Genomic DNA, 144,179 nt, shown 5'->3' on the forward strand with positions numbered 1-144,179 from the left:
TATTATTATTTGTTTAACTACTGTCATTACTATACATCATTGCTATTACTATTTATTATATGTCACAATTGTACCACTTTGTTTAATGCCATCTGAACTGCATTCAGCTGCTATTTAAATTACTACTGATAATTAAATTACTGCTGATAATTAAATTACTAGTGATAATTGATTGTTAGTGTAATCAGAGCAGTCAGAGAGATACTGCAGAGAATAATGATGTAGGCAGCTTCCAGGTTATAGCTGGAATATAAAGCGACCCTGGAGAGTGACAATCATCTGTACTTGTCTTTTTTAGTTTTCAGTTTTAAAGAATAATTAGCTGAAATGATTGGCGTACGAACGACGGTGTAGCATTGATTCGTTTTCTTTTTTTTCGTGTTTTGCTTGCAACTTTTTTTCTTCTGCTGGAAAAAAAAAAGAAGAAGAAAAAGAAGTAGACCACAGCTGAACAGTTTTGGAAAATCTCAGTATCCCATACTGTATATACTGTAATGTTTCTACCTTTCACTTCAGTACACGAAGACGTCAGATCTTTAAACGATCATTTAGAGATGACACCATTACAACTGAAAAATGGAATTCTTCTTCATTACTGTAATGTAGGCTCTGGATCCAGCAACATTTCAGAGTGATTATAATTCCCACCTGAAGTTGATCAAATGACAAACTCACATGATTAAAGTGTCTCGACTATTCTACGAGGTGGAAAATCATATCCTCATAGACAAGCTGCAATTAATCTTCATATGCATGCTATAATGCTTCCTGTGTGTGTGTGTGTGTGTGTGTGTGTGTGTGTGTGTGTGTGTGTGTGTCTGTAAGATGCTTATTGGACAGGCTGGGACCGCATTGGCCCGCTGCAGATCTGGGTCGTACAGAGCGCTCAGGTAATCTGATAACACTCTTCTCACATCACTCTCATTCTGCCAGTAGCGCTCCAGGTAATTAGGGCTTTGTGTTTTTACACACTGCTAATCAGAATGATGTGTGATGTACATCACAAAGAAATGCTTCAGACAGTCGTCTCATCCAGTCCTCAGATACACTCATCACTCACGCACACCGCTCGCCTTGCTGCGGGATTCGATGTGGATTACGGTTTATTTTGCTGTACTTTTTCTTCTTCTTTTTTTTTTTTTTTACATATATCTATTGTTTATTATTAATCACTTTTTTACACACATACATAATAATTATAAAGAAATACTGTCTGTGTGTATGTACATTTATGTATGTATGTATGTATGTATGTATGTGTGTGTGTATATATATATATATATATATATATATATATATATATATATATATATATATATATATATATATATATATATATATATATGTGTGTGTGTGTGTGTGTGTGTGTGTGTGTAAATAAAAGAAAATAAATTACTAGTGTACACACACACACACACACACACACACACACACACACACACACACACACACACACACACAGTATCTCTTTATAACTGTTTATTATTTATTTTATTGTTTATGATTTTTCATTAATTTAAAGCACCTTTTATGACGTGTACAATGAATGCTTATAATGAATGACTATATTGATGATGACCATGAATAATGAATTATTCATTTTGTTTACTTTTTTAAATTGAAATGCTGCACTCAAATACATATAGTTTAGGTACAATGATAAAAAAAAAAAACAGATGAAAAATAATTTAAATAATGTTTTTTTTTTTTTAAAGTAATAAAATTCTTCATGAATTAAGATTTTAAAAATAATACTTTAAAAATAGATTCCACATCTTTATGTGTTATTATATATGAATTGTAGCAGGATATACAGTAATTGAAGTGTAATGCTGTTAGTGGAGAGGAATGAATGAAAATGCTTCAGTCACTGGAATGAAACGTTTGTGTCTGACCTCATCAGGGGGTGTGGCTTGGGCTGCAATGAAAACTAGTGCAGTGTTTAGAGCTCTGCATTCGCGCACAGGTGAGAGGGTAGTGTAACAGGTAAGTTCTCTTCTTCTGTAGCAGGTTCATAAAAACAAAACAGCTTATTTTATAAAGAAATAAACATTCAATCTTGCATGTAATACTTGCATATTTTATTATTAAAATGAGCTATTGATATTGATTATTATTATTATTATTATTATTATTATTGTTATTAACTTTTTTAGATTTTACACCTCGGACATCACTGAATCATCACACATGGTAAGAGCAATCTGTGAGCAACAAGTGCATGGACTTGAAAAAACGAAGAAACAAAGAGAAGGAAAGATATAAGGACTATATGACTTTATCAATACTTTAATATATATATATATATATATATATATATATATATATATATATATATATATATATATATATATATATAAAATATCTCTGCATGTTTGAGAATTTTTCTAATCATAAATTTCTCAACAGAATATATATTCAACATAGTTTCAAATATCTTCAAATGATTAGAGCCAAATATTTTACAATTGTAAATGAAAAGGCCTGTGCCACAGCAGTAAAGTTAATAAGTGGAATGATCTCATTAAGATGACTTTGATGAGGATTTCAGAAGACCACTGACTGGGACCATGACAAGATAAATGCAGAAAATAAAATAAAATAAACATGACCAATACTACTGCACTTAATTGAAAAAAGCCAGATGTGCTGTTAGTGTTATAGGGATGGATATAATATCAGAATAGTTCAAGGTGTTTCCATGATATTAAGCTATATTGTTGTTATAATCATATTTAATAATACACTGGGTGGGGGGGGGGGGGGGGGGCAGGGGGGTCAAATAAGGAATGTGACATAAACTTGTTCCTGTGCAATTTTAATATTTTAATGTGATACAATCTGCATTATTTCCAGAATAGTTCACTATAATGTAAGTGTCCAGGATACAAGTAGCACAGCCCTCAGAATAACGGAGTTCTTCAAATATCCTTTGAATAATTAATGTCTCTTAGTTTCCAAAAGGGGTTTTACTTGGAAACTGTTCAGGGAATCACTCAGTTGCAGGTTCTTTATAAAACCTTTAAGGGTTCCTCCAGAAGGAGGACTTTTTAACACTTGAAGGTATTAGATTAAAGAGTGTATTATCTACCACTTTGCCCTACATTATTACTCTTGCGCCAATCTTTTCAAACTCATTTACAAGCTTGTTTTCAGTTATCATGATTTTAGGATTAGGATTAGTTTCTATCTGGTTTGAGAATGAACTGGAGATAGTAATAGTAGCCTTAGTAACCTGAAAACATTCATTTGACTCTGTAGTTAATTGTAGCATCCAAACAGGAGCTGAATAAATAACGACTTCAGATGAGACAGGGCACACAAGGCTTCAGGGAGTTTGAGATGCTCTCAGTGAGGTTCTCAGCTGTGCTGGACAAACGTAATAGATCTCTGGAAGGCTGGATTACAGTCGATCGGACTCCTTTAATCTAATCATTTAATCTACAGAGATTAGAGATGCTTGGCTTGTCACGCCACATGTTTCTTTAACTTTTATAGCAATATAAATGTAATATTTATTATAAAATATCAACTTAAGTGATGATAAATACTGAGGACAATGGGGTACTAAGGTGGGAATGAATAAAAATAAGGATGAAATCACCGTTTACTTTCAGACAGTAATTATTCTGAGCGGAAGACAAAGAGCTGAAAACGTGAGAATGACATTTGGATTTGGAGACATTTCCGATTCCACAAGTTTAACAGCGTATTGTTGTTAGGAAATGATATAAAAATCCAGGAAAGTCCTGCTTTAAAATGGCTACTCAGGTAAAACATAGCTGCTGTATGGTTGGAAATGATTTCGAGAAATGAGTGATTTGCTGTTCGCCATGTTGAGTGATCAGGTTGTGCTTTGTCCTTCAGGCTTACAGAGGCAGTGTGAAACCCTTTGTGCACTTCAATGCCAAGCAGGATGCCGATATCTTACGAAAAGCCATGAAAGGAATCGGTGAGGAAGCTATATTTATCCTGATGGACAATCTGAGCTTATCAAGCTGGTTCTGTAATCACGTATTCCATTAACGTCAAATATAAAGGTCAAACTCTCTCTCTCTTTGTGTATGAGTGTTTCTTTCTAGTGAAAATACATGAATGCAGCAGCTAATTAATTCTAAGTAACTCTAGGCTGCATGTCTGTAAGGGTAGAAAGTTCAGACAGTAACTAATGATCTCATTGTTCTTACTTCACCCAAAATCAGCCATCTATATCTGTTACATTAATTACCAGACTCTGTTACTCACTGTGTGTGTGTGTGTGTGTGTGTGTTAGAATGACTCACACTATTTGCATACTAATTAATAACAGCACAACTTGCCATTTAATTCTTTAATTCATTATAATAGGTTAGTAAATAAAAAATGATACGTGATATGTGAGGAGTAGAACGCAATGAGGTCCTTATTATTTTCCTATTGTTTCGCACAGGGAAAGTTTTATTGCACTTATATTACAGTTTATTCAAGAATGACATTAAAGGATTACTTTTATCCATTTCTAGTTACAAGTACTGTTGTAGAATGATGTGTCCTCGAGACACATTAATTGCTGTGATGGCTTTTGACCATAAGGTTCAGAAACGTTCGTCCAGCAGTATATAATAACATCATATCGCTGGTAAAGGAATAGGTGCACTAGTGTGCATGGTTTTCTCATAAGTGTTTAATAAGTGTCAGGAAATTTCCTTCGGCTGCAACCATTTTTGCCAGCACTGTTGTGATCATTACAGATATGTAACTGCTGCTCGGCATGTTTTTACATATGGTCTGAGATGGTTCAGTCATTCTTAACTCTGCGTGTTACAATGCACAGGCACTGATGAAGACACCATCCTCATGCTCTTACCCGCCCGGAACAATGACCAGAGACAAGAGATCAAGGCGGCGTATAAGAAAGCGCATGGCAAAGTGAGACACGCTCATGCTCACATTCATTCCTTCATCGCTGATCCTAATGTGTTTCTTTCATTTCATCTAGCAATCTTAAACTTAACATATTTAGTTGTAAATCTCAGCGATTGGCTTTTAAGTATGTTAAGGACTCTGACTGAGTTTGATCCGCTGTATTGTATAGTGTTTGCTGAAGTTAAATCGGATTCATACTGAAGGAGGCTGACTGTGGAAGTCAGGACTATATAATAGTATGCATTTAAAATTGTGCAAGTGCAAAAAAATGTGATCAATAGCTAAAGAATCCAATTTCAGACCCCCTGGGCTGTACACGTTAGTGAAGGATGACTCTCTAGGGAACCTTTATTAACAGGACTGTCAAGCCAAGACCTCAATTACTTTGCAGTCAGTCAATAACTATATATAATCTTTACAGCCTCTCTCTCTCTCTCTCTCTCTCTCTCTCTCTCTCTATTTCTAGGACCTGGTGAAAGAACTGAAGTCAGAGCTGGGAGGGAAGTTAGAGGACCTGATCATGGCTCTGATGCATCCCCCTCGTGTGTATGATGCAGATCTGCTCCATAAGGCCATCAAGGTGCTCTCAAATGCTCTCACTTCTGGGTTTTTTTTTTTTTTTTTTTTTTGCTTTTTTTTTTTTTTTTTTTTTGCTTTTCAATTATTTGAAAAACTATTTGAGACCATATAATTATATGACATTTAAAATACGATATAAAACATTTACTCGCATCAAGATATCCAGATTGAACAAATATATCAAATGTATTGATATGGCCGAATGGCATATTGCAGATGGTCAGCTTTTCTATTTTAGCTAAGGAATAAATCACAATGGGTTGATTATTATTGAAAAATGCAGCTATAAGGAAAATAATCCAAAAAAGGCGGGAGCGTACAATGGATTATTTTTTTTCCAATAACAGCTCATCCCATAGTATTTTATTTATTTTATTCCCCTAATACCACAGCGATTTGATTTCAGTGATTACAATTTTTAACGTATTAATGAACTACACTTTGTGCTTTTTAACCAGTCCTATTGGTTATTCCTAAAACCGGTGCTTTTTAACCAGTCCTATTGTCAATTAAAAAAAAAAAAGGTTGTCACGTTACAACTCCTCTTCCCTGAATACTTTCCCAAGGGGAAAATATACTGACTGTTGACTGTGCAACCACTGAAGACTCCTTCCATAAATGTTAAATAAATGACTATACTGTTTTCTTTGATGAATGGCAACACATTAAAAAAATACTCCCTAATTAGACTTGCATTGTAATGCATTAGAATGAGTACATTAATATAAACCTGTCATTTGAATTGTAGCAAGGACTACTAGTATTATAGAAAATTAATCAACACCTTCAGAGTTGAGAATTCAACCATGCTGTGGTATAAGATGCAAAAACACTGTCCTGTCCCATGTTCTGTCCCAGGTTAGATATTTCAGCTCTCTGTTTTTGTTTTTTTTTTAATATAGAAAACCACTAAGAATAAACTATTTCTTTCTTTCTTTATTTTTGTCACTTTGACCAGTCTGCATACAAAAACGATCCTCCTATAATGGTTATATCATTTCAAAAAACATATTTTGAAAGTTCTATAAGAATATGTGTTTTAAAAATCACACAGTATCTAAACTAGAGTACGGTTGTAATGTACAAGTGTCTAGCTTTAATATTATTTACCTTCTGTAATATATTATAGGGAGCAGGTACTGATGATAAAGTTCTGATCGAGATCCTGGCCTCCAGAACACCTGAGCAGATAAAGGAGATCATCAAGATATACAAGAAAGGTAATCTTTACCATCCATCCATATTCTATACCACTTATCCTACACAGGGTCACAGGGAGCCTGGAGTCTATCCAAGGGGACTAGGGGCACAAGGCGGGGGACACACTGGACAGGGTGCCAACCCATCGCAGGGCACAATCACACACATTCACACACTATGGACAATATGTTAATGGAAATCAGCCTACAATGCATGCCTTTGGACTTGGAGAGGAAACCAGAGTACCTGGAGGATTTACCACACCTGAGAAAGATATTATGCTGTATATGTATATTGTAATATGTTTATAATCCCACTACCATATGTCATTCAGAAGAGGATGGGTTTCCTTTAGAGAATGTGTCCAGTTAAGGTTTCTCATATTTACTCAATTGGCAGATGCTTTATCCAAAATGATTTCTAATTGAGCTGAGCAGTTTCGAAGACCACTAACAGCAGTGCCACCATTCCTCTCATTATCTCTAGATGTTTTTCCCCCCGCTTTTTTCCCCTAATGGCTTTCTGATTAGGGATCTAGAGCTAGGCTGCATCTGGATTTCTGTAAAGCATCAATGTGACAATGTCCAAATGATGAAACTGTCAATTACAAGTTCATTACAAGGTGCGAGTTTTCAAGTGGGCTCCAAGATTTATTGCTAGAGTTTCTATTATTCCATTGTGAGAAACCCACTGTGACACTGTGTGCATTCATAGTCACCAGACGCCAGTGTGTGTAACTTAATCTAGAAACATGAGAAGGAAAAGCCATTCCTTATACACCAATGGAAAATATGACGGAGGAAGCTTTTTAAAACCCTTCTGAGCCCTTCTGATATGTTCCGTCCGGCTCCATTATGGTTTGAATTGTCGTTAATCATTTGTTCTTCTCTCGTGTTTCAAAACCTAGAGCATGGAGGCAAGCTGGAGAAGGACATCATGGGAGATACGTCTGGACATTACCAGAGGTTGCTGCTTATGCTTTTACAGGTAAATCATGTGATGTTAATTCTTTTTATATTAAATTATACACTCACAGCCCATAAGAGGTTATGATTTGGACGAAGTAGTGGCTCAGTGCTTAAGGTTTTAGGCTGCGGGTGGAAGGTTGTGAGTTTAAATCCCAACACTGCGAAGATGCCAAGGTTTTGTCTTTGAGCAAGGCTTAGAACTTAACCCTCAACTGCTCAGTTGTATCAAGTCTCATTTGTTTTGAAAAAAAAAAAAGCATCAACAAAATTGAAATACAAGATGTCGCAAGTGTCCAGTCTTCACGTGACGTCAAGTGTCCTTGAGCAAGTTGATTAACCCTTTAATTTCCATTAGTGGAGATCCCTTACTCCTGAAATGACAGACTTGTCATATTAGTTTCAAAATAGTTACTGAATATTTCATGGTGATTCCCGTCTAATATGCTTTAAGCTGCATAATTAACACATCGACTTGGCTGAAAAGCATCAATTAAACACAATGCAAATGGAATGATACCAGAAAGCGACACAAGGGCAGAAGGTCAAGCTACAGTTAGTTCGTGCACGGAGGTCAAGATGGTCAAGATGAGAGATGATAGAGTGAAGCCATGGAAACAGTTAGATAGGTGATAACACAAGATCAGCCATGATCTCACCACTATCTGATTAAAGATGCTCTAAAGGTGGTGCAAGCGTGAGGATTAATTGCATCTGGGGAGTAAACGGCTGGTAACTCAATCGCACGGGTTGCCAGGTAAAGCTGAGTACAAAGCTCATCAGCTCTGTCTAATGAGGAATTGCAGGTTGATATCGGTCTTGCCTTGCAAAGCGTCTTGACTTTTAATGTGCTTTTGTTCTCTTTAGGGAGAGAGGGAGGAGGGAGTGGATGAAAGCCGAGTAGAGAAAGACGCCAAGGTAAACAGATCATGTTTATGTCTTCTTTTTTTGTCTTCTCTCACCTAAAAGAAACAATAATAGGAAAGAGGAACAAACCTCATCCTAGGTCATGTGGATTCTAAAAAAAAAAACACTGTATAGATCTACAGATGAACCTCTATATAAAATCAAGATATTCAAATAATAATGATGCTTTCTTGGTTCTTTGTTTATTAGTATGTGATACAACAGAGGTGTGACACGTTTTAAGGTGAACTTACAGGTAACGTGATGCGCAGGTTTACTTTACAGATGTCTTGCTGGTCGTGTTTCAGGAATTGTTTGCCGCCGGTGCGAAGAAAGCTGGCACAGATGAAGAAAAGTTCGTCCAGATCCTGGGCAATAGGAGCATCGAGCACCTGAGGCAAGGTAATTGCAGGTGTGTGTGTGTAAATACTGAATGAATGGTAATGGTCAAGAGTATAACAGCCATATTTACAATAATATAACATAGTAAAATTGTGGCAGTGATATGAATCAAATCGAAGCAGCAATATAAATGTAAACATTGGTATCGATTATCATTGATTTTTACGGAAAAATGTCAGAATGTCAAGAAAATCTTTGTATTGTCTAATGATGTGTAAATAGGCTAGCAAGATGAACTCTTAACACTTCAAATAGTCCTTCTCTACGTCATCATTTGTGAACTAATAGCCCAACATGGTTCCTGAAACAAAGTTGGTCAAACATCAATCGAGACTTTCTTGTGGTGTAACTCTTACTGTTGAAAAGTCCTGGAACACTTGTTCCATGAATAAACATCTCCATACAGTAAACATCAGCATATGATTGGTTATACTTGAATAACCACACAAATGATAGAAATTATAACATATTAGAAAGAGCACACTGATGTAAACCTACGATTTGCCTTGCAGCCAGAACTAATGCCAGAGCTGCTGTTATAGAAAATTAATCAGCACCTTCTGGCCAATCAGAATTGAGATTTCAACAGCAATATGGTATAAGTAAATATATATATATATATATATATATATATATATATATATATATATATATATATATATATATATATATACAGAGAGAGAGAGAGAGAGAGAGAGAGAGAGAGAGAGAGAGAGAGAAAGAGAGAGAGAATTAGCAGCTACTATAAAACATTAAAGTGAATGTAAACTGTAGTAGCATGGTTGAACCTTTACTACTGATAGTTAACACTGAAGTATTGCAAAAATATTGATGGTCTAGACAACTGTACTGAATTTATTAATGCTAGGACACAAACTCTTTGAATAGTAGAAATGCTACAAGTGTTCCTTCTTCTTTGCCCTAGTGTTCGATGTGTATAAAAAGATAGCCGGTTGTGACATCGAAGAAAGCATTTGCGGGGAGTTTACTGGCAACCTTGAGGCATTGCTCATAGCAGTGGGTAAGAAAAATGCAAATAAGAATAAAAATAAAGTGGAATATGTTGATGAATGGAATGGAATTTTTTTTTTCCTTCTTCCCAGTGAAATGTGTGAAAAGTGTCCCAGGATATTTTGCTTACTGCCTACGTGACTCTATGAGGGTAGGAATCACAATTTTAGTTCCACTGGGAAAATAGCACCAGTTGTTTTTTTGTTAATTTGTCTGTGTTTTATTTGCTTGTCTACTTTCCTCAGCGTGCCGGCACCGATGACGAGACTCTGATCAGGATCTTGGTGTCCAGGAGTGAGGAGGACATGCTGGACATCAGAGCCCAGTACAAGAAGATGTATGGAGAATCATTGTACCGTACCATACAGGCAGGTGCAACACATTCACACCTTATTACTCTCACATTACTCTCCCCGCCCTCCTCAACACACACACACACATACACACACACACACACACACAACTGAGCAAAAGTCAGTGTAGAAGGTCAAGGTAGAGCATGGTGTGAACTGGAAGTGCTGAAGTAGGAGCAGTCTTACTGCTTTCATAGCAGGATAAATGACAAGCAGGACAGCAGGATAAAATGACAAGAAAGTCTAAAGGGATACAACATTCATATCTGATTTTGTGTTTTTCTTTGTCTTCAGGATGACACTGATGGAGATTATGGAAAAGCCCTGCTATACCTCTGTGGTGGAGATGATTAATTCTCACTTTTATTTATTAACATATTTTTTGCTTAGATCTGCTCATTATTCATATTTATCATCTCTGTCATTCTTAGCCATAGGTAAACTATTTTATATGTTTTATATGTATACAAAACTGTTTCCACTCTCATGTCTACTTTGTATTTTAATCTTTAAGTGTGTTTAATGTGTTCATGATTCAGTAATGCAGTAATTCAGTGGTTGTAGAACTTACCAGCATGGAGGTACCAGAATCTTCACCAGAGTAGTACAAGTGACTTAGTGATATCGTGTGATGACATATTTATTGATTTTGAAATAAACCTTTTTCCCCCCCACTTATTACATTTTCAATTTTATACATTTGATTTCAGATTAAAAAGCGTTCCCTGTTACGTTACAAATGCTTGTCATTAGGGTGTCTTTTGTGTCTTTAGTTGCCGAAGCACTGTGAAGTTTATCTTTAAAATTTCATTAATGTGTAATTAATTATTAAATCATTAGGATCCTTGGTGACATTCCTAATTATTAAAAAATAATGACCTATTAAGATATGGGAACGAGATCTTTAAGTCTTGGGAACAAGATAAGTCCTTGCCTGGCTTAGTAACGTGAGGGAACAAGATAATATTTACCATTAATAATGCAAAAATGAACTATTTTATTAAGAAGAACAAAATTAATTAATAACACATTGTGCGTGTAAAATTGTGGTGGCTGCATCTTAACTAAAAGAGAGAAACCAAGATTCTTGTTGTTTTAGTAAAACCCTGCATATATTCACTCGATAGATACAGTACCCTCCAATAATATTGGCACCCTTGGAAAATATGAGCAAAGAAGTCTGCCAAAAATTGTCTTTATTGTTTAACCTTTTGATCTTCTGTTCAAAAAATTATAATTATTTGATATCCCTGAGAGCAGAGTATTTTTGTGATTTTTTTTTAAACAAAACATCAAAAGGTTAAACAACAAAGACACTTTTTCACAGACTTCCTTGCTCATATTTACCAAGGGTGCCAATATTTGTGGAGGGCTCTGTAGATATATATATATATATATATATATATATATATATATATATATATATATATATATATATATATATATATATATAGATAGATAGATAGATAGATAGATCCCAGAATGAAATTTACACATTACAGCAGCAAGCAAGAAGTGATCAAGCAAGGACTATTCAAGAAGTAATAAAAATAAATATATTCAAGGGGAAAAAACTACATATGTACTTCATATTCTATACTTATATATAAGTATAGAATCTGAAGTATACATAACCGTATACACAAGTCCTCTGAGTAAAGTAAGATTGACAGTGCAGAGGTTTTAGAGAAGAATGAAAACAAACATGGCTAGCTACAGCACTGTAGATACATCACAGAAGCAGATGCAATAGCGTATACTATAGTACTAGTAGCGTATGAGGCCAAACTTCATTATCTCAATCCCTCATGTTCCTATTTTTTGGTCACGACTTAAATATCTCGTCCTTTCATGTTTAAAGCTCATGCTCACATGTTATTTTTGATTAAGTGATCACCAGTAGGACACTGTAAGGACCACTGATATACACAGGACACATTAATATAGTACATAACCTTTGGACATAATCTAATGTTGTTGCAATGGCATTTTTGTGCCAGTAGGTGGCAGAGTTGTACTGACAGGTCAAATCCAGTTCATTGACTCCGTCAAAAGAAACTGGATGCTCACCTAACCCAGAAAGAAAAAACAATACCGCAATTATATTGACCTAGAAGGACCTGTTTGAGCAAAGATGGCAGTATCATCATTAGTCCTAGATTACATATACCGACCAGCCATAATATTAAAACCACTCACAGGTGAAGTGAATAACTGTGTATCTTGTTACAATGACACCTGTCAGGTGGGATATATGTGGGGGATATATTAGGCATCAAGTGAACAGTCAGTTCTCAGAGTTTTTGTGTTGTCGAAGTCGAAGCCGAACCATAACAACAGTCATATAGGAATGATCAGAGAGAGGACTAGAACGTTTAATGAATTTTCAGTTTTCGTACGATTATGAACGTATGAGCAAGCAAAACATATACACTACAGAAACTACAGCTTACCAGGTGAAAATATCTTGAATATAGTTACATTTATCTTCTATTTCCTATTGTAAGTTTACAATAAACCATATATAAGATTATTAATCATATTTCGAGACATTTTTGCTCATTTTGAGATTGACATTTTCTATTTATATTCTGTTGGATGATTTTGGCTTCTTTCCAGAAATACGGCTTCATATGAGCAAAATTACCTGCCAATAGTACAAGATTATATCCAGTTTGAAATTAGTAAAAGAAAAATCTAGAAATAAGTTTAATAATTGGGGACACAGCGGCTTAGTGGTTAGCATATTTGCCTCGCATCTCCAGGTTTGAGAGTTTGAAACCTGCCTCTGCACTGTGTTTGAGGAGTTTACATGTTCTCCCTGTGCTTTGGGGTTTCCTCCGGGTACAACATCCCCAAAGACATGCACTGTAGCCTGATTGGCATTTTTTAAAAATGTCTGTAGTGTGTGAATGGATGTGATTGTGTCCTGCATGTGTTTCCACCCCGTCCAGAGTGTCCCACACATTGTGCCTCAAGTTCCCTGGGATAAGCTCCAACCTCCCCGTGACCCTGTGTAGGATAGGCGGTACAGAAAATGGATAGATGGAGGTTTAATAATCTTATATTTGGTTTGTGGTAATCTTATAACAGGAAATACTAGCTAAATTTGACTATACAGTCCCCTCCAAAAGTATTGGAACAACGAGGCCACTTCTATTGTTTTCGTTATATGTTCATAGGTGAAACCCACGGCTCAAAACAAAAGTAGACATTCAGAGCTATTCATTGTTTAAACAATCAATCTAACAGGACACATCTGGGCAGCAAGAAACATCTGTTCCAATATTATTGATCACTGGAACAAATGGGTGGGTTCAAATAAAAAGTTCAACGTTCTATGTTGTTTAACAAATCTATCTACATGAATATCCGGAAATTGCATCCTGATCTCATTTTTAATATTTAATAAGGTTTTTAATAAGGTTTCGTCGCTGCTATTTTCCTCTTAAATGAGCAACAGGTTGAGGTTTTGTTTTTGTTTTTTTGCAGAGATTTGGCAAATACACAAAATGTAATTAATTATCATCCATGAAGCTATTAAGGACATCCTAATGGTTTCATTAAAAATGTAAATTAAATCATGTAAATTAAATCAAAGAATCAAGTAATAATTTCCTCATAATATGAATAACAGGGTTGTAATTTCAAAGTGACCTAATTAGTCGATAGCACAACATAAAAAGGAAAAAAAGAAAAGAAAAGGAGAACTTACTTTTCTTCTTCCCATAATCTTCAGGAAATTCGCATGATGCAACTTCCTGTTTGCAAGATGCAAGGGTCTGTAACTTTTGAGTATGGAATATTACAAATATTTGATAAGGGCTAATGTGCTGAGTGAATGAATGAAAGTAAAATGTCCATTGTCAAAACCTATAATGGACGACTCATAGAAAAGTTTGTTTCACTCACGAGACCTTAAATGGATTCCAACATTAATGCAGAAATAAATATGATTTTTAAAGCATTATAATGACTACATCTAGAGGTAAAGTGGAGTTATAGAGAGCTTGGATGAATGCTGTTGATTTTGTAGGTTTTGTGTTGGATATACAGGCTGTTATGAAGGAAACGTCACCTGAGTTTATAATGTCTTTTACCTTTACTGTACGTACAGATTTGTAAATATGATATCAGTGGACCACAAACGCCACTTCCTTCCTAGAATCATACTTAAATACATCACATATTTTTCCACATGTCTTGTCATGTTTTGTCTCAAAACAGAACAATTTTTAAAATTATTATTATTACACATTCCATCAAGTATTTTTTTTAAATTATTTTTATTTTTTTACTCTTTTTACTACAGCGAAACATAAAACTTTCAACTTCATGTTTTTTTTTTTTAATTGTCATGAATTCCAATTTGGTACAATGTGACACTGCCCCCTAGTGTTTCCTCTCTCTCTGGCTCTGTGTCTGTCTTGCTCTCTCCTCAATCTGTGTCTCTCTCTGTCTATGTGTCTCTCTATGTGTCGATCTCTCCTTCTAACTCTCGCAATGCGTGTCTCTCTTTCTCTCTCTCCTCAATGTGTCTCTCTCTATCTATGTGTTTCTCTATGTGTGTATCTCTCCTTACTTTCACTATATCACTCTCTCTCCCTCTCTCTATGTGTCTGTCTTGCTCTCTCCTCAATGTGTCTCTCACTATCTATGTGTCTCTCTATGTGTGTATCTCTCCTTCTTACTTTCTCTCTCTCTCTCTCTCTCTCTCTCTCTCTCTCTCTCTCTCTCTCTCTCTCTCTCTCTCTCACTCTCTCTCTGTGTCTGTCTTTACACCCCATTAAATGGAAATGTTACTTAAATATTTTGTCCAAATTAGAGGTTTGTGGAAGGGATTAACTTAGATGAGGTTTTTTTTCATGCAAGTCATGTTCACTAACTTCTCAGCAACATTTGTTTCAACTAATACTTTTTCAAAATCAATTTTTAACACTATTTTAGTATATCAACACAATGTTGCATAACATCTAGTGTAACATCTAGGAGCATAGGTCATAATTTGTTTTGGACATCCAGATGTTTATTTTACAGTCTGTACAGGAGTTTTTTGTGATCGTTGCAGCCAAAAATGTTTGATTTTGCTGCGGCTTTTAAAAAAAGATTTGCGATGCAACTCGCTGAGATTTTTGGGACTCTTTGCGGAAAACTACTCGAATTGGCGAAATTGCACAAAATGGTCTGCCGCAGTGATGATCGTTGGTAAACGAGACCTTTTAGCTGTACTCATGTTCGACGCACGTGAATCGAAGACGGCTTCGAAGACGAAGACGGCTCGAAGACGGCTTTATGTAACGTCACATGTTGCGTTGTGATGACGTCACATGACGCGTCTTGGCCCAAATCTGCGGAAAATGTGCAGTCATTTTGAAAAATTGCAAACTCTTCCAAATATTGCAGAGTTTGCTCGATTTTGTGTTCATTTCTGCGATCGCAAAATCATGAAATCCTGGAAGAACAGGACTGATTTTTGGTGGCGTGCTACAAAGCATTGCTGGATTCCATTCAGACACAAACGTCTCAGAAATTGTTCAAATTATAATGATTTAATTGTTTTAAAAAGATACCACATTGATGATAATGCATGCTCAGAAAACAACTTACTCCAGCACTAGTGTGGTGAGGGGAAGTAATAAAGGCTGATGAGGGAACGACTGTTTATAGCTGCTATAACATAAGACAGGAAGTAACTTAATTCATGGAAGATTCATAACATTAGGCATGGCGTTCTTAGCGCTAGAACACTTATTCCTGTTTAAATATTTAATAATATAAAACACGTGCTGTTATTAAATGATTAGCTTTGGGCTTGTGACAATAATTTCACTTCATCACACCAATCTGGAGTTGATTATTTTCCTACAGCAGCATGGCACTTTTATTTATGTGTTTTATTCCTTACTTATTTATTAGTGCACAGACAGACCGTTATGTTCTTATATATTTATATGACTTCTGTCGATTAAAACTCTATTTTCTTAATTGGATGCTTCATAGATAGACTTACATCTAAAACGTGAAAATATATTAATCATATGAAATGAACAACGTGTGAGAACAAAAACATGTAAATAACGGGAATAGTCTAACGCAAGTGACAGTGTGTGTCACTTTTTTCATTTTAAATCAAAGGAGGAGGAGTCTCTCTGGAGCTTATCAGGTGGCTGATAGATTAGTAGATTATTTAAAATTCAGATGATTCAGATGTTCAGTTCTCCAGATACCTAAACACACAGGAGGCGTTGAACACACACACACACACACACACACACACACACACACACACACACACACACACACACACACACACACACACACACACACACACACACACAGAACATCTTCTGATGATGTACAATTTTTTTTTAAAGATGACGGAAGCCAGTCTGCTGGCAAAAGCAAACAGAGTTTATTAATTTAAAGGAGTTCAGTATTTTAATCTATATCATCTTTTTATTGTTTATTCATTCTATTTAGATCATAGACTGTTGATTTAGATACCTGTCAACATTTTTGCCCTCCCAACAGCTCAGTGTCAGTTTTTGAGAGCCCCCTAAAAGTACAAGTGCCCCCTGCCTCTAGGTCTAGGGTTAGAAACGCCACTGACTATAGGCTGCATCACTCAAAATCCCAGCTTTGTGGGGGCAAGGGTTTGGTTTTGGTTTCACTTTGATCTGAATTCCGAGTTGATATTGTTAACGGTCAACATTAATGATTGCATTGAAAGTGTGTGTTTGTGTTTGAAAGTTCGCTTTGTTGCTGTATCACATTGCTTCATATTACACGGACATTCAAATGTGTAAATGACGGCAGAAGGTACATTCATGGCATCTAATATTTTATTTTATTCCATGGACATTCAAAAGAATGTAGGAATTTATATGTACATGTATGTGATGGGGTGCATGGTGGCTTAGTGGTTAGCACGTTTCCTCTGGGTATTCCGGTTTCCTCCCTAGTGCAAAGACATGCATGGTAGGCTGATTGGCATGTCCAAAGTGTCCGTAGTGTATGAATGGGTGTGGGGAGGCAGCCAGTACCTCTGCCTCACTGAAGGGGGTGTGTGTGAGCATATGGGCTTGTTCTGCTATTCTTCTTTTTCACATATTACAGACAAATGGCGTTGTGGGTAATAATGCTAGTTAAAAAAGTCAGGTGCACCGCATCAATCCCTTTTATTAATTTTTTTCCCTGACTGCAAAAATGGAAGATTATATATATAAGCTAAAACATTCCTCAAAACTGGACTTTCAAACAAACCTGGAAGTGATAAATAATGGAAGACCGATGGCAGAGCTAAAAGATCCGCTTCAAACGACGGGACAGAAGATAACATGCTCTTTTCAAACGGAGTGGTACAACCGAAAAGACTGACTCTGTGCTTCTGTGCTTGTGCTATGAGAAACCGCCTTTTCTGTTTTCCCTGCCTTTTGTTCTTAATGAGTGACAGTGTCTAGACTTTGTGACTTGAAAAATATACCAAGAAGCGTCAGCAGACATGAACGTTCAGCTACTCACATTCAAAGACTGAATGAACAGCCGAGACTAAATATTAGCGTCCACAATGCTAAGGTAAAGGAAAACTGAAAGATTTTAAAAGACTTCATTAATGCAACTTGATGCCTAGCCAAACAGCAATTAGCATTTCGTGCTAACGATGAGAGCACGACCTCTTCGAATCACGGCAGCTATGTAGAACTATTACATGCTTTAGCTGAGAAAGATGATAGGGTAGCTAGACACTTGGAGACATCCACGGTGTTCCCTGGCTTATCAAAAAGAATTCAGAATGATTTAATTGAAGCAATAAGTGATGTGATTAGAAATGATATTAAAAAAGGAGATGAATGCAGCCCTATTTGTTGCTGTAGAAGACGAGACAACAGATGTCACAAACAAAGCCCAGATCTCTGTCATTTTGCGTTATGTGGCTAAAAGTGAGGTGGCCTGTGAAGTAAGGGAGGTGTTTTGGGGATTTGATGATGTGAGTAATGACAGACGAGCAAAGGTAAGACCATGCATACACTACTGTACAGTCCATGACAAAAATAAAAGACCAGCCCTTTTTTTCAATAATAACAAAAAAAAATTATATAAAACAAGATAAGAAAAAAATTGTTATTTTAAAGAATAAAACTACATTTGTCTTTTTGTTGTGGACTGTATATATACTTTCATTTGAATTGAATGAGTATGAATTGTGGAATTGTGATGGCAAATTAAGAACGCACGGAGGGCGCAGAGCAAATGCGCTCTCTCTGAGCCGTTATAAATTCAACGTTCTTCTTTGGCCAAATATGTACCTTACCTATGTGTGTGTAAAGAATGCCAATATGGGATATGAAACATAACCAATAGTCAATGTGCAAGCAGCTGCACCAGTTGAATGGTGAATTTATGCTACTCTGTTGAATTCATATATTTGTAAATCTGACTTTGAAAGAGTCATAACATCTTAAACATCAACGTTAATCTCTTTCTTCATTTCTTTCATCCCTCTCTCACTCTTTTCTCCTTCCTCTCTTTCCTTTTTTCTCTATCTGTCTCTCTTCCTCTTCTTTTCCATGGTTTCTCCTGCTCTTTATCAGTTGTGTCCTACCTTTTTTATTCCTCTAACACGTTTTCTTTCTCTTTCATAATTATCATTTTTATTGTTCCTTTTTTGCTCTTTCTTTCTCTCTGTTATTTCTTTACATTTCTTTTCTTCTTTCTATTTTGTTTCAAACTTTTTCTGTCAGTCCCTCATGTAGTGTATTTGTCTCTCATTTTTTCCCCTGCTTTTCATTCTTTCTATTTAATTCTCGGTCATATCTCTCTCTTTCTCATTCTCTATCATCCTCTCTCTCTCACACACACATAATTCTCTCTCCATCATTCTCTCTCTCTCTCTCCTTTTCCTTTACTTTTTGTCATTATTTTATGGTCTTTTTTCCTAATCAATGTTTTTTCTCTTTTTTAGTGTATAATGTAATTGATCCTGGTGTGTTTATAGTATTATCCGAGAGTCTCTCACTGTGGATCTGCTGGTATTAATGCTGCACTCCATTGTACTCGAGCTCTGAAAGTACAGAACCAGTTTTCCGGTCTTCCGATCTAAAGGCGTTCCGGCTCGGCTCGGAAATAATCGTGGATACTCGGAGCAAGGTCATATTTGAGTTTGATAAACATATTGATAAGATCTACATGAATTATTTCTGTGATGTACGGAGAGAAATGATGTATAATCTTCGTCCCCTGTTTTCATCTTTGCTCGTAAAAATGATCCGTTACAGTGATTTTATCACGTTAGTGAATTTGGGCTAAAATCAGCGGAATTACGTTACCAACCTAAACTTATGACACAAAAGCTACTCGTCAACAAAGTCGAGTTTCATCACGTAAATTAAAATAACGTGAGGGGAATTCTGTTTAGCGCTGGCCACGTGAGTGCCACCGTGTCATTATGTGTGTGTGTGTGTGTGTGTGTGAGATCTCAGGACGGTGGACATTAACTGTTCTGTGGCACTTCTCCATGAGAGACGTTGTGGTTTTACGAGTTTTAGTACAAACAAAAGGCAAATTCAGTAGTTTGACTGCTTCAGAGTGTTTAATTGGATTCTCGAGAACAAAAGGATGCCGATGAAGGGAGAGGTTTATTTATACATCTCAAACATTGGCAGGAGGTGTGAGGTAGCCTCTGGGGCTCTGTGAGCTCTTATGGACTCCATAGGGGTCGTCTCGGGGGGCAGCGTACTCGGCCATGTTGGGTAAACCAGACAGCACACAGCAGCTCAGAGCACTGCGGAAAAAATCCATGTTTTTGACTGCATGCCACTCAGAAGTCTCCTTATCATAACACTCCACTTCATTCATGGTGTTTGTGTCATTATCTCCTCCAACAACGAACAGGAGATCGTCCAGAACCTCAATGCCGAAGTTGCTGCGCTGGTTGTTCATGGCTGGACCTTGTCTCCACATGTTGGACTGAGGATTATACACCTCTACATCGCTTAGTCGATTATGACCATTAAATCCCCCGACAGCGTAAACCTGTCCTCCGTACGCGACCACACCCAGTCCACTCCTTCTGCTCATCATGGGGGGGATGAGGGTCCATGCTCCCGTCTGAGGACTGTAATACTCCCCCGTGAACAAACACTCGCTCATGTTAAACCCTCCACATATGTACACTTTGCCGTTCAGTACTGTAGCGCTTGCTTCGCTCCTTTGTTTGCACATCGGCGCTATCATGCTCCAATAATCATTCTCAGGTTCATATCGTTCGACCGTCTTCAGACTTTTGACACCATCAAATCCTCCTATCGCATAGATATGACCGTCCAGCACACACACGCTCACGTAACACCGGCAAGAGTGCATAGGGCTAACCTGAGCCCAGGTTCTGGTGATGGGGTCAAACCTTCTCACACTGTTCAAGAAATTCTCCCAGTTGAATCCTCCTATGCAGTACACGAAGCCGTTCAAGTACACCGTCCCGTGATAAGCTCGTGGACTCTCGTTGTTGCACGTGAGGTTGACCCAACGTGCCGCTCGCGTATCGTATGCTTCTATGGCATTGGTGGGATTCATGTGGCCCCAGCCACCAATGGCCAGCAGAATGGCACTGGGCAGGCGGGGTCTCGTGAGATCAGAGCTGAGAGAAAGGCTCAGGTTGAGATCATCGATGCCCATCAGAACGCTGGTGATGATCGGCTTACATGTCATGTCGTCCATTACTAAAACGTTGTTCCTTACATTGTTCATAAGGTAATCATGCGTCAGTAACCCCAGACGCACCTTGGGCAGTAACACTCCTATGTGCACTTTCCGTTTCCATGGCACACGTTTGATCCAGTGTAAGACGGCCTCGAACACCACGCTCTCCTTTTTCACGTTCAGCTCGTCCTTCTCGATGATTTCGCTCAGCTGCTCGACCGTCAGGTCCAGGAATTCCTCAGAGAGGCGCACCATCTCCTCAAAGTTGTGCAAGATAAACCGGAAGGCCTGCTGCTTCAACTTCTCGTAGGAGTGAGCAAAACGCCAGATGTTAATGCAGTTCTCCGGACACAGCTGAGCCATCAGGAACGTGCAACACTCGTTCACCAGACTGCTCATCAAGAGATAATCAGCAGTGATCAGCAGCTTCCACACGTTTTTCTCCGTGATGTTAACATGACTTATATACGCGTACTCCATGATCAGCTCCATTATCTCGGTGGAAACGTTAGGGATACTGTACCCAAGCTTATCAGGAGGGTAACAGCCGTTGGTGAAGAGAACCCTGAAGTACGGGCTGCAGCCGCACAGGATGATCTTGTGCACATGGAACTCGCCGTTGTCCACCTTGATGACTACGTCACTGAGCTGCTTCTTTAACCGCATCTCATTGATGATGTTGCAGGACATCGCGTCCACCTTCCTATCCATTTCCTTCTCTTCTTCCTGTTTACGCATTTTCTGACCAGTATTTCTATGCAGGCCAGAGCTACTGAATGTACAGCTTCATCTGAATGTGGATTGTGTTGATGGTGTAGATCAGCTTTTATACTTGCGAATGTTCTGATTCTGGAATTCAGAATAATAACAGCTCAGGATTCCAAAGTTCCAATTCTAATTCTGTAACCATTACCTGTATGTAATGATACATACAGCATGCAGTGAACGTGACAGAAACCTACAGTTCAGGATCAGTCTCTGTGAAATGCTATAAAAACAGCTTTAATGTCCAAAATGCACACGTCCAGCGTAAAGAACCATTTATTTTCCTGGAAAAAACCCCACCTCCCGGGGTGAATTTCCCAAATGGAATTAATTCTACATCAAAATGATTAAATATTGATGATGAAATAGTTCATAATGGCTGTTATTTGTTTATTTATTTGTTTGTTTAATAGCTTTATAGATAGATAAAGAGATAGATGTTTGTATATACAGATAAAGATTACTTTATATACACATAAAGATGTTCTTTACTTAGTGTGGCCTACATATGTTTTATTACAGATATTATTTTATTACAAAAACTGTCATAGGATAGTTTATATGATTACACTACACATTCTGAATAACACTTTTTTTTCCTGGTCTAGAGAGAATTAAGGATGAAGATAGCTAACAAGTTAGATGAATAAATATTTGATCCAAAGAGAGGTGTAGAAAGGAACTATTTCTCAATGTTCTGTAAGAATCATGACCATATTTCCTGAAATTATTTATTGCTACAGATTAAATTTAGATTATATCCAGGGTAGAGCGGTTTCCCAGGGGGTTAAACTAGTGTTTTATAGAAATTTGGGTTCTTCTTTTCCAGTTCAATAGTTTAATCTTTTTAACTGGCTACACTTTGATCCATGACGATGATTTTTGTATATGCCCTAATAAACACGCTGATGTCATGGGATCGTGTCCTGTCTCTTCACCTCTAAACGACACATTTTACACACACACATACACACACACACACACACACACACACACACACCAGCCCAGATCCCTGAGAGAGAGAAAATAGCTTGTTCATATAACAAAACAAAAATAAGCAACAGGGGTGCCATGTTAATTGTCCATTCCACCACAGTCCCTCTGCAGACTTCCGCTAAACCAAACGCTACAATAATTAACAGTATAGCAAATGTGACATACCTGGAATACCTGAGCTAATGGGACAATACTGTACAACCTATTCATCCCAATCACTTGTTGGGACTCATTGGGAATTTTCTTGACTTTCTGTTGATTTCAAATTTTAAATAAAAAAAAGACCTCAGAAAATAAAGCTGCCAGATGGGAAAAACGGCCATAACTTTGAACCGTTTATCACAGACTCAAATGTCATGTATCTATGGAGTCCTTGGGACCAGAAGAACAAAATGTATATCTCTGATTTAATTTCACCTGTAAACATATTCTGCCATCTTGGATTTTTCGTAAAGCCTACTTTTGGGACCAAACCAGTGCCAAACGAGTCTCCATATTAAAAATTGTCAAAACAAGTTTTAACTTTTGACTTGAGGTAGCTAAATTTGGTCAGATGATAGTAGTATTGCTCGCTACTCAGAAAAACGGAGTCGGCCAAATCGATCAATAGGGGGCACTACAGAGATAAAAAATGCTAATAACTCCTAGACCGTTTGTTGTAGACTCAAGTGCTTTATACCATTGGAATCCTTGGTTCAAACCAAAGAAAATGTATATCTCATATTTTATTTCTGTCTATAAAATTTTATGACATCTTGTATTTTTTGTAAAACCTACTTTTGCGAACTACTCCTAGGTTTTTCGTGGACCAAACCCAGTGCCAAACAATTCTATGGAGTCTCATTATCTATAATTATCAAAAAAAATTTGAACTGTCGACTCGACGTAGCTATGGTATGCGAAAACACAGGAAGTAGTTGTGGCCACTTACGTAAATGGCTATAACTCTTGAACAAAATGAAATATCTTCACCAAACTTGATAGGCTTACGTATGAGGTCAATCTATGGTCGCTCAAATAAATGCATCATTTTATTATTTGATTCTTGGTCTAAAAGGTTTATGCAAAGTTTTTTTTAAAAAATTGCCCACTAGGTGGCACTATCATGATTTTTGTTGGTGTTAACGGTTGCATATAACGCAGACTTGTGAAAATAACACAAGTAATATATATCATATGACAGGGCTTCTGATTCTAAACAACTTTGCCTCAAGAACCATTGGTGTCTATCTGAAATATTTAACGAACGATTTGACAATGTTAGAAACGTACTTTTGCGAACTAAAATAAAACTATAGCAGGACAATTCTTTGGACTTCTTAGATCAATATTTTATATATATATATATATATATATATATATATATATATATATATATATATAATATATAAAAGTTGAACTTTTGATTTACCCTAAGAAGAGCACATCAAAACGTTTGAAGTGGGCGTGGACACTTTTATTAAATGCCTATAACTCTTGAATGGGATGAAATATTTTCACCAAACCGACTGAGGTCACTTGAAAAAAATTGAGGTGTTTGGCCACTTGGTGGTGCTATATGAGTAAAAAAAAAAAAAAAAAAAAAAAAATGAAAATGGCTGTATAAATGGTGTGTAAATGATTATATATTATCCAAAGTGTCAAACATACACATATTCGTTGTATCCTACATTACATCTCTTCATTCTGAACAACTTTGCTTCTAAGACCACTGCTGTCAATCAAATTGTTCATGAAATATTTGAGATTATTTTTTTTTAAAAACCTAGTTTTGTAAACTGGCCCTGGGTTTTTTGCTGTACAGAAGTAAAAAAAATAATTACTGTTTATGACCAATTGGTGATGCTACAACAGAACAAAACATGAAATTGGCACTAAATGTGGAACCATTGATCCAACAGACTTGAGAAATAAATCTTGCAAGAATTGTCCAAGGTTCAATCAGTGTATACAAGGACAATTGTGATTGCCATTGGTCAATCAACATTCAGCAACTATTAGACAAGCTTAATGAAGGCAGATATTTCTTAAAATTATCTTGTTTTTTCTTTGACTTAGGTGCTTATAGGATTGCACAATATTAAATAATATTTTTTAATGTCTTTAAGGGCCCTAAACAGCTTGAACCCTGATAATTGCTGCTTGCATTTATATTTATTATTATTATTGGAAAGTATAATGTTATTATAAGAAAACTCTCTCATTATTATTAGCAAACATCACAATATTATAAGATATCATCTTGTTATTGCAAGAAATCCATCTAATTGTTATTAGAAAAACACTAAATTATTACGAGAAAAGCATCTTGTTATTACGAAAGGCATCGTTACGGGAAAAGTATGTTGCTCTTATCCTGATGGCTCGGGTGGAAGTGGTAGTGGGTGACTACCGTTGATTAGTCTGATATCCTAAGGATATAAACTGTCCGGAAGCCTGGATGTTCTGGCTGCAGTACTCCGGTACCTCTTGCCAGACTTCATAAGGGTGAAGAACTTATAGGTGGGGTCGCTGATTATGTTGCTAGCCCATTTGAAAGAGAACATTAAAAGAGAACTTCATTCACAAAGACTTTGTTAAGTAACACTCAGTTGTTCTCACTCTGACTTACCAAACCGTTGTCAATTTTGCTGTTGTTTTTTTTGTACTTTGTCTCTCCTCTGATATCCTGTTTGCTGATCACCTGACCCTTTTGCCTGCCTTGACCTCTATTCTGCCTGTTGTTTTGGATTTGTGTACTGGGCATTGTGTGTTATTATATGGATACCACTACACTTGCAACTGTCTCCGCGTCTCCATCGTGACATTAACACACTCTCTACAGCGCTTTGGTATAAGTTAGGAAGTATTTGTGGTGACATGCTGAACTTCCTCAGTCTCCAAAGGAAGTACATTCTCTGATTGGCCTTTCTTACCAGCTGCACCGTGTTCTCTGTCCACAAATGTGGACACCAAGGAACTTATAGCTGTTCACTCTTTCTACCTCAGAGTCTCCGATCAGTAGTGGCCGATGGAAATGCTCACCCCTCTTCATGTCCACAACCATCTCCTTGGTCTTACTGATGTTCAGTGTAAGATTGTTACCCGCACACCATGTGAGCAGTTCTGACACCGCTCTCCGGTAGTCTGTTTCATCATTTCACCTCACGAGACCAATGACTGTGATCTTTATGATGACATTCAGTACATTTACATGGACAACAATAATCCAATATTAAACCGATTAATACAATACTCTGATTAACAAACTAGCATGTAAACAGCTATTTTTGTATTACCTTTTACCTTTTTATTACCTCAAAGTAAACACAAATCGAATTAAGACGTGTGGAGTATTCCTGTTTTAGTCGCATTATCGACGTGCATTGCAGACATGTACACACCTTAATCACGCTATTAACGCCGTGTGGGAGTTTTCACAGTCTCGAGGGGTGCCTGTGTTCATTATGAGTGTTTTCTGAGGCCAGCATGTTGTGCTCTGCCAGTGAGGAAGCTCAGTATCTAGTTACACAGCACAGGATGCAGTCCCAAGTTCTGCAGCTTGTTTATGTGTTTTGAAGGAATAATGGTATTAAATGCAGAACTATAATCAATAAAAAGTAGTCTAGCATAACTTCCAGGTGAGTTAGAATTTCATGAATGGCAAATGAAATAGCATCCTCTGTGGATCATAGGTGAGTTTAATGTGAAATGATAGTGGACTATTCAGATGTGGATTCATGTTAAAATAATAATAATAATAATAATAATAATAATAATAATAATAATAATAATAATAATGTGTGTGTGTGGTTCGACAGCCTAAATCTCATCACTAAATCCTTTCAGTACATTCATAGCTCTAAATCCGTTTTGAAGGAATTTTTTTTTTGTAAAAAAAAAAAAAAAAAAAAGGAGTGGGGGGAAAGGGCCAATCAGAAAGCAGAACAGCAAGGTGTGTAATCAGGCCACCTTGGTCTCAATAGAAATAATTCAACATGTTCCACCTACCAGGAAGTAACATTTCTTGAAGGTCAGATCAGGATTTTTTTTGTGTGTGTGTGTGTGTGTGTGTGTGTGTGTGTGTGTGTGTGTGTGTGTGTGTGTGTGTGTGTGTGTGTGTGTGGGGCGCTTTTTCCTTCCACACTAATTAAACCAGAAACTAAGGCACTGAAACATGTCATAGGTCTTCAGTTTGACTTTTAATCATGCTGGTATGAGAAAGATTTTCCAGAAACTGGGTTTCGGACACATAATTTATTTAATATTATACAACAGTCAGTTCCACTAATTTGATTGGTCGAGCGGCGTTCCAAGAGTGCCTATACTTATGGCGCTTTTCCACTGCACAGTACGGCTCGATTCGACTCGAGTCTGCTTGAGTAGTATCACTGCACCGGGACTGTGTGCATCACTTCACTCGTCTGAGTTCACCACATCCAATTCCACCTCCTAGTCTGAAACTGTAACTACAGTGGAGTAGGCATCATCATCAGCGGACATGGCAAACAATACACTGTTTACAAATATAATGTTTGACTTAAAATATGAAAGCCCGTCAGATGAAAATGAAAAGGAAGAAGGGAGGCCAGTTTCACCGGAAGCACCTTTAATGGGAACGTACAAATGAACGTGAGCAAAAATAAACAAAACGTCTGGCCATATTGTATCCGAAATGTCAGTTACTCGATATTAATTTCTTGATTAAAGAACTGTTGTATAAAAGCAATCTTGCACTTGCGATCGTTCAGTTATACTGAATAGCGTCAAGGCTGAGATGAGCTACCGCTCTCTTGCTTGGGTGATGATGCTTAAATGACCAAAAATAATACGTTTTCAACAAGCACCATATAACTCCCAAAGCACTATTCATCCTCCACACACTGCGAACAGATTTTGTTTCTCCATTGAAGTCTACATGCTGCTTTTATTAAATAGGGAGTGTCTGAAGGTCTTTGGTTTGATTCAATGAATGACCTATAAAACGCAACAAAGCCGATTTAAAAAGCGACTGGTTGAATGATGTGATGTGGAAGCGCTGTGATTTGATTACAGCAGTGCCTCTTCAAATGTGTGCGTGGTTAATGAATGAATGAATAAATGATTGAATGGACTCGAACAAAGCGTACAGTACTGTATGTACAGTGTATGTAGTACTATGTATGTTCTATGTACACATAATATATGTATTTACACAGTATTATACAACACAGGAATTAATGACGTGAATCAACCAATCACATTTCACTCACTCTTTGAGGTTCAAAACACACCTCACCACTAAATGTAGCTAAATGTGTGTATTTTTAACCGATGGATAAATATCCAGTCTGGATAAAACACAGATCGCAGTTTATACTTAGCACAATATGTGTTCGAATTGTGTTATCTTTTTAAAAGTTCCTCCGGGGTCGGGGGTTCGAATCCCACCTCAGCCCTGTTGATTGTGCGGTGCTTGAAAGCAAATCTTTACACTACAATATATACAGTACAGTTAATCAGAATACCCACAATGCACTGCATGGTTTAGTGAGTAGGTTGTGTTTACAGACACATCAATTTGATTGGTTTGTTCATTTTAACAATGATTTCCTTTGAATTATGAATATTCCATCACCGTTATTAGTGTGCTACATACACTATATGGTAAAAAGTTTGAGGACATCTGACCAGTCACACCTATACATGCTTGTTGAATATCCTATTCCAGATTTAGATTTAGTCCCCTTGTTATAATAACCTCCATTCTTCTGGGAAGGCGTACCCATCGCCCATTTAGCCACAAGAGCGTAAGTGAGGTCAGGCAACGATGGAAGCCTGGGGTTAAATCAGCATTCCAGTTCATCCCAAAGGTGTTCATTGGGGTTGAGATCAGGACACTCAAGCTCTTCCATTCCAACCTTGGCAAACCAAGTCTTCATGGAGCTCGCTTTGTACACAGTGGCATGATGGTGTAATGGTCAGGTGTCCACATAGGTTTGGCCATTTAGTGTAGTTCTTCTAATGTAGGAAATTGTGAGTAGGGTTTCAAACACAGTGACAATCTCATTTAAAAAATACTGAAGTTCTGGTTTGACATCAAGCATGTAGCGTTAACAGATAAACTTAGCATTGTAGCCGTGTCTCATTCAACAATCCTCAGTCTCAACCATAGCAAAGAAGAAGGTACAGACTGAAGACCAGGCGTTGCTGCAATACTCCTCAGCCAATTTTTGTCTATTAGTAAGGTCTGGGCATGGCTTGTTCTTCTTCATAGGAGTTGGATTGACCTTTGGAGTGGTTTTGAGAGCAAAGTGTGCGTCCCTAGGTGCTTTTCTGCATATTTTAGCCTTGAGCAGAGCTTTGGAGTCATGGCATAACTTCTTCTGGTTCTTGAGCGAGCGGCCGATCTGCTTCCAGAACGCATCAGTGTTGGATGTGTACTCAGGACACAACTTGGGTTTAGCTGTGTACTCGCAATGGAGACTCTTTTCAGTGCCCTTTTTACAGGTGATGCTCAAGATAAATGTACCGTCATCCTCAACGCTGCTTTCTGTGGCTGCCCATGTGCACCGCGTCCCATCTTTATTCGTAATCCGGCCTTTGAATAACGCGCCGTTTGGGTCTTTCGAGCCACTCTTCTGATGATTACGAGCAGGTATTTTTGACTTTGGAGACAGGCTGTGCTGCTTTTGTCTTCCTTTAGCCTTCTTGGCCTGAGCACTCACCTGCAGGACGTGCGGCATAATGCAGATGCAGATCAGAATCAGGATGATGCTTTTTAGGTGTGCCATAATCTGGGAAAAGGTGAAAAGAACGCACACATGATTAGCCACTTATCAGTCCAGGTGGAAAGAAGCAGTGACTTTAATTCACCATATTTAATATTAACTTTGACATAAATGCCATATACCAGGTCTCACCCGCTGTGCTTCAGTAGATTTACCTGGATTTGAACTGCTACTGTAATCATCCTGTGCTCATCCCAGGACCCATATCTACAATATGTTCTTACTTTCAACACACAGCCCAGTATACATCTGTATACCATTATGATTCCTGGTTCCTTTTGGGATTTCTTCTTCATGTTGTCTCAGGGAGTTTTTCTTTTCCACTCTCGCCTCTGTCTTGCTCATCAGGGATCTAAATCTACACCTGGATTTCTGTAAAGGTGCTTTGTGACAGTGTTATTGCTATTGTTAAAAGAGCTACTGAATTGATTTTAACATACGCAGGTTCACTACAGAGGCCTAAACAAGGCACCTAAGGCTATGTTCACTGTATGGATTATCTTAACCGCCAGTGAATACATGTATTTTACATTCCAACCTATGGAAAGTGTCTGTAACACGCTTTTTCATCATAAAGCCCTGAGCAACATTCTTCATTCTTCTCTCTCTCTCTCTCTCTCTTTTTTTTTTTTTTTTTTTTTTTACACTTCTTGACCAATCAGATTGGGGCTGGGAGGGGAAGTGAAAACCAACATGAAGAGGGGTGGCGTGTTGTCGTAAAGTTAAGCTTTTTCATAAGTAAATGTAAGAATGGTCCATGTAGGTTGTATTCATTCAGTTTTTCCCCCACATAAAAACAGTTTTTAGCTTTAAAACTATACATATTATAAAAGGGGCGGGGGGTGGCGTAGTGGTTAGGAAATTTGCTCGATACCTTCAGGATTGGGTGTTCGATTCCCACCTCTGCTCTGCGTGCATGTTCTCCCCGTGCTTTGGGGTTTCCAGTCCAAAGACATGCGTTGTGGGCTGATTGGCATTTCCAAATAGTCCGTAGTGTGTGAATGGGTGTGCGAGTGTGTGCCTTTATGCCTTGCAATGGGTTGTCACCCCATCCAGTGTGTCCCCCACCTCAAGCCCCAAACTCCCTGGGACAAGCTCCAGGCTCCCCATGACCTTGTGTAGGATAAGTGGTACAGAAAATGGATGGATGGATGGATATTACAAAGAGCTGTCATATTTCCTCACTTCAGATCCATTTGTGGGCTAAAATTAATGCATTATCTCGAATGACAACTACTGGGTAGTAGCATAAAAGGTAGATTAAAAATGCCCATTACTGCTCAATGTACCACTAGTATGGATCACTGTGTGCTTTTTAAAAATAAAAAAAATGAATTAATGGACGAATGGCAGATTTCAACGCTGAAAAATAACCATTAGTAGTCAGTTAAGATAGCTAGGATAGATAGTTAGGATGATTAAGGACTACTGTAATAGTTTTAGGACTGCAATTACCAGGAACAGTTTTGCCCTCAAGTCTCCATCAGTGAACATAATTTCAACAAAACAGACTTCCTGGTTCCTGAATTTCCTGGTTACACAATTGCACTTTTTGACCATGTAGTAAACACTCATAGAAGGGAATTGTTTCTAATTGCACAATTCGTAGTCATCCAGACGAGGATGGGTTCCCCTTTGAGTCTGGTTCCTGTCAAGGTTGCTTCCTTATATTGTCTCGTAACTGCTTAGAGTATGTGCCAGCCTTCGATATAAACATAGCCGCAGGTAAAGTCTTCAAACCACACACGCAGAGGTCGATGAAACGCTACACGCTGACGTAACTGCTTACATGCCAGCTGCTTATTTAACACCTTCGTTAAACAAAACAGGCAACATCTCAGTGCTTTTAATGTTGAACATATTATTAATAATGATTTTTTAAAATGGACATATGCATTATTTGCCACTGGTGCCTCTGGATTCCTCATTCGAGATAAATTTATATATTTCTGTAAAGCTGCTTTTCTGACAATGTCCATTGTTAAAACTGCTATACAAATAAAATTGAATTGAATTGAATAGCGGAGACCTGATATCCAGTATCGGTATCGGGCTAATTCCAGGGGGGAAAAAAATGCTGGTTTGGTTATTGGATCCTGTAATAAATAGCAAGGATTGGAATTGGATTGTTTTTTGGTTTCTTAAATTTGACTTTTATTATACAATACTTTATACTTCATTATATTTACAATGTAAGTGATTTTTGTGTGGAAGAGAGTTTAACTGTGAAGTGATTCACTTAAAAAAAAAAAAAAAAGAAAGCTTAGTAGTTTAGTACTATCAACAATATCGGGATATTCAAAGTTTCAGTATCGATATCTTAAAAGAATAAGTGATATTGTAGTTTTTGTCCAATCTCATATTCACGATTAGAGTAAAGGCTAGTTGCAGAAAAGTCAAAGCTAGAATGAACAGCATGTACTCATAATAATGCGAACGTTATTATTAATAATGCATCTAATCTTTAATCAACCTGTTTAAATTCCTATAAAATTCTTTACGTTCTGAAATCTTTACACAAACACTTACTGTCACCTTGGCTGTCTTCACGTCTTCTCTCAAACTTTTTTCCTTTTGGTGCTTTAAGATATCCTTTAGAAGTTCTTTCTGCAAAACCTACAGGATGCCCTTTTGTTGAATCTAGTTGGGTGATTTTGTCAATTTTCTTTTGCTAGTCCTGACTGTACTCACAGTTGCTTAGGAGTTTTGCTCTGCAAGACCCAACCTATGCAGGTTAGTACAGTACAGAGTACCTGGTACTAAGCAAAAATTTTTTTCAAATATGACATCTTTTCTGTAATATATCATATGCAGCGAGAGAGAGAGAGAGAGAGAGAGAGAGAGAGAGAGAGAGAGAGAGATCAGAATCTAGTGAGAAGACAGACACCTGGAGAGGAGAAATGAGAGGTATATAGAGAGAAGGAGAGACAAAGCATCAGAAATACATGCGCATATAAAGCAGGAAAACTCAACCCCTGCTAAAAACATCCAGCACAGATTTAAAACAGCTGAAATGTAAATTAAAAAAAAAAATGCAGGAATGCAATCAGTAAAGTGGCCAAGAATACAAAACCCCTGTCGTAATCCATTTATGTTGAGGCCACTAAGGTTTCTGGTAATGAATAAATTGTATACAGATTTTCAGCCCTGATCACATGCTTTCAGAATTAACCAGCAGTGTTCAACACTAAGAATACTGATCTCAAACCATAATCTGGCTGTTAACCTTAATCTTCTCGAATCTAGTATTAATCTGTAAGCTATAGGCTAATAAACAAGTCTATTTAACTCACTACACTTAATATTTAACATGGAAATTCACAGATATTAACCTTTTGAGTTAAAACGTTTGAAACTGAGAGATATACTGTGCTATAGACAGAAAGCACTTTAAAATGTACTGTACATTTCACTCTAGATGCCATGCCAAGGCGTGGCAGCCTTCAGTATAAACACAGCCGCAGGTAAAGACTCTAAACCACACACGCAGCTATCGCTGAAACGCTACACGCTGACGTAACTGCTTACACACCAGCTGCTTCTTCAACACGTTCGCCAAACAAAACAAACATCATCTCAGTGCTTTTAATGTTGAACATATTATTACTAGTGATGTTTTGTTATGGAAAGATGTATTATTTAGTCTTTTTCAAAAAGATATATTATATATAAAATGCAACAGCGCTGCTGAATTCTCCAATCTGATTGGTCAGAAGATGTTGATTGATTTTCTATAAGAGCAGCTCTGACGATAGTTGTGCTTGCTGTGATTCAAATCACAGGTTTGTATTAATGCGCACGTTCTAATATGTTGTTGTTTCTTTAACAACACAAAGACAACAGAGAATGTAGCTTATAGTGGCGTAAAGTTTGTGGAAAATAAGTAAGTAAGTAAGTAATATAAAGTATGTAAGGCTTAGTGGTTAGCATGTTTGCCTTGCACCTCTGGGGTTGGGGGTTTTGATTCCCACCTCCGCCCTGTGTGTGCGGAGTTTGCATGTTCTACCTGTGCTTCGGGGATTTCCTCCCCAGTCCAAAGACATGCATTGTGGGCTGACTGGCATTTCTAAATTGTGAATGTGTGTGATTGTGCCCTGTGATGGATTGCCACCCCGTCCAGGGTGTCCCCGAGTCCCCGCTCCACCCCGACCCTGTGTAGGAAATGCGGTATGGAAAATGGATGGATGGATGGACGGATGTAATTATTGGCAGATTGCTGTGTTACAAAAGGAATAGAACACTTCTGGACAGGCTGTTATTGGAAAATAATCAACATTTTATAACAGTAACTCCGCACCATGTCAGGTTGCACCACGCTACCCTGTCCTACCCTGATTATTTTACTATAACTGCACTGGATTGTGTTTTATTTCTCACATAAATTCTATACAATTTGTCAAACTACAGACTAAAACATCTTTCATTGCTTTTCAAAAGGAGACGGAACATTTACTGAACATTTATTGATTTACTGTAATAAACCCTGCTGAAAAAAACAATAGAAACCATCAGAAATTCTAAAGGTTCCCACTACAAATACCATTACAAACCATCCCATCAGCCAACCATTAAAACCATTACCATTATTAGTCCTTAATTGTGTCCACTAGACATAACATGCCACCAACAGAAGGCAACAAATTACAAGTAGAGACAAACAGGGACCATTACAGTTTCCATTAAAACCAATACAATTCCCATTGTAACCATTAAAACCATTACAAATTCTTTGAATTTGAAATCGTATGTATCTTTGTATAAATAATAACAGTAAAAATGTATTGTAAAAATGTAATGTAATTGATTAACATTAGCCTACAGCTTGTCTGTACAGAAATAATCATATGTAAAACTCTTATTTAATCCATACACAATTCCAAAGGTCACACATGTCTTCCACAGAATAGAAGCATAAACAAACTCTAGCCTTATTACACACAGCATGCTAGCATATATTAATAAAATCTGGAAAAACACTGAAATACTTTTTTTTTCTTCTGGTTTTTACACTGACTGCTTTCTTTTCACATAAATGCATTATTGATCAATTTACAACCTGCTCCTAGAAAATTGTTAGCATTACTGTTCCTCGAAAGCCTAACTAGCTAAACAGAGGAAGTTGTTAGAGCTTCAGATTGGAGGCACTTACACACACAAAGATAACATTTATTCAAATATAATTGATTCAAAAACATTTTAAGACTACTTCATTGTTTGGATTGCAAATCATTTGATTAGCTCGTTGTAAAAGTGTGATTAAAATGCTGAAAACTGTCTGATTAGCATTTCTTGGACCCATGCTAACCTGTGAATATTATTACCTACTGTGTCTCAGACGTGCAGCTGGAGTCTAGTGTCCCAACACCTGAACACCCGGGAAGCACTTTTTATAGAACCCACACACACACACACACACACACACACACACAGAGAGTTGGATAATCTGCAACTGGAATGTTAATTTCATAGGCAGGAAACTTGATTTGGCTTGTCCTAAATTACGCAAAGTCACAATCTGTCTCAGTACTTCAGTAGTCTTTCATTAGAATCTGTGTTACAGTTTGTAACCTTTAGAAATAGTTTGTAACCTTCACAAATGTTGGATTTTTCAGAGGGCTAGCTGATGAACATGAAACCTAAAGACTTTGGCTGGGGTGTTTAAACTGCTTTTGAGCTGTTATTTGCAGAATGAGAAAAGTGCCACTACAATCTGAATTTAAAATGTACACATCTGTACTTTTATGGCTTTCATTTGAATTTGTAAGTAAAGTTTTGTAGGTAGTCGTTTTTCAAACTCAATTTTTGGTGGCACAATCTACAATTCAAGTGCATCAAATTTTCAAAATAGTATATCCAGGGACTTAGGAACAGCTCTTATTTCAGCCAGTGAGCCCATAATGTGGTGGATGGATTGTGCCACTAACGTGACTCTAATTCAACTATAAAACTTTGCTAACAAATGAAAATAAAGGCAAAAAAAAAAAAAAAATCTATTTATACATTTTTAATTCAAATTGTAATAGCACATTTCTCATTCCATATTATTCAGATGTACGTCTGCTTTAATAGTGCCTTTTAAGAAATGAATAATGCTGCATTTGACTTACCTCAGAAGTAAGATGTTCGAGATTGGAATTACGCCATTTTCTACCTCATTTGTGCTACAAAGTGGGAATAAACCATAGACGCCTCCATATTCGTCTTTCGTTAACAACAAACAAGACAGCTAACGTCTGAAACTATTGGGACAGCAAGGCCATTTCATTTTTTGTATGTGCTATACACCAAAGACATTTGCATTTAACATCAAAACATGGATATGAGTTTAGAATTTAAGCTTTTATTTCCTGGTGTTTACATTTAAATGTGTCAAACAACATAAAACAGAACCACCCAATTTTTAGGCGATCAAAAGTATAGGAACAGATAAGCCTTGAAGTAATTGAAAGCAAACAGCACTTAATGATTGGTTGCATATTCATTTTACAGCCCGGAACGATTGTCGAAACCATACTGCTATAAAACCATTAATTATTACCTTATGATTTGAGAATTAATTAATTAAATTAATTAATTAAAAATATTAAAATAAAATTCAAATTGCTATTGTGATGAGGTTATTGTTTGCACCTTTTATATCCACATATCTTGTAGTCTGTAGTGAAAATGTTCCAGTGTCAAAGCTGATGTGATAATAATAATAATAATAATAATAATAATAATAATAATAATAATAATAATGGCACAATTTGCTAACATTACAAGAACACACAGTAGTGTCCAAAAGTCTGAGATCACATTGAAAATCTGGGATTTCTTTTTTCTATTTAAAATTGGAAATAAGATTTTAGAATTATAAAATACTTCAAACAAGTAAAGTGAATGTTCAATATCTTGAATATTTAATATTCAACATTCTGCACTATTTCTAGGCCCCTATTTAAATGTAAGCAATGTTGTGATATTGACCAATGTGAACTGCCTTGTTTTCCTCCTGCTGAATCTCTTTTATTGAAGCGTGTGTTCAGATGATCTAAATCAGATCATAAGGTTTTGCACAAACTTGTGGAGTCCATGCGGCTTGAGCGCACACTGTCCTTTAAACAAAAAAGAGAATGTAACCAATACTAAGAAACGCTGAAATTCATGTAAATACTTCAAAGCGTCTACGTTTTATTCAAGCTGTTGTCAATAATATTCAATCAAGCTGTTTATAATTAAAATGATTGTATTAAGTTAGAAAAGATTTCACTAGTGTCCGAGAATATTGGACCCCACTGTATATAATAACACTATTATATAATATTATATTATAATGGTTCATATTACAAAATATCAATATTATAATATAACAGAGTGATATTAAAAACTGAAGTTTTTAACTTTCTCTGGTTTTTAAATCACCAGTGCCCTCTGCTGTATGTTTCACCAACCATAGAAAAAGACATTTAAAAAAAAAAAAAAAGTCAAAATTTATTCATCATACTTTCAGACATTCATACACTGTTTCGTTCAGTAAAGTATGCATCGTCTACACTAGTTAGTAAAGTAAGCTGGTTACTTTAGTAAAAGGAATCTGGTTAATTCGTCTAGCAAAATAAAACTAACTGTTGAGTCCCTGAAATTGTCTAAGCCTCTGAGGAGGTGTTTCTAACTGTACATTTATAACAATGTCCAAAAACTGTCTGTCTGAGGTTCTGAGTATGTATAAAGCTCCTGTTTGTTATAGTAAACATATTTGGAGAGTAAACATCATTTGGTTGTTTTGCACATGGTACAATGGAATCAAGGTCTGTGCAACGGACATCTTTACATGACGATATGAAGGCTTTTCACTACACGTCCATCCAAATATCTTCAATTCTAACGACATACACTGCACACTCAGTTATCGTCTGCTTTCTATCGGATCTCTCCTTTCCACAGAACCGCACCAGGCTACTGTGTGAGGATTTTCAAGTTTTTTCTCCAGCTGGATTTATCTGAGGAACAATGAGAAACAAGAAACTATGAGTCATGACATGAACATTTTGAGTAGAATTGAACCATAATTACAATATAAAGCAATTACAAAGCATGTCTTACTTTATTTTGTGAACCAGCCAATGACTGTGGTGCAGAAGTCCTGCATGCCGTGCCAGCAGTACTGCCGTGCCAGGTTCTCAGCAGACCTTGTGGGTGCTGGAGTGGTTGTAGTTGGAGCTTGTGTAGCTGTCTTTGGTGCCAGAACCTTCTTCAGCGTTGTAGTTTTGGTCACTGGTTTGGATGCCACAGGTTTCGCCGGCTCTGCTTTGACTTGATCTGTTTTGGCCTTTGCAGGTCTAGCAGGTGGAGGTCTTGTTGGTTGAGGTTTTGCTGGCTTTTGTCTAGTTGGCTTTTGTCTTGCGCTGTTTGGTTTCTGTTCTGGCTTGGCTTGATCAGAACGCGGTGCACTCGTAGGTGGTTCAGTTTTGGCTTGCTCAGGTTTGGCTTGGTCCTGCTTGACAGCCGTGGTGTGTGTGGCTTGTGGTTTTAGTGGTCTTTGTACCAAAGTGGCCGAAGAACCCGTGGTGAAGACCATTTGGGATTCATCCGACGCTTTCTTACACATGATAGGCTTGAGGTTTTGTGGGCCTTGGCAGGCGTTGTTCAACTTGCGCAGCTCCCACATGATCTGTGTGAAGAAGTGCCGAGGGTTGGTTTTGTAGTTGCGGCAAATGCCTGGCTTGCCCTCATACTCGCACCAGTAAGATGCTTCCTGGCCCACGCAGGAGACACGCAGCCTGGTCAGCTCCCCATGTCCTGTCAAAGTCATAGAGCATCGGTCCTTGGCTTTCGTAACAAACTGGATGGGTTCCTCCAAGATGCTTTTACTCCTTCCCACCTCAGCAGCATCTTCTCCATCCCGGTTGTGAGCAACAGCTGCCCAAACGCAGCAGGACAAGACGAGCGCACAGCTCAGGATCTGCATGCTATAAGCTGGAAACGGAGTGTGAGACAGCAGACTGCAGCAGGCTGTGAGCAGACCGAGTGGCCTTGCTCTGGTATTTATGGTCACTGCTCACAAAGAAGGCTTTTAGGCTAGAAAAAAAATACGTATGGAAACGTGTCTTCTCACCGGGGAAGAGGGCGAGTTCAAACCCCTCCCCCTGACTCGTATGGTCGCCTGGGGACTGTCAATGAGATCCTAAACACAGATGAAACCAATTTAAAGGAGATTGTAGGGATGCCAGGCAAAAAAACAGAAAAATAGAGCAAACACCCAAATATGGAACTTTGGTGGCAAGTTATGCAGTTGATGGGAATTTCATGAATTGTCTTGTAATCAAACGTAAAGACTTTCAATAAGACTCAGCTGCCGAAATTACAACTTCCAACAAGTGAATCAGTGTCTGAAGGTTAAAGACATGTGCATCCTGCAATGCAGAACATTCATCAGTGGTTTCATTGTGTAGGAAACTTGCAAGACCATTAAAATTCAAGAACAAGTCATGAGCTGAAAACATGGGCTCTGAAGGAGAGGCCACTGAGTGAGAGTGATTAGGTTTATATATGTGTGAAGGGGGGGGGGGGGGGGGGGGGGGCGTACTGACGGACTTATTTTCATGCATTCAGTGCCTTTTGAGAATGGGGGGCCAAGATCTGGAATGTAAATACCACGGGGGCCCTTAACACCTTCCTGTTTTTGGCCCTGAACCAAGTCAGGGACCAAAGATCTCAGTCTTTCTCCTGGTCCTTTTCTTCCTCTTAGAACAAAATGCTTATGGGTGAGTAATAGATTAGGCAGATTAAAAAATAGAAGATGGTTAGTGAGGCAACTGATAGACTTATAGAAACACTGATCTGTATTAATATATATACATATATATATACATATACATATACACATATATATATATATATATTTATTAAATGGTATTGTATTGACCAGATTAAAATTTATGAGTAATTTACTAACATTTTTTTTATTTAAAATTAGATTTCCTATTTCATGTACCAATACCAGTTCTAATTAATATTCAAATACAGTGAAACTGGTAAATATGGTGTAGCATGGACAGTGGTGATTCATGAGAAAACCTCAATATTGTTTGTTAAAATGGTCAAAAAAAGTTATATTCTTTGCTGAATTTGTTCAAATTTAGCACCTTTACCAAATCACAAACCTACTGTAAATATTTATTTTGGTTCTACAATTTACTGAATATGAGTGCACCGATTTTGTGATTGTGATTGCAGAAATTAACGCAAAATCAAGGAAACTCCAACAATATTCGCAGGAGCTTGCGATTTAAAAAAAAAATTACAGTATTTTCTGCACATTTGGGCCAAGACGCGTCATGTGACGTTATCATAACGCACATTCAGCCCTCTTTGATTCACGTGTCGAACACAAATACAGCTAAACGGTCTCATTTACCAACAAACATCACTGTGAAAGACAGATGTGTTTGCGTAATTGTGATTTCGCCAATTCAGCAACAACAAAAAACACCTCTACAAATTGCATTGCAAATTTTTTTGAAAAAGCTGCAACAAATTCAACCAATCTTTGCCTGCAACAATCACAAAAACCTCCATGAAATCCTGTATGGACGGAGTGTAACGTTGACAGTTACAGATGTTCTAGTAGCTGGAACATTTGAGAGTTTGAATCCCTGGGCTGCAAGATAGCTGTTGTTAGACCACTGAGCAAAGCCCTGAACATCTCAAAGGGTCCTTCAAAATTTTTTTTTTTTTTTAGGATAGTTAAGGATCTTACTACAGGATCTACACCGAGCCCTCTCTGAATGAGAACCCATCTTATGTAAGGTTCTACATCTAGAACTGTTGCGTCCAACAGTTGTCCATCGCCTTGTGCCCGATGCTCCCTGGGATAGGCTCCAGGTTCCCAGTGACCCTGAAAAGGATTAAGCGGTAGAAGATGTATGGATGGACCTGTATACTGTAATGATTTATAGTCACCCAGAAGCGGACGGGTTCCTCTCAAGGTTTCTTCATGTTGTTTCAGGGAGTTTTTCCTTGCCACCCTCATCTCTGGCACTACCGGCTTGGTTATTAAGAGATTTTTAAACGACATACAGATTTCTGTTTGTATTGTGAAAATGCCTATGGTTTAAAAGCAGTATAGAAATAAAAATGTAATGGAATAAATGTCAAAGCCCTACTTAAGCTGTAGCTAGAAACTCAGTGATGGATCATCTACTGTACACTTTTAGCATGCTTGAAAGTTGTTCGGTTTGTCATGTTGGTGGTACCATTATGTAGATTTTGTAGATTATGTAGGATTTCCCTTTCAGAAAGAGCTGAACTACTCAAAGAACATCTGTATGACGTGCAATCAATAAATCTGATGTTTAAAACCGATACCTACGACACCCAGGATATTATATTAACTTGACGCCTTTTCACAACTTTATTACACTTAAGGCAGTTTAACCACTTGGAATCCACTTGAACGAGTTGAAAACAAGCCATGTTGCCAAGTCCCTCAGCTGCTAAATGCTATGTGATGATTGTCTTTAAGAAAGATTCAGATTAACGAAGAACAATAAAACCACAACACACTTCTGAGGACCTTAAATGGGGTGTACGAAATCAGGTAAACATTTTATTCAAGGCCTGCATAACACTGTCATATCATATATAATTCTCACATAATGAACAGTTATGATCAAAAAATATCTAGCACCTGACATTATTATTATCACACACAGAAATTTGAAGGCCTAGCAACAAACGAGCAGTGAAATAAATTTGCTCCTGGTACCACTTGTTTTAAAAATTACACAGGCTTTTTTTTCCTTTTCTTACAGTGACGTGTTACATTCACACTTCGATAGTTTGCCAGTGATCATTTGAAATTGCCAAGAAAAACAGGATTCATAATAGCTAAGTGTCCTGAGATCTACAAAAATACGATTTGGCATCAGTGATGTTTATATATATTTATATATATATATATTTATATATATATATATATATATATATATATATATATATATATATATATATATATATTTTGTGTGTGGAGAGTTCTATGCTTACTTCGCCTACAAACTCCAGCTCATGAGCTTTTGTTAGTATCATAAGGAGGGCAGTGCTTTAAAAATGTTCGTCCATAGAAACTAAATTACATCAAAACTGCCACATTGTTATTTCCTCTAAAAAGTTAGAGATGGTATTATATACATACAAAATTGATCTTTGAACATTTCAAGACACAGAAGTGACAAGGATGGCTACTTGTCCGCCAAAGAAGAACGTTCTCTTACGTACGATTTCAGGGTGACGTTAACTATACCATAAACATGAAGGCAACAGTTCATTCAGCCTCTGCATGGCTCAACAGCGATCCCATATTGCATCATCACAACAGTGTTAGCACATATACAAGCATGTCTTTATATACACACATTAATTTATATATATATATATATATATATATATATATATATATATATATATATATATATATATATATATATATTCAACAAGGTTGTTGGCTCAAAAATGACATGGTCCCTTTAAACAGCAGTTTGTGCTGCAGGTAGTTAATGCCTTATACGAAGAAAAAAAAACAACCCTCCAAACTTGTCCCTCAGACAAGCTGGAGAGGTAAATTCAGGAGATTAAAAATGAACGTAGAATGTCGAAGTTGCACAAAAAAAGAACCTGACTGCACAATGACTGTAAACACGGATTTGTGTATCTACTGTATATAGTGGCTGAATGATGTATGTTCATGTCCCTGACTCCATAATTTGCTCTAGCGGTCTGATGTGATGTTTGCCAAAGAAAAAATATCCATCCATGTAAAGTTCATAAAAGTTCCAGTGTTGGAGTTGCTAATTTATTAGTCACTAATAAACTTGAAACTCAGTGAAGAGTGGAAAGTGAAGACGAAGCCCAGGTTGCGGTTGTTGTGTCTGGGCATCCTCTTCTGATCCCATCCCCCACTCTAATCTGGGACTGATGTTCATTAAGTGGGTCTAAAAAAAAAAAAAAGGAAGGGTATAATAATATAATATAATATAATATAATATAATATAATATAATATAATATAATAACACACCATAAGCTTGAAGTATTCACTAAGTCGAGGATTTATGCAGAGGTGCCAACAACACGAACACAAAAAAATCCTAGTGTACATGTTCATAGATGGCTTATTTGGACAATAGGAAAAATTCTGACTACTACGTAATACTTAGCAGGTCCCCCATGTTTTTCCCCCACTGATCAAAGACATGACATAGTCCCGCCCACTTGTTTTCTATCACCTCACAAGACTCAGGCTTGTGAATTCACAAGTTCACCTAGATCAATTAAGCGAAAGTAATCGCGACTACAAGCAATTATGTGTCTTTCACGCATACGTCCTTTCCCTTTCAGTGAATTAGCTGTTCTGCTTGATGAAATGTATTCGAATTTAGTCTGACCTCATGTTTTAACTAAAAAAGCAGAAACTCAACATTATTTTAGGTGGCTCCTGTATCACCATAGCAAGATTACTACAGCTTAACCGCTAATGTTGGCACCTCTGTATAGGTGAAAGAAAGACTTCAAAAATGGCCAATGACTCACAGTCTAGAGTTTCAGTCAGTTTCCAGCAGCACTAAAAAAACAGAGCGAGGGGGAGAGAGAGAGAGAGAGATGATGAGGAGCACAGACATTTAAGGAAGTGCATTAAAGGGTCAGTGTAAGTGTTAAAGTGAATACGAGGTGTGAAAGTTTAGAGTGTACCAACAAACAGGAAGCTTAATGAGATTTACAGAGATTTTAAACACGTCTAAAGTTACACAGCAGGCCAGTGATATTAAGGAAGAATAGTGAAAACAATCACGCAGTAGGAAAACATTCAACTCTGTTATCATTCTTATATGCAATGCAGAATACTAAACATGTGACTGGAAGATTCAAATAGCAAACAGAGATGTGAGTGACTGAGCACAAAATTAGAACTGTCCAGGGTTCCCACTGTTTTTCAGAAAGAAAAAAACAAAACAAAACATTGCCAGAACGTTTCTATGACGTATAGGCATGACGGCTGATTTTCACAGAGGGTCGGTCTTAGGATGGTTCACATTTTGCACCTTACCTTACCTTAAATTTCACATACAATTGGAAACAAATGCCATGCGGATGGATCCAAGATGGATGCCTGATGTTAGCCAGTGAGTAAAGTCATTTTAAATACAGGAAAATCACTGGTGGTAATTGAACCTTTGTGTATCTTTTAAAATCATAAATATGATGTCTTAATGATTGATATTTATTTTTTTTAATCTATTGGCCAAGTCAGTCAACCAATGTTACGGACATCCATGTATGTATGTCTCGGCTCTTCAGGTTGCCCAGTATGATAATGTAGCATTGATACTGGGACAATTTATTTCAGTTAATGCATTAAGATGTTGATACAAAGTTGATACAATGTTTTGAATTGAATTTTAGTTAAAAAACACTTCTGTTTTGCCGGCAATTTGTTCGCAAACCTATATATCGTGATGCATACTGTAATGTGTGATTGTACTTAGAAATCTCTAAATATCAAGATACAATATTTTTTGTCCCATCACCCACACCTAGGTTGTTAATGCAGAAATATATGTTGAAGACGTGTCAAAATTCAACCCAAATATATTATAAGCAGAGACGTATTAAACAGTGACAAATATTTACATTATAATTAGTGACTTAGTATGCATATGGCAAGTCTAATAAAGTATTCATCTGTTCACACATGACACTGGACTTCGCCAAACTGCAACAGTGAATGGAAGCTCAAACTTTTTACACCAAAATATTCAATCTTAGTGGCATAATAAGCTAATTTGTCACTTTACAGGACATTTTCTGGTTTCCTCATTTACCAGGTGTTGCTCTGGACTGGAAAATGTAGCGTATAAACGTATAGGTTTTCCATGATGTGTGGGAACCCAGACTGTCGGACGTCATTCATGCAAAGTGTTATGAGATATGTGAACTCAAGGTAGATAAACAGAAAGATCTCAGTGCTCATCAGTGCTAATCCAGTGACAGTCAGTACCTTTGTGGAGTACTGAGGAGAAAAAAAACAAAAGGTTCCTCCTTGGTGTCACCAGTCGCCATGGCGAGGGGGCGCTGAGGCTCGTGGGAATCGAGTCATAGTGTCATAGGCAGGGAGGCTTAAGGAGAACAAGTGGAGAGATGATCAATGCCAGGGCACTTTTTTTCTTCTTCTACAAGACTCACTCATTCCCTTTCAGTGTGCCAGAGGAGCAGGACGGCAGCGTTCCCATGCCACACAGGACACCACAGAGTTCACCCGCTACACCGACTAGCTATCGGTTAACATCGTGTCGAAATGAGGAACATGATCGCTTAGCTTTGTGTTTTCAAAAAATAAATAAATAAAGATTTTTAAAACATGTCATCTCTAAAGGATAAAAGAAATTGGATGTATTGATATTGCTTTGGGGCGCTTTCACACTTTTCTCAACCGGCAGCGTACTTTTTAAATGGTTCTTACACATAATCCTATGAAAAGTGAAGTCAACGTTTATTCGGTCACAGTGGTGAAGTGGAACAAATGTTATTTTAGAAAGTGACTACAAGAGCTTTTCCACCTCTCAACCAGTCATGTCGCAAGTTGGCGAGTAAGCGGGAAAAATAAACATGGCAGACTGGGTGCTGGTGAAAACTTCCCCTTGGTATTCAGCGAATATAATACGACGATAAATTAAAAGATATTGAAAATATCCCAGTGTTACGATATAACTAAAAATAACCATGTGTTTATTTCTGGGACATTTTAGCTCGTTTGCTAGCTGACACGAGCTAGAATAGGTCAAAGCGTTGTTAGGGTTACAGTTTTGTTTCACGCTATGAAAACAATGCCGATTGTGAAAGCACCCTCATATAGTTTGTTTTAGATAAACACTCTGACCTCCCTGACCCACAGTGGGACGAGTGTAAGGTCTCTTTCATACCAAACACAGCGGGACGTGTGTGTACGTGCCCTGTGTGTCATGTCGGCGTGGCGCTGTGTCCTGACCTCTGCTACACCGCCAGGTCTGAGAAACTACGACAACTCGAACACAGGCATGCAGTTAGTATATGTATAAAAACAGCCCGGTGCAGGAATATCGCTCGAGTCAGAGTCACATGCAGGAACATGCTGCACACGAAGCGAAAGAATAAACAAATCAATAAAATCAACTTGAAATTATTTGAGATCACGGGTTCAGATTTATTTTTGGGGGGGGGGGGGGGGGGGGGGGCGTGCAGTTAGTACTGAGCTCAGACACTAGCTGTACTCGCTGAGCTAGCTATTACTCTAACTGGAAAGGGCATGTTTGCACCCAGCATGCATGGTACTTCCTACACTTGATTTTATTTCCTTTAATAACTATTTCCTGTCACCAAAATCTTGAAGGTGGGCGATACGGCAGTCTTGTTATCGAGAGTAATGAAGAACTGATCAGCCAATAGCGTCACAGAGTCGAATTGCAGCTGCATAGCAACAGCAAGTATCTGAATGGCTGTTAGCAAAATATATATTATTATATAGGTTAAAAATCAAAGGAAAGGTTTTAAATCACTGTTACTCAGGAAGAATTTGCATAACATTTAAAAGGTTTTAAATCAGGGCTATTCGACTAAAAATCCAGTCGCATAACATTTACTGTTTACAAAGTTCTGGATGAGCAAAAAACATGATTAAATGGCAACAAATTGCCTTTTATGTAACCATTAATGATTAGTATAAGGCGTAAGTTTTGTTACAAACCAAAATATTGTGGCCAATTCTGACAGATGAGACTAAATCTGTTCTGAAAGTGACAATAAACACAAACTTCTCTGTCTATTCCTCTTTAAAGATTCTGGTTTTGTTGTTTGAAAGTTAGAAAGCTAGAACCATTAAACATCCCAAAACCCTAGAAGGAACCCTCATTTCACTAAGAGAGCGAGAGAGAAAAAAAGCGAGTTCTTGTCATTTCTGTTTGAATTAAACGTGGCACTATGGTTTTATCCAGTGCGGTGTGTCGATTTTTCCCCTGAACATTATTTTTCGAACTTTCTACATGTTATTTTTCTAACTGAACATTATGATACACGCTTCATACCGTGAAATTTCTAAACACATATCTGCCGCATCGCCCACCGTTTCCAAAACCTCGCATGCAAATCATGACTGTTATGATCGATTCAGTGCAGGAGGGTTCGGTTCTGTTTACCTTGACATTACAGGGTTTTGGATACCTTGTATATGTTCATTATAATAACCATTATTACCAATTTCCATACTGAAACGAAACGTTAAATACAAACAAAAAAAAAAAATCAACAACAAAATAAGCAATGAGACAAATGACATGCGATTGGACAGTTAGGCCTCGTCAATGTGCAGGTGAGCATAAAACGTCACAAGTACAAACTGTAAAGAGTTTCAGTGTATTAATGCAAAAGAAAAAAGTACACAAAGGGTATGTGATATGTAATATACTCGACGATTTTAACAGCCCTTTATGTTAAACAAGGGAGTTATTTAAAAATAAATAAATAAATTAAAACACACTCACACACACACACACACACACACACATACAAAACACAAAGACGAGCAAGACCCTTCACCGGAGAAGCATTCCAAGGCTTAAGCTTAAGAACAGAGAGATTTTTTTTTTTTTTATATATATATATACAAAAAGATTTTATATTAATGAGGTTCTCAAAGAGGACAGTAGGAGGAAAAATGGAAAAAAAACAAAAAACCCAGCTTACGTTTTCATGGGAATTGTGTCAATGCTAAAAAGATACAAGACAAGCAAAAAACATTAATCTTCCACCATAGAGGCTTATGTACACTGACATGTCTCCGGTCAAGACACTTGGTGATTCTTTTAAATGTTTCAGCAATGTTTCATTACTTGTAAATGTGTGTGAATGATCGAACAATACAATGAAAACACTGAGTATCTACAATATAGACTTTTTTTGTTGTTGTTGTTCTTAAAGTGCAAAGTGCTGGACAGAGAGAGACAAATAATGGAGGAAGATGGAAATTGCAAGAATCGGTTATCATAATGTGAAGTGCCAAGTTCCTGAGACAGAGGAACTGAGACCGAGGAAAGAATGGGGGGGAAAATAGAGGGAAAAGATAAAGAAAGAGAGAGAGAGAGAAAGGAGTGATGAGATTTTTTTTTTTTTTTTTTACTTCCACACTACTGTAAGAAGCTTCCAGAATTCTGACCACCTCCAAGTAAGTAAACGGTGGTTCAATTTAATCATCAACATCATCATCATCATGATCACGGGTTGTGTTGTGTTTTAGTTGTACTCACTCGTCATAGACGTCTTCGGTGTCCATTCTGCGGTAGAACTTGGCCAGCCTTACGGACAGGATGACGCTGGGCAGTAGGAAGAGCGCAGAGCAGCCCAAACCGAACCAGAACGTGTTCTGCAACACACCAAGGTTCACAATCAGTATACAAAGAGTGTGGTTTCCATCCAATAATATTCCACAGCGCTGTCGAATTCTCAAATCCGATTGGTCCGTAGGTCTTAATTCATTTTCTAGAACGGAAGCTCTGACTGTAGTTCCGGCTGCTGTTTATGTGAATGCGCTTGCTCTAATGAATCGTTTCTACGGCAACAACTCGTTCACAGATGCTGAACAGTACTGTATGTGGCAGATGCGACATGAAATCTAAGTCTAAGAATAAACGAATTTGTAACACGTGCTGTTATATAAGAGAGAGTAGAGATGAGAGTAATCGTTGCTGTGGTGAATCTTTTCGTAAGGAGTCTCCAGTGTCAGTGCGTTGTAACGGTAAGAGTTCTTCAGGCTCCAGGGGAGCTTGAAGTGTGTCCCAGGGAACTCGAGGCACAAGTCGGGGGATACCCTGGATGGAGTGCCAACCCATTGCGGGGTACAATCGAACACGCATTCACACACTAAGGACAATTTGAAATGCCAATCAGCTTACAAAGCACGTCTTATGCCGTTGTAGCTCATCTGCTTCAGGGTTCGACAAGTTTCTCTTAAAAAGCCCCGCAGTTATGGAACAACCTTCTAATTAGTGTTCGGGACTCAGACACAGTCTCGGTGTTTAAGTTTAGGCTGAAAACATATTTGTTTACTCAAGCTTACCATGAATAGACTTTCTTTTATGCAAAGTACACAGTCTTACCCTTTATGGGATAGTAAGTATTCCTAATGATCTCTCCCTCTCTTTACCTCCCTCTCCTTCTCTCCTTCTGTCGAGCCACATGATATTATGGAGACGTCAGCGATCCTGACCCTTTCTCATCTCCAGACCTGCCTGATCCATCCTGATGCCCTACCTCAGGATGGAGCTCTCATCAGCTGGAGGCTACAGCCTGGAGATTGCTGAGGATGGTACCGCTTGAAGTACCACGGAAATAGTTTTAGACCTTAATTCCACATGGACGTTCTCGTTGTGGTTGCTGGGACTACGGTTGCTGCGGTGGCCTTGGGACTGCAATTACCACATGCAGTTTTGCACTCAGGTCTCCTTTAGTGAACAGTGGACTAGTTCAACAACCAGACTTCATATTAAAACCATAATTAACTTTCCTTTACTTTCACACTATCTGTTGTTACCCAGATGAGGACGGGTTCCCTTCTGAGTCCGGTTCCTCTCAAGGTTTCTTCCTCATATCATCTTATTGAGTATTTCCGTCACCACCGTCGTGCTCAATAGGGATAAATTCACACACTTAAAATCTGTATCCTGTGTTTATATGTTTCTGTAAAGCTGCTTTGAGACAACGTCCATCGTTAAAAGTGCTATACAAATACAAGTGAACTGAATTGCAAGTCCTGCGATGCTTTTCTGCTCACCATGGTTGTGAAGAGTGGTAATTTGAGTTACTAATAAAGGTGAGTGTTTTAACTCACATCTTGTTAATGCAACTGATTTCAGAGGTTAAAAGAGCACTCCAGCCAAATCAAAGCTGTATCAATAAGAAGGAAGTGGTTGAAGCATGCTAACCTCTGTAAATTTGAAGTATCTCAGGATCCTGCCTTGAGCTTCAATTACTCATTATTGTAAATAACGAGCCCACTCCCTTATTAATTATCTCAGAATGCCATAATTTGCTATTCTGAGGTTTTGTGTGAATTGAAACCCTTTAACAAGCTCTCGAGGTCCACATGGCTCCTGCAGCAGTTACGCAACATTACCTGCCACCGGACTTCTGGAGTGCAAACAGCTAATGGCTAATTACTGCCGCTAGTTAGTTAGTTAGTGCTTCCTGCTGTTTGGAAGTTGCGCAGCAATGAGTGTGAGTGTGAGATTTTGGTGCAGGTCTACAGGCTCTATAGGACTGTTTTTCATTCACATCAAATATCCACGCCCGGTAATTTCAGTAAGAGTGTCTCGCTGTATTTGGGTTCGTCTTAATCACACAGTGGACTCTTCACTCTTGTGTGTGTGTGTGTGTGTGTGTGTGTGTGGTTATACGGGATTGAAAACACAATCAATCATTGTGTCGTGTGAAGGGGCCAAACGGTACTCCCCTGCAAAAAAAAAAAACTCCCCTTCTTCCTCTCATCACACACTTATACACACCACCCTCCAGTGCAGAACAGCCTGTTCCCCCTCTTCATTTCCTCTTCCCGCTGACTACCACATGCACATAGCCGGTCCTGTTCCATTCACGCTGAGCCAAAACACAGCTTTGCTTAGCTGTATGCACAGATGTGAACATTGTGCAGCACTGACGAAACTTGGGTTTGGCTTCAGAAACCGTAAGTTTGATGATGATTATCCATTACTGACCAAGTCATCTGAAGTGTTTTATCTCTGCAGCAATTTGCAGCATGAGGACACATTTAATGCTACGGAACGTCCACAAAAGTCATCACGTACATTGTAACCGCTACAAAGGTTCCCTCATCAGCCTCTCTTAAAGTTATGCTTTCAAGAAACTGCAAAAAAGTTTTGAAGACTTTCATGTGGTGGAAAACTTACTAACTGTTGCAAAGCACTGACACTGGAGACTCCTTCCATGAATGTTAATATCAACAACTGCAGAGTTTTCTTTGTTAAATAACAGCACGTATTTAATCTGGTTATTGTTATGGAGGAGTGTCTGTGTATGTCTTGTTACTACAGAAACAAAAACGTATTAGAACGTGTACGTTAATCTAAACGTAAAGTTCAGGTCACAGCCGGAACCACTGTCCGAGCCGTGCGGTCAGACCATACGTTAATTGGAAAATCCACACTTACTGACCAATCAGAACTGAGGATTCAGCAGCGATGTGGTATAAATGAATAAAACACGTCTCTTCCAGATTGTCAGTCCATTACAGACAGCCGTAGTAGCCTCTATTTCCTGTTATCTTTCTCTGTCTGAAGACTGAATTTGAAAATACACCTGAACCCTTTCACGCATAAATTATTTATGCACTTATCCATATTCTTTTATATATATATATATATATATATATATATATATATATATATATATATATATATATATATATATATTTTTTTTTTTTTACTGAAAATTGCATCATTTGATTCTGTTACTTGTCTGTTAAATATCAATTAAATGGATATTTAAAAATGTTTAAAAATCGACATAAATGGATTATCCAGGAGCAAAAAAAAAAAAAAGGAAAAAAAAAAGGATAAAACAACATGCCAAAATTTTTCTTTCTTTCTTTCTTTTTTTTTTTTTTAAATGTAATGTCCAAAATTTGTAACATTCAGGTCTAAAGTATGCAATGCTGAAGACATATTTAGTTTTTTTTTTTGCTTTTTTAGGAAATATCACTTGTGAACATGCAAAATGTACACATTTTAGGACTGTTGCATGATGCCACGAGGTAAAAAACAAACCAAACAAACAAACAAACAAAACCTAGTTGTTAAAAAAAAAAATCGAATTAAATTTTAAATTCTAAATTAAATTCTAATTAAATTTTTTTGATTTTTAGAAATTTAGCAAAGATTATAAGTGACAAATGATATAGAGAGCTACAGAAGTTAAGGTTAATTTACAGCACTGCTCTCAAGTGATTTAGAAGTGATGTACATCAAATGTTTTTATATAAATATAAGCTCTCTCACCATCGAATCGAAGAAGAAGCCACAGACCAGAATCTCTGCAGTGTCTACGATGTTGCTAACAGGTTTGCATGTGGCCACTTCCATCGTCAGCTATAGGAAAGAATGAATGAGGGGAAAAAAGAATGAAATTCTTATCATTATTACACCAAATACATCATCATCAAACTGAAATTCTACAGTATTTTCAAATACTCACTGATGTCTTGATCCAATCTATATACTGTTTGAAGTAGCCAATGATGGTCTGCTTGTATTTCTCACTTTCCTGCAAATGACACAGAATCGGATCGTGCATTACGAGATCAATGACACTTCCTTTACAACGGTTACAAGGAAAACAACTCACTATAGTACCTGATTGACAGCAAAACTTGCGTTGTGCGAGATGAGATTCTGCGCCGCCTCAACGGCGCGAAGTATTTCTGGTATTTTGTTCTGTTTAAGACACGTTGGTAATAAAACCATAAAACTCATAAATCACACATTAAAACCAAGTAAAATTAAATCATTAAAAATTACAATATAATTCACGTACTGATAGATCTGAGGCGGTCCTCTCCAGAAACCTGATGCTGTGGTTCATAGTGCTCTTTAAGGAAACACAGAAACGTCATTATTAATTGAACATTATAATCTACAGTACGAGTGATTACGTGACCAACCTAACAATTACATACCGACGCTAATGTTATGTTTATTAATAACGCGGCGTTTACAAGAACGGCATTCGAATAAATAAATAAATAAATAAATAATACACTTAAGGAAGATCAGTTTCGACAAACAAGCGTCCTGTAGACGTGTATGTACGGTATCAAATTTGTTATATTTTGATAATGTTTTAACCAGTACGGAATAAAACATAATAAAGCATGCTGTTATAGGAAAATAATCAACGATGGAGTAGTGATGAAGCGGCGTCACAGTTACCACCCTATTGTTGATGATTTTCCTATGACAGCATTTCCTGCCATGTTTTATTCCTCTTATACGACAGTGAACGACTTATTCTTTGTGAAATAACACAACTTTTAACCCGGTTATTATTAGGCTTAGTTTACGTGGAGCTTCTGCTATAAGAGTCGCTGTAAATGAGTTGTTACTACTAAAGAACCGATAACGTATTAGAATATGCGCTAATGTAAACCTGTGATTTATTGTAGCCAGCGCTACTAGTCAGAACTGCTGGTATAGAAAATCCTTCTGACCAATCAGAATCAAGCATGCACTATCACTGTGGTATAATGTATTTTATTAAATAACTAAAAAAATAGGTGTAGTCCTGTCTGGCAAGTTTTCCATAACGGTGAAAGGAATTCTGGGATTTCCTTCTGTGAGATGGAAGAAACTACGTGAGACTTAATAATAATAAAAACAACAACAACATACAGTATACATGTAAAATGTTCGCACTACTATACAGTGCATGTTGATAATCATAAGATGATCACAGGCCCATGTCTAATCTTTTGCCTTTACTGTATAACATGCTTGAATTGATCATATCCATGCTCAAAAACAGGACATTCCTGACAGGACATGGAGGAGCTACGTACATCATGATAACAGAATGAGAAGGAAGAACATACAGGCAATAAACATGCTGTCAAACTGTGCATCGTGCTAATTCAGAGAGCCTGATAGACACTTTAGTAACAAAACAAAAGAAGTACAAAGGATTTGTGACAACAAATGAATATACAGATAACAAATGAATATAGCTTACCCTTGCGCTAACATATTTCTTGAAATTGAAGTTGAAAGATTAGGAAAAGATCGACAAAGAAAATGGTAAGAGACAACAACACTCCAGAAAGAAACTTACTATGTTGCTAAGTTACCAAAAGAAACTTACTATGTTGCTAAGTTAATGAAAGAAACTTACTATGTGACTAAGTTACCGAAAGAAACTTACTATGTTACTTAGTTACCGAAAGAAACTTACTATGTTACTTAGTTACCGAAAGAAACTTACTATGTTGCTAAGTTAATGAAAGAAACTTACTATGTGACTAAGTTACCGAAAGAAACTTACTATGTTACTTAGTTACCGAAAGAAACTTACTATGTTGCTAAGTTAATGAAAGAAACTTACTATGTTACTAAGTTACCGAAAGAAACTTACATAAGTTACATAAAGAAACTTACATAAAGAAAGTTACATAAAGAAACTTACTATGGAGGTGATGCACCAATAAAGCACAGATAATAAATGCTATGTGAGTGTTACATTAAATACTATAGAGGACTCCACAGAGTCCCGAATGTCTCCATACGCTGGGGAAATTAACGTTGTTATCAAAAAGTCTTCCAATATGTTTCGTACTTAGTTTATATTATACTTATACTATATATATATATTATATATATATATATATATATATATATATATATACACGTATATATATATTATATATATATACACACACACACACACACACACTGTATGGCTAAAAGTATGTAGACAACTGATCATCTTCCCCAAACTGTTGCCAAAATGTAAAAAAAAAAAAAAAAAATGAAGTGCACAATTGTACAAAAAGGCCCGAACTAAAAGGCCCTAATCTGTTCCACAAAGCGAGCTCCATGAAAACATGGTGTGTTAAGGTTGGAGTAAAAGAACGCGAGTGGTCTTCACAGATCCCTGACTTCAACCCCACCGAACACCTCTGGAATGAACTGGAACGCCGAGGGCACCCCAGACCTCCTCATCAGACCTAACATCAGTGCCTGACCTCATTAATGCTCTTGTGTGAACATGAATGAACACAAATCTCCAAAATGTAGTGGAAAGCCTTCTCAGAAGAATGGCGCTTATTATATAAGCACAGGGGGACTAAATCTTGAATGAGATGTTCAACAACGACATTTGGATGTGAAGTCCAGGTGTCCACATACTTTTGGTCACACAGAGAAGTTATAAAACTGAAGCTGGTACATTTTTTTAGGATTAGAAGCACTTGTTATCAAGCATTGCCCTCCCGCACTCTCTCTCTCTCTCTCTCTCTCAATCATCAGTCCCACATGAACAATGTTGTATTCTCTACACATTACACATCAGATACTGAATATAACCAGACTGAGCATTTAGTATCGAATTAATGATTGAACAGATACTGGATGAGAGAGAACATGATTACCATGGACTGCTGAAGAGGGATGACCTGCTTGGCGTAGATCTGTCGCAGTGTGTTAGCGTGGCCCTTGATTGAATTCTGTACAGATCCCTTAGGCTGAGACAGAGACACAAACCATACATAAACCATAAGGTTAGGAAATAAAGAACAAGTTCACATGTTTTTTTTTGTTGTGAATATGTATTTAGGGTTTGTTGATTTTTCCAGCACTTTCAATGAATTAAAAAATCCCCGAATGTATACCGAAGTTCATTTGAACGTTATATATGTTACATAGCTTGATTTAAATAGAATGCAGTAGCTGAATTTCTATTGGTAAAGAGTTCAATAACCATCCTGATGGCCCTTAAACACTGGCGAGTGACTGATGAGGATGTTTATTTAACATTAATGGAAGGAGTCTCCAGTGTCGGCGCTTTCCGTCAGTACATCGATACGCTTTCTGCCACCGGAGTCTTCAGGACAGAGGACTTTTTGCATTTGCTTAGTAACATGGCAAGCGATTTGTTTTGCTCACGTTCCACAACGTTAAATGTAACTATAAACAGATACAAAGTGCAACATCTATCCACTTTCCGTACCGTTTATCCTGCACAGGGTCACAGATGAGCCTGGGGTCTATCCCAGGGAACTCGGGACACAAGGCGGGGGACACCTGTCCCATCGCAAGGCACTATCACACAATCGTTCACACGATATTGACAGTTTGGAAATGCCAATCAGCCTACAATACGTCTTTGGTCTGATGGAGGAAACCAAGATACCCGGAGGAAACCCCCGAAGCATGGGGAGAACATGCAAACTCGGGATTTGAACCCCCAGCTCCGAAGGTGCGAGGCAGGAGTGCTAACCACTAAGCCAGTGGTTTTCAAAGTGGGGGCCACCAGGGGGCGCCCGGGGGGCCTCAACAATTTGGTGTGAAAAATAAATAAATACATGATTTTCTCTTTCTCACTCTCAGACAACCACACACACACACACACACACACAATCAATTCCTAATGTAATGTAATGTAAAGATGTAAGATGTAATTATAATAAAAAAAGGGGGATATATTCAGAAGTCTGTATTTTTAATGTGTTTTAAAGACATCTTGCAAAAAGGGGGGCCTCGTTCAAATGTTAATACCATTTGCGGGGCCTTGCGCCTCTCCTAAAGCGCAACATGTCATTAATGAATTCGTTTTAAATGGTCAAGGCAGGTAAGTTCCCGTGTTATAAAAAAGAATAATACACTTCAGTACATGCAGACATAGGAAAAGAATCTACTTTGTGCCGGTAACAACAACCACGCTTTGTCTTGGGCTGCATCGCACCACGTCACCATGGATTATTTTCCTATAACAGCGTGCCCCATCAGGTTTATTCCTCGAATGCTTAAAAGTGTTAGGATGCCTTCGGAGGCATGCTACCTGGAAGAAATTATAGGGCGATGATGTAAATGCTTTAAATCCAGTGCTAAGAGCAGATCAGGTTAACTGCAGGAACACTACACAACCACAGACGAGCTGAGAGACCGGAAAAAGAAAAAAAATGTTATTCAAATGAAGCTTATTTTACAGCTTGGAAACGGGAATAATGATAAAGGCAGAATTCTGTCGTGTGTGTGTGTGTGTGTGTATGCGATGAATGTATATGATCTATCGTCTACACATACACCTCAGGCTTCTCGATTAGCACCTCATTACTGTGAAAGTCTTTCAGGATGAATGTAAGGCTTGTGCTCACGTCTGCACTTTAAACGTAATACCGGTTTGAAAAAAAATGTAAATAAATAAATAAAGGCTTCAACCCGACTGTGTACATTGACGCGGAATTCAGGTGTGAAATGCTACCTGTCTGCAGACCCAAATCGAGAGACGGCTGTTTACCGGCGGTATAAATAAACGTACAGTAGTTGATATACAGTAACAGATCATTTTTACAAGCTGGTTTGGGTTTAATGAGAAGATCTTTGCAGAGGAAACTGGAACCCACCAGTTGGTCAGCGTCAGCATCCAGCTCACTGGCGAACAACAGCAAGTCGACTCGGGTCACTCCTTTATTGAGCTGCAAACAAACGAGACGTAAGAGAAGGAAATCTGTGTCACAACTCAAATGTCATTATACAGGAGGGGTTCTTAAAACCTTTTCTTCCTCCTTATGAAAACAGCACATTTATTCCATCGGGGTATTCCAACAGTTTAAAGTTTACATTTTAAACAATAGGTTTATTTAAAAAAAAAAAAAATTCTGTCATTACATTTATTTAATGGAAGAATCAATTCGATTATATCTGCGTTAAAATAACGTAAGCTAGAAATGAAAATGGATATATAATATACTAGAAAAACGAAACAGATAGCTACACTAACAGCCAAAAGTCTACACAAACCAAGCAAAGTAACACTGGATCAAATGTGCTGAATTTATTTATTAACTATTATTAATAATAAAAGTATTGTTACGGCTAGCATGATGGCTAGTATAAAATTCATTATAAAACAAGGGTACGAGGCAGGGTAGAGATGCTCATCCTTGACCGTTCAATGGCTAAACTGCATGTCGCAAATGACATGGTCAAGCATGACGCTATACATGACCAACGAGAAAAAAAAAGTTTATTCATTTATATCCTGTGAGAAATGTAATATCTGTCTTTTTTTTGTCTAATCAAACTAAATATTGCTCACAACAAAGGAAGAAAATGTTTGGATGCGTGAGATTGAACATATATTTTGATAAAGGTTTCTAAAATACGTTAATCCTCACGCAAAAACAATTTTCTGAAGCAAAATATAGGTTTTATTTAATTTTTTTTAAAATTATATTAAATTAAAGTGCTTTTTTTTCTTCTTATAATTAAATGAAAACAAGTAAAATCATCCACTTCCTGTCTATAATCCAGCTTTATAAGAAGATCTGAGAAGCCAGTACCAGAAGATACCACATTAACAGTCCATTTTTGTTGTATTTAACTGAACATTTCACTTCCTTGATATTGTTTCTGGTGGAAGTTGTGGTTTTCTGCAGCTGATGCCGAGTCCAATTATAAAAAGAGACTTTTATTAGTAATTTACCAACACATCAGAGAACGAAACAATGATATTCCTGACAGTGTTGTCTCATTTCCGCTGTCACTCTACCTTTACATTGCTTGTATAAAATAATCCCCATGAGCCTGCTAGGTAAGTCTGCCTCAGTTATTCGCTACAGTGGATATAAAAAGTCTACACACCCCTGTTTTTGTGAAGTGAAAGAACGACACTAAGATAAATCATGTCGGAACTTTTCCCACCTTTAACGTACAATTGTAAAGTATACAAATAAAGTGAAAAACAATCTAAAACTTTTTAGGGGGAATTAGATTACAATAACCTAGTCGCATAAGTGTTCACACCCCTAAACTAATAATTTGTTGAAGCACCTTTTGATTTTATTACACCACTCAGTCTTTTTAGGTAAGAGACTATCTGCATGGCACATCTTGACCTGGCCACTCTTTCTTGCATAAACTTTCTAGATCCATCAGAATGTCAGGGCATCTCCTGTGCAATGGCCGCTTCAGGTCACCCAACAGAATTTGAGTTGGATTCAGGTCTGGGCTCTGGCTAGGTCATTCAAAAACGTTGAACTTCTTTCGCTTAGGCCGTTCCTTTGTTGGTTTAGATGTACGCTTTGGGACATTGTTGTGCTGAAAGGTGAAACTCCTTTCCATCTTACGCTAAAATCAGCGAATATCTGTAGCTATTCAGGATTCCCTCTACCTTGATAAAAGCCCCAATTCTGGCTGAAGAAAAGCAGCCCTAAAGCATGATGCTGCCACCACCATGCTTCACCGTGAGTATGGTGTTCTTTTCATGATGTGCTTTTTTTTTTTGGCACCAAACGTACCTTTGGGAATTATACCTCAGAGAATTGGTCTCATCAGACCATAACACATTTTGGCACATGGTTGTAATGGGGGTAATTTAGTTGGGCTTGGATGTCTTTAGTGAGAAAGGGCTTCCGTCTAGCCGTCCTACCCCATAGCCCAGATGTGAATACTGGAGGGATGTCCTGTTCTTGGTGACGTCATTGTGGTGCCCCATTTTCTCCACTTTTTGACGTTGGCCTTCTCTGTGTTCTATGGTACATCGAATGTTTTGTCATTTTTTTTTGCACTCCTATACTGATCGATTCCTTTCGAAAGTGAGTCTTTGTAAGCTCTTTGTGGACCATGGCTTCAGCAGTCAGATGAAACCAAGAAAATCCTACAGAAACAGCTGATCTTTATTCGGGGTTAATCAGAATAACTTCATCGATGACAGCTGTATGATAATTATTTTTGAACATGAGCTTGAATGCGATTGGTTCATTCTGAACACAGCCACATCCCCAATTATAAAAGGGGATAAGGGTGTGCACACATTCATTTTATTTATTCCCTAAAAGGCGCATGGTGGCTTAGTGGTTAGCACGCTCGCCTTACACCTCCAGGCGATTCCCACCGTGGCCCTGTGTGCGCGGAGTTTGCATGTTCTCCCCGTGCTGCGGGGGTTTCCTCCGGGTACTCCGGTTTCCTCCCCCAGTCCAAACACATGCATGGTAGGCTGATTGGCATGTCTAAAGTGTCCGTAGTGTATAAATGTGTATGTGACTGTGCCCTGCGATGGATTGGCACCCCGTCCAGGGTGTACCCCGCCTTGTGCCCGATGCTCCCTAGGATGGGCTCCAGGTTTCCACATGACCCTGGAAAGGATTAAGCAGTATAGAGGATGGATGGATATTCCCTAAAATGATTCTGATGGTTTTTCACTTAATTTTTCAAACGTTGTAATTTGACCTTCTGTTTTAACAGGGATGTGTGTAGACTTTTTTTTTTTTTTAAATATCTACTGTACGTTATGCTCAGGGTCCATTTTCCTCGGTTGCCTAGCAACAACAGTGCGCTCACAACGGTAATCATTTGAATGGTAAGCACATCATGCGATGGCTCTGTCATACCAAAGATTCCCCCATTTCTATATGGAACACTCAGATACTGCATGTACACATGAGACTGTACCTCCTCTATATACGCTGCAAAGTCGATGTCTTTAATGCTAGTCTCGGTGAAGCTGATGAGGTTCTCTTTGCCCTCTGCATCCAGCAGGACGATCGTCTTCAGATCCACCTTCAGGCCGTCGAACTTCTTAGACACGTCCTTAGTGTACTAGTGAAGGAAAAGGGAGAAACCAGAGCAGTGTTTTGAGATATGAGGCCTGAGAGGACTTAGTGATAGGAAACAGATGCTTAGTGCTCCTGGCACAGTGCTGCTTTGTCCTCTCAGGTCTGCTCCATAGGGGACTGGAGCACTGCACAGTTAGTTTAGTGTTTTCCAGACTCCATAAACCCTGACTCAGCTCATCGGCTAATTCTTGACCTCTTGTTGATGAATGAGGCTTATTAAAGCAGGGTGAAATGAAAACAAGGCAGCGCAGGCAGACTGGAATTGGAGGAATACTGGGTTCAAATTCTCTGCTGGAACACTGCAACTATACCCGACCCAATCCGAGTACGAGATCTCACGACACGGGAACGGGAATAATGTTTACTTAATGCGCAATAAAGGTGCTGGAGATTTGAGTGTGTAAAATATACACGCCATATTCATATGAAGCCTGTCACGATCATGTCACGATCAGGATTTTTTACGTAAAGAATAAAACGGTTGGAAGAGTGCCTTTATATTAAAATAATCAAGCACACTGTTACTATGCTGAAGATGATTATTTTCCCACAACAGCGCTCCCCAAAATGTTCCATACTTTTAATAGGCTAAGGATTACATGGTGTTATTAATTAAACAATAACATAGCAAGGCCCAAAGTGTTCTACAGCTGTGGCTCCTCTCACCCTCCGGACTCTCCTGATTTATCCTGATACTTGGAGCTTTCTGTAGGTGTGACTCACATTCTGCTACTATCTCATAAAGATTTGCACTCCCGGTGGATAATCTGACCTAGATACTGTAGATTTGTACCTAAAGACTGCTGCTGCTGTAATCACAACTGTAATTGTAATTTGTAATCAAAACTGTCCTGTGCTCATCCAGAGGGTCTTCACATTATTATTATTATTACTATTATTATTATCCTTTCAACACACTCAGTATTGTCTGACTTTATAGCATACAGTTGTAGAAGAGTAATGATTTATAATCCCACTACAGTGTCACCCAGAAGAGGACAGGTTCCCTTTTGGCTCTCAAAGTTGTTGTCTCTTTCCGCTCTCGCCTCTGGCTTGTTCATTACAGATCTAAATCTACATCCGGATTTCCGTTTAAAAAAAAGCTGCTATGTGACAGTGTCGACGGTTCAAGTTGAAATTTGGCACTTATCAGACTTTTTCGACTCCAGTACTAGAGACTCCCTGCTCCGCTCCAGCTCACACACCTGATCGTTAATTATTCAGCTCTTTCCTGAGAAGGACCAGGTCCAACTTTAAACTGTGCAGGACAGTGTGTTCCCAGTACTGGAGTTGAGAAACCTCATTTTAACGCATGCAAGCAGGTCGTGTTTGTAGGGCTGGAAGAAAATCAAGAACGACTTAACGTTGTTTACACGTAACCGGAGGCCTAAGAGTAAGAGTAAGGCCTTAAAGAAACAAGCTATACATTCACGGCAACTGAAACGAGTACTTCGGGTCCTTCAATACAAAGACTAATGCCAGAGTAAGTACATTACCCACCTGATTTAAGTTTTGATACGACAAATCCACGGATATATATCTCTCATAACATTATTACTAAAGTTAAAATGAGATAATTAAATTTATTAGCCAGTATAAGAGTGTAAAAAGTACCGTATGCATGAGCTGGCATTTAACAGAGCACCAAGTGATGCCTGCTTTTAACTAAAGAGCTCATTTGCATCGCTTTGTGCCAAACGCACTGGCCAGATCGTCATCAACACCAGAAGACACAACAAGCTTGCCAACTGCTGTGAAGAAAAAGAAAATCACGGCTTATCGTCAACTCTGGGCCTCTACAAGATTGGAAATGGTTCCAAAACAGCCCATGGTGTAAGATGGCATGGGATAAGTGGAAGCTAATCTTCCCTAATCAGGATTCTAGCTTGGTTTAGTGTCACTGTTATATTTGTCGGTTTCCAAAAGCGAGGCAAATGTATTAATATTGTGAATTAAAAGTGCGAATTAACCGCTAAACAAATTAACATACATTGCCAGTATTACATGTATATCATTAAACAGCAGCTGTATACGTTCAAGAGATACACAATCGTTTTTAGAAAGATATTCTGATGCACATTCTACCCATGAATAAACGTATACACCCATTTCTGGACATAAAAAAAAACATTCGTAGACCACAAAGCCGAGGATTAATATTCGGCAACATTTACAAGTTACCATTTCGAATCTACATGAGCGTAAGGATGGACTTAATAGGAAACTGTATGTAATTCTTACTCTTAGTCGCTCTTCTAGGAGCAAATGAACTGACTCACCAAGCTGATGTTGAGCAAGGCTGAGATGTTGAGAACTTTATCCAGATGGAAGGCGGAATAAATCCCACGGTTCTCCTTACACTTACTGAGACACACAGAGAGAGAATGATTAGAAAAGAACATCTCACCAACATCTATTATTCACTTATCTGGTTTCTCATAAACAGTACAGTTTGCTCTGGTTTATGCTCGGCTGTTATTTGAACGTGATTTGGAAGATCAGGAGTTCACATCCTGGCACCTCCAAACTGCCACTGTTGGAGCTTGAGTCAGACCTAGAGATAATGTCTCCATGTACTGCAGATAAATACTCCACGTAGGTAGCTCTGGATGCTTTATTGTGTACATAAAATGGGAATCAGTAGTAGTAAAGATATTATTGGCGGAAGGAAGAGAAGCTATTACACAGAAAGAGTCCGCCAATGACGGACCAACAGTTTCAAATTGTACATGAAATATGTAATGATATTTTCTTAAGCAGTAGAAATGTATATAAATTACAGAAGATTTCTTCAAACGGATGTACATAATCTTAAGGCAACCCATTCTATAACAACAGGCATGACACGGTATCATTGATATATGATGTAGCGACTGAGTTTGTCATAAATGATGAAATTTGACCCCTCCCATTTTGTATTTTCACGTATCTATTTTTAAGCAATTCTTCCGACTCTTTCTACCGTTCTTATACTAAAGAAAAGCAAACAATGGTAATATAAATCAACGTAGGAGTAAATGTGAATGATGTCTGCGCAGTTAAACTGGCTCTTTGCTGCCCTCTGCTGGCCCACATTGAGTGTTTATATGAACAGGGCTTCATTTCCACCTGTTAAAGGCAAAATTTGAACAAGAGCAGGAGTGTGTAGTGAGCTCACTGACACGTAGCTCATACAGGGCCAAATTTACTGAAAGTCAAACAATACAGAGTTGTTGTCTTTTTTTTTTTTGTCTTGGTTTTTCTATTACAGAGAGTATGATAATTCACCTTGACTTGAGAGTACCAGTGAAATAAAGTGTTAAAAATGACTCATTGTCAATCGATTCAATATGATTTGAGGTTTACATAAGTGACTCTCCTTATAGAGTACGTAAATTCACTCAGGAGCTTCACTTAGTAAATTCACTTAGGAGATCAAGTTTTTCCTAACAGGATTTTTAAGAAGACCTATATATATATATATATCACCTGTAAATGTCTTCCACAGTGAGATCCATTTCTGGATCATTATACAGGTAGCCAGGGATGAAGTGCTTCCATGAAGGGTTCACCATATTTGGAGTGTCCAACACCTAAACAGCAAACACCTGAACATTAGCGTATTTTATCGGTAAAACACAAATTCCACCGTCATCACTGACTACGTTTACATGGACGGCAATAATCTAATTATTGACCTTATTCTGAATAAGACACAATATTGTGATTAAAGTGTTTACATGGAGTCGCTTTTAGAATATTCCTTTCATGTTCCTGTTTTATGTTATAGAACATAGATCGATTAACATCCCACACCATTACGTCCCCACGCCACGCTGTCTGACGTTCCCTCCAGAATTTCACGTATCTACATACAGCTCGTCTTCGTTATGGGACCGTATACAGTTTTGGGTGTTTCATTATTAATTTTACGAAAGCTTCGAGTGCAGGTAATTATTTGTCATGCTGTACATGCTAATAGACGACTGCTTGAAGCCGTGGGCTGCGTCCCAAACCGCGTACTTGCCTTCTATATAGTGTATATAGAAATACATGTATTTCACGTACTATATAGCAGGTAAGTACGCGGTTTCGGACACAGCCGTGCTCTCGTTTGTCGTAAAACGGTCGAGCACTGCCGTGTGTGTACGTGTCCTGTCGCAAAATGCGCCGAAAACTCCCACACGACGTTAATAGTGTGATTAAGGTGTGTACATGTCTGTAACGCACGTCGATAATGCGACTAAAACAGGAATACTCCACACGTCTTAATTCCATTTGTGTTTACTTCGAGAATGACTTTAATCGGATTAAGGTCATCAATAATCGCTGTTTACATGCTAGTTTCTTAATCAGAGTATCGTATTAATCGGGTTAATATCGGATTATTGTTGTCCATGTAAACGTACTGACTGAAAACCTTTAAATATCTGTTGTTAGGTTTCGTACAGCTTTGTATGGCGTTTCCTTGGCTGATTATCAGACCTCTGCCAATGTGACACAGATTAACAGACATCGCACTTCTGCATAAATGCATTAAAGAGATTAGAAAAAGCAGTAGCTACATACATTTCTAAAGTAGCCAGAAGGCACAAAATAAGATTAGGCCTTTGAATACTTGCTATTTACCTCATGTCACACTCATGGTTTGAGTTTGTAATTTTCCTTTCTTTTTTCGATAAATATAATGAAAAGTCTTTTCATAGTAACAACTTCACCTTGTGATCCAAATTGAAAGAGGAAAATCAATACCTGATGACGCAATGTAATAATAAATCTTCCACCAAATATCCAATTAGATAAAAACATTCAATATTCCCAGCTATTTATTTAAAATGAATTGGCACTGAACACAGAACTTTGAGAAATGACGTGGTTCTTAAGGGATTTAGTTCGACAGTATTCTTAGACCCTGACCTATTTGTACTAATGTGAAGATGACAAGAGCATCTACTAAATGCAGAAAACATAAACGACAAGATAATGGATGACGCTGCGTTAATAATTGACCCACAATATATAGTATTTACAGTAAGTCTCATTAAGCAGCATGATAAAGTGTAATGGAGTGTTGTGATTAGTTTATGTTGCATGTGTGTGCAGTCTTGCCTTGAAAAGCTCTCTGGAGTGGAAAGGCTCACACACCAGTTTCTCGACATTGCCCCCAACCACAAACGTCACCGTCACCACTCCCATGAGCACCCAGGAGAACATGAAGCTGAAGCCCACACCACTGAGAGAAACACAGTGCATATGGAAATAAGAGGACTTTCTGCTATAGGTAAAAACCACACCATGTAAAAGGATAAAATACCAAATTCAGTGCTATTTTGGAGTTTCGGGTTCGAATTGGCCGGGAGTTTGTCGAAATTGCCACGTGTCGAATCAGATACATCAAACGTCATCATGCCTCAACTTTAGGCATAAAAGAAGATGAACTACACGATGACTGGCAGGAATCACAGCCAATCAGGACAGAGATAGTAAACAAGAGAGAGTGAAAGTGTAAAGAGTGTCTGATACGACACTATAACCGGATAAAGCGTTCACGACTGATAGTGATTTTGCTTATTTCTTACTATTTTGATGACATTCAGCGAGTTTATCTTTATTGCAGACTTTGAAGCATGACACGGAACAACCCATATTATGAAACGCTCCCCCCACAAATGACATGTAATAACATTTTTCTACCAGGGAGGGCGAAATTACACACTCTTACAGTCAGTAGCTGATAAATTAACCCTTGTGCGTCAAATAAAAAAGTTATACATAGTTCCATAGCGGACAAAAATGTCCAAAATCTGCCATAAAATTATTATATATTAACATTTTTCCCCCACTTTCACTGACTTTGATTTATTTATTTATTTATTTATTTATTTTTTACCAGTGTCAGTTCTAATCATAATGACCAAACGTTCATTCATTTTCAGAATTTTAACCTTGGAAATGCCGGTTTCTTTACATAATGCAAAAATCTTCAAAGTACTGAGTGCATAAAATCAACAGAAGGTCGACATTTCTGTATTATAAATTCTTTATTAGAATATTTTGAGATACTGGATTTTTGATTTCCGTGAGCTGTAAGCCGTAATCATCGAGATTAAAAAAAAAAAAAAAAAAAAAAAAAAAAAAAAAGACCTTCACTTTATGTGTAATGAATCTAGAATATATGAAAGTTCCACTTTTTGAATTAAATTACGGGGGGAAATGAACTTTTCCACGATATTCTAATTTTTTGAGTTTGCACCTGTATTTTCCCCGTAGGCTGAACCTGAGAAAATACTACACATTTCAGAAATTTTTTAAAAATTCAATGTTTTGAAACATTGTCAACAAAATAAAAGCCTATTAACACAGAATGCATGATTTTATGCTTAAATGTCACATGGATTAAATACCGCCGTTTGAATGGGTTTCAGTGGGGACATTTTTGTCCTTAAGGTCATGAGCGTAACGATTTTGTGTACCTAGTTTAAAATAGATTTATGGAAGCAAATGAGAGTGAAATATTAAAATTCCAATTAAAACTACAAACCTTTTGCAAAATTTATGCTGGTTGCATTAACACACAGACAAAATTATTTTAAAAACCCCAAAAATGTCCATAAGGACACACAAGGGGTAAACTGTCTCACTTACGCCATCAGCAGGTTTCCTCCGGTGTTAGACACCCAGCCGCGGGTAGTAGGAGAGGCGTGTTTGTCAAATCCCAGGATTCCACACAGAAGACCGAGGAAGTTGAAGGCTAAGATAAGCGCCACCATGCAGCACAGTGTGATGCACCCAATCCACCTGTGATTACACAATATTTTATAGACTAGTCAAATACACAGCCCTTATCGGTAAGACAGTTAATTAGATTTCATCTTGCATTCCATGGTATTCATTTTATTTTAAACGAAGAATTTAAAAGTAGTAAGGAGATGCCGTGATAAACGATGTCATGTCACGATAGACTCGTGATATCTTTTTTATTACATTTAAAAATAACAGTAATAATAATAATAATAAACTGGAAGCATCTTATGCGATGTTAAAATTTTTTACTTTATACATATTTCATTTTGTACATAATAATGAATATTAAATACATTTTTTCTGTGCATTATTTTAAATGACGTCTTAAGACATTTGTGTTATTTCAGTTCATTACGATTACTCGTAGTTAAGAAAACTGGCTTAAGTTACACAAATATCTTCTTCTTTTAAAGATCTTTTGCACTTTGAAGCAGCTGCCACACAGAAAAAAATTCAAACGCATCAATTTTTTTAAATGAGATGACTTTTTTTTGTTGTGCTTATTCATCACTATGCTAATGCACGCCTACTTTGTCCCTGATTGATGATGTTTAATCAGCGGCAGTGTCGTACAAGTGAATAAGTGGTTTAATTAATAGTTAAATCTAACACTGATAACGATAATGGTAAAAGAAAAACTTGGTGGTGGTGGTGGTGGTGGTGGGGGCTCAGTTCGATCTGCAGAAATGTGGGAATAGTGAAAAGCTGTAGTTATATGGAGCATTCTGTAAAGAGCACATGCTTCAAGATCGATTAGACTGAAAGTCATCATTCTGGATTATTTGGCATGTCTAATTACTTAACCAGCCATTACATTTTGCTTGTGTACAACCAGATTGCTGTTCAGGTGGAGTTTGTTTGTTTATGCATGCTTTTATGAAACATTTAAGACATTTCCGACGTGCACAGAGACATCGCTGTGACTGAGGCCTGTGTATCCGTCATGGCTGAAGTACCTATAGAAGTCCATTTTGTCGATCTCTGGATAAAGATCCTCGATTTGTGAGTGTGTGTGACTGATGAAAATGGTGACGTTGTTCAGAGTAGTCTGCACCGGAAACAGCTTGGAGAATCTGGTGATGTTGTTGCCGATGCCATCCAACAAACCTCGGACTCCTAATATGATTCAGAAAAAAGGAGGAGAGAAAAGAAGGAGAGGTCTCGAACATTACATGAGAGAAGTGACGCATGGATTATCTGTGGCATCGTGGGGGCATTTACTTATAAACCTTACCTTCAGCTACATTTCTGGTCTGGTTTGTTACCATGGTTGGGGTGTCATTGAAGGCTAAAAACCCCTGGAGGATGAGAAGAACATGCTTCAGGGAAAGAGTCAAACCTCTACTCTAAAAGCCATATGCTAGAACCCTGAATAATAAACTCTAAATAATAAAATAATAAACTATATATAATAAACCCTGAATAATAAACTCTAAATAATAAAATAATAAACTCTAAATAATAAACCCTGAATAATAAACTCTAAATAATAAAATAATAAACTCTAAATAATAAACCCTGAACAATAAACTCTGAATAATAAACTCTAAATAATAAAATAATAAACTCTAAATAATAAACCCTGAATAATAAACTCTAAATAATAAAATAATAAACTCTAAATAATAAACCCTGAACAATAAACTCCGAATAATAAACTCAAAATAATAAAATAATAAACTTTAAATAATAAACCCTGAATAATAAAATAATAAACTCTAAATAATAAAATAATAAACTCTAAATAATAAACTCTAAATAATAAAATAATAAACTCTAAATAATAAACTCTAAATAATAAAATAATAAACTCTAAATAATAAACCCTGGATAATAAACTCTAAATAATAAAATAATAAACTCTAAATAATAAAATAATAAACTCTAAATAATAAACTCTAAATAATAAAATAATAAACTATAAATAATAAACTCTAAATAATAAAATAATAAACTCTAAATAATAAACTTGGGCTTAATTTTAATATCCTAATATAATGTCATTTAGTGACTACAGCTCATAGAACTGATAGGAAAAGTGTATAATAATAAACCTGACAGTTAAGGGGTTAAACAGTAAAAATGTTAAGGATAAAATTGCAGTATGACACCTATACAAAATAATATCCTGATGTTTGGTAATAAACAGGTTTTCTTTTTTAATCACTTTTTTAATTATTTTTTTTCCCCGCCAAAGGAAACATAACTGTAGAAGTACAAGTGTTCAATTATTTTAACTGATGAACCTATAAATGTTTTTTCTTCTTCTTCTAATTATATCTGTTAAAATGGTCACTCTTACCATAAAAGAAGTTTCCTGTATTTATATTTTTTGCTCTATTTTTATTTTCTAGTCGATTTCATTTTATTTTTTGCCAGAAAACTCTCTCAAATTGGACTAAAATAGGCCATTGGAGTTTAGATAAATTAACACATTGGTGTAACGGTCATAAATTTGATCCAGTCCCTCTAACACTGTAGGTGTGCCTGCATTACACTCCCTGTCCGCTTTAATAGGAACACCTGTACACCTGTTTATTTATGCAGTTATCCAATCAGTCAATCATACGGCAGCAGTACAATGCACAACATCATGCACATACAGGCCACCACAGTTGCAAAGAGACATTATTATAGTTACCATATCCTTCCAGGCAGCTCGAAACCAATCTGGACTTTTCCTCTGACCTCTCCTATCAACAAGGCAATTCTACCCACAGAACTGTCACTCACTCAATGGTTTTTTCAACCATTTTGTCTAAACTCTAGAGACTGTCATATGTGAAAATCCCAGGAGATCAGCAGTTTCTGAAATACTCAAACCAGCCCTTCTGGTACCAACAACCATGTCAAGGTTAATGTCACAGAGACCACACCGTTTCCCCATTCTGATGTTTGATGTGAACATTACCCGAAGCTCTTGACCTGTATCTGCCTGACTTTATGCATTGTGCTGCTGCCACATGACTGGCCGATTGGGCAACTGCATAAATGAGCAGGTGTACAGGTGTTCCTAGTAAAGTTCCTAGTGGACGGGGAGCGTATATTGCATATTATGACCTGCCAAAGCCAGGATGAAATGGTGTCATTGTAAAGTCACAACAGCATGGCAGATCTGTCCGCCAGAATGCAGAAAATGGGTGAATATCCTGACCTCTTAAACCCCAAAGAGAGAAACCAGAGAGAAGAGCGCTTTTAAACAATTTGGTACCTTGTGAACTATCTGGCTGAGGTCGGTCTTCAAAACGTCATTCACTTTGTCCAACTGCTCACTCACACCAGGCAGCTGAAACAATTCAGCATTTTATAAACAAACGAGCTCTTAAGTTTGTATTCTGGTCAAGATAATCCATCCTAAAAGTTCAAACTCTATAAATATTATGGTTTCCGTAAATATTGTTTAGTATCCTAATAATTAAAGATGATAAGATTTCATAGATTACATACTTAAACTGAAGTTAAACCTCACCGCTGAGTAGTTAGCGCTGATCTCCAGTTGGCTGAGCGAGCTGAGGATGTTGCTGCAGATGGGTGAAAATGATTGAGTGCACACCTGGTTGTCGAGGGTATTCGTGATGTCCACTCGCACCTTGCTCAGGTTAGACTGCAGCTGCGCCGTGCCCTCCTGTAGAACCCGCAACGTCACGGTCACGTTCTCCAGAGCCTCCTTAGTGTCCTGCATCACTGGCGCACACACACACACACACACACACACACACACACACACACACACAGATGTGACCATGTCTCTATGGATGTATTTGGTTACCTTTAGTGGTTCTTTTCGCTTTGACTAAGTGACCAAAGGCAAGGATAAGTGTGGAGAATGTTCTACCTCCAGCCATGTTCTGTGCCTCGTCCAGGGCAGGAAGCACCACTTTTCCGAGCTCTTCATGTATCTTTCCACCCAATAACTGACCTACATCTACACACACACACAAACAATTAGTTTATATGCAATGTAAACGTGTACTGGACAGTATACAGCAATCAACATTGTATACTTACTGTCCAGATCACAGAGCACCTGGTTCTTGGCGGTTCCGTACTGAGATATCAGGTGATCGATTTGCTGGGAAAGAGATCATACGAAACTAATTTACAATCTGTAATTATAAAGAATACAATTAAACTGGACTTTTAGAGGTGGAGGTAAAACTGATGCAATATTAATGTACAAATATATCAATCCATTCATCAGTCGAACATCCATCCATTCACTAGTATGTCCAGTCATTCATCTATCCATGTTTTCACCCACCTATCCATCCATCCACTCATCAGTCAGTGCTTCTACCCACACACCCATCCATTCATCCATCACCTATGTTCATCCGTTCATCTGTCCATACTTCTATCTTCTATGCACCCCCCATTCATCTCATCTATCTATTCATGCATCCACCCATTCATCTGTTGGTCTATCCATCCATCCACCTCTTTATACGTCACACCTACTGATTGATTCATTTGTCTGATCATCCACTCTTTCATCTATCTATCCCTCTGCCCATTCATGCATCAGTATGAGCAGTCATTCATCTGTCCATCACCCACTCATCCGTTCATTATCCAGTCATTTATCTGTCCATGCTTCTGCCCATCTATCCATCCACCTGATGGGCTACCCATCCATCCATGCATCAATCAATCCATCCATCTCTGTGTCCACCCATTCGTCTGTCCATGTTTTTGTGCACCTACCCAGCCATCCATCCCACCTCTTCATACATCCCACCTATCCATTCATTTATCTGTCTGACCATCCACTCATTCATCTTTCCATCCATCTGCCCATTCATCCATTCTACTGCCTGGCCATCCATTCATAAATTCATCCATTTATCCACCTATATATCTGACTGTGCATTTCTTTAACCATCCATCCCACCATATGTTCATCCATCCGGCTGTTCATTTCTCTGTCCATCCAGCCTATCATCTGCCGGTCCATCTTCCCCTTCATCCATTCATCTGTTTATCATCCCATATCTATCAATCAATCAATCAATCAATCCGTCTAGCCATGCTGTGTGATGCAGGATAACATCTTAAGTTCTTACCGCTGGTGTGTTATTGGCAACGGTGTACAGATCTCGCAGGTTACTGTTGACGAGCTTCCTCATGGTCTTCAACTGAGAACTCAGGTTCTGATTGGCTGCATATGCACACAAGACCCCAGCACTGGGAGCACAGAAGAGAGAAAATCCCCTAAAAATCCTTCTACATATGCAGTTCTCCATGTAATTAATTAGAACACTGAAAGAATAACATCTGGAAACAACCAGCCAGTAGATGGCAGCACTCACATAGAAAAAAAAAAAGAAGACATTTTCCCACATGCATTACATCATTCACACAATCACAAATAATCACTAAAATTCTCACAAATAATATTTTCATATACATGTTATTGATGCCGCTGTATCTACAATGATAATCTGTCCATACTATTAAACCAGATCACAATGTTGTATGTTTATACACAGAAAAGAAATCTGTATGTCGTTTTGTAGCACAATGTGCAAATGAACAGGAACCTTCATCTGAAAAAAAATGAATAAATCAACATTATTATTCGGATTGCGAGACGAATGATCAAGTATCTTCACTGATTAATTTCGAACAGCTTTAATTGAACACTGCCGCAGGTAGCAGCAGGAGGTACGGGAATGAAGGACAGCTACATTTTCCTTCCTGCGTGGTGGAATGAAAAAACACTTTGCGAAAAAGTGTGTCAGGCTCATGAATCAGGGTCTGCATTAGCAGGATACTAGCTCCATAATGTCTCCTTTCAAGTGGAATCACGTAGCAAGAGCGGTGACTCAAAAATATAATGTTAGAAACCTGGGGAATATCTGAGGAGACGATGGTGCAAAATGAGACGCCTTCATGGAAAATAGAGATATAAAATAAAATTTGAAATATGTGAGACACCCCTCATCACCTGAGGTAAAAGTCATCACTTCAATCTCTGTTCTGATCTCTGTTTAACGTCAATGAGGAAATAATTGCCGAGTCATTTAGTCAGCTCAGTTGACTAAATCTGGTTATTAATGCTTTAGTGGCCAAATGGAATTTCCACCTGTTTTGGGGTGCACTGGATTTATTTGCGATGTCACACCGCACAGTAGTAGCTAATGGCTCAGATGAAAGTAGACACTCAGGGCTTTACAATTTTTTTCATAAGTATTTATTTATTTATTTATCTACCTAGCCTATTAGACTGAAACGTTATAAATGTATTGTGGCAGATGTATATGGTGTTTTATTATCAAAAAAGCTTTCATTGTACTGTTCATTTTTATCTCTGTACCAATGTTATTGTGGAGAGGTGTGAATTGTTTGCCCAGCAGGGGGCTCACACCCCTCCCCAAATCAGAGTCAGGATCCTCTACACACAGTAATCCAACAGTCTTGTGGCAATGAAATAATTTGTTTGTTTATACTGATTGACGATGTCCAATAAGAACACCAGTATACTGCTAGAAAGGGTTAAACATTGCTGAGTGTGTAAGCGCTCTTCTCTGTTTTGATGATGATGTGACTGCGCAGGAGCTTTGTGGACATTTTGACAGCGAGAGTAGTATGTGATTATAAAATGGCCTGTTTAGCCTGAAGTCCTAATCCAAAAACTTGATCGACGTGTGACATTCACTGTGGGAGAAAGTCACACCTGGCTAGCAAAACATCTTTAAGGACACGGACTGTTTCTACTCGTACGTTTGTTAAACTGGATGAAGGCAGGCAGTCAAAGCAAGGTTAGAAATCAGCTAAAATAAAAACAATTCCATGTTGTTTTGGTCGAATATATTTGTGTTTTCTCAAAGTAGAGACACATTATTGGCAGAAAATGTCGCCATGGTGACTCCAAATGGGTTTTTCCCCCCTCACACTGACACTCATATTGTTCCAATATAATACATTTGACAAATTAATTAATGAATAACTGTTTACTAATTTAGTAACTAATACACTAGGAACTCTATACACAATGATGTATACAGTATGTTTTAGCATGATTTGTCGTACCATGAGGCACGACACAGGAACAGAACAAGATAAAAGTTTCAAAGTTCAGAGAAGGTGACTCCTATTGCCCCATCGTCCCTCTGGACATCAACAACACTAGCTGAGGTGACTCGTAACGTTCTCCTAACCACAAAGAGGCTTTGTTATTGTCCCTCCATCCCCACTAACGTTTGTCCTCCTTCCCTTTCAGTAAATATGATATCTGTTTGGACCAGCTGGGTCAGGAGATCAGAGTTACGGAAGTAAGAAAGTGGAACGAAAGATGGTGTGACTCCCTGAGACAAATAGATAGGAGAGACGTATTGAAAAATAAATAAATAAAAAAAATACAGCCTCTCAAGGAAAAGAGCTCACAATTCAAGCAGAGAAACCCGAGATTAATTTTGTGCCTGAAGCCATTTTGGAAAAACACCGCCGCCACCCAGACGTGACGGTTCCAAAATAAATGTGTAAACAAGACGCGGCACCTTATCACGACAATGTTGCCAGGGCAGGAGGAGAAATATTTAGACATTAGCTAATTTTGTCTGAAGCGGGAAGACATACCAAAAGAACATCAGATTTGAAATTAAACACGCTTAGTGTGTAGCCTGGAGGGAAGAGAATGCAGTGTGTGTATTCAACCATTTAAATGCTCATGCTAATCATTTTAGACTTCGCGCTCGTATGCTTTAGGGTCATCTCTTGCCAGGAGATCTGACTCTTCGTTCGTTGTCGATTTTACCAAAGTAACTCTTTCTAAATGACGGATTTTACACTGACCCAGGCCACTTTTTAGATACTGATTATTAATCTAGCACTGGCCAGAGAGTTCAACTATTCACACACTAAAAAACAACTGCACACACCTAAGCTAGCAATTTAGCTAGTCATTAACTTAGGTCATGTTGCTAAATAAGGGCTTTTAAAAATTTTATTTAAAGGTAAACTCAGTTTTTTGGTCTAAAAAAATGTTTCCAGCTAATGTCCTCTGTGTCACCCAGCAGTGTTCTAGTTGTTCAGTTTTCCATAATTGATTAGTTAAGATTAGTGTAGGTGTTAAATTATGTAATTAGTACTAGCAAGCTGCTAACATTAGGCTAGCTGACATATTGTGAAAAACAGTAACAATGTTTGTTCCATATCATGTCTTCAATTCAGTTATTATCCATCTAGCTTCTAATATTGCTAAATGATGATAAGGCAGTTTTTTCAATTTAAAAAATGTTGCTATCTTAGTAGTTAGCTTAGCTAATGTCATCTCTCCAGCAGTATATGACTTTAATTGTAGTTTGTTAGTCAAGTCTGATAACAAGCTGGGTAAGGTCAATCTAACTATTATATCATGTATTGAGCACTAGCAAGCTAGCTAACATTAGGCTAACTATCATTCTATGTACTATAGTAGTTGTTTTCTATCAAGCTATTTTTAGCCCGTATGCTAAAAGATTACTTTTGGGTCAAAATGACCCTAGATACACTATATCTGATATAAATACATATTTTTAAACATGTTTGGTAAGAACTGAAGAGAAGATGTAGGAGGGAATCACAAGTGTTATTAATTAAACCATTCAAGTTTCAGTGTTCTATGTAATTTACACTCGCACGCCTCGGTGTCATCTCTCAACAGGATACGACAGATGCTTCTCCAGTTTCTGAAATGAGCTACAAAAGTTTCGACATAATTAAGCTGCTTCATTTGTGTTGGTCCGCTGCACGGGAAAATGTGGCGTGTGGTTGGTGGGCATGAGCCTCGTGTTTCCGCTGCACAAAGCCCTGCTGTATTCCCGCTGTGTTCCCGCTACGTTCCTAGCTGCCTCACCGGGGGCTGTTCAAGCTCTGGGTGGGGGTGAGAACCCCATTAAATACCTTTCTAAACATGGGCTGACCCACAGGGTCTGATTTCACCCAACAATTTCTCTGTTCCAGATTCACTCTCTAGCTTCCCTCTGGCCTAAGCTGCAGAGATGAAATGTGATCGGTGTGCTGCGGCAAAACAATCAGGAGTCTGGTCGAGACAAAGGCAGTCACTGTGAGGGGACGAGGAGATGCGTGGAAGGTGAAGAGTGAGACAGAGTTATCAGGAGGCACAATCTTTTTCAGAAGCACCACTGGTCCATGCCTAACCTTCGTGTTGTGTTCAGTGTTTAGCAAGAGATGTCAAATTAGCCGAGGCCATATCTATTGATTTACTGCAAATCAGTATAGTAGATCCTATACTTGTACAGTAAGCAATAGTTTTAGCTCCCCCCATACTCATGTATGCTCCTGATGGCAGCTGTGTGTGTGTGGTTCCACAGGTGGGACTGTAATGATAAGATTTAATTATAAGATTTAACAAGCAACCTACAGCTACAGCAGATTACCAACATTATTAAATACTTTGGAATATTGCTAATTTAAATTGTATTCTTAATTCAAAGTGATATAAGAAGTGTTGTGTGTCACCTCTACTTCTGTAGCTTTTATTTTTCATTTCTGGTTGCTTAAATCAACTCGATTAATAATTGTTGTTTGTGTAAATGATCTTACTTTGAACAGATTACATTTGAGAGCAACAAAGAGGACTCCAGGGGCAACCTGTGAAGTTCTCGTGAACTCCATGCACAAGAGGGTTAAGGCAGTGCTGGGAAATAATGGTGGCCATACAAAATATTGACACTTTGGGCCCAATTTGGACATTTTCACTTAGGGGTGTACTCACTTTTGTTGCCAGCGGTTTAGACATTAATGGCTGTGTGTTGAGTTATTTTGAGGGGACAGCAAATTTACACTGTTACACAAGCTGTACACTCACTACTTTACATTGTAGCAAAGTGTCATTTCTTCAGTGTTGTCACATGAAAAGATATCATCAAATATTTACAAAAAATGTGAGGGGTGTACTCACTTTTGTGAGATACTGTAGTTTTAAGGTTTAAAAATGCTTTTATTTTTATATGTGTTCTGTCTGATCCCACTAGCATTAACGCCCCCCGCCCCCCGTTTACAAATTACCCTAGCACCCTTGCCCTTGTGTGAGGAGAGAAAGTAGGCCATGGCAGGCTGGGAACTGAAGTGCAAGACAATCATTTTTCTTTCCCATTCAGAAGATGAGGACACAACATTCTGGGCACACAGTTATTTCTCTCCTTCTCTCAGAGAAACGTCTGTAATTCACTTTTTTTTTTTTGTAACTAAGAGATAGAATAGACTTATATAACTCCTGGAAGAGGCCGATAATACATTGCACATCACTGGACAATGCGAGCTAATGGATGCAGGATTTGTTTTCCCCCCTGAAACATTTCAGCTTCAGAAATATCAGATCGCAAACCCAAGTGAAATGGGGAACCATGCGGGATGTTGCTCATGGACCTAATTTTGTATATTTGATGCCATGTCGGATAGAAAAGCTAAAAATAAAAGCAGCCTTGCTTGAAGGCTCCTGTGGTGTCTGATCGTCACTTCTATCGCGTCGCTGCTCTGGTGTGTGACAGCATCCTTGTCTTGCAAGCAGGATGGCAGTAAGGAGCAGTCATGTCTGCGTGCTAATTGGGTCACATTGCAATTTATTCAGCTTTATAACTAGTTCCTGCTATTTTTTTTCTCTAATGGCTGCCACTACTGCCAATAGGGTATAAAAATGAGGGCGCAGCCGAGAAGAAAGGACACCTGTTGGAACTAAAGGCATTGTTCATTGAGCATTGTTCACACTGTAACACAAAGTCTAAAACTTGCAGTCTAACCCTCTAAAGCACCTCCCCAAGCACTTAATGTCAATGAGTGATCTTATTCCTGGTGCTTCTTGAAGCTAAAAGCTCATTCATGACTGTGTAAATACACTGCGCTTTCAACAATGGCCTTTTGAGCTTCATAGTGATAATGCTGTAGCATTTTCAGTCTAGCTACCAAAAGACCAGCAGGTACTTGACATTCTCTCAACGTTGTCGAGTCTTTTTTTCCAGTCTCTGTAATTTAGCCCACTCCGGGTTGCCTCTCTGTCCCCGTCACTGTAATAGCTTCATTAAAACCGGTGTGCCGCGGTGCCTCCTGGCCCAGGAGATTTAATATGTGTGCGAGGCGACTGAGCCCCAGATCTCCTGGCAGCCAAGCCTGGGCTATGGAATCTTTAATAAAGAAGCAACCAAACAGAGACATAAAGCATATCAAGTTCAGTTTTGTGGTGTTGCCCTCAAAGCCTCTGCATGTCCAGCCTCAGGGGCTGCACTCTTAATATACTGAAAAGTGGGATCAGTAGAAATGGTTCTCTAGTTCAGTTGTAGCACCATAAAGCTGCTCATCAGGATCGGATAACTCACGTCAGAGCATGGAAGTGCGCTTGTTGCCATGGCGAATAACTCATGGTGACCATCATTAAAGATGTGAACACTGTAGTGGTTTTTGGAGACACTCTTTTAGAGAAATTGATATAGTAATCGAATGCAAAACCTCTTTTAATTCAGCTACACTCTCGGGATTCATAGCGAAAAGTGACACAAGTGTGGATTAGTCATCTTGGACCACATTGGTGATGTAAGATGAATATTGAAAGTTACTCATACTCAGAACCGGTTATTCATATCTCAGGTGCTCTAGTTGAATTTCTAGCCAGTGCGTTCAGTTTATTAAAATAACCTGCGTGTAGTTCACGCCTCAAAGGTTGCCAGATTTGAGCAAAGTCTTTAGTAAAGTTGTCCGAGACCACCACCCCTAAACACACACACTTGCCTTTAAGCCCGAAAAATTCAGGGGATAGAAAATGCGTACCTCGTGCTCTCAACCGAGATACCAAGAAAAATTCAAGCACTTAAATGAACTAATAGGAGTCTACAATGCCGATATGATTCTGCACGAATAGTTCTAACCATAATTATCTGGCTAATAATTAGAGATTTCTCTTGATTTAACAGTATACTGTACCATTTTAAAAAAGTCCTCGATGTGAAAGTCCACAACCTTTTTTTTTGGACTATGAAGTACAGTGGCAGTAAGTTTAACCTTGAAGCAGGGTTTTAAAAAGCTGTATCAAGTTGTTGATGGACACAGCAAGTGACTAGACAGGTAATCAGTTACTTTCCATAAGGTATGACAAAGGTTTTGGGGTGAGCTCATGAAATTGTAATGTGTGCATGGCATGTAAACTATTTTAGGTAGGTACGTGGATAGGTAAGTAGGTCTGTAGGTATGTAAAGAGCTTAGTGAGAGGCACTTCAGTGAATAGGTGGGTGGGTAGGTAGGTGGGTAGCTTTATTTAGTGGAAAGTTGGGCTTAGGTGGGTGTAGGAAACTGATGAGATGGGAGCTAGGTAGGTAGGTTAGGAAGGAGGTAGGTAAATGAGTAGATGAGTAGGGAAATTCCTTTGTTATAGCCGTACAGTGCAGGAACTAATTACAGTACAAACAAGGCAAATACGAGCAAATAACAATAGTCCCGAAGTACACTATATGGTTATATGTACAGTAGGTTGACACTTGAGCATCACACCCATCTGTGGTTCTTTCTCAAACTGTTGCCAAGTTGGAAGTGCAGAATTATATAGGATGTCTTTGTCTGCTGTAGCATTACAATTTCCTTTCACTAGAACTAAGAGGACCAAACCTGTTCCAGCAAGGTTGACAGTACCTCTGTGCACAAAGCGAGCTCCATGAAGACACGGACTGCCAAGGTTGGAGTCGAATAACTCGAGAGCCCTGACCTCAAACCCACTGAACACCTTTGGGACGAACTGGAACTCTGACTGCGCACCAGAACTTCTCACTTGACGAATGCCTGACCTCACTGATGCTCTTACAGCTGAATGAGTACAAATCCCCACAGCCATGCTCCAATATCTAGTGGAAAGCCTTCCCAGTAGAGTGGAGGTTATTATAAGAGCAAAGGACGGACTAAATGCCACATTTATTGGCATTGGAATGGACATATACGGGTGTGATGGTTGGGTGTCCACATACTTTTGTCTACCCAGTATAGTGTACTTAAGACATTGACCTGATCTTAATTATTTAACTGGTGTTCTGATTGTACAGTTGCTCAGTAGTGTACATTTCCAAGGATAATCACATGTCCCCACCCACGCACACTTAACACTTACGTGATGATGAAGGTGGTGGTGAGCAGGAGCGTGGTAAGCAGTCCTCTCTGACAGTCTGCGTTTTTCCTTTGTCTCTGGTGCATCTCTCCACCGCAGTTATCGCAGCAGCGGCACATGCAGAAGAGCAATCCGACCAGCGGTACAAGCACAATGAAGAGAATCCCCAGGACCGCACACACCACAAAGCCCAGCTCATAGTAAATCACCTGCGCAACATAACGTTCCACTTTACAGATACAGTTGAAAGACACAACAAGGACACATTCTCGGGTAAGTAATCAGGAGATGTGTGAGACACTAAAGACATTTGGGACTTTTAAGACTTGACAGATGCAAAGACGGCTATGGTGACCAGAAGGTAAACCTGTGTCTGCACAGCCATTGGTCTATTATGGGCAAAAAAATCCCAATTTGGTGTATTCAACACAACATGAGGTTGATTTAACACTTTTATTGTCTGTTGAATAGGAATTTAATTTCACTGTTGATCATGCATAAGGAATTTCTATACGTACAAGTTTGTTGCTTTATTACTTTGCATACGTTATTTTCAGTCACAGTAGCCATCGCTACAGCTGTTAAAATCTTAATTCCTATTGTCAGAGCTACTAAGAACTAATGAAAGGAACAGGAAAGGGGAGTTGCTCATATAATAGGAAACATGACACACACCAAAGACATCTGATATTATTTTATATTCGTCTCGTAACGGATATATGTTCTTAGGCTCTGCTGTCTTATTGAATTTCAAAAGATCCAGCTCGTCTCCAGCCATCTGTGATCCTCGTTTGAAAACTCCTCTCCACTTAAAATACGCTCGTATTAAAAAAACGGATTAAAAATATATTCGAAACTGGAAAAGGAATTCCCTTACCTTGTAACATGTCACAGCGGTGTTATAATTAATCAAATCTAAACGATAGCTGCTTAGCCATGCAGTGTGAAGGAGCTGCTGGAAGCTTGCCAGGCTCCAGACTCCAGGTTTCTTGGTCTCACCGTGTCTGTCTGGTTAATTAATCTAGTTTCACATTCCTATAAAACGCTCACCGCTCTCAGGCCAAGGTGAGATCAGGAAGCTGAGCTTTCGGAGTAAACGAAATCACAGCAAATGGATGTTTTAAGGCCTGGCTCAGAGACATGAATCACTTTAATGTAGCATGAACAAGAGCGCATGTCTTTGCTAAAACAACTTGACTATCCATCACTGTTTATGAGAAGAGAACGTAGCTCGGGACACAGACCACGAGCAACAAATCTTCAGTTCTCATCAGCATGGCCAGGCTTAAGTCTAGCTCTGAGGTCAAGTGTCTGGGATTACAGAGAGAAGTACTGAAGGAACTCAATGCAGCAATTACGCCATTACCTCTGAAATTCCCTGTAACTGAATAGGTCGTTGGACCTTTTTTTTTTTTTGGGTTGGGCAATTACACTGTCTGAGATAATAATAGCAAACACTTTCTCACAAAAGGTTTATATAAATGGAAATCCTGTCTGTGATCTCAGTGATTACCTGATCAGTGACTGGTTCTCAGTGACTCCGTGGCTGAAGAAACCACTAAATTGCAGCACGTGTAACATTAAGGGAATAACATACGTCATTTACACGTACACGCAAGAGCTACTTTTGGACAATTACAACAATACTAATAGCTAAACCAATGATTTATAGGTGCAGAACATTTTTACTGCCATGGCAGTGTGAGCAGGAGGTCAGAAATGGAGCTCGTGGAACGAGTAGATACAGCACATAGTTAAGGTGTCCACTGAAGTTAACTAGTTGCTGGATTGAAAAAAATCCCCCCTGAATGAAGTTGGAAAATTTCCCTTTGAAAGATACAAACGAACTGGTCATAAAACATTATGCGAGGATTCAAACTGAAATAAATGTGGAAACCGGTCGAAGTATACAGGGAGGCTATGAATAATTTATAACCATGTGTAGGATCTAAACAGAACATATCCTCAATAACTGTACATAAGTGTGAGTAGAAATGCTCATTAGGACTGGGATCCCACTCAACAAAAATGTCACAAGCACAGGGGGTTTTTAACTTTCACGTGGGCTGTGTCTGTGGCTGTTGTATATATATCAAGCTAGCTCGTGCGGCACTCTGCAACGTGCTTACTGCATTCGTTCATTCTTCTTCGTTAACTGCTTTATTCTGGTCAGGGTCGCTGTGGTTTAAATAATTAATCTGTTTATATGTTGGAAAATGGACCCAAGTAAATTCATTAGAAAATATGGCAGGTGGGTACAAACAAAAATAATAACTGGAGGAGTGGGTGGGATTAGTCACGCTTTCTGTGGGAGCAGAAAGGACACTCTGTGTTTCTGTGGAACGAGGCAGGCACTGCCAGAAACTCTGCAAGTGCAGGAGGCTTACGCACAATGATCTTGTGAAGGAGTGGGAAGGCACGGTCAGAGTGTCTCTGGGGAAGGGAAGATATCTTTCTGTGGAAGTGGGAGGGCTTGGTAAGAGTTTCTGCTTAAGCAGACATTTGCAATCAGAGTACCTTTGGGGAATGTCTGGCACAGGCAACGTTTCTTTGGGTCAAGCTGACATGGTAGGAGTTTCAGCAGACCATCAGGCACAATCAGTATATACTACATGGCCAAACATTTGTGGACACCTGACTATCACGACCCTGCTGTTGCATTACGATTTCCCTTCACTGGAACCAAGTGGCCCAACCAAAACATGCTTCAGCACGTCAATGCCCCTGTGTACAAAGCGAGGTCCATGGTTTGCCAAGGTTGGAGTGGAAGAACTAGAGTGGCCTTCACAGATCCCTGACTTCAACCCCACTGAACAGCTTTGGGATGAACTTGAACAGAGAGTATCCCAGTTCTCCTTGCCCGAAACGAGTCTTGCGGCTGAATGGACAAATCCCCACAGCCACACTCCAAAATCTAATGGAAACCTTCCCAGAAGAGTGGAGGCTATTATATCAGCAGAGAGGGACTAGCTCTAGAATGGGATGTTCAAAAACAAATACGGGTGTGAAGGTCAGGTAACTTTTGGCCATATAGTGTATCAGTGGCCAGGCATGCTCCCAGTATGATTGGGAAAGGGTAGACATGGTCTGAATTTCTACAGGACAACAATGATTAAGGTATCTGCAAGAGAAGGCAGGCAAGGTCAATGCATCAATGGAAGAAGTTGGGTGGAGGATAAAAATAATTTTTAAAAAAAGTTAACGACACAGCTATACTATCTAGATCACCACATTTGTGACACAACAAAGACATTTATCAGAAGACCTTAAAAAGAAAAGGCCTTAAGAGGGAAAATCAGTGAGCTAGAGGCAGACGGTGTAGACTGGGGAAGAAAAGTGGTATTGTAATATTACGGTGCAGAATGATAAAGGACAACTGAAGGATGATAAGGGTGCTGGCTCAGTGCACACTTTACCTGCAGTGTCAGAACAATGTTCTCTGGCTGGGGATAGCCAGATGATGAGAAGCATGCAGAAAAAAGCAAAAAAAGACACAGGGGGAAAAAAGAGCACAAAAGATGGTCAGAAAAAAGCAACAGGTAGATAACAGGCAAACAAAGCACTTAAGAACCAGGAACAAGGTGTAATACTGTGCTGGGATGAAGTACCAACAATTTGTTTGAGTCTAAATAAAATCTAATTAAATCTGTGCACTGGGTTCTAAGCGAATTGATCATATTTAGAATATCCCCATTCTTAAGTGTGCCAAGGCAATGGGCATATAACCAAATAAAATGAGTGAACATGGTTACAGAGGAATCGTGGCACTTCTTACAGCTTGTTAAGACAAAACGGGACAAAATGGAGGTGTACATACAGGTTACACTTAATATTTATGGATCAAGAGTTCTCTGCTACACCTCTTCCATTGCCAGATTTCAACTTCAAAAGGAATGGATGCTACTTAATAATACTGTATTACTAATGAAACAACGAATAGATCTTTCTTGTGCTTACTTCCAAAAACTATTACCTTGCAGCACAGTTGGTATAACAGGGTTGAAAGACTCTTTTCGGAGATCACTATCAATTAGCGTCCTGCTGAAGAACTGACGTGGGCAAGACAGCATCTCTTCGGTTCAACTACCTGTACAGCACACACACTTACCTTCTGGTACTCAGACTTGATGGCTCCGAACTTGTCCTTTGCCACTTGGATGACGAGATCTGCAATGACAGGTGAGAGCAGTGTTTGTTTTTATGCATAGAGGATTCGCATAGCATGAGACCAGGTGCTTTGTGAATGTTTAGGAAGTGTTTCGTCTGAGAGTAGAGAGGAGGTTTTAGCCAGGTGTCGGGTATAAAGAGGACATATCCTTGGTAACTGTAAGTAACTAAGTATTGGCAGTGGCATTCTGCAGGACTCATGAAAAGAAAGTCGTAGGAGTGGAAGGTTTTTATTTTCATGCACGTAGAAGAGGGCCATCAGATATGAAGCTTGCGGGACAAAGAAAGACCACTTTCATTAACAGGGGAGCATATTGGACGCCGCAAGTTGCTTTTGTGGTGCTGCGCTTGTGCGCTGGTGTGGTGTTTACCACATTTATTCATCTTCAGTAAAGAGTTTATTCTGGTCATAGTCACTGTGGTTTAAATGACTTATTTGCTAATATTTTAGGAAATAGAACAAACTAAATTCATTAGAAAACTATTGTGGGTCAAACTTTCTGCAGGAGGAAGTTAAAACGTCTGAGTGATGGGTCAAACTTTCTCTGTGAGGATATGATTGGTTAAACGTTCTGCAGGAGTAGATTGCATTGGTCAAACTTTCTCTGGAAGAGGATGGGATCGGTCAAACCTTCTGTGGGAGTGGGCACGATTGGTCAAACAGTCTGCGGGAACAAATGTGATTGGCCAAAATTTCTACGGGAGTGTTTGCATTTGGTAAAACCTTCTGCAGGAGCAGGTGGAACTGGTCAAACTTCCTGCAGGAGCTGGAGCGATTCCCACTTTCTGTGGGAGTGGATGTGATTGGCCAAACTTTCTGTGGGAGTGCATGTGATCGGTCAAACCCCCTGCCGGAGCAGGTTGGATGGGGCAAACTTCCTGCGGGAGTGGATGGGATTGGTGATTCTTTTTGTGGGAGCACACAGGATTGGTCAAACCATCTGTAGCAGCAGGTGGGACTGGTCAAACTTCCTGCAGGAGCTGAAGAGACTGACAAACTTTCTGAGGGAGTGGATGTGATTGGCCAAACTTTCTGTGGGAGCAGAACCAATTGGTCAAACTTTCTGCAGGAATGGATGTGATTTGTCAAAGTTTTTATAGGAATGGACTGGATTTGACAAACATTCTGTGGGAGTGCATAAGATTTGTCAGACTTCATAGGAAAATCATCATGAGCTCAATGGATACTCAGTCGTTCCACATTGTACAGTGCAGTTCATGTCATCCATGCAAACGGAGATGATGAATACAGATCTCCGTCAGCCAACTGCGCATCTGCTGCTATAATGATCCGTGTTCAATAGAGCCGGTTTGAATTCATTCTAATCTGCCTGACAGAGACATAAGGAATGGCCAGCCTGAAGGCAACCAATGTGACACGGTCTGGGAAAAACCTGTCAGATGCTGCATGAAGGTTTGTCCCAAGCCAACACACAAATGGCAAATGGAAATGACTGCACCATGTGCAACATGTACTATGGAAAAACGAAACATTTGTCAATAGAATGCAATAGATAGCCAGAGGGACCTGTGTGGAAAACACAAATATATACGACAGAAATTTCCCCTCGACTTGGTGCAATGCAGGACTTTTCAGTTGAAACACTATAGCGCTGCGGGAGAGAAAATGCTAATGCGCAACACCGCTAACGAGTATGATTCTGACAGCCACATGTTCTGTACTCCTACTCGTCTATTCTCTTTCAGGGATGCTCAGTTTATTATTCAACTTCAGCACTGATGGAAAAAGGAGGGGGGGGGACCCTCAAGGCTTTGCTTTCAACCAATTAGGCGTTTTATTCATCATAACTACACATGCCTTCTCATTTCAGGGAGAGGAAAAAAACCCACTTTCTGCTTGAAGACAGAATCCATATAAACAGATCTTCCCCATACAATAAAAAAAAAAAATGCCCGTAGTTTCGTAATTACTACACATTATGATTAATGACCACTGCCATACTTCCTTAGTGTTTACTAGGTGACATGTGAAATGCAAGGCAATAACAGAAATCTTACAACAAGGGATTGCACATCCTTTACATCATTCTGAGTGAAGAAGAAAAAAGTGGTGACGTGATTAAAAGGCTGTTACAAGAAGGACGGATGCTTCCACATCGAATGCACTACCGATGGACTGTGGAGACGTGTTCCTGATCAGTAAAAGCAAGCATATGACCTAGTGATATGAGGATCAGGGAATTTCACCAGAGAACCAATTCAAAATATCCCCAAGTGGAAAGTCATAATTCTAGTGTTGTTCTGAAACACAGTCAAATACAGCAATCAGTTCACTCTTCTTTCATACATGTGTACTAGGCATGAGTTATTGCTTTTCAACATGCTGTACAGATTTCATCTTTCCAATTTAAAGAGCCTTGGTACGTTTCAACGTATTGATCAGTGAAGTATATGAGCTGGCTAGCCGGTTTCAAATATACAGCAGTGATATATTAGGCTTATACCACAGCCTTAACTCTGATTGGTCAGAAGGTGTTGAATCAGTTTCTATAACAGGAGTCCTAGAGGCAAGGCAAATCACAGGTTTTTATTAGTGCGCTTGTTCTAGTACATTATTGTTTCTAAAGTAACGGATAATTCACAGGGACGTCTACGGTGGACGCTCGACATTATCTTAAAACTAATAATGGATTAAATAATGTGTTGTTAGTTAACAAAGAAAATTTTGCTGTAAGAAGATGGTTATTTAACCTTTATGGAAGGAGCCTCCAGTCTTTTGTTATTAAGGGTTGTAAGTCAAATACATGCTCTCTCTCTCTCTCTATCTCTCTCTCTGTCAATCAGCCATAACATTAAAACCACCCGCGTAATATTGCATAGCATTAACTATTTCAGCAATTTGTGCTATAGTGGCTCTTCTGTGGGATCGGACCAGACAGGCTAGCATTCGCTCCCCACGCATGTCAATGATCTAGGGCGTCCGTGACCCTGTCGGTCATTCACAGTACATACACACACATACCACTTATCTGGGGAAGAGATGGCACCAGGATGCACTATATGAAGAATATGTATGTGTGAGGAAAGTTGTGTTATCCTGCACACCTCCATGAAAGTGACTTGCGAGTGACTTGACAGGTGTGTACATGTGTGTCAGGGAACTGTATGAGAATATGCGACAGCTCTGCCATGTTGTGCCACTAAGCCCTATGGATCAGCGTTCGGCTTAACGTAGCGCCATGACGCTGTCTGCTCCTCTTCCATCTATTTCTGATCAAAGCATTTTAGAACAGCAAGACAACTTTTCAATTAATCCACAGCGGCTGCACCATGTGTTAACTTCTTCACTGTTTTATTACTGCATCCTTGTCTTTGTGTCGGTCACATTCCTTCACAACCACACACTCATCCATCCTTTCACCCTATTCCTCCCCCCCTCCTCCCATCTTCCCAGCAGCATGTCATCTCCCACTAACACTGCTGCTATCAGGATGCAGAGAGAGGGGGGGGGGGGGGGGGGGACAAAACAAGGAGGGTGAGAGATGGAGAAATAAGTAGGATTGTTCATTTAATAATCTCCCCAGTGTGGCTGTAGAAGCCTGAATGCATTTCATTATATTATCATTATATTATGAGCTTGTCAGTGATGTTACACTTAACTGATGGGACAGATTGATTAGTAGGAGTATAATGATAAACCTCCTCTGTATCTGTCAGTCCCAGTAATTAAAGAGACGTGGCCACTGTGTCAGTCAGCACCAGTGAAGAAAGAGGTGTGGCTTCTGTTTCTGTCAGTCTCAGTAAAAGAGGTGTGGCTTTTGTATCTGTCAGTCTCAGTAAAGGAGGTGTGGCTTTTGTATCTGTCAGTCTCAGTAAAGGAGGTGTGGCTTCTGTTTCTTTCAATACCAGTGAAGAAAGAGGTGTGGCCTCTGTGTCTGTCAGTCTCAGTAAAGGAGGTGTGGCTTCTGTTTCTGTCAGTACCAGTGAAGAAAGATGAGGCCTCTGTGTCTGTCAGTCTCAGTAAAGAATACACTCCCTCTGTACCGGTCAGTCCTGGTGAAGAAGGAGGCATGGCCCTGTGTCTGTCTTGCAGGCCCAATTGGAAAGGTAATGAAAAGCTAACCTTTTCCCCCCGCCCAATCACTGTCAAATCTTTACAGCACCACAGGTGCAAGAATTCCCAGTGCATCATGCGACAGCTTTACACCATGTTCCCTGCTCCCTGCATTTCTACAGTCCTATGTTCTCTCATTAAAATGTTCTAGGAATTAATCACATGTCCCCGGTGCCCTGTGTTTGCTCATGGGATCTCTCTTAGAAACTTTACAAGTTCCCAGGGCATCTTGTTCCTTCACTATAATGTTGTAAACACCCTATGGACTCAGCACCATAAGTTTCAGTTCCATGGTCCTTAACCCAATGCTTTCCCGATTTACAAACACAAATATTCTGATATTACATGTTCTGTAAATAACACTAAACAGTAAATCAATTTAAACTGAATGTTTGCCTCCTGTGCATTATCTTACATCTCTGATGTTATTTATTACCCGTTACAGTTTACGTATCATATCTTGTGATTTACTGAAGACAGAATGCAGCTTTACTGTCCTTCAAGGTTGAGAAAACAAGCACTAAAAAGAAATAAGCCTGAAAAAACATGCGACATGGACAGAGAGGACACAAGAGGTTGCTCAAGAATGTGAATACGATACGGGGAAGGAAAAAAGGACGGGTCAGATTGGAAAGTAAATGTTCAAATTGAAAGATACATTACACTAAACACCGTTTACGTAACTGAATATATAGTGTAGGAGGTTGCATGGGTTTATATCCTGAAGGTCATCACCGAGGGTAGGAGGTGAACGAGCTTTCCATCACCACGCTCTCAAGGGCAATGAGTCAGCGTTATTTAAAAGCATCCACTAATCTTTACTACAAACAACAAGAGAAACTGCTTTCAAAAGTTAGAAGTTAGTTAGATTTGATTAATATCTCCAGCATCTTTCCACACAAGATCTAACTGGCTTGCCATCATAAGCACAATGGACTGCTCAGAAGATGTGGATTCATTTTCTATAACAGCAGCTCCGACAGTCGTGTCTGCTGTAACGCAAATCTCAGGCTTGTATTAATGCGTCTGTTCGAATACATTCCTGTTTCTATAGTAACGGCTCATTCACAGGAACTTGTATGGCAGACACGCCACATAATCCAAGTCTTATAATAAAAGGACTAAAAATATGTGGTGTTATTTAACTAAGGAAATAATAATAATAATAATAAAAACGTCTATTCATTGGTGACGTTTTCTGTTAGAAGATGCTTATTTAAAATTTTTTTGGAAGGAGTCTCCAGTGTCAGCATTGTTTAGCAGTCAGAGGTAAACCTTTAATGGAGTTTTCAGGACAGAAAACTTTTTGCTTTGCAGGTTCTCAAAGGGAAACACGGCTTGGACACAAAAGAGTTTAAACAGACAGTACAGAACAGGTGGACACAATCAGGAAATACAACAATGACAGGACAGAGGTGGAGTCAAGACAAGAACAGAAACAAAGGCATATATAAAGAGTATGCAAAAGCACTTGGTGTGAACTAAAAAAGCTAACTAAAAAAGCGAACTGCAACTAACACAGAGAGGGAATTCGTCACAGAATAACTCCATCTCTAACCATTCAGAACCTTTTGTCAGAGTTGGCGTCTAAATTTGCAGCCATAAAATTATGTCCAGCTATACATCATGACTCATGACCGGGATTAACAAAACAACACCTTGAAGGTACGGAGTCAGGAAAATGTGTTTCCTCAAGATACATACATTAAAGTGTAGGAGTGTTTTGATGTAGAAGGAAGTCTACTTAATCATACTTCACAGTATGAAGACAGGAAAGTACCGTCGGAGATACCGAGTAAAGCAAACCGAAAATAATGTAGGAGATTTGTTTCCGTCAATAGGACGTGCAAAGTGTAGATAACACTTTCACATCGGCAGAGCAGATGCATCAAAACGACACAAACGAGAGGTGTGAACAAATAACAGGATTACTCTTCCACGACGGTGTGTATCGTACAGATCCGTTTCTACAGCCTAGCTCGGCTTTTGCTCTCGTGTATATATTTATACATTCCCCATTTGCAGGGCTAAGCCTCAGGGATATACGTTGCTCTGGAGCAGAGATGACGCTGCCAAATTTCAGATCCATATTTACACCATTGAGGTAGAATCTCATAAAAGCGTACAAGTCAAAACTGACGTTTAAAAAAAAAAAAAAAAAAAGGGATTCATTGCAGTACTTATCACGTAAAAGCCAATGATTTCGTCAGTAATCTTCAGAAGATTACCAAGACCTTTTGTCCATGTCTAGATATAATGGTTACAAAAGAAAAACACGTTTGACTCATTGTTTCACGTTGTCTTTAAAGTGCCAGTGAAATCAAATCTGGTGTTTTTGTACCTTTTGCTAAGTTTTATCGGCACTGAACTGATAGTATATCCAACTAAAACCCAAATAGTCATTTTAGACATGGTCTCCTTTTAAACAATTAAAAGTCTTTTTATATTTTTATTTTTTTGCACTCGGCCTTCCAGCTCTAGAGTATTTGGATTTTTATTGAAGATATTGTCGTTGTATTACTTCGCCGATATCTTGTGGACTTACTCCTCTTAAATCTACTTCTGTATTAATGTAATTTTTTTGGTTAGTTCAGCTTACTCTCTGAGTTGTTTTCACATTGTGGATAACTTTTGGTTATTGTAGTATACACTGCTGTCTCATTTGTTTTATGGAGACTTTGGGTGTGGGAGTTTGGGGGATTGTGAGAGTAATCAAAACATGCCAGTGCTTTGAAGGATGTGAACTGGAACAGAGTAATGTTATTCAATTGCGAATCTGTTTTTAGAGGATTTAAATCTAACATGGTGAACATATTATATTATAGAATTCAGGCAGTTTTACTGGGGTTATCTCATACAGTGTGGCAAGTAATAATCTGTAAAGACCTTTGTAATATCACAGTCTAAACCTGGATTTAAAGAGAAGCAAATCAGTAAATGAATCACATGAAAATGAATCACATGTAAATGAATCATACGTAAATGAATCACATGAAAATGTATCACATGAAAATGTATCATACATAAATGAATCACATGTAAATGAATCACATGAATATGAATCATATGAAAATGAATAAATAAATTAAAGGGGGGCGGGGGTTTATGACGCATTCCTGTACTAGTCTTGTGTTTGTCCAATTAAATGCTCTCTATAAACTGTATGTCCCAACCCTGGGGGTGGGTCTTGCTCTACTGTAGCAGCTCATTGGTGGCAAACATGGTTCATTGGGGCATTTTTGGCAATATTCCCATTTCTAACCAAAAGAAGTTGCAGAGGTTTTTTTCTTTCATTTGAAAGATGGAGGAATTTGTACAAGTTGGTGGTTAAGGGACAGGCATTTTTGGTGAAGTGTTTGACCAAATTGTGGTTGTTCAATTCCAGAATGTCTTCCTTCCTCATGACTGACTTATCGAGAACACGATTCCGTCATCATACACTGTCAAGGCTTCTCCATCACTCAGAGTAAGTCTACAAGCTTATATAGCACTTTTATCCAAAAGCGCTTTACACTGTGTCTCATTCACCCATTCACCCATTCACACACACACCCCAATGGTAGCAGAGTTGCCATGCAAGGCGCTAACTTGCCATCGGGACCAACTTGGGTTCGGTGTTTTGCCCAAGGACACTTCGGTATGTGGAGTCACGTGAGCTGGGAATCGAACCAGCAACCCTACGATTAGTGGACAACCCGCCCTACCACGTGAGCCAACGCCCACCCAAATCTACCGTGTCAGATGCCATCTGGAGACGACCCTGAGGCTCTCAATCCCCAATGGTGCCATTCACGCACCACCTCAATTTAAACATATGTGGCATAACTCCAAAAATGCATGTCATCTTGTCATTTAGGATATCATCCTAGTTAAAGTCGAAAGGTGTGGGTGAAGGCAGTGGTTAGAAATCCTTCACATCTGGAATAAAGGCTCTCCAATCTCTTCGATGTTCACCATATTTAACTAGTTTGCTAAGCTACGGTCAAGTATGTTTAGAGTCGGCTGGGGGGTGCGGTGTATCTTGAATGCTTTTGGTTGTTGTAGAAATCAGTCAAGTACTTCAACACGTCGACTTCTTGCTTCAGAAGGAAATGTGTCAATATACTGAATCCCCTCATAGCTCTCAGTCCTTAGCTCTTAGCGCTTAGTTAGTTTAGGGCCGTGTGGGATTTGAACTAACTACCAGTCCGCAACTAGCACAGAAGCTTAAAACACTGAGCTACTTCTGTTAACATCATTACTCGTTACTGAGATTCCTATTCATTTAACCGAAACGTACTGAATTAGCAAACAACTTTCCGCTACACTGTTTTTCAATTCAACGTGTAGATCTTTCCACATTTAACGTCCTTGGGAGATCTTTAAAATGGTGACTATTTGACGAAAACTGGAATTTATGTTCCTCGTGCACCCATTTTAGTCATTATCCATTCCGCGCATTAGTTTGATCACCCAGTATCTACAGCTACCTGTGCCCACATCTAATTCCTTGTTAAACTGGTGCTGCATGGTCTGCATTTGCATACAGAAACATGACTGGCTGTTATATTTTATGATGCAATAATACGTGTCACATTTGTCTGTTTAATAACTCACTTAAAGTTTCCAGCTCTATTTCTTCGAAGAATTTGATAAGAAGAATGTGCGTCCATGTTTATTCGCTGTTACTACTCTCTCGTCTAATGCCATGTGGCTTTATCCGGAATGTTCTCGTGTCCCGTACGAGTAGAATTCCTGTTGTGCGTGCACATTAGTGCTCGTGATTCATTAGCTCAGGGACTTGAGTCTTTGCTCTGGTGGCTAGAGAGAAGCAAACTAGACATCAGAACATGAACAATAACAACCTGCTCAAGCGCACTCGCAAGGCAAACCGGGCTCTCCGGTAACCATGGAAGCGGTTACCAAGGTGAGGAGCATGCACAAACAGATATGGACAAAGAAAGGAGGAAAGAAAAGCACAATCGTCTTCTCTTTTATGTGTGAAGCGCTAATAAAAAAGGCATTAAGTACTTAAGTGAGTTTAACCCACAGTTAGAGGCTGTCTATTCAGAAAAGCAGCAGACAACGTGAAATACCAATGGCTTAATACTATTTTAGCGCAGGTCTTTTATAGAGTTGCTGATGTGCATGTATGTACAGTGACCTCCATTAATATTGGCACCTTTGGTATATGCGCGCAAAGAAGGCTGTGAAAAATTGATCTTTTGTTAAGCAAATTGTCACCCAGGTGTACTAAAAAAAATGACAAAAATCAATATTTAAAATATATTTTTCTTCATAGGGGTGGTAAGTGTTGCACACCTATATTTAACATAGATATATATTTTTTTGGATAAACCTGTGTTTTGTTTGCAGTTGTTTGATATCCATGAGAGAGTATTTCAGTTTGTTAGCTAAATTATATATAGGTGTTACGCATCGTGTATCAGAAATGTCCTCAAGTATTATATGATGTTTTTGTCATATCGCCGAGCCCTAGGTGCGTCGCTTTGGTGACGAGCTCTCCATGGAACCTTTAAGGATTACCGTGAGCAAAATACTGAACAGCCCTTAATAAACCGTTATAAACACTGACTGTCTTGCTCTTGTTCCTGGTCACTTGGTGCAGCGCTTGCATCACTGTCCGCTCTGCGCTTGGACTGGATTCTGCCTCTGAATGAAAGCATCGTCTCAACGAATAAGCGATGCTTCTTCTGCGGCGGAGCGGGCTGAAAGAGCCATGTTTGGAATGTAAATGAAAAGATGGTATGTGACTAAACCACTAATCAGAACTTCACAGGCATTTCGACCAAAAAGCATCATCACTCCCGAGAGCACGGTAATTATTCTAACGCACACCACTTTCCCCTTCACTGATTAATGCAGACTTTGTCAGCTTATGTGGTTCAATCCATTGATTCTGCTTTGCTCACCAGCTCTACAGGTCTCCCTGGGGACATCATCTGCATAATTCTCTTTTTCTGCATTATTGTGAATAAATATCAGCGCGAGGATGTGGGTGGGTGAACGGGAAGCACGGAGCACTACACAAAACACACATGCGTAAAGGGTCACTGCAAGAAATATCGAAGATAATACAGTATAAACCATTTTACAGCTTGCATTAGTGCATGAATGTTCAGTGTCCCCTCCATCATTGTATAGCACTGAGAAAAACACACACACACACACACACACACACACACACACACACACAAATATAAATGCACCCAAAAGTTCATCAAATTATTAAAATAAAACCGCAGCAAAATGTAACATCAGCCCTGATTCTGTTATTTTTCTGCTTTTATAACTTGAGTCCCCTTTGGCTCGCCACTTTCCTTATATTGTCATTGCTTCCTGTTATTGTTCACATAGGCAGCAGTAGCTCAGTGGTTAAGACATTGATTAGTCTACTGCCTAGAAGGTCATGAGTTCAAACCCCAACACTGCCAAGCTGCCACTGTACAAAATCTGCTGTCATTTTGAAAAATTACAATCTCCTCCAAATATCGCGTGATTTTGCGTTAACTTTTGCACTCGAAAAAATTTTTTTTTTTTAAATCACAAAATCCTGGACGAACTGTTCACGATCGCGAGCACGATATTGCTTTTGTACTGTCCAACAATTCTATAAATGAGAAATAAGTATCAATGTGACATCGCTAGTTGCGCTACCCATGTTACTATGGCAACCGGTACAGGGTCTTCATCGCACAGTGACTGGAGGTAAAATCGCTGCATGTGTGAATCTTTACTTCATCTCCATTACTACTACTAGTAAAATGAATCAAGATAGCAAGTAAGGCTAGTTCGTTTGAACTTTTGAAAGCTACCACGGATAGGTGCTAGCTGATAACACTTAGCACTGGTAAGAGTCGTCTCAGCACAAAAGGTGCTTCGGATTGCGCTTTTTCTGAGAGAAAATAAACTGTAAAAACACCTAAATCAAGGTTTTGCAATAATTCAGGTGGTATCATCACACTTGCTATTGAAGGCTAAGCCAGAATACTTTATTACCGAAACGCTACCACAGGTATGTGACAAAATTAGCCAACACATCTGTTTCACAATAAAAACACTTGCTTGCTTGTTTGTGTATATATACACACATTATATATATATATATATATATATATATATATATGAAAAGAAGTGTTGTCTTGGGAAAACATTTATGAATTAGCTAGCTAGCTGACCTGTAATAAAGGCTGAACTGTTGTAAACACTATGAGTTTGTTTAGCACATTAGTCAGCTTCTATAGTTTAGGTGTAGAGAGTTGGTTGAATATTTGACACTAGCTATCCACCACAGTTAGCTTAAATTATGAAATAAAGTTCCAGATCCTCAAAGAGTTCTTTGCCATGAGGTGCCATGTTGAACTTCCAGTGACCAGTATGAGGGAGTGTGAGAGCGATGACACCAAATTTAACATACCTGCTCCCCATTCACACCTGAGACCTTGCAACACTAACAAGTCACATGACTGCTCCCCATTCACACCTGAGACCTTGCAACACTAACAAGTCACATGACACCGGGGAGGGAAAATGGCTAACTGGGCCCAATTTGGACATTTTCACTTAGGGGTGTACTCACTTTTGTTGCCAGCGGTTTAGACATTAATGGCTGTGTGTCGAGTTATTTTGAGGGGACAGCAAATTTACACTGTTACACAAGCTGTACACTCACTACTTTACGTTGTAGCAAAGTGTCATTTCTTCAGTGTTGTCACATGAAAAGATATCATCAAATATTTACAAAAATGTGAGGGGTGTACTCACTTTTGTGAGATACTATCGAGCTGACAGAGCGCTACGAACGATGCCCTACATACATCCCGAATTCAAATCAAGCATCTGCTTTATTTTTAGGGCCACATTCAAGGCTAATGAAGCAGGCAGCAGAAACTGTGTTAGTTTTCATATACGATTATTTTTGTGCAAGCAGAGCTTCTGCAGCAGGAAGAAAAAGCTGGAAAAATCAGAAGAGTTGCAGTTTGAGTACTGAACAGAAAACGGGTGTTAGAAAGGAGGAGAAGGTTGATGCATGATTGATGCTCTTCAGGGAACAGCATGTTAAATTGATGATATGAAGTTTTACACTGACTTACTGAAAGTGTGTGTGTGTGTGTGTGTGTGTGTGTGTAAAAATGTGAGAATGCCACAAAAGATCTTAAAGCTGATTTATTAAGTGTCTACAGAGGATTATGTATTTAGACTGGGTTAGATGTGCTGCACTGGGATTAACGAGTAGGAAATTTGAGGCGTTTCTACCTAAAAGTACAAAATGAAGGATAGAGTTGCAAACTGATTCTCTCTCTCTCTCTCTCTCTCTCTCTCTCTCTCTCTCTCTCTCTCTCTCTCTCTCTCGCTCTCTCCGTTTCTTTCTTTTCAGCTCTTTGTTTCTCTCGGTCGTTCTCTGTCTGTCTCTCTGCTGATCTCTATATCTTTCTATTTCTCTGTCTGTTTGTTTCCCTCTATCTGTCGGTCTCGCTTTCCATCTCTTTTTGTCTCTCCAGCTCTCTCTCTCTCTCTCTGCCAATCTCTCCCCTCTCTCCCTTGCTCTTTCTCTCCATCACTCTTTTTTTGTCTCCTGTGACTCCTTCTGTCTCTGTCGCTCTCGGTCATTCTCTTTCTGTCCGTCATTCCATCTTTGTCTCTGTCGGTGTGTCTCTCTCTCTCCCTCTGTTTCTATCTGTTGCTCACTTTCTCTGTCTTTCTGTTTCTCTCTCTCTCTCTCTCTCTCTCTCTCTGTACCTCTCTCTCGCTGTCTCTCTCTCCATCACTCCCTTTGTCTGCTTTTCTCTCTCTTTGTCTCTGTCCATCACTCACCATCTCTCTCTCCCTCCCTCCCTCCCCATCTCTCTGTCTATCACTCCCCGTCTCTCTCTCTTTGTCTCTGTGTGTCAATCCCTGTCTCTCTTTGTCTGTTTTCCTCTCTCCCTCTCTCTCTCTATCTCTCTTTCTATCCCTCCCTCCTTCTCTCTGTCTGTCTGACTCTCTCGCTCTCTCTATCACTCTCAGTCTCTGTCTATCACTCCCTGTCTTTCTCCTTGCCTGTTTTTTCTCTATTCCTCCCTCCCTCTCTCTCCCTTTGTCTGTCACTCCCTATCTCTCTTTGTCTGTTTTCTCTCTCTATCACTCTCTATTCCTCCCTCCCCCTCTCTCTGTCTATCACTCCCTGTCTCTCTCTCCCTCCCTCCCACCTTCTCTCTCTATCCCTCCCTCCCCTTCTATCTGTCCATCACTCCTCATCTCTCTCTCTCACTCCCTGTCTCTCTCTCTCTCTCTCCATCTCTACATCTCTCTCAATCCCTCCCTCTCTCTCTCTGTCCATCACTCCCATCTCTCTCACTGTCTGTTACTCCCTGTCTATCTCCTCGTCTCTTTTCTCTCTCTCTGTCGCTGTCCATCACTCCCCATCTCGCTCCCTCCCTCTCTCTCTCCTTCTCTCTCTCAGTTCAGTTCAGTTCAACAGTGCTTTAGTGGCATGAACGGTAGAAATTACATTGGTGCCAAAGCGAATAGTGCATATGTAGATGTAAATTAAAAGTTCTACAAAGAATACATTTATATCCGCATCTAAACATTTCAAACATAAACACATGGACAAAAAAAAAAAAAAAAAAACATAGACAACACTTAACAACAGGAATAAAACAAACAGACAGGTAAGTATCTGAACATATAGTGCTTATTCAGTGTGTGCTGGACACTCAGTGTCTCACTGTTCCTCTCTCTCTTCGTCTCTCTCCGTCACTCCCTGTCTGTCTCCTCGTCTTTCAGATTCACCTCATAAATGCGGAAACCCAATCCCAGCTTAACGTCCTCTCACCGTCACCTTAGCAGCACTGAGAGAGAGATGAGGAAAGTTCTAGACAATAACCCCCTCATCCTCATCATCATCACCTGGCTCTAACACTTCTGACTCAGGAAACTCTTCACAATGGAGTCAGTGTTTACACACGGCACTTACATTACAGGGAAATCCTGGAAACATCACATCATGATCAAAAATAGTGAACTGCCTCAGTAGGTCAGTGTTTAATAGGCCAAATCTTTAAAGCTTCGTTCTGAATGTGTTTATTTTTTAATTCACACCCGGTCTACGTGCGTGTTTCACTGCTACTCCATCTGTCATTGTGGTTCGTCTTTTTTCACCTTCTCAGCCTGATCTGGACCAGCTGGCGACCCGACAGCCGGTTTCCACATTAGCACCACAAAATTGTTTTGCTGTTGTTGTTGTTTATAGTGAGGAGGACAGATTAGCTCACATTAGTGACAGACTCAGTCACTGTTTTAAGTCCTGATGCGGTGAAAAAGGCGTCATAGTTCACTCCACGAACAGGAAAAACAGCTGGCACATAGGATCGGTTGATCGCTAACATCGCGTCTTCATTTAATCCACGACAAATCTGCCAGATATTGCTTTTTTTCTTTAGTAGGGCTGAACGGACCGCAAGCATGAAAGTTGACTTGTAGGCTTGTAATGTGTAAACAAATAGATGATAAGTTCTCCAGGATTTCGCCTGATTCTCTTGTTCTTTAAAGCCAACTTCTCATTAATAAATCACTTTATCCGCTGGAGATATGCCGTGACCTGATGAAAGCCCATGTGTGGAAAAGTGTACTACACCATGGAGAAACAATATTAATGATTGCCAGAGGGACGCTGCTCTGACGTTAGAGATATTCGTGCGCCTCTTAACAAGGCTTACGGGTGCTGCAAACAGACCAGCTGGGAATGATGGAGTCGTAATCCGACGTTAAAAATAATTGCAATCTGCCTGTCTATTTAGAGAAGAATGGAATCCCATGTGATCTGTGATGAGAAGAGCCTCTTCTGATTAACTGTGCTTTTCTTGTGCACGTCTGTTTATATGCTCATGAATGTGCAAAAAAAAAAAAAAGTCCCGCCCTGCACTAATGAGAGCCAATCACCTTGACTGGCCAAACAGATTCTTGCTCCATTAAGTATGGAGAAAGTTATTATCTAAAATGACTGAAAAGAACCAAGATGGCTGCCAAGTGCACAGACTTTACCAAAAAGACTGATGTCAGTCCCAGTGAAGGAGGTGTGGCCTCTGTCAGTTTCAGTAAAGGAGGTGTGGCTTCTGTGACAGTCAGTCTTAGTAAAGGAGGTGTGGCCACTGTGACAGTCAGTCTTAGTGAAGAAGGTGTGGCCTCAGTGACGGTCAGTCTTAGTAAAGGAGGTGTGGCCTCTGTGACAGTCAGTCTTAGTGAAGAAGGTGTGGCCTCTGTGGCGGTCGGTCTTAGTGGAGAAGGTGTGGCCTCAGTGACGGTCGGTCTTAGTGAAGAAGGTGTGGCCTCTGTGACAGTCGGTCTTAGTGAAGAAGGTGTGGCCTCTGTGACAGTCAATCTTAGTGAAGGAGGCATGGCCTCTGTGACAGTCGGTCTTAGTGAAGGAGGCATGGCCTCTGTGACAGTCAATCTTAGTGAAGGAGGCACAGTTTTCCACTTCTTTTTTTTTTTTAAATAAAGAAACTGTTTATTGACTTGACTTTTTTTTTAATTTATTGTATTTTACATTACACTATGATCAGCACTGCATTGTCTGGGTAGGAGACTCCCCCACACCCACAAACACTCCCACCCACCCACCGTGATATTTATCTGTTTGTTTGAAGAAGAAGAAGACAGCTTGGGCTTCATTTCTAATTCCAGCTGACCGTGTCAGTGTTGATTTGCTCACAGCAGCCGACACACTGCGTGCCTTCAGCACAGAGTGACAGACCACAGAGTGGGAGAGAAACGCTGCACAAACTCTCCATTCATCACCTCAGACATTTTGAGTCTCGCTCACTCTCTCACACACACACTCACACACACGCTCTTATCCATACCAGTGTCCCCCAGATCCACATACACAGAGTAATATTCACTTACCATACCGCAATAACTACAACACATCTTATCATTCCTTACTACATCATAAAGGAAAAAAAAACGAAGTGTGGGTGGAGTGAGAGAGAATCACACGTGGGAGGATTCAAATTGTTCAAGTGATATGAAAATGATGTGTGGTGGACCGGGAAAACCCTGTTCTCCCCATGTTCATGTTGGTTTCCTCCATGACCTCTGGTTTCACCCACCTCCCAAAGACATGTCAGTATTCCCATGACAGGTGTTCTCCTGACAGGCTCCAGTTCCACCGTGACCCTGACCACTTGCTGACGATGAATGAATCAACATCTACTTCATACGAACTTTGCGAATATGTATTTCACTAGTGATGACGAAAGAACATCTGTGAAACCCAACACACACCTTTTCCAAGTCCCCTCTCAACCTGTGGCATTACTGAATTACGCATAGCTCGATCTCTTATAGACGCTCTCTTATCTTAAGTTCACTTTGCAGCACTGCCGATACACCACTTCAGGATAAAACCCCATTAGATGGATGTGAGGGAAAAGCCGCCGGTCCGAGAGACGCTCTATTAAGGAGAAGGAGGTGTGTCTCGATCTGGAGAGCTGATCTAAAAATAAAACGATTCAGTTACATAACGAGAGGCTGTACTTCGGACCACTGGCTGTCTTTCTGTCATACCTGCTCTCACTCGCTCTCTCGGTTCAGGCCTTTGTTTCAATCCTGGGTGAAATCCAACCCACGGTATGCAGGACAGGGGAAAAGTGTGTGCGAGTGTGTGAAGGACAGATTAACTAGCGCCTCTGAAAATCACTGTCAAATTAAACAAAGTACCTGCAGTATTCTTCCTTCTGAAGAGAGGGGGTGAGCGAGGGGGAAGAGGTTTCCTTTTCGTCGCACAAGAGAGAGAAAAGCGGTACATTTGTGCAAGATTAAGTTTTGCGTGTCTCAAAAAGAGGCTTAATTGCATTTGCGAGGGTTTTGATACGATTTTTGATTAAAGTACAGCTTATAAAATAACCTCCAGGGTTTGGGGTTCGAATCCCGCCTCCTCCCTGCGTGCGGAGATGGGGATTATTATGAGGCCATGATGGATAAGGGCCAACGGGGGAATTTCATCGAGACATCATGGGTTATACCCCGAATCTTTTACAATAAGTGTCAGGGGATTTTTAATGACCACAGAGAGCTGTTTTTACAGTATAGTGTCTGGGGGATTAGGCCCCACACAGACCACAGGGTGAGCGCCCCCTGCTGGCCTCACTAATACAACTTCCAGCAGCCACCTTAGTTTCCCCCACGAGGTCTTCCATCCAGGTACAGGCCACACTCAACCCTGCTTAGCTTCAGTGGGAAACCAGGTGAGCACTGCAGGGAGATATGCAAATATCTAAGCTGTTACTAGATATGATCACATATCAAACTCCCACACATCTGAATCACCACAATCAGTGTAGAGCCTTCATTTTTCTCCTCACTATAAACAGTGGCATTCATCTTGTCTTATTAGCGTCGAAGCTGATAAGGTCACGATAGTTTATAGCTGCTATAATGTAAGTGATAAGAGGAACTACCGTCTTTTACAGACGTTCTATAACATTAAATGTAACCGTAAAAAGTACATTCTAAAGTATGTTATTTATTAAACAACTAAGAAGGGTTATGGTGGGCATTGTGGTGGTATAAGAAGGAAGGAAGTAGACGTTCGTGAAAATACTGTATATGGAGGAGGGAATCTATTCAGCACGAGACTGCAGGCACTCAGCTGGCACCATGCCGAGTCAAACCATGATGCCCCAGGAGATTCGGCAGCACGTGGTAGCACCACAGGCATGACAGACATGATGAGACCGAGAAGATTCTCGAGCATCCAGAGTCGAGCCAATATAGAACTGATGGAATAGTTTCAGAGGTGTTGCAGAGGTGCCAAAAATGATCGCCAAGGATGTCAAACAAGATCGATACTTGGTACATACGCTAATGTTAATCCATCCATCCAATTTTCTGTACCGCTTATCCGACACTGGGTCACGGGAAGCCTGGAGCCTATGCCATGGGAATCAAGGCGGAGGACACCCTGGACGGGGTGCCAACCCATCGCAGGACACAATCACACACACATTCACACACTACGGACAATTTGGAAAGGCCAATCAGAACACAACGCATGTCTTTGGACTGGGGGAGGAAAGCAGAGTACCCAGAGGAAACCTGACCCTGGAGGTGTGAGGAAAATGTTTTTGTCATCATTTTATAACTGTCATAAGCCACTTGAAGGCCTGCTGTGTGTACAGTGATTTTTTTAAAAAAATGATAAACGAATAAGGGAGTTTATTCCTCTTTGTGTCGTGCCTAGCAACGCCCTTACCTGTGCATGATAAAGTCGCCGTGATGCACATCTTCTCCTGGCTTTTATTGCTTTATTAACCTCACTAGCACTAACATAATTGCCTAAAACATATCTTTAAGATATTCATACTCGACAAGGAGTCAAACAGTGGCACGGATATTTTTTTCTGTCCTTGTCGAAGAAAGGGTTAAGCCCAAAACATGTCCGTTTCTATTCTATTGGGTGCTATTTTTAGAGCTTCAGCTGTATAACAGATCAGAGATCGGAAAAAACACCCTTGGAGAATATTCTATAGAGCACTTTGCTGGGAGAAGGAGAAGGAAGGAAGAGAGAGAGAGAGAGAGAGAGAGAGAGAGAGAGAGAGAGAGAGAGGAGGAGAAAAGCAACAGAGAGAGAAGGAGAAGAGAGAGAAGGAGCAGAGAGAGAGAAGGTGGAGAGAGAGAGAAGGAGAAGAGAGAGACAGAAGGAGAAAAGAGGGAGAAGGAGAAGAGAGACAGAGAGAGAAGGAGACGAGAGAGAGAGAGAAGGAGACAAGAGAGAGTGAGAGAGAAGGAGAAGAGAGAGACAGAAGGAGGAGGGAGAGAGAAGGAGAAGAGAGAGAGAGAAGGAGAAGAGAAAGTGAGAAGGAGAAGAGAGAGAGAGAGAAGGAGAAGAGAGAGGGAGAAGGAGAAGAGAGAGGGAGACGGAGAAGGAGAAATGAGAGAAAGAGAGAAGGAGAAGAGAGAGGGAGAGAGAAGGAGAAGAGAGAGACAGAAGGAGGAGGGAGAGAGAAGGAGAAGAGAAAGTGAGAAGGAGAAGAGAGAGAGAGAGAAGGAGAAGAGAGAGGGAGACGGAGAAGAGAGAGGGAGACGGAGAAGAGAGAGGGAGACGGAGAAGGAGAAATGAGAGAAAGAGAGAAGGAGAAGAGAGAGGGAGAAGGAGAAGAGAGAGAGAAGGAGAAGAGAGAGGGAGACGGAGAAGAGAGAGAGAGAGAAGGAGAAGAGAGAGGGAGAAGGAGAAGAGAGAGAGAGAGAAGGAGAAGAGAGAGGGAGAAGGAGAAGAGAGAGGGAGAGAAGGAGAAGAGAGAGGGAGAGAAGGAGAAGAGAGAGGGAGAGAAGGAGAAGAGAGAGGGAGAGAAGGAGAAGAGAGAGAGAGAGAAGGAGAAGAGAGAGAGAAGGAGAAGAGAGAGAGAGAGAAGGAGAAGAGAGAGGGAGAGAAGGAGAAGAGAGAGGGAGAGAAGGAGAAGAGAGAGGGAGAGAAGGAGAAGAGAGAGGGAGAGAAGGAGAAGAGAGAGGGAGAGAAGGAGAAGAGAGAGGGAGAGAAGAAGAGAGAGGGAGAGAAGGAGAAGAGAGAGGGAGAGAAGGAGAAGAGAGAGGGAGAGAAGGAGAAGAGAGAGGGAGAGAAGAAGAGAGAGGGAGAGAAGGAGAAGAGAGAGGGAGAGAAGAAGAGAGAGGGAGAGAAGGAGAAGAGAGAGGGAGAGAAGGAGAAGAGAGAGGGAGAAGGAGAAGAGAGAGAGAAGGAGAAGAGAGAGGGAGAGAAGAAGAAGAGAGAGGGAGAGAAGGAGAAGAGAGAGGGAGAGAAGAAGAGAGAGGGAGAGAAGGAGAAGAGAGAGGGAGAGAAGAAGAGAGAGGGAGAGAAGGAGAAGAGAGAGGGAGAGAAGGAGAAGAGAGAGGGAGAAGGAGAAGAGAGAGAGAAGGAGAAGAGAGAGGGAGAGAAGGAGAAGAGAGAGGGAGAGAGCTGTGGAGAGAGACAATGTGTAATTGGAGCATGGTGTTGGTGGTTCTCTGGAGACGGCAGTGAATGGCGAGGGTTGGAGTGCCCACAGACATGCCACACAGGCTGCCATCTGTGACAAGTCCTCAGTGCCCCTTAGCAAAGCCGCCCAGCTGGCACCCCCTCGCTCCGCTTGAGACGCAGCCAATACGAGCCTGCACTCTCACATTAGCGTTCTGGCAGGATTTCAGACTCGGTTTTTCTGTGACTGTGGCGTATTGTGAACTCTGTAACCTCGACCCTGTAACTATGTGCTCTAGGCATTAACTCGTTAAAATCCTAGCCTTTTAATCAGTTATTCATTTTAAAGCACATTATTCAGGAACTACACAGTAGCTTCTTCAATAGCTACAATGAAACAAATAGGCAACGTATGAGAGTGCGGAACGAACGTCTGGACCTGCTGATGCATCCTGGGAGTTTAAGGAGTTAGCTAACAACACAGAATTAAAGAAAAAGTGAATAATATACACAATTTTTGCTTAAGTTACTAGATTTTAGATTCCTGTTCTCGGTTCTTCTGCATGATAATTCCAGAAGATCAGCCGTTTCTGAAATACTCAATCCAGCCCAATCGACACCAACAACCATGCCAAGGCTGAAGTCTCTGAGATGTTAGATGTGAACATTAACCGAAGCTCTTTGCTTGTATCTGCATGATTTCATGCACTGAACTGCTGACACATGATTGGCTGATTGGATGACTGCATGAATGACCAGGCGTACCTATTAAACTGGTGAGTATATATTAACGCCGAACAAATCAGAACGTTTCCAGAACATTCAGTCAGAGTTTTATGGTGATTATGAGAAGATTCTCTACAGTTCTTCTACACCGCTTTTAATTATCCGAAAAATTTCCACAACGTTAGGTTATGTTTAAAGAGCAACATTACTACGTATCGTCATACCCTCACCCAGTATCACGTCATAGCCTTTCAGAAAATGGTATCAATCCTTCTTTTTATCTCACAGTGTAACTTTCTTTTTCTAGCTAGCTAGTCTACGCTATATAATGACCGAAGCTAATGATTTAGCGGGTTAGCATGTACCCAATAAGCACGTTATACCAAAAATATAGCCACAGCCGGAGAATAAACGAGCTAAACCTGTTGGAAATGTCAACATTTTCCTCAGATATGTTGATAAATTACTAAAAAAACAGACTCCCTAGGATGAAATGAGGATTGAAATTAGTTAGCACCAAGCGCAAACCAAACGTTCATAGGCTCTGCCGTATGGAGAAACATCGACATCGACTCACTTTCATCAGCAAATGGAAGCCACGAAATGCAAGCGTTTTACAGAAACGTTGATCACATGACCCGCATCTGAACGTAGCATTAGTAGCGAAATGTTAGCTTGGATACAGCGTTTGTGAACGAACCTCTCACTTAAACATGCTAAATTTGCAGAACATTACCACAAATCAGTACATCATCAGAGTTACCATAAATTACACAGTACGCCGACATACTATTTATCGACATGCATATTGGGGACGTAGCTACGGAGAGACACGGTGCACGCGGAACCATCTTCCCACACAAGTTAGAGGAAAAACGAGGCCATTCTCTCTGAATACCGCACCCTTTCATGAATGACATCTCGCCAAATATCTCACAGCTACAGCGCTCGGGAGAATCTAGGCCAGCCGGAGAAATCCAAACACTCGCGATGATTTTGTACTGTTGCTCTGACAACTGCTTATTGGACATTTTCCTCTACGTCCTTATTTGGGTATAAGCTAGAGTTCGGAACGGACTTACTAAAATCTGGAGGACGAGATCATTAGGGACATAATGAAAGCGTGGTGTGTGTGTGTGCTGAATCAGTGCAGGAGGAATAATAGAAGGAAAACACACAGCAGCAATGTACTGCAAAAAGTAAATAATAATAATAATAATAATAATAATAATAATAATAATAATAATAATGAGGAGAAGCCTAGTTTGTAGGAAATCCTACAAACTAATAAAACCTGTGTTTCTACCTGTCAATAAAAAACCTGTCAGAATCTTTTGTAGAGTTGAATGCATATGTGCTTTTGTGTGTGTGTGTGTGTGTGTGTGTGTGTGTGTGTGTGTGTGTGTGTGTGTGTGTGTGTGTGTGTGTGTGTGTGTGTGTGTGTGGGCAGAGAATAACCCGCACCAACATGTGGCATTCCAGATTAACAGATTAGCTCATTAACAGGTGAGACACACCGGGACACGGGTGTATAACATGGACATGCAATAACAGGGATTTACAAGCAAGCGACAGTGGTGCTTGAAAGTTTGTGAACCCTTGAGAATTTTCTATATTGCTGCATCGATATGACCTAAAACATCATCAGATTTTCACACAAGTCCTAAAAGTAGACAAAGAGAACCCAACTAAACAAACGAGACAAAAATGCTCTACGTGGTCATTTATTTATTGACTAAATTGATCCCAATATTACACGTCTGTGCGTGGCAAAAGTATGTGAACCTCTAGGATTAGCAGTTAATTTGAATGCTGATGTTATCACCGTCGAACATTAGTGTCCTTCAGACTCGTTATTATTATTACGATCATTATTCAAATTCATGCAATAATATATTGGCTATTAATGGGAGCGGTAGATATTCAAATCCAGGTTATTATACATAGGCTAAATTTTGGAGTTATTGATAGCCATTGGTAGGATTAAACCCATTTAATTCAAGCCACCAGTCAAACAAGATAAAAACTATAAGAAGTCAATAGTAAATATAAGAACTTGGGTTGTGCTTTTCATCACTGTAACAAAATAATAATACCCACTTTGAGTATCGTGTCCTTTATCCACAGCAGGACAATGAGGAATACTGAAGCATATTTCTGAAGGATCAACTTTAGGTGTAAATGCACCACATGAAGAGATGACTCGCGGAAACTACGAGACGAAGTCGATTTCTTCTTAAAAACAACATCAAACATGCATCTCCTGCTCTTCTAAGTCCTCGGCTATTTAAAAAAATCATATCACGTTTATGTCTTTGGACTGGAGGAGGAAACCGGAGTACTCGGAGGAAACCCCCTAAGCACGGGGAGAACACGCAAACTGCGTACAAACTCGGCGGAGGTGGGATTCGAACCCCCAACCCTGGACAAGCGAGGCAAACGTGCTTACGTCTTTAATCATGAACAGGCTTGGGGAGTAACGGAGCACATGCAACGTAATCATGATACAAAAAACTGGTAGCTTTAGTAATGAGACAAAGTAATGAGATTACAGGTACATTTAGTAAATAAAAATGGGAATACTATCAGGATAACATTTTTTTGATTTAAAACCAAAGAAATGAATCTTTTTAACATAACACAATATAGACCGCTGCTTGATTATTAGTTCTGGTTCTCTCTCGCTAGTCGTGGCTCACCTGAGGAACCACCTCAATTAATTTTGCACAGAGTTAATTTGGTAGACATGAACATAAAGTGTTCTCTGAAACGCTTTTGTTAGGGTGACCACACATCCTCTTTCTTCACGGACACGTCCTCTTTCTCCCCGGACACGTCCTCTTTCTCAGACCTTAAAAAAAAGCGTCCGTCCGGGATTTCTAAATTTGAGAAAACGTCCGGGATTCGGCTGTAGTTTCATTATGATGTGCTTATGGTCTAATACTGCATCATGTGCGCGTCGTATCTGCGTTGCTTTAACCCCTCTCTGTAATCCCCGCCTTCTCGCACACCGATTGGTCGATCCTAAAAGTCCTGCAGCAACTATCAGACAAATTCCTGCCTCTCAACCGTTAGCCCCCTCTCGGTGAACGCGTGACGGCAAAGCGCTGTTGTGTCCGGAGTCGAAAAATGCCCATGGCCGTATAAAGTCATTTTTAATTTCATGCTGTTATCGCATTGCTTCGTATTACATGGCCATTCAAATGTGCAAATGAGGGCAGAAGGTGCACTCGTGGCAACTGATATTTCATTTAATTCCATGGACATTCAAAAGAATGCAGGAATATATATATATGATCATAATAGTGTGTCTTTTTCAGTGTACTAAAATCTGCATTCATACGAACACTGTTTTAAACGTTAGGGGGGGGGGGGGTACTCATTTTGGAATGGAATATGGAACATGGAACATCAGAACATGGTCAACATAACTTTTGTGATGTAATGTTATGTAATGCATCGGCGACAGTGATCTTTTATTTATTCATTTATTCCATAACTTTCATAATATTTGGATCACGTTGGTGATGACATTTTATATGAAGTCATTTGGAACTGTAACTGAATGCATTTTTAAAGTAAGCCTCCCACCCTTGGTCATGAATACTAATCCTGATGTACTGTATAATATAAAATAATATAAATATAATATAATATATATAATACAACAACCTTGGATATACTGCAGAGGGTGAAACCTGTGCCAACCAACCCCACTCTCCCCTACTCACATTTCCGTGGTGAGAGCCAGGCAGGTAAGTGTACTGTAAGCTCACCTGGACAAACTGAACTGCTGCAGGTTTCAGGGTTCACGAGCTTACCTTGAGGGAACGGGTTCGGCTGGACCACGTGCAGGAAGGCGCGCATCATGTTGAACAGCAGGCCGATCGGGCCGGGCTCGTAATACGCGACGGTTTCATAAACTCCTCCAGGTACCGAGCCGAAATCTAACGGTGCCGCGGCGGATGGAGAAGCTCCGAGAGTCGAGCCGCTGCACGAGCATGAGCACGAGCAGCCGAGGAGCAGCAGCAGCGCCATGGCCGGTGTGCGCATCATGACGGCACGCGCAGGACGGATCAGGACAGGTGCGCTTGCACCAAATATTATTGATACACGAGCTGAGAAACCACCGAGCGCGCGAGGGTTCGAACACGAGAACGCACGCGATGCGACGGGGGTGGAAACAAACAAACAAACAAAACAAAACAAACACGCGAGCGTCACGTCGTCGTTTCCGTCCAGAGGATCATGATGACGGCGGTGTCCGCTTTGAGCGGCTTCGTCCGCTCTGTTCTGTTCTCTCCTCTCCTCTCCGTGATTTTTCTCTCACAGAGCAATAAACACTGCGTGTCAAACGCAGAAGGAAAGCTGCTCCCTCTAGCGGCAGAGGCCTGAACTGGACCGTGCACATTGCATTCCCTTCTATACTCCCTGCCCTGGATATAAATATTCACTCCCTGAACCTTTTTCCACACGTTGTCTTGTTAAACCCTGGACCGGAAATGGACTTAAAAGTGCATTGTGTAGCATTTGTGGGGAAAAACAGGTCTCTAACAGTTAAATGGGTGGAGTTTAATAAGATTTGAATGTAGTTTTTGTTTTGTTTTGTTTTGTGTGAACCCGCCCCTCGTTCCCAAGCGCCCATGTACAGTGTGGACTGGGGTCCGAAAGTCTCAGACGCCAATCAGAAATGTTAAAAATCCCACACAAAAAAAGTGAGGAATGTAGGACATGTTGACTAATTAATATTCAAGATACAGGAATTTATGTACAACCCCAATTCCAAAAAAGTTGGGACGCCGTGTAAAATGTCAATAAAAGCAGAAATTCTCATAAGCCCGTATGTTTTTCACAGTAGAACACAGAAAACATATAAAAATGTTTATCTGATTAAATGTACCATTTTAGGAAAAAAAAATAGTCATTTTTATTTTGACATTTACTTTTCAACGCTTACTTTTCCAGCCTTTGGTCCCCCCTGAAACCCCAACTTTTTTGAGACGTTTTTCAAATTTTTATTTTTTTTTTAAATGGTACATTTACTCAGTTTAAACATTTGATATGTTTTCTATGTTCTATCGTGAATAACATACGGGTTTATGAGATTTGCAAATCGTTGCATTCTGTTTTTATATAGATTTCACACAGCGTCCCAACTTTTTTGGAATTGGGGTTGTAATATTGATGAGGGGTACGCTGGCTTAGTGGTTAGTACGTTCGCCTCGCACCTCTGGGATTGGGGGGTTCGAATCCTGCCTCTGCCCTGCGTGCACAGAGCTTGCATGCTCTCCCTGTGCTTCGGGGGTTTCCTCTGGGTATTCCGGTTTACTCCGCCAGGCCAAAGACTTGCCTTGCTTCCAAACTGTGTGCGTGACTGTGCCCTGTGATCCAGGGTGTCCCCTGCCTTGTGCCCCGAGTTCCCTGGGATAGGCTCCAGGCTCCTCCGCAATCCTGTGTAGGATAAGAGGTATGGAAAATGAATGGATGTGATATTCACCATGTTACCTCCTTTATAGAAAAGGTCGGACACGCCGATGGATCGGATCTAGTGCATGGATCATCGAATGCATGTTCGGTAATTCAGTTTTGAAATAGGAACAGATTTCTTTTTGCAGCTTTTTTCTCCAGCTTCAGGTTGAATGGTTTGTTGTACATCGACAGCACACATCTTCATGGACGTGTGCAGTGAAAGAGTCTGAAAAGGTCAAGGACTCGCTCTGTTGTAAAAGCTCTAAAACATGACCACTGTGTGAAATGGCATCGTGGACAAAGAGAGAGAAGAAGGGGCAGGGAGGGACACAGAGGGAGGTGAAACAGAGAGGCAGTGGAGGTTCTCTTTAAGGCGATTAAGCCTTTAAACCCCAGCAAAGCGCAGGGATGGCTGGAGCTGGATTAAACATATAACCAGTCTGAAGGTCACGGGCATTCAGCAACACACTACTCACATGTTCTGGGCATTAAAGGTGCAGTCAGTGATTTTGGTAGCAGTGAGCTGAAGCTAGCAAGTTTCAAATGTAAAAAAGAAAAGAAAAAACAAAACACCTGTTTGGTTTAATCTCCAAAGCCAGAGTCTGATCATGACTTCCGCGTGCGGAAAAATGAACTTAATCAACGTCCTAACTCGTAATCTCTCCGCGATGTCATTTCAAAATGGTGGCATTTGTAGTAAAATGGGCTAGCAAAAACAAACAAACACACAAACAAAACAAAACAAAAAAGATGTGTTTTAAACAAACTTTTCAGATAGTAATTGGCTAACCAAACAACAAATTAATTTTTTTATTCCCAAATAGCACACAGAAGCCAAAGAAAATGATCACAATTTACACCGATCATCCTGTTCAAAAAGTTTGCACCCCCCTCTGGCGCTTAATGTATCGTGTTATGTTCTCGAGCATCGGTGAACGTTCGCACCTTGTGTAATAGTCGTGTATGAGACGAGTCCCTCAGTCGTCCTCGGTGTGAAAAGACGGATCTCGACATCATATAGTCGCCGTTTAAAGGAAAGGAGTCAGATATGTAGAAGATGCTGGAAAAGTGAAGAATGTGCAGGACCTGGAGGATTTTTCTGAAGAACAGTGGGCAGTTTAACCGCTCAGGATGAACACGGGACTCGTGAAGAACTCTCACAAAACATAAACACACCCAGGTAACGACACACGGGATTAAGAATCGAGCGTGTGTAAACTTTTAAACTGGTTCATTTGTATAAACTCGGTTATTATCGTGTCTGGTTGACTATATGTGTGTAAATCTGTTATGTGAAATATCTGATACAGGGCAGGACTAAATAAAACAACAAAATACCATTTTTATGATCCGTCTAATTTATTTATTAATTCATTTAAAATCTTTCAGAATCTGCACGGCGTATGTAAACGTATGACCTCGACTGTATAAACCATCATCGTAGCGCAGGAAGTTGAAATCTTCTCACACGTAAACAGTAATAATTGAGAAAACACTCAATCTAATGACATTAGAAAGCAACTTTATTAACCATTCCAAAAACACACACGGAATCAGACACGCGTCCCTGCACTGCTGGTGTAACGGTGTGTTAAAAAGAAACATTATCTTAGTAGGAAAACACTGAACGAGCGCAACCGAACACAACCCTCGGCTCATGACGACGCTAATAAAATCAAATCAGCTTTAATACTCTTAGGAATGTATTGCATGAGCCAGACTTGCGTAGTGTGCTGAAATGACCAAAAAAAACAAACAACAAACAAACAAACAGACAAAAAAAAGAACGTTTCCTCCCTGAAATGAATCGTGTTACACGTGCAAAACGCTCAGAATAAATTACTAGGACTAGATCTGAGGACTATGTTAATTCTTCATTAGAGTCACATTTTATTGCCAAACGGAATGATTAGCTGAAGTGAACTGAAATCAAACCTCACTACGAACGAGGCGTTAGAAATGTTCGACATGTTCCCCGAGTGAGCGATGTAAACAGGAGAGCGAATGACCTGCACATGTTAAAGCAAACAGTAAAAGTGCCTGAGACACGGTGGTAAATCAGTGCCACGTTCTTCTCGGCTGGTTTCGCTGCGCTCGTGGGAGATTCGGAGACCAGATCAAATATCTGGGGGCTTTAAAGGAAAACTCCACCCTGAAACACGTTAAATATGATGATGATGATGTAATATTTGTGGTGCGTTTAGTGATTCGTTGTAACATTGCTAGTGCAGTTGCAATGGCGTTCAATAAGAGGAGGAGAGTTTTTTTTAAACAATCAGGGATAGGAGATGTTAGCGGAGATGCTAATGACGATGTTAACGGAGATGTTAGCAGAGATGCTAATGACGATGTTAGCGGAGATGATAACAGAGATGTTAGCGGAGATGCTAACGGAGATGTTAGTGGAGATGCTAATGGAGATGTTAGTGGAGATGTTAATGGAGATGTTAGCGGAGATGCTAATGATGATGTTAGCGGAGATGTTAATGGAAATGTTAGCGGAGATGTTAGCGGAGATGCTAGTGGAGATGCTAACGGAGATGCTAACGGAGATGCTAATGACGATGTTAGTGGAGATGTTAGCAGAGATGCTAACGGAGATGCTAATGACGATGTTAGTGGAGATGTTAGCAGAGATGCTAATGGAGATGTTAGCGGAGATGTTAATGGAGATGTTAGCGCAAACATTCGTTTGATCCTGGCGGATTTTCTAGAACCAAAATCGTTGGCGAATTAAAGGTAAACGATACGCTACGATAATTGTCGGAATAAAATCGGAATTTCATCAAAAGATGAATATAAGAGTAGAAATGAACGTGTTAAACGATGATGAGTAAAGTACGCTCAGTATGAGCTTCAAGCCTTTTCTACTCGGACTTCAACCTCGGGAAAAACTCCGAGGTACCAGCCATGTGACCAGCAACAAGCCGGAATCACATGAATTAAATCAGGCACTATCACTATCTAGAACATCTAATGGCCTGTGCTAAACCCGGCCTAATGCGTTCTCTTGAGATGATGCTTTATTAATTACTACATCGATATATTTAATAAACAAGCAACACAGCGTATTTACGGGTTCAAGGCCAAAATGTTTTTCTAGTCAGTTAAAATAAGTGATTTTAATTCTTTTCATGGTAAATATATATATATATATATATATATATAATATATATATATAGTTTCCATAGTGACGGCTAATTCCCAGGGACCTGTACGGTAGCTGCTCCATGTAATCTAAGCCTTTCGACGATCTAGCGGAGGAAAACCTCGAATTATTATCACGGCGACGTTTTCTCTAAGGAGATGTTTATTTAACGGTTTTTGGAAGGAGTCTCTAGTGTCAGAGCTTTGTTAGAAGAGTCAGCAGTAAAGCTGTACCTTTAAATTTTCCGCCACTTCAGATTATTATTTTTTATTTGTCTTCAAGAAAGACAGGGGGGGGGGGGGGGGGGGGGGGGGGTTCGGTACTGTAAGTATAATTTATAGCTGCTTTAACGTAAGTGATAATAGGAACTCATTTCGCAGCTGCTCCACAACATAATGTAGCTGTAAACGGATAAAAACGACAGTGTTGGCAAACTGCTGTGGTGTAAGTGGAATCAAAGCTTCAGGGCTCGCCGTTACAGGAAACATCTTAAAATATTATGCAAATCTGGTGTTATTTTATGGGTTTCTATCATCTGTAAAGCAATAAAAGTATACTGTACCGTTTTACTTTTAAATATGAAACACGGTTTTCGTCTTGGACCCCTATATAATCAACGCTGGGTTGCCTGTTTATTCGATTTAGATCTCTGAGATCATTATACCTAATCACATTTAAAAACTTCCTGTCCTTCTGAAATGTCTGACGTTTGTCTGAAATTTCTCGCATTGTGGCAGAATGTTCAGGAAAGCGCAGATCCACTGCGCTCTCTATTCAAGTCTAAAACGAGGAGAGGACGCTGGACAGCAGATTCCACGTCACTGGAATGTTCGTCTCGCCGTGTATCTCCTGTGTGTCTTGTCCGGCCCTCCACCCCCTCCCGGGGACACGCCGGGCGCGGCGTTTCGGTCTCGTCTCTGAGCTGAAGCTGCGGCGGTTAAAGTATGCGGTTGCCACACAGCGTGAAGCGATCGATCTCCAGCAGGTCTTTCTTCTGTGTTCTGTGTTCGAGCTCGGTGCCGTGAGGAGTCTCGCTGCTGTCCTCCTCTGCTTTAGAAGGACTCTCTGGAGCAGGCTCGCTGGTTTCCATGGTGACAGGGTTTGGAGCTGGGGGGAGGAGCTCTGATGAGCGCGGGGAAGGCTGCTTGGTGATGGAGGTGATGGAGGGGGAGGGATTCTGGGATTTTGGCTTATCTGGGAATAGGTATAAAAAGCGAGAGCGAGAGAGAGAGAGAGAGAGTGAGGGAGAGAGGGAGAGAGAGAGACAGAAAATATACACGACATCAGCTTCAGAAGCAAAATTCGGATATGTTCAGCATGCGTTATGGTGTGGAAATGGACTGTAACCGTGGCATGTAACGTAACTCAGCCGAGCGTTACCTGTCGGAGAGGGGGATTTGGCATGGCTGGGTGTTCTTGGAGTCGTTTTCGGCGCTGGAGTTTGAGGTTTATCAAACAGCTTCCCCTCCATCTTGGCCTCTTTGACATAGTGGCAGGATTTTCCCAGCAGAACTATACTGTTCAACACTTTGAGTGTGATCATTCTGCAAAAAAAAAAAACCGCAAAAAAACCACCCAGACAAAACACTGTCAAACGGACACTACCGCGCGCTTTAAACCAGCTTTCTCTTTCACGTGTAGCGAGCAGCAAGTTACCCTAGGTAGAAGAGCAGCAGACTGACAGACGCGAGCGCTCCCTGGATCTTCACCGAGCTCATCACCACTCGGATCACCTGAGAGAGACCGAGAGATAACGATACTGTAGAAATCACACGTTTGGACACGAGCCTAGACTGCGCAACGAATCATAGTTTGATCCTGGTCTGCGAAAAAAAAACAACACGACTGCACGATTGCTAGATTAGTTAGCTCCAGTTAGCTCAAGCTAATGGGTCAATGAAGTTCTCTAGCCATAAAACTTAACCATCTTGGTCTGTATACTATGATGAAATATTTATATATGTCAGTCTAATTGTATTTACAATTACATGTGCATTCTGTCCTCTTCCTCGTACAGCAGCTAACACACACACACACACACACACACACACACACACACACACACACAATAGTGTCTCTAGTTTCACTTTGATTCACAGGGGAGAGAGTAACGCCGTTTCTCCCCACACATAGGGTGTGTTTCACTCAGCTCCCGAGCTCCCTGGGTCGTGAACCAGTATATCGAGAGCACGGGTTCGGGTACTGGTAACGTCACCACGGACATCCATCGACGACAGGCAGGAGCGATATCTTTCTGACATTACATGTCATATAAATGTGTTAGCTTAATCACACACGTTTCTGTCATGGCACTTCAAGAAGGATCGTATGGGATCTACAAACAAACGTCAAATAAAGTTAAAAATCGCTAACGGATGTAACGATTTGAGAGCCACAACAACGATAAAAACTGCTTGGATTTGTACACGAAGTCGGCTGAGAGTTCATCCACTGTTCATTTATTTATCTCGAGCTGAGAGGTTTCAGAAAATACGATGTCATTTCCAGACGCTCAATGGTTTTTGTGGTGCATCGTGGGATATTTTTTTTTTTTAGGGAGTGAACTTTCCGTGCATTGGTAGGATTTTGTGATTGAGACAGCCCTTAAAATGGCCGACTCCCTGATCAGCGCCCTGATTACTGGAACTAGGGAGCTGGTTGAGCTGGTTTTGCTCTCTTTGACTCTAAATGTGAAATGCAGCGTCTCACCAGAACAGCTAGGGGTAGAGGGATGAAGCCCATTCTCCTGGCCACCGAGTCACTGTAGTCTGTGTACGCCTGTCCAGACCAAACCACAAAGCGTGAGAAACGACGGCATTTACCAGTACAATTAACACCAAAATGCTCTGGCATCAGTGCGACCAAACACTCACATACTGCTGCCGGCTGCTGACGAGCTCAAAGGCCAAGCTGGCTCTGTATTCACTGTACACCTACACACACACACACACACACACACACACACACACACCAGGGAAGATAAAAAATAAACTGATTGAATCTGTAGTGCTAGAGGCTGTAGATGCCCCGTATGGTGTATGGAGTTGCACATTCTACACGTCTACCCAGTTAAACTTTCCGTACGTCTGCAGTGATGTCGTTGAATTTGGTGATGAACGCGTGCTTTACGACGTCCACGGCCACCTCGGAGGCCACCACCATGAAGACGTCTGGAAGCAGCACCCACAGGTGATCTGAAACAAAATAAATAAATAAATAAATAAATAAATAAACGCCATCGATGTATAGAATTATTTACAAATGTTGCACTGATTATTTCTGAATGAAATAGTTTTTCAGGAAAAGCAAAAATAAAATAAAATAAATAAGTACGCACAAACTGTTTACTCTGTAAGGATAAAACAGTGGTTATAGGTAAATAATCAGTGACACGGCGTTGTGATGGTGTTCACGCCCTGTTTTTATATATAATATATATAGTAAAAAATTTGACAACTACTACATTTCTTTATTAATTAAAGAATGCCACCATATATTTTTTTTATTCGTTTATAGATACATTTAATATTGCGGAATAGAGCTCGACCGATCGATCGGTACAGGTCATCGGTACAAGAGCGGCCTCTAGAGGCGAAATAAGAACTTTCACTGACTAATTTTGTTGTGTTATTGGAAGCGTCTCTATTTCCATTTTATTTGTCATTCGGAGTGTTACTTTTGGGCTCGGTTTGGATGCATATCTTTTATTTACCTTAGTATTTATTAATAGTTCATATATATTAATATTTATTTCATTTAAAAGCAGTACATTTTCATGCTACAGTCTGTGCTGTTTACTTCTGTAATAAAAGTTCAGCAATATTTGATTAGGTCTTCATTCAGTATCGATGGTAAAAACTTATCGGCCCAACTTAGTTATCGATATCGGAAAATTCCACCATCGGTCGACGCCTATTGTGGAACATACGCAAACAAAACAAACAAACAAAAAAGTTACTTCCCGTTATCGATTATGTCGCAGCATTCATTCACCATGCTCTCTTTTTTCTCCACCTCAAAGTTGCTAAGACATTACATTAAGAGGAAATGTCAGCGATGTGAATCAGCCGTTATAAAGAAGCTTAGAACGGGTGCTTTAACATAAAACCGTGGTTTGATTACAGGTCATACAGTTATATGAAAACACAGTAATGCATGCCGTGTGTGTGTGTGTGTGTGTGTGAGAGAGAGAGAGAGAGAGAGAGAGAGAGAGAGATGTGGCATGAAGTGTAAGACGAGTATATATTTTTGTAACAGCTTGGTGTGGAGTGTTATTCCACTTATTCCACACCAATCTGACCAATCAGGTTTGAGCATTCCTACAGTTACTTCAGTATCTCCTCTAACACACACTGCGCACACACACACACACACAGACAGACACACAGGTTATCCAGATACAAAGCGCGTCTTGTAAGTTGCGGCCTGGTTTAAAGAATTGAAACACTAAGCGAACGCGGACAGCGTTCTGCACGTCTACATTTACATCCGGGGCTAGATTTAGGTCTGAAAGACTATGGTGTGAGGGTGGTAGAGTCCAGACCTGAGTTCCAGGAGAACTGCTCCATGTTCCTCAGACACACAATCAGCAGCAGGATGCAGTTAGTGAAGCGTTCCTTAATGTCTGCAGGTCAGAGAGCAGCAACAAGCCGTCATCAGCATCCTCTCACACTACGGCTGGCAAAAGTCTTTCAGAAATTCCATTCGAATCGAAAAACAACTGTGATGCAAATCATTTCCATGAACATGTATGTGATATTACAAACAATCTGTGTACCGTCGATTTCTATTGATTTAACCACAGTAATGCTTTGGTGATTCTGATATTTCGCCCCATTTTAAGCTCTCGAACGTCTTCGTATTCACCGTGTGCGCTCACTACATACAGTGTAGAACAACCGCACGGAAGAACTGTACGCCACATACCCGAGAGCACTCCGTGTCAGATTCATCGTGATCACTCAGAATTGACACAACTGAACGGACACGGGTCACTGCACACACTACCGGCCAAAAGTTTGTGGACGCCCGACTGAACTGTTTCTCATGATGTTAAAAAGCTTTTGATCTGAAGGCGTGTGATTAAACGTGTGAAATCGGTGTCGTAGACAAAAATATAATCGCGCCGACGTATCCGTTTCTTTCGTTAGAAAACGAACGCTTTATTTACAAAACAATATATCTATTTGACCGGACGACTCGGAGGGAAATATTCCGAAAAGCAGGCGATAAGTGTCCGGCGTCGGTGTGAACTCCTTTAATACTGTTTAAAAAGCATCTCGGGGGAAATTCCTCAAGAAATCGGGTGAGAAAACGCCAAGAATACATTTCTGGAAATTTCTAGGTGAAAAGCGTGTCTACTTTGAAGATGCTAGAACACTAAATTATTTGGATTTATTTTGGATTTTTTTTATCACTGCATAATTCCCGTAGTTCCATTTGTGTTACTCCAGAGTTTTGATGACTTTAGTATTATTCTAAAATGTGGGGAAATAATAAAAATAAAGAATGAGTGTGTCTACACTTTTGACCGGTCGTGTGTATATAACGCATTAATTCCAACTGCTCGCGTTTCAAACAAACTTGTTAGTTCAGGGAGATAAAAGACGAGTTTCTTTACAAAACGTTTTCTACCGTGCCTCTTTTTTCAATTTTTTACATTTTCTTTTTTTTTAAACCCAAACGAAAATGCGATATACTTTTGAGGTAATAAGTTTACATATCCCTTGCAGAATCTGCAATAGTTTAAAAAATAAATCAATAAAAATATTAATAAAAATTTATACTTATTTTAAAAATAAATAAGGATCATAAAATTGCTTTGGGTTTTTTAATTTAGCGTCGTCCCGATTAAGCTATATGATGTCGAGATCCATCTTTTCACACTGAGGGCGACTGAGGGACTCGTACACGACTATTACACAAGGTGCAAACGTTCACCGATGCTCAAGAAGGCGACACGATACATTAAGAGCCAGGGGGGAGGGGGGGCGTGGGGGCGGGGTGTAAACTTTTAAACAGGATGATCGTAAATGTAAATGGTGATTGTTTTGTTTAAATATCTTTTCTTTTTTTTTTTCTCCATTTAGTACCACCCTTCAGAAGCTACATACGGTTTTGACATGTTTCCCAGAAGACAAGAAACAATATCAACAGCAAAAAAAAAAAAAAGTGAAGGAGACCCATAGACCCGTGTAGAATATTGGCCCCTGCCCGTATAAATGTTTCCCCCCCCCCCGTTTAGATATAAAATATTATGTAAATTCAAACAGTATTTGAACAGTGAAACTGTTCAATAACAGGGTTCACATAGACAAACAACAAATGAGAATAATGGAGGTTTAGTGTGCATGTTTATCAGAACCGTTCTGAATGAGGCACTCCAGGGTTTGGTACAGGACAGCCGGGAAAATAGAGAAAAGTACTGTCCTCGGGGACACGGGGCGAAGAGGGAAATTGAGGCGGGAGGCAGAGAATAGGAGCTGATTACAGCACATCTGTGATTCAGACACGGTGCTGAAAAGCTTCAAACGGGCCGCCGGGAGCTGGACGAGAGAGCCATTCAGACCCGTACACAGCCTGTCAGCACCAGTCGACGCCTGCAAGCTCCGATTAGCATTTCAAAAGCGCAGTATCGCTGCTTTAAAGTGTCTGATATTAAACACGTTGACACAGGGGTTGCTTCTGGGAGCTCTGGTTTCCTCCGCCAGTCCAAAGACGTGTGTCGTAGGTTGATTGGCGTTTCTAAATTGTCTGTAGTGTGCGAGTGTGTACGATTGTGCCCTGCGATGGATTGGTACCCCGTCCAGGGTGTCCCCTACATTGTGCCCCGAGAGCCTTGCGATGAGCTCCAGGCTCCCCTCGACTCTATATGCGGTACAGAAAATGGATAAATGGATGGAGGGATGGATGTCGCATAAAGAATGGTGGATTTAACTGACTTACCGCTGTTAGACATCTGAAAGAGGTTATTTTTCTCAAACTTTTTAAAGACGCTTCCTTTGATCTCCACAAACTGTGAGAAATGAGAGAATAGAATAAAAAGAGAGAAAATAAACACACACCGCATCACTGGAACACATTGTACATGTGCATTTAAAAATACAAGCCAACTAATAAAAGTTCTTATATTGGTGCCACTTTATTCGGATAGTCCATCTACAGGCCTCATTGAAATAGCACGAAGGACAAGTCTGTCGATCAATCATTCTCAACCCTGATTGGTTGGTTCATTTTCTATAAACAGCAGCCCTGACACTTGTTCCAGCTGCAAGGCAGATCAAGGGTTTATATGAAACGCCCGAATTCTAATACATAATCAATACGTTAAGGTGTTATAACATAGTGCGGCTGAATTCTCGAATCTGATTGGTCAGAAGGTCTGACAGCACAGGTAGCTCCAGCTCGAACGTAAACTGAGAGGTTAATATCGATGCACTCGTCCTAATATGTCGTTGTTTCTATAGTAACAGCTCGTTCGCAGGGACCTGGGTGGCGGACGCTCCACGTAATCCAAGACTAATAATAAACGTGTTGTTGTTTAACGTTGTAAAAAGTAAACGACTGTTGACGTGGTGACGTTTTTGTTAGGAGACGATTATTTAGCGTTTACGGAAGGAGTCTCGGTTGTAAACGGTCTGTAACGGTCACGGTGCTTTGTGAAGTTTATCAGCACAGGGAAGGCTTCAGGACGAAAGAGTTTATGCTTTCTGGTTTCTCTGTAAAATGACAAGCTGTGTTTTTTGAGCGTGAGATAGCGAGACATTGGGGGAGGGGGGGGGGGGATACAATGGAGTGAGGGTGAGAGAGAGAGTCAAAGTCAATAAAGCATCCTTTTGACTTTGACTTGAGAGAGACAGAGAGAGAGAGATCCAATCAAGTGAGTGAGCGAGAGAGAGTCTAAGTCAATAAAGCAACCTTTCGACTTTGAATAGAGAGAGGGATTGAGAGAGAGATGCAATCAAGTGAGCAAGAAAGAGAGAGAGTCAAAGTCAATAGAGCAACCTTTGGACTTTGACTTGAGAGAGAGAGAGAAAAAAAGAGAGAGAGAGAGAGAGAGAGAGAGAGAGAGAGAGAAAAGAGAGCGAGAGAGAGAGCCAATCAAGTGAGCAAGAAAGAGAGAAAGTCAAAGTCAATAAAGCAACCTTTTGACTTTGACTTGCATGAGAGATAGACAGAGGGAGAGAGAGAGAGAGGGAGAGAGAGAGAGAGAGAGAGAGAGAGAGAGAGGGAGAGAGAGAGAGGGAGAGAGAGAGGGAGAGAGAGAGAAAGTCAAAGTCAATAAAGCAACATTTGGACTAGGGATGCACCGATACCACTTTTTTTCAGACCAAGTACAAGTACTTACATTTGGGTACTTGCCGATACCAAGTACCGATATGAGTGCTTCACACTTTTCGGAATGCCCCACGTCTGAAGCATGTCATCAAACGCACCTGCTATGGCTTGGCCAGTGTGCGAACCCCTAAACTGCGGTGCTTGTAAAACGACTCTCTGGGGAGTAAAATCCTCATCAATCCACTGTGCTGTTCAACTTCTAACAGACATTGGGCTGACACTGCTAGTCCAAATATCACTGGTGAAGCTGAAGGCCGAAATGTCAAAAAAAAAAAAAAAAAAAAGTCATGCAGCTTTGGTAATACGGCATCTGTAATGTGGTGACGGCTGGGAATCTCATACTTCGGCTCAAGTACACCAAGAAGACGACGAAATCCTGGATAATCTACAAATGACAACGGTTGGTCATCAAGAGCAACGAACTGGGTAAGAGCTTCTGTTATTGTTACTGCCCGTGGCTTGTCTCTGGTGCAAGGTTGGTTGCTGCTGTTCCCCGCTGCTAGCATTAGCAAACTCTTTGCACTCGGCGTTATGTTTGTTCCTTAGATGTTTAATCAAATTGCTTGTGTTAAATGAGCTATTTTTTTTACCCCTCCTCTAGACAGTTTAGCAGAGCAGAGTTTGCATTCTGCTCTCCTTTTATCACCATCACATATCTTAAAATATCTCCAAATCGCTGACATTGCTCCTCTTGCGACTAGCTGCTCAACTGACGAGAGGTTAGGCTATGTCACGCTGTCATAAAGCGGTATCGGTGCGGTTGTATCGGGGTAGTTTTACAAGCACGAGTACATGAGCACAGTATCGGGTCGACACCCGAGTACTGGTATCGGTATCGGTGCATCCCTACTTTGGACTTTATCTTGAGTGAGAGACAGATAGAGAGAGGGAGAGAGAGGGAGAGAGAGAGAGAAAGTCAAATTCAATAAAGCAACGTTGACTTTGACTTGAATGAGAGATAGATGGAGAGAGAGAGAGAGAGAGAGAGAGAGAGAGAGATAGGCATTAAATTGAACTATAAACAGTTAAACTGCACAACATGCCATTCATTAATGAATGAAACATTGTAACTATTGAAACTATTGAAATGTTGTAGAGAATCAGATAATCGGCCGGTTGATGAGTCACATGACAGGCTATTAATAGGTCTGTAGATGTTTTGTTGACTTTAAAGTCTCCATTGTGGACTGTCCAAATAAAGTGTGTGTGTGTGTGTGTGTGTGTGGGTACTCACGTTGTTGGACATCATGATGGTGAGCAGAGACTTGTTGTGCGAGTTGAAGGCCACGTTTAACGTGGAGGCCTGGACCATGATGAGGATGGCGTGCAGGACTGGGACACATTCATGCTCAGGAAAACTAATAACACAGCACACACGGTTCTGGATAAAACCCTTACACACAGCTGAGCCCTTTCTATATTCACAACAAACACTGTTACACACGAGAAGGATACAGACGTAGAAGACGGCCATGATGAAATGCGGAATGAGTCCGATGTGAGATCTCTTCCTGGACTTCGGCTCGGTGGCGGTCCAGTACAGAGCGTCCAGAATGTCCTGGCCGAAGGAGGAGAAGAGACGGTCTGCCACCTGAGGGAATAAAACATTTTTATAAATGCTGGGGGAGGTCGGGACACTTCAGATTCTAGAGAGCATTTGATTGGACAGAAAATCGATGCGAAGCTGAAGTGCAGAATGACGTCATCGAAGTTCCTGATCCGTTTTGGTGGTAGAGAGAAAGTGTACATTTTGAACGCGTATATCTTCTAAATGCGACATTGTAGACATTGTTCTGGAACAACACTTACAGCTTATGGAGAACCTTAGCGCAGACATATTCGTCCTAAAAGCTAGAGAAGTTCGAGTTAAGGCCCACTTATACTGCCATATGAACAGACTTCCGACACCATCAGAGCGTCCGAATGGGGTGGAGTGCGGGAGTTAGAGGAAAATCGCTGAATTGTCTCAAAGTCCCACCCACCTCTGCTCCGACTGGCCGGGAGAAATGCGCGATTGAATAGGGGGCCGGAACTGTCGAGAGGTGGAAGTGTTTTTATCGCGTTTTATCGTCTTGAGTAGTGGAGACAAATACGAGTGTAGAAAAACGCCAGTTCCTGCGACGCAATTCGCCTACTTTCACTACGCACTAAAAGAATGCAGTCTTTTTGTGACTTTTGAGCGTGTAGCAAAAGAGTACGCGAGTACTGGGATGTACGGACACGGAACACGTAACGGAAGAGAACGTTGTCGCTTAGTTACGCACGCTGTCAACGTGAACAAACATTAAACGCGCCCGTCTTCTTCCGTTAACGTCGGTTATGACTGTGATCTGATGGCAGAAGCTGGCGCCGTGTTCTTCTACCCTGAACCCGCTTTAATGCAGTTTATGCTCTTAGGCGATCTACAGACACGCTTACTGACAGCTCCGGAAATAATGGCGCCCTTATTAAAGTGCGGTCTTCTCCTAGAAGTCTAATCCTATAATACTTGATGAGATTGGCGAATACGGAGCAAGGACGACTCCTCGGGAATCTCAGATCCTCTTCAGCTCGCCGTATCAGAAAGCTCGATTCCAGAGTCACTGAACCGTTTTGGTGTGGATCTGGACGTGTGCCTTGATGGAAGATCTACCGCCCAGAAGAACTACAACCCAGTTGTAACTTCCTGGCAGAGGCAGCCTGATTTATATTTAAAAGTGCCCTGGTACTTCATGATGGAGGGAAAAACAGCCCAAGAAAAGATAGATAGATAGACAGATCCAACACCATACACCATTGTTTTCACACTAAACCCACTTCTGTTGCTGAGAAAGCTAAACTTTATTTTTAAAATGTCATTTAACCACCGAAACCAATTTCAGTCCGTGTTTGGTTTGGTGATCTCCACGTTTATCTCTTAGGCTTGTAGGTAGATTTGGACACTTGGTGACCTCAAAATTGTTTCCATCTTGTGTAAATCTCCACGGAGACAAAATTTTTTTTTTTAAAAAACCCCACAAACACTGTGTCCTCTTGCAGGTAGATTCCTTACAGCTCTGCCCGCTCTCAATTATTAAACATCTCGATTATTGCCGACGTTTTGTTGTCTGCTTTAGGGAGAAAAAAAAAAAAAAAGACATACGCAACACACCTTTGTCTCATTTCATTTGTGTATGTTTGAAATCTTCCTCATTTTTAAACCCTAGTGAAACATGTAGTCACTGATCGCTTAAGAAATCCTAAACATGCCAGAGAACCGGTTCAAATTCCTTTTAAAAGGTTGTATTAAGTCAATTAACTACAGAGTTGTTTTTTTTAACCCAACTTTACTAAGGGTGCCAATAATTCTGAAGCTGACTGTTCATCACGTGCAGGTGCATTTGGACATTTTAACCAGTGCCTACCTCCAGCATGTTGTAGATGATGTAGAGTTTGATGACGGACTGTCCTCGGATTAGATGGTACATCATGGCGTAATCCACGTAATGCATCATGGAACAGCACAGCACCATGATCAGCCCCTTCAGCAGGTCACACACCTGGGCTGGCTGCAGGAACCGGGAGCTGCTGAGCGCGCACACACACACACACACACGTTATATACACTGTGTAGACACAACATTTATTCACAGCATTCATCACACTGTTACGCACACACGTGTATATAAATATAAATGACACATGGAACGTAGCGCAGAACGCATTCCTCACGCAGACGACATTTCCGATGCCTCTGGAGTGAACAGACAGACTGAGATACGGAAGCGAAAACAAAAGAGCTAGAAGGAGATGCGTATCCGTAGCTTCGCTCTGCTCAGAGATCATTCATCAGAGCGGGAGTTTTGCTTCACCGCTATTCTGGGAGTGGAGATTACACGGCTGAGGGGGCGGTCGCAAACGGTGCGAACATCCGCTGATGCTCAAGAAGGCAACACGATGCGTAAAGAAAAGGGGAAGGGGGTGTAAACTTTTGCACAGGATGATCGGCGGGAACTGTTATTATTTTGTTTAAAGATAAATTTTTACCCCCATTTCGTACTGTTCTTCAGAAGCTATTTCCATTTTTCCCCCAATAGACAAAATAATAATTTACATTTATGGTCATCCTGTTCAAAAGTTTACACCCCCCTGGTGCTTAATGTATCGTGTTATCTTCTCGAGCATCGGTGAACGTTCGCACCTTGTGTAATAGTCGTGCATGAGACGAGTCCCTCAGTCGTCCTCGGCGTGAAAAGACGGATCTCGACATCATATAGTCGCTGTTTAAAGGAAAGGAGTCAGATATGTAGAAGATGCTGGAAAAGTGAAGAATGTGCCGGACCTGGAGGATTTTTCTGAAGAACAGTGGGCAGTTTAACCGCTCAGGACGAACAAGGGACTCGTGAACAACTCTCACAAAACGTAAACACACCCAGGTAACGACACACGGGATTAAGAATCGAGCGTGTGTAAACTTTTGAACCGGTTCGTTTGTGTAAACTCGGTTATTATTGTGTCTTGTGGATTATATGTAAACATCTGTTATGTGAAATAGTTTATTCATGTCAGCACTAAATAAACAACTAAATGCGATTTTTATAATCCGTCTTATTATTATTATTATTCCAATTCATCAACGTTTTGCTGATTCTGTACGGTGTATGTAAACTTATGATCTCAACCATAAATCTGCACACCATATATATTATACTAAATAAAGCGCTCACCATTGGATTTACTACTATCTGACATAAAAACACCCTGAATATCATTACGTTGCCCTTAAAGACAGGATTCAGGTTAGAGATGCGCTTCTGAAAATCACGTGTGTTTACATACTGCTGTCGGTGATGTGCGCCTGGGGTGTGCAAGGTGCATGCAGCGTGCAGCTCGACACGGAGATACACACAAAGGCGAAAAATAAGACTTGAAGCGGAAGTAGTGCTTGTAAGAGCTGCACACTGCTTCAGGAAAAAACAACCGACCACACCTCCGTCTCCGAAGTGCACGTTTCCTGCAGGTGCGGCGAAGATGAGGAAGCGTGAGGTTTCAGTTCTGAGAGCGCTCTTGTTTACAGCGCGGCGTCAACACAGTGTCGAGGCAGGGCTTGCAGAACATTCTGACTTTGTCATTACGAGTTTGATGGGTTTTGGATGGTTAATGGATGGACGGATGGATGGACGGATGGATTTATGGTTTAACATGGCAAGCCTACCTGCTCCTTCTGCAGTACGGGCACACGTGTGCCCTGAGAAAGAATATGGCGAGGAAACAAAAAGACGACATATTAGAGCTCACAAGCACAAGTTTACAAATTGAAAAATCAAATCATTCATTTTGGAGATATATGAAAGCATGCTTTGAAAGTCGATTATTTATTATGACTTCTTATAAATTATTTAAAGACCGCCGTTTGTTAAAGAGTGCGGCGCATGCGAGTGGAAATATTACAGCCGTAATGAGTGTTTTTGAGGAAGAAGTGAAGCCTCTCGGTCTGTCTGTCTCTCTGTGTGTGTGTGTGTGTGTGTGTGTGTGTGTGTCTATACCCAAGCCCACAGCAGGGGATGGTCAGCAGTCTCAGGAAGGCGAGCAGGGTTCGGAGGGGCAGTAAGGTGAACACGTAGAGGAACGCGTCGAGGCACAGGAAGCAGCCGAACATCATGAGCTGCGTGACAGAGAAGAACAGAAATCTCACTTTGATAGTTACAACACAGTCAAGTGGACAGAATTATTTGTAAATATCCATCTAATCAGCTTTCGGTAAGCGGAACGCCGAGTACGTATGCGCCAATAATCACTTACAGGAAATTGTGACAATCAAATCACATACTTATTAGAGATCGACCGATATTTTCCCTCAATATTTAAGCATTTTTCCATAATCGGTTACCGGCTTTTTAGTATGGGATCCATCGATAACCGGCGCCATCTTGTGACCGTTTTGAGAATTGCGTCTCAAACAGAAGTAAAACAATACATAAATAAATAACTATCGGTTATCGGGCACGTAAACATGCAAATAATCGGAATCCGTTATATAAAAAAAAAATCTATATTGGTTGATCTCTAATACTTATGCACTATTCTACGCCATTTTGTAGTATAAATAGTGCGAGTAGTGGGTTCACAATGAAAATTCCAACAAATAGTAGTGCACTGCAAGTACCCGGATGATGCACCGAAAAAAAAAAACAAGTGTGAATGTTGGACACTTCGCGCGCTCTTCGGTTGCTTACGTAGCAGAGACGTTAGAGGCTACCAGGGCCGCGAACACTGGATGAGAAAACGTTTTCAAGATGGCCGACGACAAGCCGGTGAATAAGACTAGCGTTAGGTTTCCGAGCACACTGGAGCTTTCACTAGCTAATACATTTATTTATAACATCTGCACCACAAACCTCACCTCTCAGCACAGCATACACACTCCCTCCATTCACCTGGGGAATAACACAGGCACTTTCAATTTGTGCGTATGTGATTGTATCGTGGTGGTGGTGGAGTCGGGGGGGTTGGGGGCGGGGCAATAAAACCAAAACAAGCTCCTTAGACTCGTACACAGTTTTAAATACAGCTCAGAAATGATTATGAAAATCTAAGGATTATATTAATACTGAGGTTCGAGCTGGTTATTAGTGAGTTTGTGGCTCTACTGCTCCATCTAGTGGTAGTAAATGCTCATTACTTTCGCATCACGATGGATTCGAAAGTGTTTTTTTTTTTGTTGCCTTTTTTTTTTTAAAACAGTTGTGATGAATAGTGTTGTTTTTAATTACCTGACCCCTTAGAATAAGAGTCTGATATGGACTGTAGAAACACACGACACTTATGTTTACACAAACCTACATTTCAATGAAACAGTCGTTATATCCTTCGTCCTATAACGTTTCCCCTACAGACTCCAAAACTCTTTCGCGTGTCCTGCGATAGAGATGATAATGCTCTGTACAGCAAGTTATGAAGATCATTTACTTATAACGTCACATCCTGACGTGTCCTAATCCATTGGCGGAGGACTTGGAAAACTGGAGACACCTTCCATGAATGTTAAATAAACGTCTCCGTACGGTAAACGTATCAAACGTGTCCACGATTTACACGTGGGTTCTTCATCCGTTTAATGTTGAGTTTGGATTATATGGAGCGTCCGTACGCATTTCCGTGGAGGAGCCGTTACTATAGAAACATTACCGTACACATTAATAGAAACCTTTGATATGAATTACTGGTGAAAGTACATTAAAGCTGCTGTTAATCAAGATTAATCAACACCTTCGGACCAATCAGATTTGAGAATTCAACAGCACTTTGATATAAAGTTATTTCATCTGCGTAATTTGCCAAACTTGAATGGAAAACGAATGAATATATTAGACGTTCAGATGCTTTATCTTATCTTCTGTGCACTGTGCTCTTGATTACACGTTGCAGTAAACACACACACACACAGAAATGTCATCGGGTAACGTAGTGTGTGTGTTTTTCTGTTCACTTTTAGCTCTCTAGATTTAGTTTGAGTTTACTGAGTCAGCCCCAAAACTATTGGCACCCCTATTAAAGATCTTTGTGGTTAAATCTAACTCTGAAATATTAGAAATACTTCATCTTACTTTTAATTCAAATACTTTTAATCGTTCCAAGTAAATAAAATAAAAATCCATTATAAAAATATTTTCAGAATTATTGGAACACCTACATTTACATTCACGATTTTTAGCCACAGAAAAATTCCACCGCTCGAAATGATTAGGTAAGTTTATGGCTGGGCGATATATCGATATCGTGATAAATGATTACGCGATACACTCTTCTGAGATATCGTTGTTATGCTGATGTATTTAAAAGAAAAAGTTTTTAATAAAGACAAATTAAATGGCACAGAATGGATGCTGCTGTTTTTACTTTTTTTAAACTTCCTTGTCTTTGTATTCATTAAAGAAAAGTATAGTCAAACTCGGATGAATGTTTTTTGTTTATTTTACTACTGTTTTGCGGACAGTTTGTCAGCTAAATTATATATCATGATACGCATTGTGGATCTTAGAAATGTCCTCAAGTATCGTGATATGATATTTTTGTCATATTGCCCAGCCTTAACTCATATATATTTATATATGTGTGTGTGTGTGTGTGTGTGTATATATATATATAACTGCATCATAGAGCTGCACTGCATTCTGGGACTTTGAGTCCAACCTTTCCTTTCTCAACTACTTCAACTTTTGGATTTCTCATCAATAGGACACTGAATGCTTCAGGAAAATACTCAGTGAGAAAATCCATCCATCCATCCATCTTCTATAGCGCTTTATCCTTTTCAGGGTCATGGGGAAACGTGGAGCCTATCCCATGGAGCATCGGGCACAAGGCGGGGTACACCCTGGACAGGGTACCAATCCATCGCAGGGCACAATCACATACACACTCACACACCCATTCATACACTACGGACACTTTAGACACGCCAATCAGCCTACCATGCATGTCTTTGGACTGGGGGAGGAAACCGGAGTACCCAGAGGAAACCCCCGCAGCACGGGGAGAACATGCAAACTCCACACACACAGGGCCACGGTGAGAATCGAACCCCCGACACTGGAGGTGTGAGGCGAACGTGCTAACCACTAAGCCACTTTGTTGAACTTGTCTCCTATTAAACTTCACTCCACCTACAACAGGAATGCCATCGTGTGACATCGCAAGCATTTTATTTTTGTTTCATTTTTATTATTCCTACGTGCCGAGGTCTTCACCTGTAGATTGTGTGTGTTTATAACCGTAGTTACTTACCGAGTTGTGTAATCCTGTGCTGGAAAGATTACACGTCCATCCAGCACGAGAGGCTTGTGCAATTTTACACTAGGACACATAATTATAAAACTTCTTACACATCATCACACTTCTGTCCCGAACCCTGTCCGAGTGAGAGAATCGGTCGAGGACAGATCTATCCTGAAACTAAAGTGTAGTCAAGTTCTTCGTTACAGTGAGTGAAAGAGTGCGGCCTGACTTCAAGATGTGTGTGAGGGAAAAGAAAAAAACAACAAAAAAAGGACAATGTGTGGCTTTGTGTGTGAGAGAGAAAATGGGACAGTGTGTGCGTGAGGCCCACCTTCTCCAGCTCTTTCGGGATCCTCATGCACGTGTAGACTCTCTCTCTTCGCTCCGTGTACTTGGCCTCGTTGTGCTCCAGGAAGTAACCTCTGGTTAACTCGGCACACATGAATCTCAGAATAGACGGCTCGTCTGCCTCGTCTTCGTCTGAGAGGGATACAAAGTTACGACACTCAGGACGTGTTTTTTTTTTTTTTTGGAGACTCAAGGAGGTCAGGGTGAAGCTGAAGCATTAAACAAAGTGAAAACGACCAACAAACTAAAAAAAAAAGTCATATCAGAGTTAATCATAAACATACTCCACCCTTAACGCCCTCCATATTAATCTTTAAAAGCAATGTGAGATTTTCAACAGCTTCCAAGATTTATTTCGGAATGAAATCCTGGGTTGACTTTAAACTTGAGATGAGTTTAAATGTCTAATTTTCACGCTGATGCAGCGGCGCTTTAATCCTTTAGCCTGTCCTGCTCAAACAGATCAGCTTCCAAAGCTTCAACTTTCATCCTGATTACACCAGCGTAATAACCGCCGTCGCACTTGTCATCCGGAAGATCGCTAACTATCCGAGCCGAGGCTCTGTCCTGACTCGGTGGTATATCTGCGGTGCATTCTGGGACTTTGAATAACGTTTGCACCGACATCTCTGCTACGTCCACGTCGGATCTCGCGTTAATGACGTTGAACGTTGCAGGAAAACGGGAGTCGGAAACGTGTTTTTTGTTTGTTTTTAGCAGCTAACAGTGAAACAATGAAATGGGATAGAGTGATGGAAAGTTGGGGGCGGGGTCTAGGAAGTGACTGACAAGAGGCCCATCCAAACAAAAACAAGCATTCCGGACCGGTTTGCAGTTTTTAAAACAGGTTTTCTCAGTCAATTAATATAAATGTGCTGAGGTCATGGCTTAAACTGTTATTTTGTGATAAGTGTCTACATATTTCTCCACGTTATTCATGCAAGTGAGGCATTTTAAAAAATGACTATCGCACCTCTAATGTCATAAACACTGCTGTGGTTGTTTTGACTCAGATACTTTTATTTAATTTTACCTGTGTCACTGAGGTGGCATACAGGCTGTAAATTACTCTAAGGTGTTTACGCTCATAGATAATGTTTATGAGAATTAAAAAGCTGTCTCGAAAGGTGCACGAGCTGTCAGATGCTGAAGCTCACCTGAGTGCTCGCGCCGCTCCTCTTTCCCACACTGTCCATCATAACACCCCAGAGTTTCCGCCATTTCTGTCTCAGGGTTGCTTTTACCAGTCCTTACCACCTTTCTCCAAGAGCGTGTCACCCGCTCCGAGCTGTCCTTCTTTGGATATATTTCCTCTGACAAACCTCCACATAGCGAGTCCGCCATTTTTTATTTTACGCTTTTTTTTAAATATTTTTTTTTACCCTACCTGCATTCCGAGCACTTCCGGCTCGTTTTCTGTTTACGTTGGTGAGAGATAGAGCCCTTGCGAGAGGGCGAAGCTTTGTCCAATCAGAGCGCAGCGGGCACAGTGATGCTGACCAATCATAGCGCAGGAAGCGGGATATGTCGGAACACGGGTGGGTACTACACTGCTACGTCATCAAGTCTCTATAAGGAGGCAAACAACCCAAAAAGCGTTTAACTAATTTGAACCCGAGCAGCATTTTAAATAATTAAATGGCAAAAATATAAAGCAACTTAATTTTAAGTTTGATGGTTTGTGTGTGTGTGAGATTGTCTGACCCAATATTTCTGTTTAATACTGTTATGATTGTATAGTCATAGCCTGTTTAGTATATACCCATGCAAATCTGCTAGCTACACATGCAAAATGAAAATAAATAAATAAATAATGTATAATAAAAATATATATATATATATAAAATCCTAGCATTTAAGAAACACTTTAAGTAAGAATTTTGATAAAACATTTTTTTTAAAAACATTTTTGATTTGTTGCTCAATTCCAATCTCAGCTTTTTATACCATGGGTAAATCAGTTATATCCAATAAAGTAGACATAAGTAAATTTAAATAGTCCCTGTTAATATGAGATAAAATATTAAAATGTATTTAACTGATATACAAATAAATAAATAAATAACGATATAACGGAACTGAGCACCAGATGGCGCAAGAGGATCACATGTCGCAGCCAAGAGGACAACACTAATTTTTTTTTTTTTTTGTAGCTTTAACATACAAAATTAAACTCACCCGTATATTAATAAGGCTTCATGAGATTAAAATTATTTAATAAGACACTGTTTTAACCGTGAAGGTGACAGGATGATATAAAAAATGATACTACATGCAAAGAAAATGAATCCTACAGTATATATATATATATATATATATATATATATATATATATATATATATATATATATATATATATATATATATATATACACACACACACACACACACACACGCACACACACACTCACTTCTTGGTGAAGCACATTCTCAGCAAAGTTAGCAAAAGTACATTCAATAAACATTTAAAACTGCATGAGTCCTACCCAGGAAGCAAACGCACTTTGGCCCTGCGTCTTATTTGAATGTTAATGTTGGTTCTGATTATACAACCCTGCTGAAAACGCACATCAGAAACCAACATAAAATTTGTAACGGTTTTAATGATTATAATAGGAATTGTATTGGTTTTAATGGAAACTGTAATGGTCCCTGTGGGTCTCAACTGGTAATGTGTTGCCTTCTGTTGGTGGCATGTTATGTCTAGTGAATACAATAAAAGACCAATAAATGGTAACGGTTTTAATGATTAACTGATGGTTTGTAATGTTAATTGTAGTGGAAACCATTAGATTTTTTTGTGATGGTTTCTATTGCTTTTTTTTTCTTTTCTTTTTAAAGCAGGCCCATGTTGCCAAAGGAACACTTGACAAGAAAACCTAAATTCGGTTTGCAACCTGGACCCAGATTTTATGTTTGATCACAACATTGGCAAGGTGTATGTTTAGTATTCCCTGCACAAATTTGACATTCCCAGCACTGGAAAAAAAAGAACTTGCCAGAAATTGTCTATGAAAGCTTAGAAAGTTGGTGGATCTAGAGCTTATCATGGGAACACTGGTCATTTGGCAGGAAAACACTCTGGATGGAACAGAGGACCCGATACACTCTACATGTATTCTTGAAGGCCGGAGGATACCAGAGAACCCAGATAAATCCCACACAGACAGTAACCTGAGGATCAAACCGGGGAGCCCTGAGCTTCGAGACAGCAACAATGTGTCCTTTACTCCTATTATTTTTACACAGTACTTTACTAAGGCTCGGATTACTAATACACATGGACCGAAAAAAAATAAATAAAAAGGAAGATAAGAGCGTCCTGTAGGCCTAAGCACATTTTATTGGCACACAAAATCGCAAAGCATACATACAAGACTTTGGATATGACACGAAAACACCTCTGCTAAATATTATACAAACAGTGCAGAGTTCTAATAATATAAGATCAGAGTAGAAGAACTCCATTGTGTTGGAACTGGAAATACATTGGGATCTTTGGGGAAAAAAAACATAAGCGGTCGTAAAAACTATTAAAACACAAATGAACAGACCAAAAATGAATGTTTTGGTTGGGCCAATCATCATCATCATCATCATCATCATCAACGTTGAAGGTCATGTCACTGTATATTCATTTCAATAACATTTAACAGTAACGCAATTATTCCTGTCCAGTTCTGCAGGTTTAAATGTCTTGTTCATGAGGAATTTGAAATGCCCAGACTGGTTTGAGCTGACAGGAAGGTTACGGTAGCTGAAATAACCACTCTTTACAACCGTGGTGAGCAGAAGAGCACGTCAGACAGCACGACATGTCGAACCTCGAGACGGATGGGCTACAACAACAAAAGACCACATGTGGTTCCACTCCTGTCATCTCCAGGAACCTGAGTCTAAACAGTCTAACAGTTAAAGACTGGAAAAAGACCAGGCGATGTTTTGGGATGCTTTTCTGCTCAACACGGTTATAAAGAGTGGTTATTTCAGCTACCGTAACCTTCCTGTCGGCTCGAACCGGTCTGCCTATTGGATAACTGCATGAATGAGCAGGTGTAGAGGCGTTACTATTAAAATACCCCGTGAGCATACGTATATCCACGACCTGTTCGTGTGTTAGCTAATCTCCGATGAGCAATTCTTACTTTTCTCGTTCAGGTGCACATTAGTGAGAAAAAACAGTGTCAACTGAAGGTCAATTAAAAGAGCTGCCATCATGGATGAGGATCAGTGGTCTTCGATGGGCTGCACCAGAGCGGACTGCATCCATATGTACAGAGGAACGACCCTGTAGATGGTTCTAAACCGATAAACTGAACACAACATGGCCTCAGACCGAGGAATGAACAAAAACAGTTTACAGATTTCAAAATATCATGCAGCAACAAGTTACAGTCCAGTCTGGTAAGAGGTTTATTAAAGGGATACAGAGGGAATATGTTTGTAGTATGTGCCTTCAATCAAAGATTGTACAAGGAGATCACGGCATATTCACAAATCCTTAAAAATAACACATTTAGACCCAGAAAACAAAATAGCTTTGGGGTAAATTATACAGCTAGAGAAACTTGTCCTTCCCTCAGCAATGTCTGTCTTCATCAGAAGCAGTGGATATGTCCTAAGCCGCATACTAGCATGTAAAAGGATGGGATTTAGGACTTAGCCAGTTTGTTGTGTTGGGAAAAAAAAACGCTCAAAATTGAAAAAAGAAACGTGAAGTATATGCAAATGAAAATGCGCATCAGATCTCAGGGGCTCTCCAGTGATGGACCATCCAGCTGCAGTTATCTCTTCACTGATTAATTGTCGTCCAGACAGGAGTCGCCATGGACATGTATTGCTACCTCGTTGACCACCTATAGTTTATCAGCTGAACATCTCACGTGTCAATCTTCTTCTTCATCTTTTTTTTTTTCTTTGTGGAAAATTTCCCTCGTCAGGCCCGTTCAGCTTCTCAGTGCTGTGTATCGCTGGACACATTGAAGTCCGTGGTGAAAAACGGACACCACGGACGCCATGAGATGGGAATTAGAGCATCTGGGTTGAAAGTAAAGTCAGAGAGAGAAAGACAGAGGGAGTGCGACAGAAAGATAGAACTGTGTCTGGTTACTGTGAGGCCTGAGAGGCCGTGCTCTCGGTTTTGCTGTCCTGGCCCGGAGGCGGCGCTTTAGCCCAGGGGCTGCTGTTGTTGAGCGCTGGCGAGCTGGTGAAGTCGTCGTCGTCGTCGAGGCCGTTGGTGGCGTCGTACTGCGTGTTCTCCAGCCGCGTGATCAGCCGCTCGTCCTCGTCGCCGAACTCGCCGCCCATCAGAGTGGGCTCTCCGACTACCATCACGTCCTGCCAATCATACCACGAGAGGGGCGGGGTTAGTCACGAATCATTTGATTGATTTAAATGAAGTAATAATAAGCGTAGTATTGAGTAGAATGATTCAGATACTTTGGATTTAAGGCTACGAACTGTGTTTTCTTTCACACTGTACATCATACGTGCATTCCTACCAAAAAATAATCAACATGAAACAAAATAACAAGAAACATTCTCCTTAGACACATTCATTCATAATAGTCACATTCATTCATTAGGCTCTAAAGTAACTGAATCATTAATAATAACAACGTTTCTCAGTGAGTCAGATCATTTGGTTCAGCTCACCGATAAGACTCGACTCCCAAACGACTCACTGCCGTTTTATTTTCTAAACCAGACAAAGGTTGCGATATTTCGACCCATGATGGTGTGGCTGAAACGTATTCCAATCCTTCTTAGCCTTGTTAGCAGGAATACACGAACACGTTGGATCTTGTCCAATTTCATAAGAATGAAGATACAGGAAATGATCTCCTCGTTAGCTCTGCCCCTTTAAATAAAATTATAATCTTTAACTACGTGTGTCCATTTAAAGGTGGACACTGATGATATCATTCTGACTCACTAATTCACTTTTAGGCTAATAATATTTTCTCACAATGCCCCAAATGTTAACTTGACGTATTTTCTGTACTATTTCCACCCCTGCTAAGAGGACAGCATACTCCTATAGTTACACCTACTGTATATAGGCTTTAATATCTGTATATCTGGAGTAGTCCAGGCTGTAATACAAGTCATGGGTTTATATGGATGCGCTCGTCCTAATACGTTATTGTTTCGCTAAGTCTAATCGGGTGCGTCTCAATCAGCTGCCTGGTTCAGTAGTCAGGACGCTGATCAGCGAGTCGGCCATTTTAAGGGCTGTCTCAATCGCAGAATCCTTCCAGTGCACTGGAACGTTCGCTTCCTAAAACTCCCACCATGCACCGCAAAAACCAGGGTACATCAATGCTCACTATGTTACGTCCTTACTGGAAATGACGTCATCACGATGTCATCTGAAGCCTCTCAGCTCGAAAAAAATAAATAAAAAATAAGGTGGACAAACTCGCAGCCCGATTCGTCTACGGATGTAAGCAGCTTGTTATCGTCCTTGTAGCTCCAAAATGATTACGTAGGTTAGCGATTTTTAACTTTATTTGATGTTCTATATACAGATTGTATACTAAGATACAATACGATCCTGCTTGAAGTGCCATGACAGAAACACTAGGGATTAAGCTAACACATTTATATAACATGTAATGGCAGTGCTGACGCATTACAGCTCCGGAGTCATCAGTGTCCCAATGTGCAGTGAGCCAGGGTCTTTACCAGTGTCTGAACTCCTGTATACGATATACCGATTCACCACCTAGGGAGCTGACTGAGATGCAGTTTCCGTTAAGGAGGGAGATATTTCTTTAAAATGTATGGAAGGAGTCTCCAGTGTCAGTGCTTCGTGACAGTAGGTTTTCCACCATGGGAACGTCTTCAGGACAGAGGGAAACACATTCCATGTTCTTGATAAGATAACAAGAAGTTGTTGGTTTTTTATTTTTTTAATGTCTTATTAATTTCAAGTAAGACAGGCTGGTGAGTGAATGACATCATTAAATGTGACTATAAATGGATAAACGTGTCATTCATTAACCAATATAAATTGGAATCGTTGGCAAATCGCTCTAGAATAATAAGAAAAACTTTTAAAAAAATAAACAAATCACTTCAGCCTGGTGAGAGTAAGTCCGCTCCGTGCCAGGCCTCATCCGTGATCATCCTCGGGGGCAGTGGTGGCTTGGCGGTTAAGGCTCTGGGTCAAAAGGTCGGGGGTTCCAGCCCCAGCACTGCCAAGCTGCCACTGTTGGGCCCTTGAGCAAGGCCCTTAACCCTCTCTGCTCCAGGGGCGCTGTATCATGTCCGACCCTGCACTCTGACCCCAGCTTCCTAACATGCTGGGGTATGCGAAGAAAAGAATTTCACTGTGTATACGTGATCAATAAAGGCTCATTATTTTCCTATAACAGTGTGTTCGGAAGTGTTTTATTCCATACATCCGTTGCTTTGCTGATTAAGTGGCAGCACCTGCTAATCTTCTAATCTGGTAAATACAGTTGCTCAGTAAGGGGGTACGCTGGTGCTATCAATTATGCACAAAACGCTCGTTTACAAAAACACTGTGAAATAATTCTTAATCAAATCACTTATTAGCCATATCAGCCATTATAAACTCCCGTCTCTCTCTCTCTCTCTCTTGCGTCGCACTCTCTCTTCGTGTCTCCTGTCGGTCTACGAGGCCTCACACGTATGGCCGCTGAGCTCCCAGTCCTCCTCTCCACTCCGTAATTACACTCATTCATTAAGGTGGGCTTTTGGACTAAATCACAATATCCACATGCTGATTTGTCAATTTACATAGCTAATTAACTCATTAGCAGAGATGTTAGTGATGGGGGAAAGAAAAAAAAAGACCGCTGCTTGCCAACGAGCCTTGAATTCGCCATCTGTTTTTGAACGGCAACTGTCACCCTCCACTCAGGGTGTGAAACCAGAGGCCAATAACACACACACACACATACACACACACACACACACACACAAAGTGCCACATCTCACAGGTTCCAGCTGGTGTTCTGACTGCAAGCTCTAATTGCTATCAAATAAGAAGCGTGTTCTGCGTACTCATCTCATTAGCTTTAGCCTGTGGATAAACCTGCATAAAGAACCACACTTCAAACACACACTTCTGCCCTTCAGCGCTGATTCGGGATCAGCTCCCCTGACCTGAGACTTGAACCGAACACTCGAGGCTGAACCAAAAGCAACGAAGCACGACAAAAGTCAGGTTAAGTTAGGAAAAAAACACAACGGAGGACGCCGTTCTAGGAAAATAATCACTGATGGAGTTGTGTTACGCGGCACGGAAATTGATATTTTTTTTGAGGTAATTATTATTATTATTTTTAGCTATTTATCTTCATTTGTGTTTTGCTCGTAGTTCATTTTGCTCCACGTAAGCAAGATATCAAGAATCTAACACGAACAATATTAACTCAATTAATAAATAAATTAAGCAATGCTTTAAAAAAAAAAAATGCTTGCTTCATTTATAGCTACTTTGTCTTTCGCTTTTGTTTGATTTTCAGGGTTATTTTTCCCTCACGAAGATTCCATGAGAGAGAGAAAAAAGTAGTAAAAAAGACCTTAACTGTATTCCTCACTATCGTTTCCTCACTTAATGAATAATAATCCTTCATGTCATGTCCAAATTTACAGCAATTACTAGCTGAAGGCTTACGAAAAGCATTCCCGTCTTCGCTGAACCGGATGGGAATTTGGGATTTTCAGAAAGCTCAGACTTAACCGATTAACGCCATGTTATCAACAAACATGACTGAAAAACTGCCTCTACAGTGTGTATACGCCGTGAAGATTTAGGCTGTCCGTCTGGAGGAATCCTTAAAGGTACTCCGAACCCTACGACGGTGTTCCAAACAGAACCGTTTGTGGAAGCTAAGGACCCTTAATTATCAAGAACCCTGGTCAGAATTGAACGTTATCTTTAAAACATTTGATATAGCTGAAATACTATGCATGTGTTTTAATACATTCGGGGACCAATGAGATAGAGGGGTCTCCAAGCCACCATGATCCATTTTCTACACCATACTGCTTATCCTACACAGGGTCACGGGGAGCCTAGAGCCTATCCCAGGGGACAGGGCGGAGGCGGGATTTGGACCCCCAACCCTGGAGGTGCGAGGCAAACATGCTAACCGCTACGTCCTCAAGTGTTCATCAGGTAATTAGTTAATTATAGGGCAGTGGTAGCTCAGCGGTTAAGACGTTGGTCTACTGATCAGAAGGTCATATATCAGTACTGCCAAGCTGCCACTGTTGGGCCCTCGAGTAAGGCCCTTAACCCTCAACTGCTCAGTTGTATAAACGAGATACCTGTAAGTCACTCTGGATAAGGCCGTCTGCCAAATGCCATAAATGTAATTGTAGCTTAATATGAAAAATCAATAAGGACAAAAATAATATTTCTGGAAAGCCAGTTGTGGGAGCAGAAAGAGAGCAAAAACTTTATTTACAGCTTAACGAACATAAATAATTAGCTTATAGAAAGTGAGACGTTCTGCTTGTACGGATGATTTTCTGTTTCCCGTGCTGTTGTTTGAATAAACGGTTGATTAGGTTCGTGTGATATAATGATTGAATCATCTCTAACTATTAAGTTAGGTTAGGTTCAACTTCCTATTACCACGTTTTGTGTAGGACCTCCTCGATTCAACTAGTATGAGATATCGCTCAAAAATACGGCAAAACAACGATGCTTTTCCAGATATGAGCCGGGAAATTTTAACTCTTCGATATAAACCGACCAGCCCCCTTTGCCCCGCCCCCTTTGACCCGACTAGTTTAGCGTCTTCCCTTGCTGTCATTGTAAACGCAGGACGTTTTTGTGAAATAAAATCTATCAGAAAGATAATCTTATGTTCGACATCAGTTAACTCTATTCATTTGGGATGTCACGCATGGAAAAGGTCAACCTGCAGAGGGAAAAAAAAAAAAGGACAAGAATTCCAACCCCAAAAGATGAACTAGGCATAAGATGAAGTATCAGATGAAACACAAAAAAATTCAATGGCGATAAGAATTAGAACCTGATTAAATACGCGAACAATTTGAGCAGCAACAGTGATGACGTCGGCCATGTGGACAACTGATCTGTAAAACGATTGTATTGAAAATGTTCTTTTTTTTTTTTTTTTACTGTTTACTGTGCATTACTGCAGAATCACCAAAAAAATCCACTATTCTGGTGAGTTATAACAATCACACAGCGGACAATATTGTCCCAACTAACCATTTTTGGTTCCCAGAACGTTAGGTTTTGGTTCCCGGAACGTTCTGAGAGCTTGAAGTTCCATTTTGGTTTTCCAGGAAAGTGTTTATATGTTTATATATATATATATATATATATATATATATATATATATATATATATATATATATATATATATATATATATGAGGTTTGTTTTAGGTTGGGACGGGAACCATACGCTAATGTTAGGAGAACATTTTGTCTTTGCTGGGATTACTCTCTCCTATTCTCCTTAAACCTGAAATGGTTGAAATGCTCATTTCCCCTGTCATTATGATCAGCTCCAGCCTTGCCGTGATGACAAAGATTTAAAACGAGGTGCTGAGATTAAAATATTGCATATAATATAATATTACTATAACTGTGTAAGTCTCTTTAAATCTTAATCCTATTTATATATTTTATATTGCCATAAAACAATTTCTCCCCACAGCTAAGCCTTCTCTTTTCGTCATTTAGACCTACGTATAAGTTTGTGTAATCGCGTTTCTGTCTTAAACCGCCGATTTAGGACGGATGAGTAGCTGAGTATCGGTACGACACAACATAGTGCACTGCTGAACAACGTTCGGAATCGTGCTCCAAAAACAAAGCGCTGCGATGTTAGCACTAGGGGGCACTGTTGTAACAGCGTTCGATACGCACCCGCCTCGCACCACTCCGCCGGTGATCACATGACCGCTTCATTGTGATTGGGCTCACGTCGGAGAGTGCTCATTGCTGTACAACTGCACAGACAAAACCAAACGGCCGTGCTACATATGTAAGCAGCATGTTCTTCTCCACAGAGCGTGGCTCGGATCCACAGGCTCCGTGTTTCGCTTTAAGATGGAGGGGACCAAGCGTTCAGCGACACACACCCACTCAGATATATATGTATGATAACGAGAGCTGGCACCGAGTCAGTGGCTCACACCAACACTTTTCTCACAGCATGAGTGTGTGTGTGTGCGTCATATATGTGTGTGCATGTTCTTTCCAGAGCAAGTACGAATTCCCGCAATTAAAGTCGTTCCTACAGAGAGCAGAACAAAGCTCAAAGGGTACGAAACAGTCAGGCGTTGGTGTAAATTAATGTCAGATGTTTCATAGGTTTCACGTTTCGTTATTATTGCTAGCCAACAGATTAGCTAGAGCGTTTTACACGGCGTTGCCAGTTGCTATATCCTAATAAACTGGAATTCAGTGTCACTGGTGCATGCGTTCATTAAAGAACAACTTCATTCCTTCGGTTTGTTGTTTTTATCTGGATTAAAGTTAATGAGAATGTATGCTTGCTGCCTGTGTCGTTCGCAGCATAGAGGCTCTCAGCCTTTAAATTCCTCTTACATTAGTAATAATAATAATAATAATAATAATAATAATAAAGCTATGCAAAACGGCCTGTGGTGTAGTCTGTCATTTTAAAAGTGTTTCCAGATTTCTAATAATCATATCATTTCAAAGATACAAAACGAATCTGTGGTTTGTCGTATTATCGTTTAAAACATTTTAAAACAGCTGTCGGTTTAGTTTTTCTGGTCCAGAAATGAGCTCAATCTCTTTTCTTTAAAAGACATCTCCCGCAGCAGAGGGGGTGGGGTTGAACGATTCAGGCGGAGGAAAAGGCTGGTCAATGGTTTCGCTGAAACTGCAATAATACAAACAATAACGCAGCAATACTAAAATAATACATACCGCTCCTTTAACCAAACACCGAACCGCTCATCTAACATCACTTAGCTAACTAGCTAACACTAGCTTTCACAGATGTTCCATTCTAGCTAAAGATGTATGAGCAAATTTAACTATTGAAACAACTATAATTTTCTATATTAGTTAACGACACGGTGTACGTTTTATCCGTTTCTAGCTACATGTAACTAACAGTTTATCTTACGACTTACGATCGCGTTTTATTGATCGGTTTTATCGACACGATTACGTTTTAGCATGTTTAGCATGTGTCGTTCCCTCACCAGCCTGTCTTTTTTTCTCGTTCTTGACGTTAATAAAATCAAAAACGCAGCTTGTCATGTAACAGAGACACCGTAAATCCCTCCGAACCGGAGGATTTCCTGTGCCGGAGAAACCGAAAGCTACAGCGCTGTTACAAAGTGCTGACGCTGGAGACTCCTTCCAAAAACGGTAAATCAATTACTATTACATCCAGCTAGCAGAGCTAAACGTTGTAGAAAATGAATCGACACCTTTTAAGCAATCAAATTTGAGAATTCAGCTGCGTATATTGTAGGACCATGCCTCGTTCGTACGTACCGTGTAATTTAAATAGCACACGAAGGTTGTGCACACGCAAACATACACAGCACAGGATGTCACGAGGATTAATAATGAACATAACGCACATGCACACATAAGCAAAAAACCACCAGAATAGTGCATAGATAAAAAAAAACGATATGATCAAATAAGATAACAATTCCTCACACCCATTCGATATTTACACTCTCGCTTCATACACACACTCACACTCACACAGTGACCTGATGAGACTCTCGACCTTTAAATTTCTCATCTCACAGTAACCAAAAAACAACACTTTTAATATATTACTATTTACCAAACATCAGTTATATAATATACAGTATCATGATAGTTGATATTTACAATAGAATTATCTAGGATCATTAAATTATCGCTAATGAATATGATTTTTTTTTTTTTTTAGTTTTATTTATATTCTATATGGTATTATTTTATAATTAGTTTTTTACTGGTATTTAACAAACCAAAATGATTTTTTAAAAATCATTAGACTATGTAATAAAAATAAAAATCTTGAATATATATATATATATATTTGCTGCTCTGATTTTAAAGTAACCTCGAAGCAGAGCGTGCAAAAGTGTGAAGAGCTTGAACGCGCTCCAAATCCACACTAATCTCCCAGTCAGCATTCGCAGCTTCTATTGTGTGGCGCGACTCTGGGGAACCGCCACGTACTACAAATCCCATCAGCCATTTGCAAATAAATGCAACCCTGCTTCCCGCTATTGCTCCCTTGGTGAAAGCTGCAACACTTGTGGGTTGAAGTGTGCGTTTGACCCGGGGGCTGATGTGAGACTCACTGGGGACGAGAGGCCTGGGGATAAAAAGGCACTTGAGGATAAACGCCTCCGGTTAACACTCATGCTCTGTTCGCTACTCACCCGGCCATCTCTTTAGATTTTAGAGCAAAATAAAACGTTAGAAGATACCCAACA

The 144,179-nt window shown here is 39.8% G+C and overlaps 7 protein-coding genes and 1 long non-coding RNA gene across 28 annotated transcripts in view; 2 read left to right on the top strand and 6 right to left on the bottom strand.

Moving 5' to 3' along the window:
• Positions 1 to 1,961: 1,961 nt before the first annotated feature.
• anxa5a (annexin A5a) lies at positions 1,962 to 10,995 on the top strand. Its single transcript, XM_053682126.1, has 13 exons — positions 1,962 to 1,986; positions 2,157 to 2,193; positions 3,868 to 3,952; positions 4,814 to 4,908; positions 5,372 to 5,485; positions 6,614 to 6,704; positions 7,592 to 7,671; positions 8,517 to 8,567; positions 8,864 to 8,957; positions 9,883 to 9,978; positions 10,061 to 10,119; positions 10,214 to 10,336; positions 10,616 to 10,995. Exons 2-13 carry the CDS (start codon positions 2,191 to 2,193, stop codon positions 10,673 to 10,675), a joined length of 951 nt encoding a protein of 316 aa, XP_053538101.1. The 5' UTR covers positions 1,962 to 1,986; positions 2,157 to 2,190; the 3' UTR covers positions 10,676 to 10,995.
• An 8,907-nt stretch (positions 10,996 to 19,902) lies between these two features.
• Positions 19,903 to 21,836, bottom strand: LOC108269181 (kelch-like protein 10). The gene has a single exon (XM_047157321.2). It carries the CDS (start codon positions 21,755 to 21,757, stop codon positions 19,970 to 19,972), a length of 1,788 nt encoding a protein of 595 aa, XP_047013277.1. The 5' UTR covers positions 21,758 to 21,836; the 3' UTR covers positions 19,903 to 19,969.
• Positions 21,837 to 26,942: 5,106 nt separating this feature from the next.
• On the bottom strand, positions 26,943 to 34,934 carry fgfbp1a (fibroblast growth factor binding protein 1a). 2 transcript variants are annotated; one of them, XM_017474824.3, is made up of 2 exons: positions 34,851 to 34,934; positions 26,943 to 29,535 (listed from the first exon to the last, which is right to left on the bottom strand). In XM_017474824.3, exon 2 carries the CDS (start codon positions 29,530 to 29,532, stop codon positions 28,888 to 28,890), a length of 645 nt encoding a protein of 214 aa, XP_017330313.1. In that variant the 5' UTR covers positions 29,533 to 29,535; positions 34,851 to 34,934; the 3' UTR covers positions 26,943 to 28,887. The 2 variants fall into 2 exon arrangements, with proteins under 2 accessions (XP_017330313.1, XP_017330312.1); XM_017474823.3 differs by having other exon boundaries at positions 34,855 to 34,925.
• Positions 34,935 to 36,984: 2,050 nt separating this feature from the next.
• Positions 36,985 to 39,018, bottom strand: fgfbp2a (fibroblast growth factor binding protein 2a). The gene is made up of 2 exons (XM_017474825.3): positions 37,615 to 39,018; positions 36,985 to 37,511 (listed from the first exon to the last, which is right to left on the bottom strand). The coding sequence occupies exon 1, from the start codon at positions 38,477 to 38,479 to the stop codon at positions 37,616 to 37,618; it is 864 nt and encodes a 287-aa protein (XP_017330314.1). The 5' UTR covers positions 38,480 to 39,018; the 3' UTR covers positions 36,985 to 37,511; position 37,615.
• A 2,074-nt stretch (positions 39,019 to 41,092) lies between these two features.
• Positions 41,093 to 109,048, bottom strand: prom1a (prominin 1a). Of its 14 annotated transcripts, XM_047157323.2 has the most exons (29): positions 108,518 to 109,048; positions 83,903 to 83,961; positions 83,211 to 83,237; positions 79,798 to 80,003; positions 71,774 to 71,894; positions 70,719 to 70,782; positions 70,546 to 70,635; positions 70,180 to 70,394; positions 69,922 to 69,996; positions 67,945 to 68,008; positions 67,667 to 67,826; positions 66,552 to 66,704; positions 65,016 to 65,139; positions 63,396 to 63,499; positions 62,207 to 62,291; positions 59,764 to 59,910; positions 56,715 to 56,786; positions 54,741 to 54,833; positions 53,327 to 53,344; positions 52,136 to 52,189; positions 51,955 to 52,035; positions 51,797 to 51,865; positions 51,601 to 51,690; positions 47,839 to 47,954; positions 47,279 to 47,302; positions 46,732 to 46,800; positions 44,562 to 44,679; positions 43,097 to 43,127; positions 41,093 to 42,500 (listed from the first exon to the last, which is right to left on the bottom strand). In XM_047157323.2, exons 1-27 carry the CDS (start codon positions 108,750 to 108,752, stop codon positions 44,610 to 44,612), a joined length of 2,685 nt encoding a protein of 894 aa, XP_047013279.1. In that variant the 5' UTR covers positions 108,753 to 109,048; the 3' UTR covers positions 41,093 to 42,500; positions 43,097 to 43,127; positions 44,562 to 44,609. The 14 variants fall into 14 exon arrangements, with proteins under 14 accessions (XP_047013279.1, XP_047013281.1, XP_047013282.1 ...); XM_047157325.2 differs by lacking the exon at positions 47,279 to 47,302; XM_047157326.2 differs by lacking the exon at positions 83,211 to 83,237 and having other exon boundaries at positions 108,518 to 109,047.
• Positions 109,049 to 111,670: 2,622 nt separating this feature from the next.
• Positions 111,671 to 132,188, bottom strand: tapt1a (transmembrane anterior posterior transformation 1a). 3 transcript variants are annotated; one of them, XM_017474761.3, is made up of 14 exons: positions 131,892 to 132,188; positions 130,718 to 130,866; positions 127,155 to 127,273; positions 125,034 to 125,193; positions 123,106 to 123,241; positions 122,885 to 122,982; positions 120,259 to 120,328; positions 117,857 to 117,937; positions 116,398 to 116,507; positions 116,187 to 116,246; positions 116,023 to 116,091; positions 114,970 to 115,046; positions 114,694 to 114,857; positions 111,671 to 114,507 (listed from the first exon to the last, which is right to left on the bottom strand). In XM_017474761.3, exons 1-14 carry the CDS (start codon positions 132,076 to 132,078, stop codon positions 114,251 to 114,253), a joined length of 1,737 nt encoding a protein of 578 aa, XP_017330250.1. In that variant the 5' UTR covers positions 132,079 to 132,188; the 3' UTR covers positions 111,671 to 114,250. The 3 variants fall into 3 exon arrangements, with proteins under 3 accessions (XP_017330250.1, XP_017330249.1, XP_053538100.1); XM_017474760.3 differs by having other exon boundaries at positions 125,034 to 125,196; XM_053682125.1 differs by lacking the exons at positions 130,718 to 130,866; positions 131,892 to 132,188 and adding an exon at positions 127,499 to 127,630 and having other exon boundaries at positions 125,034 to 125,196.
• Positions 125,378 to 129,262, top strand: LOC128633457 (uncharacterized). The gene is made up of 2 exons (XR_008396840.1): positions 125,378 to 126,044; positions 127,160 to 129,262. It is a non-coding gene; the product is annotated as an uncharacterized LOC128633457 (long non-coding RNA).
• A 1,871-nt stretch (positions 132,189 to 134,059) lies between the features above and the next one.
• ldb2a (LIM domain binding 2a) overlaps positions 134,060 to 144,179 on the bottom strand; it is a 90,736-nt gene continuing 80,616 nt past the window's right edge. For all 5 annotated transcript variants that reach the window (XM_017474996.3, XM_017474997.3, XM_017474995.3 and 2 more), the window contains exon 9: positions 134,060 to 136,071. In XM_017474996.3, coding sequence (XP_017330485.1) covers positions 135,841 to 136,071 — 231 coding nt within the window. In that variant the 3' untranslated portion in view covers positions 134,060 to 135,840. The remainder of the gene's footprint in view (positions 136,072 to 144,179) is intronic.

Source organism: Ictalurus punctatus, chromosome 8, assembly GCF_001660625.3.
Source record: "Ictalurus punctatus breed USDA103 chromosome 8, Coco_2.0, whole genome shotgun sequence".
Taxonomy (NCBI): Eukaryota; Metazoa; Chordata; class Actinopteri; order Siluriformes; family Ictaluridae; genus Ictalurus; species Ictalurus punctatus.

Coding starts and splice junctions, on each gene's coding strand:
- anxa5a (XM_053682126.1), top strand. Junction 8,568..8,863: donor GAGTAGAGAAAGACGCCAAG/GTAAACAGATCA, acceptor GTCGTGTTTCAG/GAATTGTTTGCCGCCGGTGC. Junction 10,337..10,615: donor CATTGTACCGTACCATACAG/GCAGGTGCAACA, acceptor CTTTGTCTTCAG/GATGACACTGATGGAGATTA.
- LOC108269181 (XM_047157321.2), bottom strand. CDS start 21,757: ATGCGTAAACAGGAAGAAGAGAAGGAAATGGATAGGAAGGTGGACGCG.
- fgfbp1a (XM_017474824.3), bottom strand. CDS start 29,532: ATGGCACACCTAAAAAGCATCATCCTGATTCTGATCTGCATCTGCATT.
- fgfbp2a (XM_017474825.3), bottom strand. CDS start 38,479: ATGCAGATCCTGAGCTGTGCGCTCGTCTTGTCCTGCTGCGTTTGGGCA.
- prom1a (XM_047157323.2), bottom strand. CDS start 108,752: ATGATGCGCACACCGGCCATGGCGCTGCTGCTGCTCCTCGGCTGCTCG. Junction 47,303..47,838: donor ACCGAAGACGTCTATGACGA/GTGAGTACAACT, acceptor GTATCTTTTTAG/CATTGACACAATTCCCATGA. Junction 44,680..46,731: donor CAAAACCCTGTAATGTCAAG/GTAAACAGAACC, acceptor GTTCTCCTTAAG/CCTCCCTGCCTATGACACTA.
- tapt1a (XM_017474760.3), bottom strand. CDS start 132,078: ATGGCGGACTCGCTATGTGGAGGTTTGTCAGAGGAAATATATCCAAAG. Junction 117,938..120,258: donor CTTTCAGATGTCTAACAGCG/GTAAGTCAGTTA, acceptor TCTGACCTGCAG/ACATTAAGGAACGCTTCACT. Junction 114,508..114,693: donor CAAATCCCCCTCTCCGACAG/GTAACGCTCGGC, acceptor ACCTATTCCCAG/ATAAGCCAAAATCCCAGAAT.